General features: G+C 51.0%; 1 protein-coding gene and 1 long non-coding RNA gene across 11 annotated transcripts; one reads left to right on the forward strand and one right to left on the reverse strand.

Moving 5' to 3' along the window:
- Nucleotides 1–12,843: 12,843 nt before the first annotated feature.
- COL6A3 (collagen type VI alpha 3 chain) lies at nucleotides 12,844–94,999 on the reverse strand. Of its 9 annotated transcripts, none has more exons than XM_032480570.1 (44): nucleotides 94,776–94,999; nucleotides 77,531–77,650; nucleotides 75,405–76,025; nucleotides 69,057–69,659; nucleotides 65,190–65,774; nucleotides 62,955–63,554; nucleotides 61,046–61,618; nucleotides 59,003–59,611; nucleotides 56,348–56,953; nucleotides 54,394–55,008; nucleotides 52,470–53,069; nucleotides 51,496–51,833; nucleotides 50,248–50,326; nucleotides 49,096–49,241; nucleotides 47,764–47,856; nucleotides 46,975–47,028; nucleotides 45,922–45,993; nucleotides 45,248–45,274; nucleotides 45,096–45,140; nucleotides 44,923–44,976; nucleotides 44,402–44,464; nucleotides 43,770–43,835; nucleotides 43,272–43,325; nucleotides 40,916–40,951; nucleotides 40,282–40,344; nucleotides 39,719–39,781; nucleotides 38,388–38,450; nucleotides 37,992–38,054; nucleotides 36,488–36,538; nucleotides 36,257–36,292; nucleotides 35,742–35,804; nucleotides 34,677–34,739; nucleotides 33,405–33,437; nucleotides 33,283–33,319; nucleotides 33,172–33,183; nucleotides 32,584–33,077; nucleotides 30,881–30,977; nucleotides 29,525–30,223; nucleotides 28,193–28,295; nucleotides 25,443–25,993; nucleotides 23,882–24,145; nucleotides 22,712–22,810; nucleotides 14,413–14,577; nucleotides 12,844–13,652 (listed from the first exon to the last, which is right to left on the reverse strand). In XM_032480570.1, exons 2-44 carry the CDS (start codon nucleotides 77,619–77,621, stop codon nucleotides 13,612–13,614), a joined length of 9,690 nt encoding a protein of 3,229 aa, XP_032336461.1. In that variant the 5' UTR covers nucleotides 77,622–77,650; nucleotides 94,776–94,999; the 3' UTR covers nucleotides 12,844–13,611. The 9 variants fall into 9 exon arrangements, with proteins under 9 accessions (XP_032336461.1, XP_032336460.1, XP_032336459.1 ...); XM_032480569.1 differs by lacking the exon at nucleotides 94,776–94,999 and adding an exon at nucleotides 93,578–93,810 and having other exon boundaries at nucleotides 25,443–25,990; XM_032480568.1 differs by lacking the exon at nucleotides 94,776–94,999 and adding an exon at nucleotides 93,578–93,808.
- A 25,384-nt stretch (nucleotides 95,000–120,383) lies between these two features.
- Nucleotides 120,384–122,642, forward strand: LOC116663823. Of its 2 annotated transcripts, none has more exons than XR_004320186.1 (3): nucleotides 120,384–121,052; nucleotides 121,922–122,291; nucleotides 122,485–122,640. It is a non-coding gene; the product is annotated as an uncharacterized LOC116663823 (long non-coding RNA). The 2 variants fall into 2 exon arrangements; XR_004320187.1 differs by having other exon boundaries at nucleotides 120,392–121,052; nucleotides 121,922–122,196; nucleotides 122,501–122,642.
- The last annotated feature ends 19,740 nt before the right edge of the window (nucleotides 122,643–142,382 follow it).

Consider the following 142,382-nt stretch of genomic DNA (forward strand, 5'->3'; position numbering starts at 1 on the left):
AGAGAGGAGACTGTGGGCGGTGACCAAAGATAAAGCCTCTCGCGGAGCCAGCGACCAGACAGCTGGCACTGGCCGGGCCGGAGCCTCTGCAGAGTGGCCTCTGGGCGGCTGGTGGAACTTACAGGCAGCCTAACTCGTTACTGCTACCCCTGCAAGTTTCAGCCAAATAAGGCTGTCTTCCAGACCCTACCAAAAGGAGAAGAGACCTAAACGCTGGGGTGTCAGAATCAAGAAACAGAAGACAGAGGGGCACCAATGACCCCTTCTCCCATGACCTGCATCAAGAAACGAGGAGGACGTGCCCTGGTCTGGGCATCCTGCCAGCAGAAGGGTGAGGCTGGGGACCGAGGCCCCGTTGCACCACAGTGCTACCGCTGCTGGGCTCCCGCACGCCTCCCTTTCTCCACATGCGGGCCACTTAGAGCTGGGGTCGGCCGCTTGGTTCTTGGGCCCAAGGACGACCTGGGATGCTGAGATACGTGAAGCCTCTGCTCACAGCCCCTGGGGTTTCCCTGGCTACAGAACCTCGGTGAGCTGCCTCTCAGCTTCAGACCGCAGTACCCAGGATGTCTACACTGCAGCCTGGCATCTCTGAGCCAGACACTCTGAAACCCCTGCCTGCCTAATGTGACCCTCAAAACTCACTTTGTTTCTAGTAACTGACAGCTGACCCGGGGATCTTGCCCTCAAGTAAGACATGGCTTCTGACACTGGGGGGTCAGGTCACGGGGCAGTTGTCACAGAAGGAACCCAGAGCCCGGGCAGATCCCCAAACAGTATCTGTCACACGGTTGTTTACCCTGGAAACAGAGACTGCACTTGTAAGTATGGTAACAGAGATGAAGCTGATGGGGGAAAAACCACAATAGATACACGTCCTGAAAAATATAAAACCACGTAAACAAAAGGAAAGTGGTACATACTTTAAAAATGTGCAATATTTGTGAAATTCATTTAGTAAATAAGAAAATCTTTAAAACAGAACAATAAACAGGCTGAGAGAAAAACAGACAAAGGACAAACAGGCAAGACAGACACTCAGACCGTGTTGAATGTTGAATTCAAAAGCCAGTGTGCCCGCTAGCAGCTTCGTGGCTCAGGACAACGTCAGAACCTCTCTGAGCCCCCACTGGCCATTCTACAAAATGAAGAGCTGTTAATAGGCTCCCTTCCTACCTCCCTGCTTCCCTTGACATAAACCTAACAGCTCACAACAACACAAGGTGGGAGGGGACTGTCCTGCCATATGAAACACAACTGTGTCATTTGCCTGCTTGTGTTTTGAGGCAGTGTCCCTCTGCCTTTACTGTGTTAAATACACACTCTTTTGCGTGACATGCAGGGCCCCCCTCTTTGGCTCTCAGCCCAGCCTCATCTCTACCGTAGGGAGGTCCAGCAATGACAAAGGCAAGGGCCCTGAACACCTGCTCTCTCCAAAGCCATTAAGTGTCTGCACGTGCTCAAGCACGTACGTCACTGTCACCGCCATTGGAACAAATATCATCTTGTATTTTACCTTGTCTGTACATCAGCCTCTAAATGCTATTTAAGAGCCAGGACCAAGAGTGTTCATTTTCTCATCCCTACTGCCCTTCCCAGGGCCCGCCTGGCAGCCGCCTCTCCAGCCTGTGCGTGCCTTTATCCGAGCTCTGGGTGTATTGCAGTGCGATCGTGGTGCGCGTGTCTGTCTCGCCTACTGGACCAGGCAGAGAAAGACTCCACCGTCCCCATCGCTGTCATCACAGTCCACTGAGTGATGCACACACAGCCTCCAGTACCGAGTACCTGGAACCACACACACCAAGACCATCATTAGACATTAAAGCTCACACGTACTCCCACCCACGCCAGCACGACGGTTCTCAGAGCTGCTTGGGTTTTGTAATTACCAGGTATGACGGTGACCAGAAGAGTCCAGGTCCCCAAGGCCAGCGTGAAAAGGAGAATCTGCTCTGAGCATCCCTTCTAGAAGCTTCTTCCTCTGGGCACTTCATTTTCCTTGTGACCCTAAATGCCCAGCAGACCCAGTGCACCCACTGCAATGTATCTTGCACTCTGTTTATTCCTTATGAAAACAGTCTTGCTGAACAGAAAGAATCTTCAAACTCCGGCAACCCTGAGTCAGGCACGTGTTTACAATAAGCCCCGCAGACCTTGTCATCTGTTCCGTCCCTCTGATAGGATCACGTCCAATGATTCAGAGGTCAAGTTGGGATTTACTTCCAGGCCACAGCTCAAAACTTTGCATAGCCATATACAGCAGGCCAGACATGGTAATGATGAATTTTACTTAACTCAGTGCATCTAAACCAGAGATTGCCAACTGGTGGCCCAAGGGCCAGGTTTGCCTGGAGGACATTGATTTGGCAGCCATGTATTTTTTTTTATTGACATGTAGTCGGTTTATAATGTTGCGTTAGTTTCTGGTGAACAGCATAGTGATTCAGTTCTATATATATATATATATATTCCTTTTCATATTCTTTTTCATTATAGGTTATTACATGGTATTGAATATAGTTCCCTGTGCTGTTCAGTAGAATCTTGCTGTTTATCTGTTTTATATATAGTAGTTTGTATCTGCATATCCTGAATTCCCACTTTATCCCTGCACCCGCTCCCGTCCCCTCTGGTAACTACAAGCTTGTTTTCTTATCTGTGAGTCTGTTTCCATATTGTAAGTAAGTTTATTTGTCCCATTTTTTAAGATTCCATATATAAGTGATATCATACAATGTTTGCCTTTTTCTGGCTGGCTTACTTCGCTTAGTATGACAATCTCCAGGTCCATCCATGTTACTGCAAATGGCATTATTTTATTATTTTTTATGGATGAGTAGTATTCCATTTTGTGTGTGTGTGTGTGTGTGTGTGTGTGTGCACGCACGCACCACATCTTCTTTATCCACTCATCTGCTGATGGACATTTAGGTTGCTTCCACCTCCTTGCTGTTGTGAACAGCGCTGGCAGCGGTGTATTAACCCTTTAAACCTGAATGCCCATCAGATGGACACTTCCCTGTACTCCTCAAGCCCTAGCAGACCCCCCACCACAGCCTTGCTCATCTATGAAACCTGCCAGGCTCTTGAAGGGATTTGTATCCGTGAGGCCACCCACCCCTGCACGCTAAGCGAGCTGCAGCCACACCGGGGGGCTGAGACTGGGGGTAGTCTCTGATGCAGTCACAATGGCTGCTCTGGCTGCTTGCACACGTCCTCCTGGGGACTGTCCCATTGTGCCCACTCTGAAAGCCCGTAGGGAGAGGGGAGGGGGCCCCCAGAGCCCAGATGCCTGGAAAGGCGCGCGCCCGCTGTCAGCGCGAGGGCAGGAGGGCGTGGCCTCAGGAGCCCCAGGCTGGCGGGGCTCTGTTCCAAAAACCCAGAATTAATTGAGAGAGGGGTCTGAGTGACAGCTTCTGCCAAACAAGGGAATCAGAGTCCCCGTGAGACCCAGCAGCCAGCTCCCCTCTGCTCCGGGCGGAGGAGATCTCCCCGGGGGCCGAGCCGCGCGCGCCCGCGCGCTATTTTCAGCCCCGGCTGCGCCCCGCGGCGGGCGCCCGGGTGGGGTCCGGGTGCGGGCGGGAGCCGGCGGCCGCGCGTGTCCTTAAAAGGAGCGAGGATGTCGGACCTGCCGGCTGCGGGGACAGGCGCGCGGACCCCGGAGCACGGCGAGTTTCCATCCTGGGGCGCTCTCTGGGACCAGTGACCCGACGAGGACCCCCGGGCAGCATCCTTGATGTGGCAGCGGGCTTTTATTTTGAAACCCCCGTCAGGACAGGACTCAAGCCCCTGTGCACGCTTTCGCTTTCGGGTGGGTCCTTGGAGGAGGGACCAGCCCTGGGGGATTCGTTTGTGGGGGGACTTGAGCGCCGCCCGTATAAATTCCCCTCAGACATTTACTTTACAAATCAAAGCTGTTTGGCCTGTTGGCTGGAGCTGGATGCTAAACAGACCCCGTCCTCGGCGCGGACATTCCCCAGGGCGATCCCCCAGAAACAGGTTCCTGAATGTATTCCAGGACGGCACACAATGAGTAGGGTAAAACAGAACAGAATTAGAAGCTATCCTAATTTGGGACCTTTATTCCAAATAGTATAAAACATGCTTGAGGTTTTGTTTCTGGAAATGGTTAATGTTTGTGTTTGTTGTTCTAAACTTGTGTTTAATCGGGAGCAGCGTAAGTCCACTTGATGAAGTGGGAAATTCAACAAACCATTTATCGTGTGTGAATAAGGGCCAAGTACGCTACCATCAAAGCCCTCTTGTGCCCCTAAAGTACAAGAAAACAGAGATGGAGACGTTTCTGACGTCATTCTGCACAGCCCTGAATGCATGCGCCCCCATTATACTGTTCCCCAAGCATCACCATGGGTCCCAAGCACTAGCTCTGGCCCCGGGGTGAGTGAAGACCACCAGAAAATCAAGAAGGTGGGGATTAGGTGTTACCTGGAGGGTCGGGCGCTCCACCAGGGTCCACGTCGAGAGACGCAGCAAAGCAGGTATCCCACTGAGGCAGCTGACAGTCATGGCTTGTCCTGGGCCACGGTGAGGGAACCACAACAGGCAGGAAATACAAGTCCTATTAGTTCAGCTGCTCTCTTTAACCTGAACTGTATAGCTTTGTTTCTGCTGTTCTGGTTTTTCTTTGGAAAATATCTAGTTAATTTAGAAGAGTAAAGCGTGTTCTGTTGGGCAAACTGCACACGGTTTGTGGAATAGCACAGCTCCCTGCGTCCTGGATGTGCACACAAACCTGTGCGCACACAGCCATGGATACGGTCAGCCCATGTCCCCCGACTAGGCCCAGCTGACCTTCACGCCCTGGGTCCAAACGGAGATGGGCTGGTTTGTCTAAGTGGTGTCCGTCACCTTGCCAATGACTGGCTTAGGAAAGGCCCCCTGAGCCAGTTCTGAGCACTGGAATTCCGAGGAAGGGGGCACGCTCTCTCACTCCCCAGAGCCACCAACAGAGATGGTCTTCATTTTCCTTTAAATATTGCCATATCCAAATGAGACCATCTCCTTACCAGCCTGAGGGAGGAGCCCACACTGCAAATAGCACAGAAAGATGAGGAGAACCTGGGTCCTTGGTGGCGTCATTCAACCATCTGACTGACCAGCCCCGCAGCCCACACTCTGGCTTTCCTGTGAGGTGGGAATGAAAAACAATCTTCACAGGCAAAGCCAGTTCAAGATGGGGTTTCAATTCCTGGCTGCCGAGGGCATCTGATACACAGGTCCGTATCCGCACTGATCTTCTCGGGTCTTCCTGCCCGCCTCTCAGCCGCGCTCAGCACAGCTGCGCATGCTGTTTTCTTGAAACACTTCTTTTTCATGCTTTCCAAGATCCCATTCTCTCCTGGTTCTCTTCTTTTTTTTTTTTTTTTAACATCTAACATTTATTTATTCTAGGCCTTTTTTCTCAGTATTTTGTATGCATTCTCCTCCCCTAGGAGGTAAAGACTATTGTCTTAATATTGCGTTCTTGGAAACTGAGGCCCAGAGAAGTTAAATAACCTGCCTGAGGGCACAGCTTGTAAGTGGTGGAGGTGGGTTCTGAACCCAGACGGTGTGACTCCAGACCACACCTGTCCTGGTTCTCTGCTAACTGCCCCCGATGCTCCGTCTCAGACTCCTCGGCTGGGCCTGTCTCCTCGGCTCAACCTCTAACCATTGGTGTGCTGAGGGGCCCATTCTGACCTCCTTTCCCTTCTTTACCTACGTTCGCAAACTGGGTTATCTCATTTGGACTCACGGCTTAAAATATCATATTGTCCCCAGACTGCCAAATCCGGTCCCAGACACTGCCTGGAGCTTTAGCTGCCTTCCTGACATTGCCACTTGGAAGCTGAATAGTCATCCCAAATTAAATGCACACCGGAGAACTCTTGATCTTACCACCCAGTTCTAAAAAGAGGCGAATGGCACACCCAATCACCAGTTCTCCCTCACTTTTCTTCATTTCAGTAAAAGGCATCTCATCAACCATGTAAGTCCTTTTCCTTACCCATGGGCCTAAGTCATCAGCATCTTACTGACTCTGCTCCCAAAATAGGTGCAAACCCATCCTCTCTCCTCCATCTCCTCCGCCTTCTCCATCCAGGGCTGCAATTCCTGAAACTCCCCGCCGCGTGTTGGCTCCAGCCCCACTGGCCAGCTTGCGATTTCTGCAACGGGCCAGACTCAACCTGTCAGACTCAGAAGAACCTCTGGCCCAGCCCTGCTCCCGGCCTGGGATCCTCTTCCCTCAGGTCTCCCCATGGCTGGCTCTCTCTTGCCTTTGGGGTTTTAACTCATAAATCAATTCCTCAAAAGGCTTGCCTTAACCCCACCGGTAGGTCCTCTCCCCTCGCTGACTCTCCCTCGCTCATTGAGAGACCTGCCCACGCGGGCAGGGCACGTGTATGGTTCACCCCTGTGTCCCGATGCCTTGTGCGGTACCTGGCACACCGGGGCCCAACGAGCATTTGCTGAGTGAGTGGTTGAATGATTTAACGTGCACCAGCCAGGCTCTAGGTTGCAAGCGCAGAAACTTAATCAGGTTAACATACCCCGAAAACCATGTTGCAGGGAGCGTGCTGAGGAGCTCTAGCAGCAATAGGAAGACTGCAAAACCAGGTTCAGTTCCAAAACCGGGCAGGAGCCGGGGAACCGAGCAGCCAGAGCTGCAGCCAGAATTCACACCAGAGACAGGTCACAGGCCTGTGCCTCTCTCTGGAGCCCCGGACCGCTGGACACCAAGTGGTCCTTTACCAAAGCAGTTTGCCGGCCTCCACCTGGTGAGCACACCGCGGGCTTAAGGGAAGAGCTCAGAATGTATGCTCCACCACTGAATCTCCTCGTTTCTCCTGTTACAAGAATGAGGACTGCAGTGTCTGCTGGAGCCTTCTCTCGACGACTGTCTCTAGTCCACGGAGTTTTATGTCCTCAGCTCGGTTTCTATGGGTTCCTGTCTAAACGAGCAGGCAGGCAGCGCTGTGTGTGCTGTGCTCCCCGGCCGCTCCTGCGTTCACCTGCGGCCACATGGTCCCTTGCAGGTGTGCTGACAGCTCTCCTGCCTCCGGGGCCCACGTCTCCCAGCTTCTTAGATTGAGAGATTTCTCTAGCAACCCTGTGGGCAGGCAGCCTGGAACTGCTGACACTGAACACCCCCAAGGTAACCCCAAGTAAAGGGGATAAGAGTCGAGAAATAAGCAAGAAATACCAGATGATCTCACTTATAGGTGGATCCTTAAAAATGACACAAATGAACTTATTTACAAAACAGAAACAGATGCACAGATGTAGAAAATAAACTTATGGTTACCAGGGGGAAAGGGGGAGGGGGGATAAATTGGGAGTTCAAGATCTGAAGATACTAACTACTGAATACAAAATAGGCAAACAACAAGTTGCTTCTGTAGAGCACAGGGAACTGTGTTCAATATCCTGTAGTAACCTATAATAAGAAAGAATCTGTACACGCATACATGTGTGAGCATGGATGACTGGAGCATTGTGCTGCACACCAGGAACTGACACAACATTGTGAACTGACTATACTTCAGTAAAAAGGAAAAGAGAAGAAATAAAAGAAAAAAGAAAAAATAAGAGGAAAAAACCCCAAAGATCATGAGTTGAAAAAAAATAGCAAGAAAAAGCCAGAAAAAAAAGAGAGAAGCGTCCAGCCTCCCTTTCTTCATCACATTCCCCCCCAGTTCTGGCCGGGGCCCCAGCGGGACGCAGCCCCGTCGTTCGCTGCCACCGCAACACCTTAGAATTAACGCCTCTCTCATTGACTTTTCTCTGTCTTGCTTCTCAAGTCCCTCATCTGTGTTTCCCACATACCTTCCCAAACAAACTACTGGTCACCAAAACCTTGTCAGGGTCCACTTTTAGAGGAACACAAGCCAGGACTGGCTCACACGTGACCCGGCCAGTCCATGAACCAGGACGCCCATCAAACACAACACCCCTGATTTGAGTCTTGAAAAACAGAAATGTTCTTTCTGAAATAGAGACTCCACCTGTTTTTTGGTGTTGTCTAACTATTTCTGTTTCTAACATCTCCTGGAAAATTCGTGTGAGTACTGGTACTTCAGCATTCCTCCTGAATTCAAACATGCTTGTCTGGTCCCCTCTGCAGGTGCCCAGAGCCCTTCTGTGGGATGGCTTTTTGCAAGCCTGGCCTGAAGGCTTTCCCAGACACCTCTGACTTAAGGCAGGAAAATCTTATCTATCTGCCAGGTTGAGTATTGCTTGGAAGGTGTCCCCTTCTGCACAGAGGTCCTTTCTCTTTGTTTCCCATTACCCACCACCAAGTGTCTTTGGGCTGTAATGACTGGGTTTTAAAATATCCTTCAGTATTTCACTCTTCGGCTCTTCTATGCCCACCCTGTGGGTCACAGAATCAGGAATAATGAGGAAAGGGATCTTCGAACTGGTTCTACTGAACACTAGGACCTCCGAAGGATTGTCCGGCTCTGAAGTCCAAACAAACAGGAAGACCCTTGGGAATCCGACGGCACTGAGAACAGCCGACCCAGCACTTCAGCGGGGGTGGGGGGTGCGGGAGGCACGCGCAGCATCAAGCTTAGACCCACGAACTAAAATCGGAGAAGGAGCGGAACACTGGGCAGCCCCCGACCGTGGCCCAGGGGCTCAGCGGCCCCCCCGCTTCTCCAGAAGCCACGCCCCGACGGGTGGACTCAGAGGACAGCCAGGTCCAGCTGGAGATCGGACAATGAGGGAAATCTGGCAGCAAAGTCTGCACCATTCCCTGAAAGTGAATCACCGTGGGGGAGAAATTCAAAACTGATCTTGAAGGTTCATGGCAATGGCTTCCTCCAGAAAGACTGGCACCCATTCATACTCTTGATTCTTTTTAACTCATGTAGAAAGTTGTATAGGGGGTAGGACCGGGTGGGGGCAGGGGCAGGCGGGGGTAGAAGACACTTACAGCCGCAAATCCAGCAAAGTTGATGAGAGGACTGAGATGTGCAAACAGTAGGGTCCAAACAGATGTTCCAGTGCCCTGGCCTCGAGCTCTGGGTCACCATGACTTTCTCAGATTCAGCCTCCGTTAGATTGCGGCTGGGTGAACTGGACCACTCTGACCCTCTGTTTCATCATCTAGAAAACTAGTGTGACTGCTACCAGGTGGCACTGGGTGTGAAGCACCCAGTACAGAGCCTGACACACAACCCCTACTGGATAGAGGTAAATGGTGTTAATTAAGCTCACACTACCTTCTAAAACAGCCCCAGACCTCAGTGCATTACCCCAGTGGAAGTTTGGTTCTTGTCACAAAATTCAAAACAGGTGTTCTTCACTGGCAAGCCACTTCCATCCACACAGCCAGGCTGGAAGTTCTCCAAGACCACCCTAGAAAGAGCTGGGTGGACCCCCGACCAGGGGCACACCACCATTCGGGAGAGGATGTGGAGCTCGTGTGTGGATTGGCAAAGAACAGGTCTTTGGAAAGAAGTCCACGGCTGTCAGAGGTCGGGAGTCCTGCAGCTCAGGCCAAACTTCTGCTGAAGGCAAAGTCAGGACAGACGATCCAGCAGGGTTTTGTTTCAGTGCTGGTGTGGAAATAAATGTGTGAAAAACTGAACACAGAAATTACATCCTTTCTTGCATATTTTAGATCAAATATACCTGGAGCCCCTCTTCATTTCCTCTGCTGTTGCTCTGGTCTCGATCCCCATTGCTTCCCACCTGAATTTCTGCCACAGCCGGCACGGGCGTCACCACCCATCCCGGGCTGCAGCTGGGGGATGGACGGGGAGGGTTTGAGGTCGCTGCTGGGGGAAGAGGAACTCTGGGGCTTGTTAAGGGGCACGTGATGAACTCAGACCGTGGAAGTGTGAGGAAGCTTCTCTCTGGCCTCCTCAAGGAGACTTTGGTCTCTAACGGGTGACGAGGCAGCCTCACCCACACCACTGGGGCGCCTTGGGGTGCTGAGGCTTACTTCCAGGAAAGTGAGGGGCAGGCGGGAAAGCAGTGTTCAGCCGTCGCTGAGGGGGCTGGGACCTGGAGCTCGCTGCCCAGCAAGTTCCTGCAAGAGGCCGGTCTTGGGTGCCTGGTGGGTCCTGTTCTCCCAGAGCTGATGGCCGAGGGCCCCCGCTCAGAGCGCACAGCAGAGTGCACCACGGTCACTGCCGGGGAGGCGGCACGGGGGCCTTTGGAGGACAGCAGAGCACTTGGAAGGAGACCACGCTCTTGTCTCGCTTCCTGGGAGGAAAAGGAAGGAAGTCACTTCCTAGGGCGGCTGCCACCTGCCCCCTCGCCTGAAGACAAAGCCCCAGAGAAACATTCAGTGTTGGGGGGATGGTCTGAATCTTTCCCTCCCGCCACCACGGAGTCAGGGGCTGCAGGCCAGCTCTCAACTGACCCCATGCCTGGCCCCTGGACCAGCAGGCCCCCTGACCCCTAGTTGAGTGGAAAGAGGGGTGTGGCGAGGTCGTGTGTGCTTTCTGTGGATTAAGTGGCCCAGGAAGGTAGCTGGGCTTGAGGGTGCTCTCCAGGAGAGAGTGCTCTCCCGGGAGGCTGGGAGGAGGCCCCAACAGGGGCTGTGAGAGGAGAGGAAAGGGCCCACAGAAGCCAGACTGCCTGGGCTAGACCCCTAGATTCCAGAGAACCGACACAAGCCCGAGCGTCAGCCTGGGACCCTGCGGCAGAAGGGAGCCGGTGGGGGGGCGCAGGGGGAGAGCATCGGCCAGCAGTCACCCCAACCCCGCCTCCAAGGTCCAGGAGGCGGCCTCAGCAGAGGACTCCCCAGGCCTGGGGAACCCCGCCAGCACCTGAGCCCAGCCTGCCCCGGGATCACAGGGAAGAGGCTCTGAATTGTATCCGGGATTTAAGTTCTTAAAGGGACAGGACCCAGCCCGAACAGCAGTGACAGTTTCCATAACCAAAGTGACAAGGAAGTGACAGGTTTCGGCTGACATCTCTTCCCTGCAGCGGCTACCTGGGTGTTAGCGGTGGATCGACGTGGCAGAGCCGGGAGCAGGTACTGGAACTGAAACTGTGTTGAATTGTGTCTCTCGTCTCCAAAAAAAAGCTACCCTGAAGTCCTAACCCCCAGTGCCTCCGGATGTGGCCTTACTTGGAAATAGGGTCATTGCAGGTGTCGTTAGTTAAGATGAGGTCACACTTGGGTGGGGTGGTTCTCATCCGATGTGACTGGTGTCCTTGCCAGAAGATGGACATGTGAAGGCAGGGACAGAGATTGGCATCAGATGGCTACACGCCGAGGGACCTCCAGGAAGTGGGAAGGAGCAAGGGAGGATTCCACCCCCCACCACCGGCCCGGCCTTCAGAGACAGCGCAGCCTGGCCAGCACTTTGACTTTGCACTTCCAGCCTGGAAGAGAATACGTTTGTGTTAAGTCACCCGGTTTGTGGTGCTCGGTTATGGCAGGAAATGTTCACCGGCTGTTCCATGGGTTTTGTCCCACCCCCTTCACCAGCGAGGCCCCCTTTCCTAGCCCGGCTACAAACGTTTCTTTGTGCCAATGGGATGAACTTGGCTTGGCTGCACTCAGCCTGCAAGGACGGAGGCAGGCCTGTTTAAGCAGAGGGCTCTTCCTGTGGGGCTGGAGAGCTTTGGGGTGGATGGCTATCACTGAGAAAGTCACAGAATGCACATTTCCCTCCCAGGTGGATTATCCATTGCAAAGGAATTCATATCCATCACGGGGCTCTCTGTAGATCCACTGGGTTAGCCTCGTCCAGAAAAGGGGGCCCTTGAAAGATGGGGAGAGGGTCAGCATGACCTACAGAGCAGAGGGGTCCAGGAGCCCCATGACTATGAGAACATGTAGGAGTCCTCAAAGCTCTGCAGTCCCCCGGAAGCCGCCCAGATGTTCAGCCAGGCTCTCTCCATTCCAGCAAGGTGCGGGGAAACTCAGATCCCCGACACCATGGATTGTGAAGTCCCGAGCCCTCCCCAAGATCTCTGCAGATTCCAGCAGCGGCCTCCTCTGCCCACAGCCCCCTTCCATCTCTGCCCTTTGTCTACAACTCTGTCGCACTGATTCTGACACAAAGCTCAGTTCTTCCTCCAGTTTCTGTTCAAATGCACAGGCTTTGAGTGCCTCTCTGAATTTAGAAGTTGCACCCAAAGGTCTGGGTGGAAATCCCAGGGAGTGCTCTTTGTGACCACCCAGTCTCCCCTCATCTCCCTGGCTCCACCCATTCTCCCACCTCCTCTCTCCCCATCGTTAGAGTAACTGTCAGATTCATCCCCCATCCTCCGTACAACAGTCCTGCCCACGCCCAAGATCCCTGTAGCTTTCCCAGCAAGAAGCGCTTGACAGAAGAGATGTGTTTTGTCAAACAAACCCAGTTTCCTTTTTAAGTGGAATTCAGGTCCCACCTAAATATTTATGTATGTGTTTCTTGTGTTATTTCTGAAGACCAGAAGGAAAGGGTCTTTCAAGAAAAAAAGAACTTGATGCTCCGTCTTTGAGACTCCAGAAAAGGGAACGGGAGTCCTGGGCCAACTATACGTCCTCTCTCGGCCAGCGTGAGTGGGAGCAAACGCAGCGCCCGGGGAACAATCATTTTAAAGAGGCTGAGAAGGGGGCCAGGTCTCTGGGACACAACCAGAAGTTAGAAAGGAGGAAAGCCAGCCTGGCTCCTAAGACCAGGAAGACTCTGGGGACCCTCAGTAAGGAACTCAACCCACCCAGGCTGGGTCCACCTGGCCTCGCGCACGCTGTCTGATGGGGCTCTCTTGCCCCTTCCCTGGAAATCAAAGCGTGGTGCCCAGGGTCCTGGACCCGGGCGGGGCCCTGCCTCCCTGGCCCAGGGGCGATGCTGACACAGAAACAGCACGGCCAAGAACACCAAACGCACAACACTTTCCATAAACTTTATTAAAAAGTTTCTTTGTATAAATTTCCTAAAATTTTTAAAATTAAAATTAAACCCCCCTGCACAAAAAAAAAAAAAATTAAAACACACACACAACATTAGAGGAATGCCAGAAATGTTCTCTGTGATGATTTTCTTTTCATTCTTTAATTGAGGCATGGTCCCACGACAGTGCACAAAGATTAAGGGATTTTGCTTCCTTCTAACTTCTAGATCGTCTGTTAGAAGCTTTAGAAAAAGAAAACCAGCTCGAAATCTAATCCAGGAAATCAGGGGACGAGGGAGTGAAAAAGCTGGACTCTGGTTTATCCTCCATACACAGGCTTTCCATCTAAAGTCATGCTTAATTAAGAGGGAAAAAGATGAACCAAGCAGAAGCATACAGAGTAACTGTGAAATCTGGGGCTATTTTCTAGACCTTACACTTGCCTGAAGCAGGCATCAGGTGAAACTCCAGAAGGAACTTGAGTTTATAGGACTGTTCACATAAACACCAGCAGTGGATAACTGTTACACAACGTTCAAAGTATACGATATAACTGCCTGGAGACAGAGAGCGTTGGGTCCACAGACACATTTAGCACCATGTTGATAGGTCATGCGGCAGACGGGTCCTCCCAAGTCCGAGTGTAAATCAAAGCATGAAAGGGTACAAAGCGTGCGGGAATCTACACCCAGAGCTTCTACAGAGACGCCTTGCCATGGCTGCCTCCTTCTGCTTCAAGAGGTATGTGTCATCGGTGGGCCACGCTTAGGTCTCCATCGCAGCGATGACTCCGGGGTTGACAGGCACTGGGCGTGGATGGAGGGGCGGCGGGTGAGGGCGGGAGGGAAGAGGAGGGGAGAAGCCACATTACGGACCCAAAAGGACACTGTGTTTCACATGAAAATGATCCCATGGCCTCCGGCTTTCATCACCAATCTCACCTTTCAGCTCAGCTCCTGCAATGGTTCTCCCAGAGCTTCCTGGCCTGGGGCTTGGGGATCTCTGTACCATTTGAGCCCACTCTCTCGGCTGGCATCACCTGCCTGGCCTTAAGCAAACCCAACTCTCCCATCTGGCACTGGCCTCGGGCTCTCTGTGAAGCTGTTCTGATTTTATTACCAATCACGCTGGCCGGTGTGATGGATGGCCCCGGGGTCAACGTTGTTAGAGGAAGCAAAATTATTTCAAGATGAATAGACCATATAGGGGCTCTTTATCTGTGGTGGTGTCTATAATTGCTCATTATATTATTTTCCCAATCATCATGTTTGTTGCAATATTTTATGAATAACAGAAACTTAGTAACATTTCTGAAGAGTGAGGAGTGGTCGACCACACGTTTCCTCACCAGCAAAAATACAAGGATGTTTTTAGGAAATTCTAAAACTCAGAAAGCAACTGTCATGTGTTTTACCTGAATACCTGCCTCATCTGAAGACACAGTGTGTCTCCTTTTTCAAACCTGTCACAGTTACTGTGATTCAAATGTCTTTGGGAGGTGAATTGTTGGCCTGGAGCTCTCATCTTATTTGGGAAAACCACCAACACAAAAGCAGAATCACTTACCAGGAGCGCAAACCTTTTCACATTCTTTCTGTGAATTAAATCTGTTTTCGTTTCCACCGCAACCTCCATACCAGAACCTCGCACAGCTTTTAGTCTTCGAATCATAGTACCACTTTAAAATAAATTTCCTGCAAGTTCCTTCTTCTTTTTGTAACTGACATATATCTTGAATAACAAGATGAGAAAAAAGCGTCAATTAGAACATGCACGTTACCGGGCTCCCAGCTCCAGGGTCTGAAGGTCTAGTCACCGTGCTGTCAGAGGGGAACTTTGTGACCTCCTCACGCCTGTGTCCTTACTGTCACGTGGACATGAGGCTCTCAGCTTTGACAGCACTAAACACAGTCATATCAATGAAAGGACTTCATAAACTGCACTCAGAGCCCCACGTGGTAGCAATTATTCCTCGGTAATTTGAGATGAACTGTGTTTTCCGCTTTCCAATCACTGGGTCAGTTACTCTCCAAATCCCTCAACGCTAAATCCGTAAAAAAGTAAACAAATTTTAACACATTGGAGTTTTCTACTCGTTGGCAAAATAGTAATTAAGTTTTGTCACAATGTAGTTCAAAAATAAGGCTACCCATTTCCCAACAAGCCAAGAAGATTAAAAATAAAAGTCAAAGTGGACCGAGGGAGGGTAGAGTTCAATGGTAGAGTGTGTGCCTAGCATGCGTCAAGGTCCTGGGTTCGATCCCCAGTACCTCCACTAGAGATAAATCAATAAATTTTGTAAAGACCCAATTACCTCCCCTCCTAAAAAATTTTAAAAATTAAAAAAAATTAAAAGTCAAAGTGGAAAAAGGAGACCCTTTATGAGTGGGCGCGTGCAGACGCGTGTGTCTGTGCTGGGTGTACCGCCTGCTGCCTTGCTGACTGGCCAGACTTGACAAGTAAAAGGAAGTGCTAACTCTGATGTAAAATTCATGGCAGCGAAAATCTCACACAGCAGAGCTATTCTGAAGACAGAGAAGCATTCTTTGTCCAGTTAAGGAAGTTTATGTTTTAAATCATACTTCTGATGCAGCCCAGCTGCAGAGTAAAAGCTACATTCTCCACAATGCCTGGAAAGAACAGCTTACAGCTCTCACACAGTGAAACTGCTGTTTACAGAGCTCTCTGGCAAACTCCAGATTGTGCTGGGAAAGAGAAGCGTTCACGGCGACTGCTATCTGAAAGTCTGAAATGGTAGAACGAAACCCCCAGAGCGGGCAACGCTCCGTGTTTACGAGTAACTCCCGTGCATGGCTCACCAGCCCTCCCCACACGGGGCTGGCGCCTCCGGGCGCCTTTGGGCCAGCTGCGTGGGTGGCAGGGGTGCTTAGCGTCTGCAGTGCTGGTTGGCACTGGGAAATAAAAGGAGAATCTGGCTCTTGGGGTAGAAAACCCAAGCTCAGTCACAGGCACAGGACTGAGGCTCAGAATTGGTCTAAAACGCTGGCTTTGGAGAGGCTGTCACCCACACACGAGGAAGGTGGCCACACAACTACAACACCTCCTAGTTGCAGACCCTCTCTGAGGCCCAGGAAGCCAGCAGTGCTACCAAGAGCCTTTGAAGACCCAATAAAGCCAGGATAAAATGATGGCAATTTACAAAAACAACTTTCTTCCTCCCTCCCAAATAGGCCGACAACGGAAGGAGATGCCGGGCTTTGACGTCACCATGGAGGTGCTGAGCAAGGCAAGCTCACTCAACCACCAAAGCAGACCCCTTGTGTACCAGTGGGTCCCCCGTTAGCATGAGACCCAGACCAAGGGGTTGCCGCCACCTGTCCCCTTTCTTCCCCAGAGCATCCCCCAGTGGCCTGTGTTTGTTCCAGGTGCACTCTGTCCTGGCCATCTATGTTGAGCTCTTTGCTCCCTTCTCCCCTGTGCTCTTCTGAAGAGACAGGAGAAGTCTCCCCAGACCCAGGACACCCAGCCTGGAGGCAGCCCTACAGCGGAGCACAGCTCCCTGACTGGCTTTTCCAATTGCCTGTAATCTTCAGCATAACTCTCCAGGACCCAACTAGTGCTCTCGCATTTTATCTCCTTTATCCCAGGGGGAGTCACTGCCAAGACCTGTAAGGTCTGCTCATGGAATATAAGGGTGCCATTACGTGGGGAACCAAGAGGAATACACTAAGCAGGGCCTCACGCTATTCAAAGACAAAAACCTGGATTCTCCGCTTTCAAAGTATCACAGTGGGAGGTTTTCTGTTCTTAAGAAGACTTACAGTTTTAAACGCCCATCATTTTGATTCCTGAGACACATGCAGGCTGGACTCGCCTGAGCTATGTCCACAGATGCTAAAACGACTGTTTCAAGGTCCAAGAAATTAAAATGTCCTGTAGCCCAAAGAGGGATGGTTGGACCTCGGTGAGTTTTCCCCAGAACAAGTCTTTGGACTTGACAGTTGTTCACGTTTCCCTCCAGGAGGAGTTTGCCCTTTGGGTCCGGCCTGGGGGAGCCTGGAGGCCTTGACCCAAGGGGAGTGTCTGGCTGCGGATTCGTTGCTTTTCTCTTCCTTATGCTGGGGACCCAACGGGAGCCTAAGAGACCATGGGGAGTGGACATCATCAAGAACCTTTCCTGGTCCATTTTTGCCTAGAATTATAATGTAAGTAAGCTTCATTTTAAAAGAAAGGCTTGAGAGGTTGCCTTATTCGGATCTCCACCTGTGAGACTTCCTGGTGGAACAGTGACTGGTCCCTGTGAGCGTCCAAACACCAGAGGAAACTGATGTAGGCGTGATGTCTGGAAAACCCTGTCTGGGGAATCCCGTGTCCAGAAGCCGCAGGAGCCAACGTAGGACGTCCTAGAATAACAGCCACGCGGTGGAAGACACCCAAAGAAACAAGGCCTGTGCTGTGTGTGTGTGTGTCCACATGTCACGTTCATGGAAAAAACCAGGCAGGACACACCCCGGGTCCTTGACGGTGGTCGTCAGGGGCTGTCAGTGCTGTGACTGTAAGAGCCACACTCTTCGCACACTTTTCTGTTTGTGCTGAATTCCTCACAAATGAATATCTATTATTTTATTACTAGGAAAGACAATTACTATTTGAAAGTGAAAGCACGTTGAATTGGAAACGCTTGCTTTTGTTACAGTTGGAGATTCTCTGGTGTCTTAAAGCAGCATTTCAAAGGCGTCGGCTCTGACACTTCCCGGACCAGCGAGCTATCAGCGCGTAAGCGCTTTCCTAAGCGGAGCCGTGGGGGCCGAGCGGCAAGCGTTTACGCCGCAGTGTAGGTGCGTGCAACTATGTTCCTCGTCAGTTTAACGATTTCAAAACAAGAAGGTCTCACTGCCTTGGGACCAGACATGGGTGACAGGGTTTAAGTGCTTCCAAACCTCAGAAGCAGGTACAATTGGCCTGAATGAGAATACCTTTCCTGTGTCCACAGTTTTAAGTATGTATGGGCTCCAAACATGCCAAGGAAATTTATTTGTATTTTTAACATTATTTTAAATGTAATTGTGGCTCTTTTGGATCTTGACCAATAGATTTTATTTCATAAAACTTTAATAGTTTAATAAAAAAAAAAAAAAGCCAAATGCCCTTGGAGACGCAGCATGACCCACGCACGGCTGCTGGCTGAGCTGCGTCCTCACGCAGCGATAAACACACAGCCCTGAAGGTGGCTGTGTCTTTTCAGCCAAGTCGAGAAAATATTTGTGGCTATTTAATTTACCTCAACTGGTGGGGTTAAGTTAGTTCTTTAAATTATTATTAACATAAAGTCATATATTTTCCCCATCACATTATTTTATGCCACCCGACGTGAACTGTTCATGGGAGAACGCAGCCAAACAAATAGTGTGTTCCATCACATCTAAGATATCTTAACTGTACCATGCACTGCTGTCGTCTGTTCCATCAAATAAGAAAAAATGCTGCCAATAAGCCATGACATGGCATCAACTTCAAGTTAACATTTCAGTTCCCGAAGGACTGCGCTGGGGACACTGTATATCTCAGGATCAACAAAGTAAGCAAAACACTGGAGGACGCACTTCCGTTAGAGCTGAGCTGAGTGACGGACCCAGTGATGCCCGCTCAGACAAAACGTCATTTCTACAGATTGCTAATTTCTAGAAAAAGTTGGAAAAAACAAAAAAGAATGGCACACACTTTGTTATTTCAGCTGTCTTCTGCATTGAAACATTTCTTCACCCACAGGTAGGCCAATAATTTAAAATTCGTTTTGTAATATTGTAAAAAAGCATATTTGCTGAGTTAATTTTTTTTTTTTTTTGGCTGTTTAAAAACTTCAGAAAGTCTTAGCTTTAGTAATCACATGCAAAGAAAATATCTACCCAAGGCTTCTTTAGCCAAAAATGAGAAGGAGGAGGAGAGAGGTGATGATAAAAACCTAAAAGCAACATTAGCAACTTCGCAGCACCCTCAGGACCGGCGGTAACAGAGCACACTGCGGGCCCGCCTGGCACGGTGATGCTTTTCCAAAACTGTGGTGATAATCACAGAAAGATTCACTCAGCTGCTGCTAACTGCCATTCACAGGCAGCAGACACATCCCAGAAACATGGGCGGGACTCCTGCAGATGCTGAGGAGAGCAAAAAGTAGGGGGTGAGGGGTTTCCCCACAGAGTTTCTTTTGTTTTGTGGAGGAAAATACAAGTATTAACCATTTAAAATGGAATCGCGTAGAACTGCAAAGTCTGGAAACTTGAATGGTGAGTAATGATGCCAGGGTCTGCTCACCAGCCTCCACCTCTAGTTGAGCTCTTACTGCCACACCTCACACTCCACGCCCAGCAAGGCCATCCTCATGTGGGGGACAGAGACTCCCCTCGCTAGACTGTCCTCTCATTACGTGCCTCTGTCCAATTTCTGTTCAAGAAGTATCTACTAAATGTGAGTTGCAAAACAAGCAAATGTTAACATACGCCAGTGAAAACCCAGGGATTCGAACTGCTCAGTCTTCTCCCCCCTCACTGGATGCCATGGACCTAGAGACCTTTTCATTTCACAGGGCTTTTGCCCACAAATTCTTGCATAAATTCAGACACTGGTTACCATAGTTCCTAAATCCAAAGTGGTAAACAAAATTTGACAAATGACAAAACTTGGTTCTTTGAGATGGACTCAAAACCCCCAGTACATCTTTTATTCGTGGAGGTAAAAAAGCAAGGACAAGTATCTCTCATTGAACACTGAGAAAGGAACACATCTCTGCAAGCCCAAACCGTGCTTCTAACGAATTGGTGCCGCATTAAAATAAAATGAGAAATTAAACTGCATTCACGTCCACATATAAAAGCTACTTTTAAATTTTATTTTACCTGAATTTTCTAGAAAATACCTCTTTGGAGAAACAATGCACATTGTGGCAGCTGATATTTGGATGCTAAATATATATGCACCTACTGAGTAAGAATAGTTACTATATTTTTTAAAGTTATTTAATAAACAACGTTTGGTAGTCACGCCTCCTGTTTCTGTCTGCAGAAACACGAATATCATTAAAATGCTTTACCCCCAGGGAAAATTCCTAAGGTGCTTTAATTATGGGGGGAGGGGAGGGGGGAGGCGGGGACGGAGGGGGAACCGAGTTTCCTCTCCTGATTCTGTTCACCCATTTTGAATTTACACATTTTAAAGTAAACATCCAATGAATTTAATTCAAGAAGAGCTTTCAAAATGGGGTGTGTGTTTGTGTGCGCACCCCATATGTTCTCTGAGCAAATATTTGGCAAGCGACTTCTTCAAGCAAAGCACTGTTTTGTTACTTGCAGGCTAGAGATCAATTATGCAGAACGTTGCTCTTAAGAGAAACAAGTCGTTTATATCTTCATGCTGACTTGAATCACCAGGTGGGAAGCACGCGCGTGCGTGCACACACACACGTGTGAGAGTGTGAAAGGACATCAAGTCCTGGGTTTGAGAGTTCTCTACTGATCAAAATAAAGCAGGAGGGTTTTTGATCTTCTGTATCTCACTCTTCCTTGTCGCCCTGAAAAACACTCAAGCCCCAGTTTCAAAACCTCTTTTCTCTCTGTCACATGAAGAGAAGAGACAGAAGGGCCGAAGGGCCGATTGAAAACACCTTCCTACTTCCGAGCCTGTGACTCAGTCTGAAAAAACAGCCCAGTCAGATTCTTATTTAAAGATCATGTTGTTTATGTTGACTGAACACTGCTTATATATTCGTATCCCTTCTGGACCACACGTGAGAGAACCGGAGACGCCCCCCGAACCTCACCAGGTCATTTTACTCCTAGTCATTTTCTGTCAGTGAAGCACCGAATTTGCTAGAAACTTTACCTTTCCCACACTCTGTGAGGGGCGGAGTTACTGATGAGCGGGAAACAGTATGCACTGATTCCAGGGACCCTGAAGTCAGAGTGCCGTTGGTCCTGACCCAGGTCTTTGGTGAAATCCATGTGGTTTCTCTGAGCCCAAGCCCCGCGCTGGGCGGCCTCAGGGCAGGGGACAGAGGCTCAGCCATGGCCCTTTAATTATGAGCAGAAATCAACGGGGTTGAGACCGAAGTTTTCGTCTCCATCCCAAACCATCACACCACATCCTTCCTTCCTTTTTGTGAAGTTTGAGTTGAAAATCATAGCATTAAAAGTCTTTATAAAAATATTTTTACACAATCCCTAAGAAGTTAAAACCTCACTACCCAGCCTACCATGAACTCCTGAATCATTCCCATGAATTTGCATCAAAAGGCGGGGATTCCTTTTTTCTCTGTCAATTCTTCCCCTGGAAAGGCCACAGGAGTTTGAAAAAGGCACACGGCTGTCTCTAACATAGACGCTTCCTGACGCGGTTTCCAAAAGCAAGCTGTTTTAAACCATTCTGCAGCTCTGTAAGCGGTTGGTTTATGGATGTTATTACACATTTGTGTGTGAAACAGTTTCACAACTCCTGCCTCAACTTCACTACCTTCTTTCCAGTAACTTCTGGTGCCACAGGTCAGTCTGGGTTGTGGCTGAATTAAGGGAAGACAGATAGACAGACAGACAGATGCAGATGCGCAGATGTAGATGTTCATACAAACACACGCACATGGATGTAGGGAAAGTCCACTGACGGAATAAAGCGCTGTGCTAGCCATGGAGACGGTTCCCTTCAGAAGCAACTCAAAGAACCAGGAGCCCTCTGTGCCCAAGTGGCTCCAGAGAGATGGGCTGTAGAGGCAGAAACCACCCCCCCTTCCACTTTAAGGCAGCTGAGCCAGGTGCGGACTCCAGAAAGGGGGAGATGGAGAAACAAGTATTATCCTAAAACTTACGATGGCAAGAGTAAGATGGGGCCCCTTCACCAGCAGCTCAAAAACTGATGTGCTGGTGCTTCTGACAGTGCAGTGCGTATGAAGAAAACACAGCTGCTTTCCAACCTGCGGGAAGCAGCGTGGCGCTCAGCCCATGTCCCTTATCACACCCCTTTATGGAAATAAACGTTGTAAAGAGATCTGCCTTCCTCCTCCCCGCTGTGGCCAATATCTCACAGAGTAGTCAGTCATCTCCATTAGGGGAAACCTTTTGCTCTGAGGTCTATAAAACAATAACGTATCTAAATAACCACGGGGCTTCTGACTTTGGATATTGGTACCAGTGTCTTTGGCAGGAAACTCTTAAGCAACGCACACCGACTATTTCATCAACCGGTTTCTCACGGATCAATAATCGTAGCTCATGTTCTGCTGACTGAGAGATTACAGATCTCCCAGAGCTCCGCCGCCCGGGCACAAAAGCAGCTGCCAGTTCCAGCAACACGTCTAACCTGCCACTGATTTAACAAAAAATGTGCACACACTGGGGCTCAGGCACGGGGAGAAGGGTAGGACAGACTGAGCCAGGGTGTGTGCTTAGGAAATTGGGACCGGGACATCGATCCCATGGGTCCCTTCCAAACCCACGTATTTCATGGAGTCCAGTCTGAGTTGTCTTGTGTTCCTCTAAACAATTTTTTATTAGATTAAATCACTGGGTGGATGAAACCCTACTCTTTGCTGCATCACAGACCACAAATCAACTCTAATCCTAAAACAAGGCACAGGGGAAATGACTAAGGGACACGAGAACTCCTGGCCACAGCCGCTCTCGTCCAACTGCTTCTGCGCACCTGGTGACAGGCCAGGTGAGTCCCACCTGGAACCTGGACTGCGCAGAGTAAGACCGCGCTGGGCCGCGCAGAGCCAGCCGGGGGCCTTCTCCGCCGAGCCCGGCTGGTCTGAGGATCAGAGCCCCAGCAGACGACTGAGCACAAGACTGCCAGGGCTCCCAGCCCCCTGGGAGGATGCTCTCCTAGTGCTGCCGGTGCGCCCGGCGTCTCCACAACTCACCTGTTTCACCCGCAGCCAACGGGTCTCTGCTCACCATGAGGTTGATGGTGGAACTGGACGCCAGCTTCACTGTCTGCGGAGGTGATGGCTGAGTTTTCTCTAGAGAAGAAAGAGACATGCAACTAGCAGGCAGCCCCGGAAGGGAAGGGCTTGGGAACCCGGGGCTGGGGGCCTGCCTGGGTCACGCTGCACACAAGGGAGGACCACCGGAACCCGGAGAGCCAGGAGGTGTCTCTCACCCCACGCGCCTGTGGCCTGCACCGCCAAGTCCTCTCAGCAAGGAAACGGAGGAATCTCAACTTGAACAAATCCACTCATTTCCTGCAAAACCTTTCTGCTTCCATCCAAGAAAACAGCGCCCTGGGATCGCAGGGTCTTTGGACTCCTGACCTCAGAGATTGTTTGGTGACTGACGGGAACCCCCTTTCCTCAGCCACAGCTCCTCGGTCTGAAGAATGCTGGCCTGGCCCATCGATGAGACCGCCCCCAGCCCCGCCCGCGCCCCTGGGGGCAGCAGGGGTCAAGGTGAACTGGGGCGGGAGGGGGAGTGGAGGGGGTGGGGAGGGGGCATGTCAAGGACTTAGAAGAGGCGGGATGAGTGACTAAGGGAGACCTGGAAGCAGGCCTCAGGGCAGCGGAGGAGCCCAGAGCCAGCACAGCTGAGGGCAGAGCCCGAGCCGGTGGACCAGGGTGGGGGAAGCGCTGATGGCCTTTCTACAGTGGCTGTGGACGTCCCGCGGCCCCTGGGACACTGAGACTTAATGGACTCCTCAGTTACTCCTAAAGCAGCCAGTGACTCCGCAGTGTTTTCTGTTCACTGAACACGGAACACGCTTCTGACACAGGGACGCGGTGAGCAGCTGAGACCCACTGGTTGCGTGGGTATATTTCTTCCTCCCAGCATAGGGGCTGCGCTCAGGCCAGATGGCTCTGGTGTTTCCTCCGTAAAGAAGCCAGGACCCCAAAGGCAGGGCAACAGTTCACTAGGAACCCTACTTTCCATTTTGCTAATTTATAAAGTCAGGTGCAACCAACACACCCAGGACTTCGACTTAACCTTGTTGCTGACTCAGAACAAGGTCAGTGACTAAGAATCATCCGCTTTCTGCCCCCGTTTATATCCCACGCAGAGACAGGTGCCCGCTTTCCTTAAACTGACCGCACACTTACTTGTGCTGAAGCTGCCTTGGTAGGTGGCTCTGACCTGAGACCTCAGGTAGCAGACGACCGTCACGTGGTATGTCTGCCCGGCGAGAAGACCCCCGATGGCGCGGTCCGTGGCCGTGAGGTTCTGCCTCAGAACCAGGGACTGGTCGTGGGCCGAGGTGACGATGAGGTCATAAAAATAAGCACTGGGGGGCTCGGGCCTCTCCCAGCGGAGTCTGGCGCTGTTCTCTGTGACCTCGGACACCTGGACCTCTCGGGGTGCCTTAACTGGAAGAACAGAATGAGAAAAAAAACCAAAACCCTCAGTGACTGCAACATACAGGTCAGAGATGAAATCTCACAGCGACGTGTCAGCAGACAGCTGATCTGAAATTCAGGTAAGGCGGGGAACTCATTTCTCATTCAAGGTCCTAAGAAATGCCGAGGTGGTGCCTACCGGCCGGCATGAAACATGAAACTCACAGTGATCGAAACTCTGCTTACTCATCAGCAAGGTATCTACCTACCTTTTTTTTCTATTGAAAATATCTCTTATTAAGGAGATATTTTAAAAACACATGGTCCAGGGTGCTAATCTGAAGTGTTCGAATAACAGAATGAGCCCCGTAACATAAAACCTGTTGAATATATATCATGAAACTTCAGGGTATGACGTAAGGTTTTTTTTAAAGGAATCTCTGCTTTCTCTGTGTTCATAAAATGAAGACAATTGCCTCTTTTTCATGAGCACATACCTCCTGCCTTCGCTCTTCTGTATGGTTTGTGGCTCTACAGAATCTTCTAGGGTCTTGAGATAAAGATAAAAATAGCACACTGCCCTGAAGCCCGCATCCCCCCAGGCCCTGCCCAGAATCTAACTCGGCCTGGAACATGTCCTCCCCAGCGGCTCATGGTTCAGTTTGTTTAGTGTTAAATTACCCCCCACCCCAATATTGCCACAGCACGAGGCTCAGGACCCTCATCCTGGGGCCTGTGCTCCCAGCAGGGGTGAAGTTTGCAATTACAAAGCTCCACCCAGACCTTCTGGGATCATCCTTAGGGAGGTGGGTCTGGCCCCAGACCCCAAGCAAAGAAACATCTGCTTCTGCCTGAGAGCCTAACAACAGGCTTTTTCTTTCTCTCTCACTCCCTCGATAGGGTCTAAAACCCTCGTCCACTTAAAACTCATCCTTTTAGCTTAAGACAGTGGCATTTCCAGGAGAGATGGCTGGTGGTGGCTGTCTGCTGCCATCGCAGAGAGAATGAGCCGTTCTGCGCTCACCCCGACGCAGGCTGGGGTGGTCGGAGTGGGAGGGCGGAGGCAGCAGGGGCTGGGGGCTCACTTCATCTGCTCTTTGCAGGGAGCTCACCAGTCCCGCAGCGGGGAAGAGGAAGATTGCTTCCTAACATAGAAAAAGAGCAGTGGTTTGGCAATTCCATGCTCAAACCAGCACCTTCCAAAATACATCCCCTAGATGGCAAATCCCAGCTCAAGGACTTTGTTTGGACTGCTTGGTAAACAGGCTCTGAGGGACAGGCCCGGGACACAGTAAATGAGGACGTCATGAGTCAGTGGCTTTCTTACCCACGGGCTTAGCAGTGGCCGGCTTGGCAGCAGCTGATTTAGCTACCAGAGGCCTAGGGGCCTCGGGCTTGGCAAGCCCAGGTCTGGCAGCGGCAGGGGGTCTGACTGAAGCTGGCTTTCCTGCTGCGGGCTTCGCTGCCACCACTGCAGGTCTGACAGTGGCCGTCTTCGCAGCCTCGGGCTTGGCGGCCACGAGTTTAGCGGCCTCAGGCTTGGGGGCCACAGGCCTAGTGGCTTCAGGCTTGGTGGCCATGGGCTTACTGGCCTCAGGCTTGGCGGCCACGGGCTTAGTGGCCTCAGGCTTGGTGGCCACCGGCTTGGTGGCCTCGGGCTTGGTGGCCATGGGTTTGATGGCCTCCGGCTTTGCAGCCTCAGATTTCCCAGCCATGGGTCTTTCAGCCACGGGTCTCACGGAGGCTGGCTTTGAGGCCGGCAGGTTGACAACAGCTACTGGTTTGGTGGTGGTGGTCTCTGGTTCTGCAGTGGTCACTGGCTTCGTTGTGGTCATTGGTTTGGACGTAGGACTTGAGGTAACATTATTTGGAACACTTCTGTTAAAACATATTAAATATTATTTCAATTTGTACATGTTTTTGCCCCTGCCTAAAACAGACGAAGGCATAACTCCGTGCACTGTGCAAAATTTGCTGTCCCACCAAGACGCATGCAGGAGCTTTCACATAGCACATATAATATTGCACATGTTAAATTCTTTCTTTTTAAGGTCTGTGCCACAGAAAGGTATTGAACAGCATATAAAAATAAATTTATTAAAAGTGAAGCCTCTGTTGTACTATAAATATACCTGACACCTTACTTTCAGTTCATAAAATAAAAGCAAGGAGAGAGTAAAGAAACAAAAATAAATAATGTGTTAATATTTATTATTGACACTAATAAATAGTAAAAGTTAAATAATATTTGAATAATGCTCTGATTATAAAAATTGACCAACTGAAACACACACACCCAAAATGAAGTAAAATCTGTTAAGAGCTACCTTCATTATAATAAAGTATCCACTCAACAAAATTCTGTGTTGAGCTGGAAAATTATAAAGTCGACATACGCTCCCTCCCAGGGCGTACTGTGTACTTGTGTTTGTATTGTAATTGGTGTTTGTGGGGTTCTTTTTCCCACAAGCTCTTGATTTATTGCGAACCCCTGAGGAGAGCACTGGCATAACCAGCAGGCATGTGGCACAGGCCCACCTGTGTTTGCGCCTTGCCCTGAGGTGAGCATTTCAGTCATTATTGTATAGGTGTGTCAGGCTGTATACACACTGTGTGCAGTGTATTTTCAAGTTGGCATCATAAAACTTCAAATACTATACGTTGCTTGGTTCATTCTGTTTTCCCAAAGTTAAGCCAATTTTAGAGAATGTTCAAGAGAAATTATAAAGATAATAAAGGGCAAGAAAGATGGAACCAGTGGGCCTGGATCAAGCAGTCTAGCCGCACAGCAGCAGACAAGGGGCACGGCCGCCTGGAGAGGGTTTCCAGCTTGCTGGGCGGAGACGTGAAGCCTTCCCTCTGGGGACCCAAGAGGCGGGAGACAGAAGCGTGCGCGGTAGGAAGAGGCGGGCCTCCTTTCCCCACCTGGACGTCAGCCAGGAGGGAGCCAGCTCGTCACTGTTCAAGGGTCATTCAAATCGGCTTTGCATCTGGATGCAGCCGTCAGAACCCCCGCCGCCCCAAAGCGTGACACTCTATGGCTTTCACTTGAGCAGCACAAATTGCTGGCACATTGCCTGAGCTCAGTTTCTGCCGCCATGTCCCCCTTGTCCAGCCTTCTGGCACACGGCCACACTGCCCTCCTCTCTGCTCCTGGAGTAGGCATCAAAGGTGGTGCTGGACATAAGGCCACTGAGCGTGTGCCAGGCAGCCAGCATCACCGTGGGCACTGCAGCCCTTCCCCCCGTCCCCTGGTGCTCTCAGCGGTCTTCCTAGGAGAACACGCATGTTGCCTCGGCACCACCACCACCTGTGCTATCACAGCATCCATCATTTTAGGAAGATTCAGAGTCCACTTCTGCTTAGTGTGCCCGGTCCTTCTATATGAAATCATTTCACACCAGTTCAGTAGCCTGTTCAGGCATATGGCCCCAATGGCCTATCCCTCTGTGCCCACACCCTTTACAAACACGATGTGGCTGGCACTCCCCAAAAGTCCAGCTCCCTACTCTTGAATCCAGCTAGGCTGGCTTCAGACATGCTTTGGCCAATAGAACACGGCAGAAGTAAGTGTGCGCCAACTCTAGCCTAGACCTCATGAGGCCTTGCACACATCCACCTTCTCTCATGAACCCCTGCCCAGTCTCCTTGTGCACAGACCCAGGCTCGCCTCCGGAGAATGAGAGCCCACAGAGAGCAGAGATGAGCTATCCATGTAAAGCCATCCTGGACCACAGTCCACAGTTGACCAGCAGCTGACCACAAATATATCAGTGAGCTCAGCAGAGCCCACAAGAACTGCTCAGCTGAACCCAGGTAGAAACAGCTACCCCACAGAATTGCAAATTAAATTAATAGTTGTTGTGTTGATCCACTACGTTTCAGGTAGCTTGTTACACAGCAAAAGCTAACAGATACAACAGATTCTTTGAAAAGAGTGGCCCATCTGACCTTTGGGAAATCATGCTGTCTGGATTCCAACATCCTCACCCCATAACATTAGGCACTGGTTGGTTGGAGGACCCCTGCTGTCCCTCTAGCACTAGAATTTCTGAGACAATTATTATGATCACTTACACTTGTTTGTGACCAAACTTCACAAGATTCTTTGCCTGTTGGTCCCCTTGGAACCAATCACACTGTTTCCTGATATCTGGGGACAGATAAAAAGCATTTTTACCTAGAGAAAAACAGAGAGAAAAGTATTTTAAGGGCATATGAATCACATACAAATTAAAATTAATCTGCTAATGAGTTAAATGCATCATATAGCAGGGAGCCTGTAAAAATTTGTTGAATTAATTAATCCTTCCAGACAACTTAAGCCCAGTGATTTAAGACATTAAGTACAATGGTACTTGATCCATAAGACATCTTCAGCCAATAACTTCTGTTTGGCAATATTTGGGTAATTAGGTTAAACGTTAACACTTACTCAGTGTGACAGGGAGACAGGAAGAGAAGAAAAATCAAGTGTAGAGTGTAACAGGTTCCAAACTCTTGAACATCAAATTACAATCCAATTACTTTCAGCACTTTCTCAGTGCTGTTTAACAACGCTTTTGTTTTTAACCTTCTGTGGACAGTCATCGTGGCCCTGCATGAACTTGCTGGCCCACCTCTGCTTTGTATTTTTTTCCTTAAAATTTTGGAGGGAGGGGGCAGTTCATCCTTTATAAATCTCCCTCGTTTGTCCAATGCTTTCCTGCGCTGACTCTGGAGAAAGTGGTGGCAAATGATACACCTTCTCCGGGACGTGTGGTGTCCTGGGACCACAGACCCACCAAGGACTGACCAACAAGCCATGGAGCAGCTGTGGTGAGGCCAGTACCAGGTTAAAGAAGAGCAAGCCCTGGGTGTGGGGACCATCCACGGTGAACAGGGCAACTGGGGGTAATTTTTGAAGATGAAGGTGGATTTGCTGCTAAAGCAAGGGGGTGGAGAACATTTCCAGGAGGCAGAGCCATGTGGGCAAAGGTCCAGAGGTTTCAAGCCTGGGGTTGGCAGCTAAGCCCAGACCAATGGTGCCTTCTAGAAGCTTCCCTGATGCCCCGTCAGGGCACACTTCAGTATGACGCAGCAGCACGTTATGTCATGCATAATAAATGTGCACTTGACCCCTTTGCCCACCTGGACCGGAAACTCCCAGGCACACAGCATGGCTGGGAGGTCCCTGGCCAAGTTTGGTTGAATAAACGAGTGAACAAGGACAGGACTCCCATCTGTGTCTACTGCCAACCCCGGCTCCTCACAGTGTGTCTGGGACGCGGTGGGAATGAACAGGCCAAGCTCAGCACAGCAGCCGTGGCCCCCACGCCCGTGGCCCCCCAGGCCTGTGGCCCCCCCACGCCCGTGGCCCCCCCCCAGGCCCGTGGCCCTGCCCTGGGAGCCGAGTGCACCAGGACTCACTGCTGACGAAGGAGGGCAGCAGCCTCCCGAAGCGCAGCAGCGGCTCCTCGTTGAGCTCGGTCGACTTGTCCACGAGTTTGAAGAAGACGTCGTTCGGCTCGCTGGCGAAACCATACACCTCCTTGCTATTCACCTTCCTCCCGATGCCCAGGATCACGAAGAAGTACCCCTTGCACTTGGCCTGCAAGATGGCTCTCTGGGCCTCCTCCAGCTGCTGCTTCGGCACCTCGCCCGTCAGCATCAGGACCACGATCTTCAGGTCCCGTGGGTTGGGTGCACTTTCAAAGACGTTCTCGACAGTGTAGTCGATGGCGCTGCCCAGGGCCCTGGTCCCCTGCAGCTGGGTCATCCTGCTGCTGAGAAAGGCCACCAGCTTCTCCTTGGAGCTGTAGTCCGTCAGGGAGAATTCCACCTTCACGGGCGGCACGCTGGCGTTGCCCGCGGACTCGTAGGGCGCGTGCTGCACGACCGCCACCCTGGCAAAGTGCTGGGAGGCCCTGGGGTCTGGGCTCACGTCCAGCTGTCTGACCAGGTACCCTATGTACTTCTTCATCTCGTTGAACTGGAACGGCGTGGTGGACTCAGAGCTATCTAAGATGAAAGCCATGTCGATGTCCACATCGCTGCCCGCTGCTCTCCGGTCCCTGAAGGCAGGCTTCCAGCTGCCAAATCCACAGGAGGGGTCGATGTTGCAGATGTCTGGAAAGAAGCATGGTGGCCCGTTTACTCTGTGACTCCCGCAGCGAGACACTGCACATCCGTTCACAGGGGTCGGGGGCAACGAGAACGGTCACATCGTATAGAAAGTGATTTACACCTTGCTGACATCGCTGGGGCCACATCTCAGTTTTCATCACCCAGCACTTACTAGAGGAAACAGATCAGTAAGCTGAAATCCGTGTTAGTAACCTACACCATCGGCAGAGAGGGAGGGAGAAGAGAGAAGGGGAGGTGGGATGGAGGGGAGGGGAGAGGGGAGGGAGGAAGAGAAGAGGGAGAAAAGAAAAGAATTCTTTTTACTTCTTTGCCACTCCTTGAAGGAATGTGTTCCAGAAAGTCACAGTCAAATAATTAAATTCTGGGCTCCAAGGTCAAAACACAAGCAGAGCCCACTTTCTCCCTTATTACCTAGAAATCTAGTCACTCCTCTATCAAAGAGAAGCTGTTCTGGGGAGTCCACTTGAAGTGTGGAAACTGCTTATGCAGTATTTACAGGGGTAAATACAAGGCTCTGTGAATCCTCATTTAACTCAGGCTCTTCGTACACATGACGCTTATCCCCTCAAACGTCTCTCTGTGGACGGTATGCTGCACAGTCGCAGCTGGACAGATCTGCCTCCTGGAGAAGCGCCTCACCCAAGCAGACGTGACAAGTCAGGACGTTCTTCAAGAAGTCCGTGAGGTCTCCCGTCGCGGGCAGGACAAGCGCGTGCCCCACTGCCGTGTTGTTGATCTGGTTTAAACAAGAGGAAATGCTCAGCGGGAGTACACGTGGTAAGTAACCATGTTCAAGTACAGCTAGAGAATGCATTAGAGTGGCATCAATGAAATAAATCCCCCCAAAAGATCCATATCTTCTCATTTTCTTAGAAGAGGCATTAGGAGGGAAGGCACTGATTATAATAGGAAGACGTATGCCTTCTTCCAATGAGTGAGCTGGAGTTGAAACCCCACTCCTGCGCCTTCTGCTGGACCTGAAGCAAAACTATTTAACTTCTCTGGGGTTCAGTTTCCTCAGCCGCAAAATGGAGATAACAGTAAATTCCCCATGAAGTTACTCGGAGGATTAAATCAGATAACATAGGTAACGCGCGCGGTATGGCCTCTAGCAAACAGCGGAGACCTAAATGTTGTCGTTATTTATAGCAACAATAATAGCAACTAGCAAATGTTGGCCCCATCCCTCTCCCACCTTCCCAGGTCTACAAAGGGGTGTAACCACCGAGCAAGTCAGGAAATCACTTCCAGAAGATTCAAAAGGTCCTGCCCACCACAGAGCCCGGGACACCATCACTGATTATTCCTTCAGTGAATGATTAAATCGCATGAATGAATGAATGATTAACTTTTTGAACTTGCTGTAACTATTCTGTCAAGAAAGACGCATGCCCCCGGGTCACTGAGCGCTCACAAGGGGAGGCGTACATCCGTGAGCTCCTTACAGGAGCATTCGGCTGGTAGCCCAAGCCGGAGTCCCAAGCCCAGCGCTCAAACTGGCCTGCAGTTGGCAGAATAAACCCTGAGAGACGGTGGCAGTGATCCGACTGTCTCTTGCTGCCAGGGCAGCGGTAAAGCCGTAGAAGATCCAGTTTGGGAGGCAGGACGTTAGGCACCATCTCGCCCCCCCACCCAGCCTCCTCCGTCTGCAACAGGGGAGAAGTCTGGGGCACAGAAGGGGAAGTGACGTGGCCACGTTAATTTCAGCAGCTTAACGCTAGAAGGCGGCTGGACTGGGACTGGAGCCCAGACCCCCTCACGGCTGGTCCTCAGCCTGCTGCTCTCCCTCCTGCCCAGCATCCACCCGTGTGGGCAGCTCGAGTAAACATTAATAGATTCATTAACCAATTATTACACATATTACCGTGACCATTAAATAAGTCATTGAAGCAAATGACAAAAAAGCACTTCGCTGCTTCACCCGCTGAAGCTAAGCACTTCCTTGCCACTTGCTTCAAAGTCCTGTCTAATTGTTGGATTTCTCAGCCTGGCTGAGAAATGCTTGACAGGGCCGCAGTTCGGGTGCTGGGCTCGCTGATGTTGGGAGGACCTCCCTAGGAGACGGTGGGTCTCCAGGGTCAACCTGGGAGAGTCTCCACCAAGATGCGAGGAGGGACCTGGTGGGGATGAGTCATGGGCATCTGGATGCCCATCCAGGGCCGGAGCCATCAGGCTGCTCTGGAAATCTCACAAGTGAGATTCTCAGTCAGTTCAGAGCCACGTAGAAGCTTCAAGAAGCTCCTTGGGTGGGGTGGGGGGTGGAAGTGGGACACAGGTGTGTCTGAACATCCTCTCAGAGCCCAAGATGCAGCGAGAGTGGTGCGGACGCCCAAAACACAGACCTGCAGGGCGTTCAGCAGCGGGCGGTCCTCCTGGTTCGTGAGGAACAGGGGTGTGATCCCAGCATCCGAGAGCTTGAGCACAGCCTCCCGGAGCTGCGGGGACGCCCTCGTGGGTTTGTTGCTGAAGAAAACGGCCACCTTCCTCATAAGGAATCCATTCCGCACTCGCTTAAACGTGTTTCTGGCCACGAAGGACATGGCGGTTTCCAGGCTCTGCTGCTTGGACGTCAGGGCCACCTGCAGGTTCTTAATCTTGTCCAGGAGGACGGACTTCTTCTTGGAGTCGGCAAAGCGGATCTCCGTGGTCACCTCATTGTTGTAGGTGACCACGGCCACGCGGGCCCCCCGTGGGCAGTTGCTCTCGGCGATGGTCAGGTCGCCCACGATCTTTAAGACCACATCCCTCATCCGGCTGAACGTGTCCTGAGTGACCCCCTCCGACGTGTCCAAGGCAAAGGCCAGCTCGGTCGGGAAGACAGGGCACTCCAGGGGCCCTGTGGGAAGCGGGGAGTTTCACAGACAAACTACTTACTGGAAAAGGATCTCGTTCCTTCCACAGGAGAAAGCCGAACGACTGAACCGACTTACCGTAGCAGCAAGCTAGAAGACAAACAAAGAGGAGCGTGAAAGCCGGGTCTACCCAGAGGGAATTCCAGGTGTGAGAACAAAGGTGTCGCAGACAGGAAATCGTGTACTTACGGCATTTATCCTTGATGCTCTGGACCAGGGCACATTGCTTAGAAAGGAAAGGAAAGAAGATGTGAGGAGAGTGGGCAGACGGCTCCCAGGGCAAGGGCTCATGCAGCACACATGCAACTTACGTCCATCGAGTCGCCTCTGGGGCCTTTGTATCCCTGCAAAACAGGAACGGGAGGCTGAGAGCCCGCAGACGCACAGGGCGCGGGGCTCCCCACAGAGGAGCAGCCTGAACCCCACGGACACACGACAGAGGAACAAGACGGGCCCCCGGCCTTGCTGGTTCACAGGCTCTCCCTGTACGTCTGACTTCGCTGCTCAAAGAGCAAGAGAGACAGCAGTGTTTCCCCCATAAGGTGAGTAGCCCCACGCCCTGGAAACCGGGAAGCTCATCACTGATCAACATAAATCACGCATTTGAGCTTGAGTCTAAACGCTGCTTCTCCTGTGAGAAGAGCTTCCTTTCGCCTGCTGGCCTCCCGCCTCCTGTGGCAGGAGGGACACCCAGGAGCTACCCTGTGGGCTCCAGGTCTAAAGCATCCTGGCTGATTCCCACTCCGTGGATACGCCCGTGGCTGCCCTCGGCATCTCATCCCAGTGTGTGGCGCCTGAGGGTCACGCAGACACCTCCTGGGCAGGCGAGCATCTTTCCATCGGGCTGCCCTGCCCGGCTCCCGCTGCAGCCGACTAACCATCTCCACTAAAGCCTTGCCTCGCTTAAACACCTGGCTCTGCCTCCTCCCCCGGGCCTGACAGTCGAACCCTTTGACCGCTCCTCCTCAGGGTGATTCTCCATTTCCTGGGTTAGCTTTTCCATTCTTCCCTGAACCTCATCAACTTCAGCGTGAGGAGACAATACAGGGAAAAAATCCAAGCCAGGAAGCAAAGACCTTCGTAATGAAGAGGTGTGGAAGGACTGCAGAAGGACCCAGGCGGCAGGGGCAGCATGAGGTTTCAACCATGAATCGGCAGCTCCCTTGGGGGTTTTGTAGACCAAAGAGAGCAACCCCCAAACCGCCGTCTGCCGCACTGTACCCCTTCCACAAGATGCAATTGGGAGGTATTAAAATTTGTTCTCTGTCATTCGTCCTCTACACAAACCTCAAACAAACCTACACCAGGAATTTGTAAAGGCAAATTTCAATACACCCTAGGTGACACATAGTTCCACGTGAAACCTGCTTTAAAAGTTTCTCGTTACTCTAAATCTCCAAAGCTCTTTTCTCTACTGTGGTATCAGAAAGGGAAGCGTTTTTTAAAAATACGAAAACAAAACAAACAACAATGATGACAAATGCAGACACCTCCTCTGTGAAGGAAGGAGGTGGAAGTTTTCAGGGACCACGTGAAAGGCTCCAGCCCTCGGGCAGCTTGACAGGAAGCAGGTAGGTACTTACAGCTGGTCCTGGGTACCCAGGGTCTCCCTTCTGTCCGGCGATGCCTGGAGGTCCTGAGTTTCCCTAGAAGGCACAGCAAATACAGCTGAGCTGTGAGAAGACGGAAACTTCTCAGCTCCTGCAGGAGGAAGTGTGGCGAAGGCGGCCTCCTCCCCCGTCTCCGGGAGAAGTCTCGTACTTTGAGCTTAAGCATCTCTGAAATTCAGGAATACGGACAAGTGGCCCCAACAAAACGGACATGTGCCTCCCACACCTATGTTCAAGGTAAGATGCTCCCCTGAGAACCTTTAATCAGTCTCCTCTGGATGCATAAGAATCAGTAACTGACAATTAACTAGCTCACCCTGGGATGTGGACGGCCAAGCCAGTGTTTTAAAGCTCTACCTTCAGTAGTAGAGGGTCAAGTGTGAATGTCCTCACTGAACAAACTAACAGGATAACTACGATGATCTTAACTATATCTTAAGCTGAAAATGACTGTTAGAAGCCTTTACTTGTTTCTAGGCCACAAGCTGCTGATTCAAGACTCCGTGCGATCTCAAGAGGATGAGCAAACATCCACTAAGGGGAATAATCCAAAACCAAGAGCAGCTTAGGAGGGGGTCTGTTCCTGCTGGGGGGCGAGGGCCACCCTGCGTCAGCCCAGCACGCCTCCGAGCCGGAACCCTGCTGAGCACCTTGCACACTTCACCAAATCCCGTCTCCTCACCGTCTGGTGGGCGTGACCGAACGCGTCTGCGCAGACCTCCGATATCACTCATTCTGAGACCTGAGTCCCCCTGGCGCCGAGCTGGGAGGGGGCTGGAGGCTGGGACCCTCGGGACGGGTTAGAGGACGGGGCCCTCCAGGCCTCGCTGTAGGAGGAACATGCCCAAAGGAGGCCAGCACAGACAGCCCTGCAGGGGTCCTGAGGACACCCGTCTAGGGCCTAGGCTCTCTCTGCTCCCACCCCATTCAGCCTGCAGCCAGGCTGCGAGCCGAGAAGGGATGGAGTTTTCAGTGCTCAGCCCCGCGGCCACAGAGGTTCTGGTTCTCCACCTGCAGCCAAGCTGTGGGGAAACTTACCCTTCGGCCTCTGATGCCTTTGGGTCCTGTGGGGCCGTCTGTCCCTGGCTCACCGGGGTTACCCTGGGAAGAGAGCCAGGAAGCAGCGCATTAAGCTCTGGAGTGGCGGGTCCAGCTGAGGGTCCCCGGGGCCTGTGGACCACCCTTCCTGGGTGGCCAAATGGCTGCCTTCGATGTCCCTTCCCTCTGAGTCACAAGTGGCACCGTGCACTTGCAGAGTCAGTCTCAGCTTCCGGAGTCAGAATGACGGCATCGTGGAGCATGTTAAGGTTTACAAAGTATTCTCCTGCAGTGTCATTTCAGTTCATCCGCACAAGCTCGTGACAAGTGCATATTGTCATCGCCATCTGACAGACGAAGGAGTGTCTGGGAGACGGTGGGCCTTTCCCAGAGTGTCTCAATTCGTAAGCGTCTGACCCAAGACTAGAGCCAAGATCCTGTGACTTTCCAGTCCATGGTCACGTCAGACTCGTCCTAAAACAACGATGATGTTTTACCAACAGGGGAGTATTTACCTTTGGACCTGGGTATCCAGGGAATCCCCTTTCTCCCTACAAAAGATAAATAAGTGAGTCAATAGTTGGTTCCAACTTAAATCCATCTAAACATAAATTATTCTTGAGCAGAAAAAAGCACATCCGTAGAGACACCAAGAGAAAAACCTCACTACTCTACAATTAAATTTTGAGAGAATTCCTTAAAAATACAACACGTCAGAAGTTCAGGAATCCTCAGCAGACACATACCTTTTTGCCTCTGCGTCCTTCACTGCCAACTCCGTCTTGCCCATCGTCTCCCTAAGAGCGGAAAGACAGCGTTACTGCACGTCCCGTGTCTGGCAGCCACGGCCTCCTTTGTCTCAAGGCCTGAGCAGTGGGTCTCCGAGTCCCTGAAGTGTTCCCAGACCGATGTACAGACCAAGGGAGGGCTCCTACTCCTATCCGTCCTCCAGGGCAAACAAGACCCTGTCTGCGGGGGCTGAGACCGGCGGACTGCAAGGTAAGGAACCGCTAACAGCGACTGGAAAAGATGCTGTTTGGATACAGACCCAAAGACTCATCAAGCCAGGACTCGCGAAGCCCACCTGGACCTGCGCATCTACGGGTCTGACTGTACTTCAAAGCAAGAGCACGGGGCTCAGCCTCGCAACCCCCCGAGTCTTCTGCGCGCAGCCCTTCCTCCCCTCCGCCGCCCCCTCTCCCTCCCCCACCGGGCCTCCTCCCTTCCTTCCCAAAACCAGCTCCCCTGCGCTCTCAGACCTGCCCCTCATCGCTCTCTCCTGGGGGCTTCCAGAACCGGGCACTGTTCACTATTTCAAAAGACTCAGAAGACCTTCTATGTGATATACGTTAATCTATCTAATAAAACATGCTCCGTAGTTAATTTACACTTTTAAACAGCTGAACAGCCGTTGCCCTAATTTATGGAAATGGAGTCAGGAAGCGATCTCATTCAATGATTTGAGTAGATTTTAAAGTCTAATTTTTCCCCTTCTGCTTCTGAGACTTAGAGGAATAGCAGTTGGGTTTTTAAACTTCAGTTAGCAGTAGAGAAATTATAAACACAAGAAAAGTGTTTTCAAGCTTTGATGCTACAACGGTCAGACAAACCTGGTCCATTTATACAGGTTTTAGGTGTAATAATTCGTTTTAGAGAACTTCTCAATGTGCTGTAGATTTCTTTTTCCTGGACAGAACGTGTGTGACAGCAGTGCTGTTAGGGAGCAGTTAGAGTGCTTTTAAGTAACTTTTTAACATGAATTCTCAAAGTAAGAATTTCTGTTGCTGGGATGTCTCATTCAAAAGTGTTTCAGTTTGAATTCAGGTCTTATCAGAGCCAATTACGTTTTCAACCAAGGACATTTATTTCTTTACAGAAAAGATCCCCCTCCTCGTGCTTGCAAAGAATTTGCAAGACCTGAGATGAAGGTGGTTCCAGAGTCAGTAAACCACCTCAATCACTCAATCACTTAGCAGAAAAAAATACAAAAAAAAAAAAAAAATCGTTACTCACACCCCCTCCAATGAAATAAAACTTATTTTGAAACTCATTCGCTGATTATAAGCAGCAGGATTCACTATTGTCAATCATACCCCCAGTCACATAAGAAGCAGCCGTCGAGCTATCACTAGTGGAACCAACCCAGGTTGCAATGGCAAAGGCCAGCACCGCCCAAGACCCCACCTCCCGCCTCCTGAGCAGCTCAGCAAAGTCGGGGCAGCCTGGGCCCCGTGCACCCGGTCATCTTACCGTCTCCCCACGAGGGCCCCGGTTCCCGAGTCCTCCCTTAGGTCCTGGCTCTCCGGGCTCACCCTAGACATGAGAAACAGGGTGGAGACACCTGTGGGCCTGGGGCGATTTAAAATGAGATTCTATCCTTTGTAATTTCCCTAAGCACTAACGGTACTAGGAGCATCTTTGTTCTAAAAGTAAAATAAAATTAAATTAAATTAAATAGTGATTCCAGGCACTTGGGTGACCTGCCCACCCGGCCGTCAGCAGGGGAGGCTGGGTGGGAAAGACCAAAGGTGGGGGGAGGGGTGCGCAAACTGAGCAGCTGGACAGACCGACAAAGGAGGGAGTGGTGACACGGGGTCTGGCCGGGCCTGGCATCAAGAAACAAGTGCTACTTTTGTCCAGACAAACCTTTCTTCCCAGGGGCCCGGTCCTGCCGCGTTCTCCAGGAGCACCTGCCGTTCCCCCGCTTCCCTGGAGCACGAGGCGAGGAGAGAGTCAGCGAAACACTCACCCTCCAGGCCGAAGTGTCCGCATCCCGCCCGCCCCGCCCCTCGTGGAGGTCGGAGCCGCAGACGCTGGGTGCTGGAGATCCCGGTGCAAACGTGCCCGGAGACGGCTTGTGCAAACCTCAGCTACTGATTGTAGTTAACGTCCATCTCCTAAGTTACCCATTACGGGGACAAGTACCCGGATTATGTGGCTTTACCTCCTCTCCCTTCCACACCTCCACACCCAGCACCTGCTTTCACAGGTGTGGAAACCACGCACACTCACTGAGGGAGTGAACAAACCAACAAAGGAACCGACTCTAAACACGCGGTTCAGCCCACGGGGCCCAGAGCCAACTGGAAGGGACGGGGCCAAAGCAGGCGGTGAGAGCTATGTTCATGGTTAACTGTTTGCAGAGCTTCACCCCGCCCCCTGCACCACCAAAATTTCTTGACGAAACAGAGGGTAAATAAATGGTAGGGGTAAAAACCACAAAAGATGTAAAAATAGGTATCTATCAAATTTTGAACTAGGCAGGGACTTTCTCAGCAAAGAGGGGCCCTCACAAAGTCCCTGCTTCCACTGTAAAACATTTCTGTGCATGTATGTAGCCTCGGGCTAGTTCACTGCCAGTTAATTAGTCACCACAGTTTTCCAGAGCAGACGACAGGACGGCTCCCCAGTATGGCATCAGACAACCGAGCATGGAGTGAGTGCCGGTGCCCGGTGCCAGCTCAGCCACAACACATCTTCACTAATATCCAGGACCCGTGGATGTTTGCAGTGACCACAAATTTAAGGAACCTCTTCCCTGTCGAACTTGAGGACAGGGAACGCCTTACACAGAATATCAAACCCCAGGGGCAATTTCCAGGAGCCAAATATGAAACAATGCAGCATAACCTGATCACTCGGGCAGACTGATCTGACTTCACGCAGACCCACCCGAAGGCGTCTCAGATAAGGCATGTCCTTTCTTTGCTGACCACCCAGCTGGCATGTATTTGGAAGCAGCAGCCTTGGGACTCATGAGTCCCTGAAGCACCAAGAAAAAAAGGTCTCTTACTTCCTTGAGGGAACCAGCCAGTCGCTGGGAGGACTGAGTGGGACCAGGTCTGTGTTGCCAGAGTCGGGCGGAGGGGACAGTCTGGCTCCTGCCCCACCATCCACGAAACAGGAAACCCCCAGCCCACTGGGGCAACGTGCTACCCACTTAGCTAAAGAGAAGAGTGGTACCCAGACGGACTTACCCGGGGTCCAGGGATGCCTTGTTCTCCGCTCAGGCCGGGAGGGCCAGTGGGACCCGCTGGTCCCTGGAGAAGTAAAACGCCCACGTGAGTGCGGTGTTGACGTGACGCACCACGGACACCATGAGATCCACCCAGGGGAATGCTGTTCCACCACGCGAAGGAACGAAACACTGACACGGGCCACAGCGTGGAGACACCTCCAAAACACGGTGCTCAGTGCAAGAAGCCAGACACAAAAGGCCACCTATTCCATTATTCCATTTACACGAAAGGCCCAGAACATGCAAATCCGTCAAGACAGAAAGGAAATTAGTGGTTGCCAGCAGCTGGGGGGAGGGGGCACGGCAGCTTAGTGGGTCCAGGGTCTCCTCTGGGGATGATGAAAACGTTTTGAAACTAGACAGACAGGATGGTGGTGCAATGTTGAGAGAGCACTAAATGCCACTTTAAAAGATTGATTTTGTGTTCAATTTTATAAAATTGTTGGCCACTTCAATTTAAAAAACTGCCAGGACATGTGGGAAAATGTAAGCAGGCGTGCTGCCGCGGCAGGGGGAACTGACCTGTGCTCCTCTGGTCCCCTGCTCTCCCGCAAAGCCCTGCTGGCCAGGACCGCCCTTGTTGCCCTTTGAAACAAGAAAAGGTGCAGGGAGGGGTCAGCCATCTGTTCCACAACCACAGCTGTGCCAGGGCTCAGAAGTGATGACAGGACAACCCCAGAGCGAGACATCAGGGCAGTGGTCACTTTGCACGGCCATTGATTCTCCAACCTTATCTTTGATTCTCACTCTGGCCTTGCCTTGTCCTCAAGACAACTTCATGAAATGAAGCTATCTTGGACCCAAACGTGTCCTGCACGGGTGAGGAGACGGAGCCACCAAGACATGTGACTTGCTGATGACGGAGAAGTGGACATGTCATGGGCAAGAGGTGCCCAGGACGCTGCCTCCGCCATCTTTCCCTTCATTTCCCCCCATCCCCACTGTCACTTTCATAATCATTTGATAATCATTTTCACTGCCATCATCATTTTCACAAGTCTCTGTAGAAGAGCTAAATTTAAGGGGATGGTAGCTGCTGTTTGAGCTGCACCCCCGATGGTAAAGGAGAAAGTAATTTTCACTTTGTGGGCAGGAGGGAGGCCCATCTCCTGAGAGCACGTGGTGATGGAAAAGGGGTGGCAGTTTAGCGGCTTACCTTAGCTCCTGCGGGTCCCCTTCGGCCAAAGCCACCCTGAGGAAGAAGTCACACAAGCTGTGAGGGGGAGGCAAGGAGGCTGGGGGAGGCTGGCCTCTGCCATTAACCCTCCGCTTCACGGCACCCACCGGGCACCAGATGCTGTGCCCTCTCCGCCTTGAGGAAGTGCTCATGAAATAACCCCTTCGCTCCTGCCCTCACCTCGGAAAAGTGTTGCTTCCAGGCTGTCCTCATTAACCATCCAAAGGGAAGGTCTGAGAATGACTCTAGTCCCACCGACCAAAATGGGGGCCCCTCGGGCTGCACGCTCCCAGCCACGTGAGGGCTGTGAAGCAGGCGTGCCGACCTGTCTAGTTTTGTTCCGTTTTCTTAACTGGAGGGAGGAGGGATGAAATGCGCTCACTCTAGTAGAAGGGAGTCCCAGACTCTCCACGCTCTCCTGGCCAAATATAACACACTCCTGGTTGAGTCAAGGATCCAAAGTGCACACATGTGCACCTAAGAGCCCGGCTGCCCTTGGTCTGGGCTCCTGACTTGGCAGCATCTTCCTCGACGCTCCGGCAGTGACCCTTAGTTCAAATAACTGTGGGCTCCCTGCATGAGTAATCCATGAATTCCCACCTCGGGATTGCTGCTGCTTCGCTGGGAGGGCTCGGGGGCAGCATTTGAACATTCCGGATGGATCTTTGCAAGGTTAGGGTCGGTGTTCTGAAGCCTGTGACACACCAGCCTATTACAGGCTTGGACCATCTGTTGCAACAACCCCAGAACCACATTCTCTGCTCCCAACAGACCCACCCAGTAACCTTCTAGGGTGACCGTCCTGCCGTGATTCACTGTAGTGGCAGCTTCTTTAATGGAAGACCTTCCTCCTTCCAGGGACAACACGTGGACAGGAGGGAGATAGGCGCCACCAGCCCACTCCTCCAGAGTAACCATCTGGCTGGCCACTCACCAAGGGGCATCCCAGAGTGTGACCAGAGGCCCCCTGTGCTCGGGCCACAGGCAGCCGCAGAGACCCTGAGGGTGACGTGAGGCGCAAGGTAGCCCGTGGGAGGGACGCCTTTCATCTTGGCCTGAGCGAGGTCATGAGCGAAGACAGCCCAAATCTGTACTAAGTGCAAACCCAAGTTTCTACCCTGTGAACAGAATTCAAGCGAATTCTATGCACGGCTGTATTTTAAGTCTTATCATGGAAACAAAGTTTTGGCTCTGCACACAAACTGAGTCGTACAGCACATTGTAACAATTATTTCTTACTTTCTTTTCATTAGATAGCCCAACAGCATTATTCAAAAATAACACTCAAATCTTTCAAGATAGCAGTTTCAAATTCAAAGTTTTCTTCTGAATTTTAAAAGCAAAGTTATGCTCTGCAGTGTATCATCTGCTTATGGGTGAGAGTCACTTCCTTTAAAAGCCCCCGTCTGCACACGCCCTCTGATCGTCCAGCCGCTGACCCCTAACCACGTGGCTGTAGTGGGGGGAATGGCTTGGGGGCCCCGTTCTGGCCCCGTCCGTGCCCCGTTCCTAGCCAGATGCTCAGCAGAGATGGGTCTCAGGCGCCCAGCAGTGCCCTGACCTGGCCCTAAGGATTTACAAACTTCCAGGTCATCCCCCAGCTAGGAGCTCCGAGCTCCCTATACACCAGAGCCTGGAAGCATTCAGACGGCTCCCCAAAGATCACGCATTTCCCTTTGGCTTCAGCGATCCTACAACAAGACTCAAAGATGGGGCACGCAGTGAGCGGCCTGCAACAGGCATTTCCGAAATGTCTTGAAAAAGCAATCGCGAGGTGCAATTCACTAGAAAACTGTTTTCGGTTGTTTGAGTTACAGCAGCCCCAGGAAAACAAACACTTAGAAAACAAAACAAACATGCACCTGCACCTTCTTCCCCCACTGCCCTGTATCTGTGTTTCTGTTCGGATTCTTTAAATATTCAGGGGGATCAAATCTGGCCAAATATTCAAAAGTGGCAACAATATTACTTTTAAAATGTCTGTTCAGGACACCAGAAACTAACACAACATTATAAATCAACTATTCTTTTCAATTAAAGAAAAGATATTTGGTTTAAAAAAAAAGTGTTCAATTGAAAAAAAAAAGATTTGGTTAAAAAAAAAAGTGTCTGTTCAGTATGCTTTTGGGAGGGGAGAGAAGCAGGGCTGGGGCGAGCCCAGAGTAAATGATTAAATCAAAGATTCTATAAGCGGTAACAAGTGGGTGACGCTGGTTTCCAAAACCCCCTTAAATTCCCTAAATAAACAGTTCCCAGTAACTCTGCCCCAGGGAGTGTCCAGCAGATTTAGGTAAATATGACCCAGGGCCCCCCCCAAACCACAAGAGGCACTCACGCTTTTCCCGGGCTCTCCAGGACTTCCAGACACCCCATCTCTCCCAGGGAGACCCTGGCGTGGGAAAGAGAACTGACATAAGAGTCTCGTCTGCAGAGAAGAACGTGTGACTCAAATACTGCACAAGACGCCGCGGGAAAGGAACGGATCCACTGCGGGAGGGTCACACGTTCCGCGGGTGCCTCAGACACAGGTGCTCCTGCCCCCACAAGCCTTTGGCCTGCCAAGCACTTTCTGAAAATATCTAAGGGGCGCAAACTCTGCTGAGAGGAAGTCCCTCTTGGAGGGGCTGTTTCTGTCCCCGTTGGAGACCCCGTCACGGGCATACCCATGCTCCCAGGACTCTCTGGCCCTGACCCTGACCTTGTACATGCACAGCCTTAAAGGCCATGTCCACTGCCTCCGCAGATGGCCAAGAACCATTTGTTCATCTTTGAACGTGAGCTTTGTTTCTCAGACCCTCCGCCCAGGGGTTGTCTAGGAACACGAGCACTGTACCATGGGGCCGATATCTCCGGTTTCTCCTTTGGGTCCTCTCTGCTGGCTGTCCTGTCCTGAGTCACCCTGAAAACATCACAGGTCAGGGAATAAACCACGTGTGCACAGGAGGCCACTGCTGCTGGGGCAGTGGCCAGAAAATTATTAGTGATGGTCTGAATGCCAGTCCCTTCAGCCACGTCCCACCCAGACAATGCCCACCCCCTGACTGAGCGCACGTGGGGTCAGCGATCCCTGGGAGCCCCAAACTGGGGGGCGAGGGTTCTTCCTCAGTTCACTCCTGCCTCGGCCTGGCCTGGACAGGAAGAGGCTGGCCCAGTGACGGTCACCTGCTGACAGGCTTTACAGAGCCACAAAACCAGAAAAGCACTTCTCTTCTCCTAAAGCAAACCTGAAAGTGTCCCGAGATCACATGTCAGGGACAAGTCTTGGGTCTTCGTATGGTAGAACTTGCAAACACTTATCTTTGCAGCTAGAGAGCAAAGACGTTTCCAGCCACCCCAAAATTCTAAGAAAAGGACAAACCCCATATTTTGCCAACACGTTTTGAAATCATTTCCAAAGTAAAATCCTTTCTTTCAACCCCTTCCCCAGCCCCAGTTCTCAAATCAGCAACATTCAGTCCCCCTTACCGGGTCACCTCTGATCCCCATGTCCCCTCTCTCTCCTTTGTCCCCTTTAGGTCCTTTGTCACCCTAAATAAAAAACACAGGCAGAGACAGAGAATTAGATAGGGTTTCAAATTTTTAGCTCACCCTTAAAATCGCATTCTTCAATTCACAAATCTGAAATAGAACCAGGTTTCAGCGTTTATCATGTGCCCAGTTGCCATGAAGATAAAATTATCTCCAAACATTTCAGGTCACCCACAAGTATGAATTGGGGACCCACTCTGTGCCAGGCACTGGGGATTTATTTCAACAGAACACACTCAGTCTTTGCTCAATTGGACACACTCTCCAAACAAGAAAATATAATGTAAATACGTCACAGCCAACAGGGGACATAGGAGACACCAAGGTTGCATTTCCAGAGGGAAGTCAGGGAAGACTGCCTGGAGGAAGCAGTCTTAACATACAAAATAAAAGAAATAATCCCTAAATGCAATGTTCATAGTTTTCGTATAACAGTAACACTATAGAAACATGCTTACCCTTCTTCCCAGATTCCCTTTCTCTCCAGAAGAACCGGGCAATCCCTTGTCTCCCTGCCAAAGACAACAATAAAATGTCATTCCTGGCACAATTTCTCCCACAGACTGAGGCATTAGTCACTGGAATCTTCAGGACCAAAAGCAGTTTGGACTCAGAGTGTAAAATCACTTACATCTTCACCATCAAGACCATCCAATCCGATTTCTCCTAATTCACCCTGTGAGGGAACAAGACACATGGTGAGTGTAGAAAGCCCTCTGGAGAAAGAAAAATGAGAACTACTGAGAAAGTTTTATATATAAAAAGGAAAGCAAGCTTAAGTACCTTCTCTCCTGGGAATCCACGGGAGCCCTAGGAAGTAAGGAAAGGGGAAACGTTAGCTCCTGAACAGAACAGGCTAGAATAGGCTCAGGGCTGCCCTTTCCCCGTCCCCGGCTTGAAAGCCAGTGTCTGAAAATTCAGTGTTAGAGATTCATCTTTTTGGATAGCTCTCTCTCTCCATCACAAGGGGACCGTAAAGCTAATGTGTCTGGATCTGAGCACCTGGGTGGTCTTGGCTCTCTGGGCAGGAAGGTGGGCCCTGAAGGCCCTTTTCTAACATTGCAGAGAGGTGGCCCCGCCTTCAGCACCTACTCACAAACTTCAGTAAACGGAGAAGGTCGTCAGCCCTTGACTCCAAGCCTCTCTCCCTCTCCCCACCTACCTCGCTCCTCCCAGGGTCCGGGGGCTGAAGTGGCCCGCTGGGCTCTGGCCTTCTCCACCCGGCCCCCCGCCACCCGTGTTCTGCCGTCTGTCCTTGTGGGCGTGTCCTGGGCTGCTTCCCGTTTCCCTGGGACACTACCTCTCCAGCCCCGGGCTCCCTCCCCGGCAAAGCCGAGAAGCCCTGGCGGCTGGAAAGGCTGCCTCACTCCGGCACGTGCTGCTGACCCCCATCTCCCCATGGCGAGCGGCCAGGGGCTGCAGTCCCCTCCCCACACCTGGGCGCCACCCCACTCTACCTTGACTCCTCTCTGCCCCGGGCAACCCTGGAAGCCTTGGGTGCCGTTCACGCCAGGGGGGCCGCGCTCACCCTGTGGGGAGAAACAAAGGCAGTTGGTGAGTTGGAGTTTCTTGTCGTGTGTCCCCACCCAGGAGGCATCCCTGTGGAAGGCGGGCACTGGAAAGCAGTCCACCGGCGGGCAGATGGATGTGCCCGGAGGGGCCTCCAGCATCCCTGCCCTGCCCCTCCGGCCGACCTCTGCCCTGAGCCTTCAACCTGCAGGTCCCTCCCCTGTGGGAGTGGGGTCTGGGAGGGTCTGCAGCCCAGAGGGCACCTCCTGGTGGGCTGCGGATGAGCGGGTCTCAGGGGACGGGGTCTGGGTGGGTGCCAGGCCCCACGGAGAACCTTCAGGCTGGCTGCTCCTCTCCATGGTCCCTGGTCCCCAACTCTCCACTGGGGTCCGGGCCGGGCGCTAACCCCTAGCATGGCTACATGGGACCCTGGTGACTTCAGCTACTCCCATGGGCCCTTCATTCCCATCCCAGGGTGGGGTCTTGTTCCAGCATCTCAAGACACTTCTGTGCCAGGTTCTACTTCCCAAAGCCCAGCTGCAGGCTCTGCCCACCCCCGACTGCACCCCTGAGCTACAGATAACCTAAATCAGCAGCCCTTCTCCGGGAGGCTCCCCTCAAAGGGCGTCCCCCCGCGCCCCTGACTAGGCGTCCCCCGCACCCCTGCTCCAGCTCACGCTCGCCTCTGCCTGGGTACGTGAATCCGGCAGGCACTGGGTTTGCTGTATTCGGTGGCCCTCTGTCTCAGAGGCCATTTAGCCTCTCCCTCTGGGATGCAATAAGTCAAAACCTGTACTGTGTTTCCATATTTGTCATGCTGGGACCATCATACCAGTTTCCAGAGTATAGGCATCTGAGTTGTTAAGAAAATTAGAAATTAATTTTTTCCCAGTGGAAAAGTCACTGGAATCTGAACAGATCAGGAACCCCACAATTCAGCTCCAACACGTGACGGGTAAGGAGGGAATCAAGATTTAAGGAATGAAGCAACTTTTACTTACAGGTCCCCCCTCATCACCAGGATAACCTCGGTAGCCGTCTTCTCCAGGAATCCCCTGAAACAAAGCGAGCAAAGGTCCTCGGTTAACTTGTCGGGTTTCCTCTGTGCTGCACTTAAGCCTCTCCCTGGCCCCCCTCCATCTGGAGGGGCGGTCCTGCAGGGGCGCCTTGGAGTAACTGTTTCCCACTCATTGTTTCTATCAGGATCTTTAAGACTCTTGATCTTACAAGAAATCCTGTACGCTTCCTAGGACTTGGAGGCAAACATGAAGATCCCTGCTGACCATCGTAGGGAGGCTGCCAGTCAACAGTGCCCCCTGGTCTTAACATTATTTTAGAAAATGAAGAACCAATGCAATAAAGGAAAAAGGGGTGGGAAGGGATACATCGGGAACTCAAGATTTGCAGGTGCAAACTACCGTACATAAAATAGATAAACAACACACCCCCAGCACAGAGAACTCTATTCAGCATCCTGTAGTAGCCTATAATGAAGAAGAGTATGAAAAGGAATACACGTATGTACACGTGTGACTGAGCCGTCATGCTGGGCACCGGAAACTGACACAACACTGTAAACTGACTGTACTTCAATTGAAAAGAAAAAGAACAGACCCTCCCCAACCCTGCAGAAAGGCAGTTTGTGGCAGACACCCGGGCGCGGTCTGCACCTCAGGTCGCCTGTCGTGCAGCCTGGGCTGGTCCTCTGACAGCAGGGAAAGCACCCAGCCAGAGCCCCAGCGGCCCTGAAACCTGGTCTCCGGCAGAAATAGTGAGTCAGACCACCATACCTTCGGCCCGATGCTGCCAAGGGGCCCTCGGTCTCCCCTCTGTCCAGAGCACTTGCAGGGGACTCCACAGCAAGCTTTCTCAGCAATGTTGTCCTACCGAAACAAACAAACGAAAAAGTTCAAATCTCCATAAATGACGATGGAAAAAAGCAGCATCAGTGTACCAAAATGCCCGGACCCGAGGGGTGTGGACCTCACAGCGGGAGGGGAAGCCCCCCGCCACGCACGGCCTTCCCCGGAAGGGTTATCAGGCAGGGCCGGGGTCGGGGGGGTGGTCACCAGTGGAGACTACAGAGCCACCCAAGTCAGTAAATCTCGTTCACAGTGTCACCCCAGGCTGGGCCTTACCTCTAGAAGCTCCCACCAAACATACCCAAGCACCAAATGTTAAGCAGAACTGAACGTATTTTGAATCTCTAAAAAGCAAAACCTAACAAACCAACTGCAGACAGGCAGGATGGAAGCTGGTTGCAGGGTGGAGACCGTACGCCCTTCCTCAGAACCCCAGTCAGAGCCACGGAACGTGGCGCCAGCCTGGAGGAGCCCTGGGAGCAGCCGTGGTGCGGGGTCCCTGCCTCTTCGCCACAAGCGCCACCCCTCCAGGCATCAGCGCCTCTGACGCCCGTCTGACACCCCGGATGCTGCCTTCCCGCCCTGACCCCGTGCAGGAAAGCGCACACCCGAAAGACACTTCCACTGGCTGAAGTCATGGTGCTCAATGCATTTTCTTGCAGTGAATTTCCTAGAGTTTTCATTTTCTCCCATGTCCCAGGTTTGTCAATTCTCAACCTGCTTCCACTCAATTAAAAAAAAAAAACCCAATTCCAGCCCGAGCCCCAAGCCTTGGAGTTAACCCCACCCACTGAGAGGCTGAACTCATGAGGATTTGCAAGCCTCCCGGGGCGCCTTCATGGGCTCCAAGAGGACTAGAACAGAAGGCCACAGAAGCACATTTCCACCCAGAAATGGTCTCTCCTTCCCTGCATATTCTTGTTTTCACTGTTTCCCGTTTGGGGAGGGGAGAGGGTCAATCTCAACGTTATGCCTTCTCTGCATCTTACAGATGAAAAGAAACCTCATGAAAGGGAGCAGAGGAACTCTCCGCCGCAGCGTCGGCCGCCTGGAGACCCGTTTCCCAGCCCCCCAAACCCCCGGTTCTCTGAGATCTCCGTTTGCAGGATCCATCCATGTTATGGCAGCAAAGCAGCTCCCAAGTCAATTAAATGAGCTAAATGGCCGCCCAGAGGTCCCTGATGACTGGCGTCGTCATCTTGAGATGCCAAGAACGGAGGTACCTCAACCCGTCAGTGTGCAGACACGTAACACACTCACAAGCTGCTCCGCCAGTTCGTAATCCAAGTCCAGCAAGTTCAGCCTCAGGGGCCGGTTGTATGTGAATCCCCGCCCGAACTCCAGCTGCATCAGCTGCTCCAAGTTGGCCACGCGCTCCAGGCCCACCAAGATCAGAGCTCGGACGCCTGTGGGGACAGGCACACTTACAAGGCTCGCCTAGGCATTCAAGGGCCCCAGCATTCTTTCCTCCTGACTCTTTATTTTCAAAGAAAGCATCAGTATAAAATTTCGCCATGAAACGAAACACGTTTAATCATACTGGTTAACTTTCAACTCTTTCAAGAGTTGGAACACAGGAACTTTGGACTCCTCGGAGCAATAGTTTCGGATACATCTGTAAGTAAGCTGATCAATGTAACCACAGGAAATGACACCGTGAAGTCTATTCATGCATAAGTCCTCAAACTCTGGTTCTGCATAACCCGGGTAGGCTGCGGGAAGAACCGAAATCCCGCATCTCCAAAACCAGGCACTAGCAGTCTCAGCTCCTCTGCTCCGGAAAAGCAAGGTAATAATCAGAACGTTCCTGTGATAAGTTACACTTCCGTAAATTCTTCTTAAACCTCTGGTGTTGGCGCTCACTTTTTGACAGTCAGTGCTACCGAATTCCAAAGCAAACGAACAGTCAACTAGCACATCTGGTAACGGGCTTCCTCGCTTATCCAGTCACCCTGCATTTGGACAGCATGCCTTCATCATTCCGTATTAAAGTGTATCTTAACAGTGTAGTATTTTTGAGCTGTGATAGCTGCTAACTGAAAATGCAGCAATAGTTTTTGCTAGAAAGTTAATTCCTAGTTTATATGGCGCAACCAAATGAATCAAAACTTCATGTTCTTTTGCAAAAGCACCAAGCCTTCTAGATGCTCTACCGTGTCGTGAATGAGCCTGAGGCCCCAGGGGGCCCGGGCCGGGACCAGGTGATAGAGCTGTCTCGTAAGTAAGGGGTCCTTGTTGGCTCTATCCCGTCGCCCCAGGCAGGCGACAGAGGGTCAGGGTGCTGGGAGGACCTGTCCTCCAAGAGAAGCCACTCCCCCAGACGGTCCATCAGTGGAGTTGCTCCTCTCCAGCCCAGCAGTGCGCCTGCCTCACCCAGGTCTACCTCTCCCTCTTAGAAAGCCCAGAACATACCTTCCTGTCGGAGTTCCTCAGATGCTTTTTGTAAATCAGCCATGTCTCCATCCACCCCATCGGTAAAATGAATGATCACCTGAAGATAAAAGAAGAGTCAGAGGAAAATGACTCAGTTCTTCTTCTTACAACTGCAGAAACTGAGGACCGAGGTTGAGAAACAGTCACCCTCGGTTCAGAGTTCCTTGATACCGTGCAATAAATGAGGTATGAAATAAATGGGTTTATCGCAGCGCTCGGCTTATTAAAGAGCACAAACAACAATGGAAATGAAAAGTCGCCCTCATTCTCTCATCCGGGGGTGTAGCTCCTAGAACTCGTCTGTGTGTGTGTGTGTGTGTGTGTGTGTGACGGGCTGAGCTGTGTCCCTCCGCAATTCCTGTGTTGGAGGAATTTTGTGTTTGGCAATAGGGCTTTTAAAGAGGGAATTAAGTTAAATGAGGCCATTAGAGTGGGCCTCATCCAACGTGACTGACATCCTTCTCAGAAAAGGTGATTAGTTCAATAAAAAAAATAGCAAAAAAAAAAGAGGTTATTAGGACACAGACACACACAGAGGGAAAACCATGTGGAGACAGAGGGAGGAGACACCGTCTACAAGCTGCGTAGAGACAAAGGGAAAAACAACCCTGGGGGGGGCGTCAGGACGGTGGGACAGGAGGTGGTGGAGCGCACGCGCCCCCACAGATCCGTCAGAACTGCGTCTGCCTGGGGCTCGGTTCTCCCAGAAAACGCTAGAAGGAAAAACCAACCCTGCCGATTCTCTGATCCCGGACTTCCAGCCTCCAGGACCGTGAGGGAATACATTTCCGCTTTTAAGCCACCCAGCCTGTGCCGTGGTACATTGTCATGGCAGCCCCAGTGAACCGACTGTGTGTGTGTGTGTGTGTGTACACAAATACAGAGGAAGAGAGAGACAAATATGTAAAAGTAGAGAACATAACGTATTTAACGGGCAAGACTAGGATTAAACATGGATTAATCACAAATGCAACTCATCCAAGCTTAAGTACTGATTTCCAAGATTTCTGTTCAGGGCTTTAGTAAAACGAGGAAGGCATCACGTTCCAGGACAGGATGATCAGCTGCCGTAAAGGACTTTTACATCCAGGCACTCCCACCCCCATCAAATGAGAAGAACATCTAGACAAGACGGGTTGGGGGAGGGGCTCCCGGACTTGAAGGCGGTCCCGCGGGCGGGAAGCCCCTGGCGGCCCAGGCAGCGGGAACAGGCGCCGCCCAGCTCACCTTCACGCCGTCGGGCGACGCCTGCCGGAACTTGTTCTGGTAGAGCCTCAGCGTGTCGGCAGTGAGGACGTAGGGGTGCTGGTTGCGCATGTTCCGGAACTTCTCAAACAGCTCCGGCTGGTACTCAGCGAAGTCAAAGGCCTCCACGGGGCCCGAGGGCGAGTTGGCCACCACCGACACCCGCACCGTGGGCATCTGGTTGCCGCTGCAGCTGATCCTCTGCATCTGGCTGATTCTATTCAAGACGGTGTCCACCTTGGACTCAAGGCCCTTCTGAGCCACGAATACATTCTGATCGCTTGAACCATCAAAGCCCAGGATCACATCCAGATTACAGACTGTCAAGGGAAAAGCAGGCGGTGAGCCCTCAGTCCAGCTGCCGAGACTCATTCAACGTACAGGCACAGCCCCGGACGCGGACCAGGACACCACGCTCAAGGGCAACACGAGATCTTCTGCGTATGAGCTCCGAGAAGCGACTAGATCTGCCTCTCTTTCCCCCTGGAGCACTGGTGCTGACCCTTAGGAGCCAAAATTATTGGCCATTTTAGCGTGATTGCTTTGGTGACGTTAACCAGCTTTGGCATGGTGCATAGTCAGTGTTTAAATGCATCCCAAGTTTGTGCTTTAATTAAACACACTTGAGAACTCAAACACTCTGATCTAAAATAATCGATCTAATGAACCTATAAAGAGAAACAGGGATGAGTGAGTCTGAATAATTCTGGGGATTAAAGAATAAGGGGGGAATGTAAATCTGGTGAGAACAAGGAAAGACACATGTCCACTCTCATCCCGGAAGCACAGCCCCTAACAATGGTAGGTGACAACCAGGACCCAACCCACGTGGACGTAAGTAAATGCCTGAAGCATTGGGTGCTAAGGAGCCCTGAGGCCAGCGCTGGGGGTCTAGGAACCAGACAACGCCAACATGGACAGGACAGGGGTGAAAATACACGCCTCGAGGGGCTTACCTTTGGACACATCAGTGACACCTGGACACAGGGTCTCATGCATGGCGTCATGCAGAGTTTCCAAAACTTGCTCGCTCAGCTCCGACAGCTCCTGGACGTTCCCCACGCGGAATGCCGTCGCGCTGTTGGAGGCTATCTTCCCCACCTCCTCTGAGTCGATGTTCCTCACGCCCACTGCAAACACCTTGACGCCTCTCTGGGTGAGGGCCAGGCTGGCCTCCTGCGCATCCTCCACCGACTTGCCTCCCGTGATCACAAAGGCAATCTGCGGGACCCTCTGGTCCACGCGGCTGCCCGCCTCCGGCACAAAGTGATTCACCCGCAGGTGCTCCAGGCCCACCTTGGTGTTTGCATGCCTCCCCCCTTTGTAGACCACTTTGTTGATGGCGTCGATAATCTGCTGCTTGGTGGAAAAGTCTTTCAGGAAGAACTCGTCGGTGGGGTCAGAGTTGTACTGGACCAGCCCCACTTGGATGGAGTCACCCCCTTCATAAACTGTGTCCACAATTTCAGACACAAAACGGAGCACTTCCTGGAAACTGTCCCTCCGGAAATTGATGGAACCATCCAACAGGAACACGATGTCTGCTTTCTTTTTCTCTGAAAATGAGAGCAATGGAAAAGAGAGAAATTTGGTTCCCACATTCAGGAAAAAAATGGGAAATGTAAAATGAGTGGAATGAGGCAGCCCTGTAGCTTGTTCACAGAGAGCACTTCTGCTGTATTCCCTGCCTCTATAGCTCCCAAAATCACAGGCCTCAAAACATCACGCCAAAAACAGGAAGATAAATGGCAAGTCATCTAAGCCAAAAGGAGAATCAGTGGAACTGTGCAGATGGTGTTATGTCCAGATTGCGTCATCCATGATGTTTTAGAAAATGCCGCTAAAGCTTTCCCCCTGGTCAAAAAGAAATGATGGAGGGCTGGGGGTACAGCTCAGTGGTATTAGCATGTGCGAGGTCCTGGGTTCAATTCCCAGGACCTCCAAATAAAAAAAAAAAAATTTAATAAAAGAAATAAATGGTAGCATCTCACGGGAATCAGGGGAGGAGTGCTAGAGGCAGGGCAAGGAAGGGCCGGGAGAAACAGACTGGAGAGTGGGAAGCAGGCGCATTGCACCTGTGGAGAACTGCTGACCAGCATGGCGAGAGGTCGGCTGGAGTCAGCTGAAAATCTACGGCCCTTGGAGATCAGGTACTAATCCTAACCAAAGGATCAAGACTGCGGTAGAGAGAAAGGGAATCCGGAGAAATGAGACGTTCCTCACCCAGCAGGGAAGGAGGACGTGAAGGAGCGAAGCGGAATACAGCTGCCCCAGGGAAGACCAGCCTCATCATTAACTCCAGGTGTCTGCATGGCCTTCGCCTGGAGGAGGCGCTAAGGAAGACGTGGGTTGGTGGAGGGGCTCCATCTGCTTTTGGCAGCCCCGGCGGTCAGACCCAGGAGCATGAGGCACACGCTACAGGGGAACAGCTCTTGCTTCCCCCAGGGAGGTGCTTCCTGACCACACCAATCCCAGGGAGGAGGCTTGCCTGGACCGTGGGAGGCACCCCACCCCCGGACAGAGGCTGATTTCCCAGTCATGTTTGGAGGGGCATGGACTGAACAGCTTCACAGATGCCATTTTATTCTGAGAGCCAATGAGTCTGTGATTTGACCCTCAATGCATTTTTATGGAACCTTTCAATGGGGCTACAATTAGCTTCATGGAAACTCATGGAAGCCTCATGGAAGGATCCATGACCGTATGCCTCTGAGCTGTGTTTCCTTCTGTTCATTCTACAATCTCAACTAAATTATTTTTCCAGTGTTTAATGTCTACTATTATCTGCAGTGACACCCCGAGAGAAGAAGATTAAAGGAATGCTAATTGCTTTTTTCAATTTAAAAAGTTGGTGTCACACCCTGTAGTCACAGGTCATACCTGGCCGTGAGGGAGGGAACGTGTCCACTCCCGGAGGTGCAGGAGTGACCCCAGAGGGTCCAAAGGAGTTCAAGACCCTTTCTTCAATGTTGGGGAGCTCTCTGAACTCCCTCACGGTGAAGACCAGCCTGGGGTCGTTGGTGATGGCCTGCAGCTCCGCTCTGTCGATGTTCCGGTCTCCAACTCCTAAGCTCACAATCCCTGAGGATCTCATCACCTGGGAGAATCTGGAAATGTCATCCTGGGACTTTCCACCCAGAAACAGAACCAGGTGTTGGGGCACCCCATCTTCTATCCGGCTCCCAGCAGACTTGACAAAGAAATTCCTTGCCACGAATTCCAGAGCTTTGCCGGTGTTCAGCGGGGACCCCCCTTTGAACCTCAGGCGACGTATGGCGTCGAGCACACTGGCCTGGGACTTATAGGTCTTCAGGTAGAACTCCGGGAAGACGTCATTGCTGAACTGCACCACCCCAATCCTCACTTTATTGGGGCCAATGTTGAGTCTTCGCACGATCCTGCTAACAAAGTCTCGGATGTGTGCAATGCCATCTGGCCTGACGCTATCAGAGCTATCGATGAGGAAGATGATGTCTGAAGCATCGTTCTCCACCGCTGCGGATGAAGGAAAGAGACAAACTCAGTACCAGACCAGCGCGCAACCAGCTGCATTTCCTAACTTTGCGTTATACTCCATCACAGCATTAATTCACATTAAAATTATAAGCCAATGTGCGTGTGTTTATCTCTTGGGGTTTTTTTTGAATCAATCATAACCAATTGGGCCTTTTGTACCAAAACAATTTCTGCTTCTTGAAATATCTGAAGTTTCCCAAAACTTTCTCTTTCTGAGTTTATTTCAGTTTCGGCTTTGTGGTCTGGGTTACAACTAATTTCAAAAAAGTAAGCAGCGTGTAGACATGAATCTTGGATGACCATCATCTTTGAATCATGAGCTGTTACCACCAGAAGGGACTGAGATCACCCGGACCAACATCTTCGTTGTGCAAGAAGAGAAAGGTGGCTGAGGACAAAGGCTGTCTCTTTGTCCAAGGCCACCGCTTAGCCAGTGACAGCCCAGAGCATCCCAGCTGTCGCCCATGTGCCACGCCGCCCCGCTGTCTGGCTCACAGTGTTCCTTTTTCTTCATGTATCTCTAGCGTTTACACAGATTTCATTTTCACTATTATTTCCCCTGTTCTCTCCACACGAGTCCATTTTAAATTATAAAATTAATCAAAAGTCCTGGGAAAGATGAACCCATTGATTTGAATTCTAGGTACATCTTGGATTGCCATTTATTCAACTCATATGTTGCCTCTCGACAAATTCAACCCATCTTTTGCCTCAGAAATCACTGGCTGCTTATAGTGGAAACACAGCACAGTAAAAGCTAAGCAAATGGAGTTGAACCATTTATGCTGAGAAGGAGAAAAGCTGGCCCGGCACCTCATGTCCAGGCCATGGGCTCCCTCGTGGAGCACCACAGACTTCACAGAACACTGACATCAGAGAAAGTCACACTGTAATCGTATCTGAACACTGACCAAAAGAAGACAAAAATAACAGAACACCTCCGCCCTGGGTCATCAGTGGCCACCGCTCCTTTACCCATTACGGCTTTAGCCGTGAGATGCGGTAAGATCTCACTCACAGGATGACTCGCCCTTCTTAATGGCACGCACTCAGGGCAAAGTCCCGTTTCCTCAAGCCTTCCGCAAAATCACCTATGATGAGTCCAAATCCTGTGCTGAGCCTTTTCTAACAACCTCTGGCTGAGATGCCCGTGGCTGCCCACCGTGTGCATCCTCCTCCCTGCGTCCAGCTGTAGACCCACAGGTTCAATCACAGGTGGCCATTTACTTCGACTGTACTTTTGAGTAGCATGGACTTTGAACCCGTGATTTTTTATGTTCAGGAAAGACAACGAAGAAGAACAAACGCCTGGTCTTACCTGGAGGAGGGAAGCGGGTGGTGGCCAGGATCTGCTGAATCTGCTCCGAGGTTAGGGTGGTGATGGGGGTCAGCAGTTTCTGCTCCAGGCTGGGCAGCTCCCGGAAGGTGCTCACTGAGAACACGTACTCGGGGCTCAGGGAGATCTTCACCAGCTCCTCCGGGTCTGCGTTCCTTCCGATCGTAACTGGTGCCACGCCAAACTGCTTGAGTTCTACTGCCGAGTCGTCGACTTCGTCGTCAGACTTCCCAGAGGAAATGAGGACCAGGAACTGAGGGACGCCCTCTTCAATCCGACTCCCCAGCGGCCTCTTGAAGATATTCCTTGACACGTACTCCAAGGCACCCCCAACGTTGATCTGCCGCCCGCCTTTGGGCCGCAGCCGCCTCACCGCGTTCTGCACCTCGTCCTTGCTGGAGTGGGCGTTCAGCAGGAACTCCACCCTGGGGTCCTCGCTGAACTGGATGACCGCCACCCGGGTCGTGTCGAAGCCCACATCCAGATAGTCAACCAGCCTCTCGATGAGGGTACGGATGTACTGGAACTCAGGGCCAGCGCTCTGGGATCCGTCGATGAGAAAGACCACATCCCTCTTGCCACCGACACCTGTGAACCCACCGTGATCATAAGCGCCACCTTCACTGGCACCCAATTCTTAGTCACAGAATCACAGTTAGTCACAGACTCACAACCTGATGGGTACGGCTTCCTGATTCAGACTGTGGTGTTCAGTTAAAACACCAGTCCCAGGAGAGGCCCGGGAATTTCAGTGATTACAGATCAGAGAGAAGAGGAGGAACCAGCAGAGGGTAAGGAAGGGTAACTCCACAGGCGGAAGAAACTAGAGCCACGTTGAGACCAAGCGGGGCTGGTGTTTTGGGAAGGAGGGACTCTCAGCTGTGACAGACGACACTCAGATCAAGCGAGACAGGGCCTGAAAACTGACCGCTAGGGTGTGCCAGATGGACCTTGACCGGAGTGCTTTCTGGGAAGCAGGGAGAGTGAGCAGGCTAGGGCGGGTCCAGAGGGAGTTGCAGGCAGTAAAGACAGCGCCTTAAAGAGGAGACTGGGGGGCGCCTGGGGGTGAGCAGGGCATCGAGGGAGTTTTTAAAAGAGGAGAAAAGGCACTGTGCTTGTATCACGGAGAGTCATCCAGCCCATCAGAGAACTGAGGATGCGGGAGAGAGGAGAGCTGCAGAGGGGAAAGGAGAGGCTGCCGGGGAAGGAGACGGTTCACCCCAGGAACAGGAGGGAAGCTGAGACGGGGACACCGATGCCAGGAGGGACCGAGTGGCGCTTCTGGAAGTTATCTTCCAGTTGCCTTTTATTTTCTCAGTGAAATGAGAATCAAGATTACCGGCTCAGAGTCAGCAGAGGGAGAGAGGCATCAAGCAGGAGGAGAAGGAGGAAAATAGTCATTTTGAAGAGCAGGAGAGCAGACGGACCAGGGGAAACATGTGCTCGTGCCTAAAGTAAAGGAACTGCACACACACAGCACTTCCGAAGGCCCACGGCGTCTCCCGGGAACACCGGGGCCTCCACGTGCACCCTGAGCAAGGACTCCTGCAGCCAGACAGGTTTTGGAGATGCTGTGTTCGCTCACGGTATCAGAGATACACAAAACACATCAGTCTGAGCAAAACCAACCCCCCACCAAGAAAAAACCCTCACTTTATTTATCCCGTTGTTTTCCCAAATGTATTTGATCACGAGCTCTTTAGGACACTCCATGGGAGTCTGGTGGGGCGTGGGCACCCTGCCTGGACACCAGCGAGGAGCAGCCGACCCCTCCCTCACTCACCCAAAGGGCACCAGGTCCTGCTTCTGACTTTTCTCTCACTTGCTCTTCCCCACCCTCCCCCAGCAGCATTTCCCCCTCCCCTCCCCGTGTCCTGGTGCTCGATGCGGATGGGGTTCTATAGAAGGTGAACCACACAGGAGCCCTGCCCAACCGCGTGCCCTGGGAGGGCAAGCTCTCGGTGGGTGTTTTTGGACGGATGGATAGATCTGAGCCCCCTTCCCTCTCAGCAGCCAGGGGCCCAGCATTTCCTCGCTCATTGCATCAGGCCTAGGAAAGGATCACTGGAAGGAGGAGACAGAACCAGCCACGGTCAAGGGAGCCGGGTGGGCTCCCTGCCTGCTGCGACACTGAATTCTTCACATCAAGCAAATTCGACAGCCATCTTTGCCCTCGGGCCCTGGAAATGCCAATATTCCAGAGACTGTGCCCCGGCTCGACAGTTGGTGCGCCTGTGGTCCAGCTCCGCCCCCCCCCCCCCCCCGATCACAGGACACTGCCGGCTGGACCGACCAGGGCAGCCTGGGGCCCACACTGAACTGGAGGCATCAGTCAGACGGCCCCTCCCTTCTGTACCTCAGCAGAAGCCTTTCTGCCAAGTTAGAGGTCTGAACTGTAAGCCAAGCATAGGCCCCTCCTTGAGACTTTAATTTGGCCCAAAACATAAACCTTAGCATCTCCCCAAGCCTCTGCCCCTTCTGGCCACCAAGGCCACGTGGTTCCTAACTCATCACATGACTCTAGTTCTCACGCCACATGGTTACGGAAACAGAACTGAGAATGCTTTGTAACCCATGGTCCAAACAAGGAGCCCCAGGGATTTCAAGGAACAGAGAGGTCAGGAACCCACTCCTCACCTGGGCTCAGTGTGGACAGCAAAGATGCCTGCAGCCTGCTCAGCTCTTCACGGCTGAGCTGGGTCACTCTGTCCGAGATGACCTGCTGCACGGTCCCCAGCTGCCGGAAGGTGGGAATAGCCACGGCAAAGTCCGGGATGAAGGAGATGGTCTGCATCTCGGTGATGTCGGCGTTCCCAATGCCGATGCCGATGGGCACCGCCCCTCCCCTCTTTGCCATCACCGAGGGGCCCCGCACGTCATCGCCCGACCTGTCGGCCGTGAGGACGATCAGGAGCTGCGGCACGCCTTCTGCGATCCTGCTTCCCGCAGAGCCAATCAGGATGTTCCTCAGCACGAAGGCCAGGGAGGCCCCGGTGTTGGGGGTGGGCCCTCCCAGGAGGGTCAGCCTGCGGATGGCGCTGACCACGCTCTGCTTGTCCATGTACGAGTTCAGGTAGAACTCGGGCCTGGTCCGGTCACTGTACTGCACCACAGCCACGCGCACCCGGTCCGGACCCACGTCCAGGCTCTCCACAACTCTCTGGACAAAGTCTTTCAGCAGAGGGAAGCCACTCTGGACACCGTCAGAGCCGTCAATCAGAAACACCACATCCTTTTCACCTGAAACTAGAAGGAAGGCGGCCTCCGTGACTCGCACAGAACAGAGGAGGGACAACTTCATACCAGTGGTGGTGGGTGGGATAGTGGCCCCCGATATCAAGTTCCTAATTCCTGGGAGGGAATCTGCAGGAGTGATTAAATTAAGGATTAAGGGGATGATGATCCTGGAGCATCCCGGTGGATCCAGGAGACTCAGTCATGTGTCCTTAGAAAAGGGAGATCAGAGGATTCCAGCCGGAGGGAGAAGATATAAGGATGGATATGGAGGTCAGAGAAGAAAGAAGACACTGTGTTGCTGGCTTAGAAGACGGAGGAAGGGGCTGAGGACCAAGGGATGCGGGTGGCGCCTAGAAACTGGAAGGGGCAAGGAAATCGAGAATCTGCGAGGAACTCCGGAAGGAAGGCAAGCCTGCAGACACCCTGATTTTAAGCCCAGTAAAACTGGTTGGGATTTCTGACCTCTAAAACAAGGTAGTTAATTCATTTTGTTTTAAACCACTAAATGAATTCCAAGTTGTTAACACAGCCATGGGGAACTAAGGCATCTATACATGGAGATCGCCCTTTTATTTTAGCACTTTTCAGAGTTTGAGCAGTATTGTTGACTTTCAAAGCTGTACTCAAGAAGAAACATTGGGGTGGGGGCTGGAGAGACACAGGCTGAGTCCACATAACCGTTCGCTTTTTACAGCTGGGAGGTCTCAAATGATTTGCTGCAAGTCACAGTGGGTCACCGGGTGAAAATGTAACCCAGATGTCCAGTTTACAACCCAAAGCCAACAGTGAACGTACCCAATAGTCAACGCAGAAGCTCTAGTTTCTCTGGGTTTTAATCAAAGGGATTATATGCGAAATTACTCTTTTTACTGCATTTTTGTCACCACGGGGAAAGCGGTTGAACACGAACTCATGGCCGCGAAGATGACTGATTGAAAATTTTAATGCAGTGTTTGTAATGGGGACGGGCCTGCCTCCCTTCACACTTTATGTTTTTAATGAAGGTAGAGAATGAATTATAGCACAGTGATACCCACTTAAAATCAGATACTGGGGGATATGAAGATAAATACAGCTTTAGCGCTAATGTAACCAGGTTGTAAGACTTTTATCGCGCATATTGTAAAAATAGAGCTTTTTTTTTTTCAAAAAAAAGGGATTTTTAACCACTGATCTATCTAAACGTTTATAATGTTATTTTATGGTGAAATACTCTAATGTCTTTAAAAATATTCACGCTGATTCTCCTGCTTTGCCCCAAAGAGCAGTTAGAGGGTCAACTTGGGGAAAGACAAGTCATATTCCATTGTTTCTACAGAAATCCCCTATCTTTCTTGGAAATCCGAGGAGGGCTTCTCCCTGAGGACCTGAAGCCAGCACCCTACAGTTGACTCCGCACAAGAGAACAGGGCTGCAGAAGCAACCAGAAGTTCTCTGCCTTACCTGGTGTTGGCGCCCCAGTTTGCACCGATTTCAAGAGGTTCACGATCTGTGGTTGGAGGTCTCCAACCTTGGGAAGCGACTCGGCAACCAGGATGAAGGCGGGGGAAGGCACGATGAGCTCCAGCTCGGCCGGGTCTGCGTTCTTGGCCTGGAGGATGAAAGGCACCACCCCGCTCTGTTTCAGGTTGAGTGCCGGCCCGTCCACGCGGTCCGACGACCTTCCCGCCACCAGCAGCACCAGGAACTGCAGCACTCCGTCCTCGATCCGGCTTCCGGCGGACTTCACAAAGATGTACCTCTGCGCGTAGTCCAGGGCATAGCCCAGGTTGAGGGCTTTGCCCGTCTTGATCTTCATCCTCTTCACGAGATTCAGGATTTCGGGCTTATTCTGGTGCTCATCAAAACGGGACTCCACCCGGACGTCATCGCTGTACTGAGCCACCGCGATCCGAGTCCCCTCTGGTTTCACATTCAGCTCGTCGATGATCTTGTAGAGGAAGTCGCGGACGGCGGGGAACTGGCCCACGAGGTTGGCCGAGCCGTCAAAGAGGAACAGAATGTCCCGCTTGCTCTCTGCAATGAAAGTGGGTGAGGACAGAGTGAGGGACGAGATCACAGCAGGTGCTCAGCCCAGCACCGCCAGCCGTGGGTAATGGGGTTCAGGAAGTGCATCTGGCGATCACTGCACCGGCAAGGGAAGAGAAAACCCACACCAGCTGCCGCTCCAGCGCCCCCTCCAGAGTGCTGCATCTTTGCACAGGACTACAGCTCCTAGCCTGGTCTGCTCAGCCCAGCATCACACTTCTTTCACAGAGCAACCCAAAGAAAAGCCCAGAGGGTTCTGCTCTCGCATCAGGTGGCACTCACTCCAGGAGAACAGCATTTTCGAATGGTTATAAACAAAACTATTGAAAATATGATCCTTAGTGTCCTTTTGCTTAAAGAACTGATCTGTCTCTAGTGACAAAGGCTGAAATGGGTTAACCACCCAAGTATAATTGAGTCGACACATAAGCGTGTGACAGACGCTCTAACTGGATTTCCTTTTCATTAAATTTGACATTATGGGTTAGAACCCAAAATAGTGTCCATTATCAATCTGTGGGTCCGGCTCTATGTCAGTGACTTTCAATCTGCCATGATTGGACAACAGGAAACACAGATGAGCCCATGGGGGGCTACAACACATCATGTGAACATTACTTTCGGCTCAAAGGGTTCTTGGAACTATTCCGATTAGGATTCAGTTGGCTCAGCCTGGCTACCCATCAGTAGGGCGTCAGCAAGCCGGTGGCTCCTGTGTGTCCGCATCTTGCCACCACATTCATGTGCAATCATCAGCACCCAGGTTTCCTCTGGAAACCATTTCACCATCATGTGATGACACAGCCTTTGCTGGGTTTATGACAAGTAATTTTTTAGAGACAGCAGATTTGGAACATTAAAAAAAAAATCATCTCAAGAAACTAATTTCAATTTTGGAAATGCTCCCAACACATACTCAGGCACGAAAGGGAGTCTCTCCCTCTCTCTCTCTCTCTCTCTCACTGTCTCTCTCTCTCTCTTTCTCCCATTACCATTGGGATTTGCACTCCAGACTCTTCACAGGCATCAGGGCCAGAAAAGAAGTCAGCCCAGCTTCTGAACGAAGGGTGAGGCAACACGGGCAGAGCGTAAGCTGGGCTTCCTAAACTTGCATGAACAGACGCCCTGGAGACAGAGGACCTACGCTTGCCGGTACAGGGTCTCAAGCCCCCATTCAAACTCCTTCCACCGCAGGGAGCCCACTCTATTCCTATGGCTCGTTACCACACTCTTGAGTTCAGACGGGACCACCTGCTCGGCAAAGAGGTGTCAGTTTGCAGGAGGGCTGTGGGAGAGGGCGCCCCGAGCCGCCGGAGAGCGTTACCTGGCTGGCCGAGCGGAACTTCCTCCACACCTCCGCTAACATACGTGGTTAGGGGCTGAATCAGCTGCTGGGGCAAAGCTGGCAGGGAGCTGAAATCATCCATGAGGTACACCAGGCTCGGGTTAAAAGCGATCTGCTCGAGCTCGGCCTTGTCGGCCCGGCCGGCGCCCACGCAAAAGGTCAGGACGCCGGCGCGCGCCAGGGCGTTGGCCGCCTGCAGGTACGCGTCGTCGGCCGGGCCGGCCGTGAGCAGGAGCAGCAGCTGCGGCACGTGTTCGCGGATCCTGCTGCCGCCGGCCTCGGTGAAGTGGGTCGCGTGGACATAGCCTAGGGCGGCGCCGGTGTTCAGGCCCGAGCCCCCCTGGAGCTGCAGCTGCCTCACGTGAGCGAGCAGCTCTGGCTTGGTCTGGTATGTGTCTAGGGAGAACTCCGTGACCGGAGTGTCACTAAATTGCACTAAACCGACTCGGACGCTGTCGCTTCCGACATCGAGGCTGTTCACTACGTTCATGACAAAGTCCCGCACGTACGGGAAGTTGGTCTTTCCAACGTTGAGCGATCCATCCAAAAGAAAGATGATATCCCTTTTGTTTGCATGAACTGCAGTGGGAGCACAGAGAACAAGGTGAGACAAACAGCACCGCGGACGGGGTCACCATGTGTGCCCGCGGGCCGGACACACATGCCCACGTGTGGAACACAGAGAAATCCGGTGAGGCCAAGCACATCCACCTCACAAAATATGGCAGGAGGCTGCATATTTTCCTCCGGTGGGGGCTGGTGGTTGTCAGGCACGTTGACAGTCAAGTTTACAAAACCAAGTTGGCTCAACACAGATACAGGGCCAAAGCGAGAATGTTTGCAACCAACAAAAGACGATCAGACTCCTTGAAATGGAACATGCCCCCCCACCCCAGAAATGAATTCTGCAAGGGTGCTGTGTCTTTCTGCATCCTCGGTTAGTGACCATGGTCTCAGCCAGGATTACATGGGCGAGGCTGGGTCCCCCGGGGCCCCCACTACATCTTTACAGAGAGATTTACACTAATGTTAGCCCAAGTTAACCAGAGAACATGAGGTCCTGAAGCCTAAAAACACCCAAAAAATGCTCTGCTCTCATCTTGAAACATCGCTCGGACAGCCTATTTGTCATGTGAGACTCTTCTCGTGGGGAGTCACGGCACTGCCAGGCAGTAATCCAGCCAGTGCCCTCGGGGATTCCTCGTGAGCCAGATCACAGGACCATGGAAACACAACACATTAAAATCCAAAGAGACTCTTGGCAAGGCCTGGTCGAGGTTCACAGAGCATCAAAAATATAATCTTCCAATCAGAGTGCTTTCCCCAACACGTGCCTCTAAAATAAAAACAGATCCTTCCCCACGTCTCCCCTGATGTTTAACCTAACAAGGAATCGTACCCTATGTTCTATCAGCTTGAACTTTGGCTGTGAAAGTGTGGATTAGAAGTTTTAAGGAAATGAGAGACAGAGACAGAGAGAGAGGGAGAGAGGCTTTCAGGAGAGCAGAAAGCCTGAGCAGAGAGCATGCCTCCATGCACGTGGCTCATGCATCGAACATTCAGTGGTAAAGTTTGTGAGGCAGAGAAGCTCGTTTCCGTGATATTCATCTTCGTTAAGGACGGCAAACTGCAAGCTCACAGACCATCATGGCAGCTTCAAAAGTAGCTGGTCACTGATAACCACATCAAAGGAAGGATCTGAAGAACCCCTGGGCTTTTATCTGCATACCCATCCCTTCACTGCGCTGCCCCGTTGGAGGAAATTCCTTAAAGAGAGGGGAGAGAGGGTTCACGGTCTATGCTGGTCAGGTTTGGGCCGTTTGGAAGTGGGCCGTCTGCTCAGGGGAGGAAGGGCCAGGCTACATCTTGGTGGTGGGAGGAGGAGGCTGGACAGGAGCCACCAGGAAAAGCAGAACACTGGGACCTCCTGGGGGTTCCGAACCAAGACGTGATCTCCTTGGCTGGAAGCTTCAAAGGCAGGTGGCCCCTGGTCTTACAGTTTAAGTCACACAACTCTTATTTTATGGCATTTTAAGTCGTATAATTCCCAACTCAGGGTAAAAGGAAACCTGAAATAAATCTTGTCTGTTGTATCCTTCACGTAAGAGGTGTCTCTTAGCTGAACATGAATAAAACTTGGGTTTGTTTTTCCCTCAAAGGCTCTGCCTGAAGACCACCCCATTATGTGTCTGACCCCCACCCCCCACATCATACCTTCGGTGGTTCCAGAGAGCGTCCGGAGAGGCGCCAGCACGCTGGGCAGCAGGCCCTGCAGAGGGGCGGTCCGGAACTCATCCGGAACGAACACCAGGGTGGAGTCGAACGCGATCTCTTCCAGCTCAGCCCGGTTGGCCACCTTGTTCCCGATGGCAAAGGCCATGATGTTGCTTCTCTTCAGCTCCTGGGCTGGCTGGCTGACTTCATCTAAGGACTTACCGCCTGTAATCAGCACCAACAGCTTGGGGACCCCCTCGGCAGCCCGGTAGCCGGTCCCGCCGGTGAACAGGCTGTTCCGGACGAAGTCCAGAGCCGAGCCCGTGTACAGGGCCGAGCCCTCCAAGGGCTTCATCCTCCGCACAGCGGTCATGACTTCCCTCTTGCTGGGGTAGGTATTGAAATAGAACTCTGGCCGCACTGTGTCTGCGTACTGAGCCACAGCCACCTGGATAAGGTCCTGTCCGATTTCCAGCCTCTGGATGACCTTGGCAATGAAGTCGCGGATCGCATTGAAGTTGGCCAGTCCCAGTGCAGATGAGCCATCCACCAGGAAAACTATGTCCCTCTTGTTGACTTCGATGACTGTAGGTAGCAACGTCACAAGGTGAGTAGAAGGGCCTGAACCAGCACGTTCAGTATGACTGTCTACACTGCAAACTGCCCCCCACAGATGCTCGCACTTGCCCTGGCCACAGTGAAGTCAGTGAGAGCCCCTGAGGAATTTGTCACAATACACATTAGTTACAACTGTGTCCTTCCCTGCAGAGGGCAGACTGGGCTCCCCAACCCCCACCCATAGTACCTTTTACAAAACAGTTGTGAAAAAATTAACACAGTTTTATCAACCACCTATTTAGTATATCGTCACTAAAAAAGCCAGAAAGCTCTTTTCTGCCATAAAATCTATAGCTCGCACTTTAGAGGGGAGAATGAAGTCAAAGCACAGATAATTAAAGCTCAGGTAACTAAAGTCACCATCAGCATCTGCTCGGAGGGCCCTGGGTCAGACAACCTTGCTTTCATAACCACCGATCGCCACATGCAGACCTTGAACTTTGACTCTATTCCCTTCGGTTCTACTGTCTGTGTGTTGATTTTTCAGGAAAGGGGGAGAAAAACACCGATTATTTAACTTCATAAAACTTACGAAAAGGCAATTGATGTCAAAGCCAGCAAGCGGCACAGAGGTACTTCCATTTAAGAGACCTGTGCTGTGAAGGTCCCAAGTTACATGCTAAGGCCGTGGCAACTCAAAGACAGATCACAACCCGGACAAGATTACTGCCTCCGAGAGCCACCGACCTTCTGCCCCCTGCTGTATCCACGCAGGCAGCCCACCTGAGTCTCGGGGACCAAGCCCCCAGTCCAGAAACCTGACAAGGCTTCCAAGACTCGTAAGCTCATCAAAGTTAAAACTGAGGCAGGAGGGTTTGTAATTTATTAAAGGATTATCTGGACTGGGGAGGCCTCCATTACTGCGTGCAGAGAGCAGGATGGTATGTAAGACTTGACTTTTGACTACACTGACATGATGGGTGCAAGCTCTCCTCTTTAAGAGGAAATGTTAATGCACCAGCGAGACAGAGCATCCAGGAACAGGCACGTGGGAACCACTGCTTTGGCCTCAAGTTGCAGGGTAAACAATCAATTCCAAGTCCTCAAATTCTCCATAGACGCCTGCAGACCTGTGGGTTCTCCCTACATGTGGGGGCTGAGGGACACTGGGTGCCACGCACCCTGCCGTCCCCTCCCCCTCTCTCCATATATGCACACTTATGTACAGCTACACAGGTAGCCACACGTGTGCTTTTTAGACACACACAGGACAGCAAGCACGCCTGGACACACACTCACACACACACACACAGCCCGTCTACACTGAGGATGGAGACTTTACACCATCAATGCAGAGGCTCCTGCATCCACTGAGATGGACACAACGGAGGGACAGACGAAGAGAGAGCAGGTCCCCTCTCACCCCGCACTCATCAGGCTGACTCACCCATCAGGCTGAGGGGCGTCCCCTCCTCTCCTCTCCAGGAAGAGACTTCCTTCTCCTGCCCTGAGACGCCAGCCCAGTCAGAGCCGTGCTCTCCGTCTCGTGGCTCTGCTGGGGGCCTGCTGTGAACGCCCGTACTGAGAGGGGCCTGAAGGTCCTGCTAACTAGTGGACTTAGCCCTCAGCTCCCTGCCGACTGGCTTCCCCTGGGACGCTGGGTTCCCTGCAGCCCTTGCCAGCCCAGGACCGGATGACTGTCCTCACCTTCCCATCTACTGTTCCCAAGCAAATCCTCCTCAAACACCCAGCCCCCATCACCCTTCCCTGGAGCTGTCTTCCTCTGTACCCACGTCCCCCTGATCCCCCAGCACCCGCTTCCAGGCCCACACCCGGGCTCCCTGTATCCAGAGCGTCCCCACCTCTGAGCTCGCCCTCACCCCCCCTCTGCCCAGCCTCTTCCCTCCAGCCCATTCCCACCCCATCCTCCCCCACCAAGGCCCAAATCTGTTTCTCCTCGCTCTCAACACGCCCCTTCCCAACCTCACCTCCCTGGAGCCCAGAGAGGCTGTGTGGCCTGCCCAGGATCACACAGCAGATTAACATGAGACCAGAGACCAGAGACCCACTCTCCCTACTGCAGCCGTAACACTTCCTCAGTGTTTACAAAACCCATGGAAGTTGTTCGTTTGTTTCCAAAAGCAGGCAAGCTGGGAGAAACTGTGAGAGACTGTATTCCAATCAGAGGGATGTCTGGAAATATCCAGAGAATTTTCAGGATGTAATTTTGCATCCATTCTACTTTACCCCACCCAGCAATATGCCTAATACTGTTGGCAGTAAAATCTCTGACAGGCAGAGATCACGGGCCAGCGTAACTCGGCTCACCTGCACCTGCTGGGTTTTACCTGCTAGAGCATCGAGCGCCACTCTAGTCTCACTTCCATTTTGAAATGCACCCCCATCTCCCACATTTGACCTGTTAAATGCATTTTGTTATGTGACTTGATTCGTTTTATGGGTTTTTTTAAAATGACGTCAATGGGGTTCTTTTGCCAAAGGCCCTCCAACTGTGTGTGTAATCTCTCCACTCCACTTGATAGAGCTCCCCTCAACTTGATAAGCAGGGGAGAAAAGGCTTTCTTAAATGTTCCACCGAGTGAGTGCTCCGTTATTTCTTACCTCCAGAAGCGCCACTTCCGCTACCCAGTGTAAAGATGAGTCAGGGGAGACAGCTGCCACGCACCTGTGAGCAAGGCTAGCACGCTGACTCAGAGCTCAGGGCCATTGCCCTGCAGTACTTTCCTCAGACTTGTAATGAGCCCCCGAGACCCATTTTTAGGACGACTGTGACATAAGTAGATGACACGATAGTGTTTCATAAACTCAAAGTCACGGGTTTGTTGAATTAGCCTTAAATGCACACTTCCTTCACCAACTGTTACTAATGGGGAAGAGGGGGGAGGGATAGATGAGGAGTTTGGGATTAACAGATACACATTATATATGTAAAACAGACAGGCAACAGGGACCCACTGCATAGCACAGGGAACTATATGCAGTTTCTTGCAATGAGCTGTAATGGAAAAGAATCCGAACACATACATACACCTTTTTCCTTAAAGCACCCTCTCCTGACGGCTCAGGCTCTAACAAGAGCTTTCCACGCGCTCACAGCTCTCCGGGTGTTTGGAGCACTGCAGCCGTCACAGACCACGTCCAAGAGCTCGCTCCTCTGGGGAGGACTTGACTGTGGGTACTTACAGGTTCTCCCGAGGTGAATCATTCTGCAAGGTGCCCTCCTGACCTCTACAAAACCACACCCAGAACAGCCCACCACCACACAGATGCTGAGGAAAGCATACGTACCTTGTGTGACAATGGTTGGCGGTTGCAAGACAATGTGCCTTTGGGCCACGCCCACAATGTACGGCAGTAATTGCTCCTGGAGGTCCCCAAAGCTACGGAATTCCGGGACAGTAAACACCAGGTTGTCATTGGTAGCTATGTGCTGAAGCTCTGCCTTGGAGGCGGCCTGGGCTCCGAGGCCAAATGAGAAAACGCTAGCCTGCTTCAGTGCCACCACCCCGTCGCGGACCTCGTCACTAGACGGCCCGGCACTTATGAGGACCAGCACCTGGGGAACCCCTTCCTCCGCGCGGCTGCCCCCAGCCTGGGTGAAGTGGTTCTCCACCAGGAATTCAAGGGCGAGCCCGACATTGGCCAACTCCCCACCAAGGAACCCAAGGGCTTTCACTGCATCCAGAACCTGAGCCTTGGTGGAGTAGGTGTTCAAGGAGAACATGGTTCTGGGCTCATCGCTATACTGGACCACCCCCACTCGGATCTGCTGAGTTCCAACTGAGAGTCTCTCAAGGAGATTTACAAGGAAGTCGCGAATGACTGCGAAATTGACACTTCCGGTGTTGTTTGATCCATCAATAAGGAAAATAATGTCAGCAGAGTCTTGTGCTTTAAAAGAGAGAAATGCAAAAAATGTGAAGTGTTAGAACAAGTGACCACATGCATCATTCAGTGTTCTGACATGTTTCTTTGGAAACCAATAAGAAACACGAAATACTGACAACCAAAACACATGTTGATTAAGGAACGTGAAATTCTCTTTCGGTTCTGCATTCTGAATGGATAAGAGGCAACTTCTTAACAGAAATGAATGGTGTTGAATAGAGGCATTTAATACCAAATCCTCATCTGCACCATCTTTGTCATTAAATTCCAAGACATTCTATTCACTCTTCTGGGAGAAATCTTGAGTGTGTTCTGGAAATTTCTACTAAATTTGGAGGGAACTATAGTTGCATGGAACTGTGCATTACCATACACACAGGAGAAAATAAAGCAGGGCAGTAAAAAGGTCCAAAGATGATTTCTAATTTGGGGACATGTCTCATAATTCTCAAGTGATTATAAGAACTTTCTTCTTCAAATCCACCGCACAAAACAGAATCTCAGATTTAAGGTTTGATGACTCATCATCCCAGTACGTTAAACACTTGATTCCTTGAACAACTGTTGTTCCTTCTTTTTTTTTTTCTTTAAGAACCAAAATGTCTGTGTATCCACAATTTTGGGAAAATGAAAAGAACTCAAACAACATCTACAGTTTTGATCTAAAAATGCTCACACATTTTGGTTTGGTTTTTTTTTCTTCTCAAATGATATTTAGTTCCTGCAACTCAGACGCAGGTAGGAGATTAGGCTCATTCATTCGTTTATTTTTGCCGTTGCCTCTGTATTCAGTCACATAATGCAGAACGATGTTAAGCAGAGTGATATGAAACCAGTCATGACATAATTATCCAACCTTATTTTTATGACACCCTAGACCCAGTGCCTGGCGGGACCTTGAGTATCCAGTAAACTCTTCATCAGAATTAGCTCTGGGGTTATACACATGGACATCAAAACAGCTGACCAAGACCCCTTTTCTCCCCTTGACCTTGGCAAACATGAAACTTGCATTCTGTTACTGAGAATGGAGGTTTCATAGAAGCACTGACATGAGGAATAGCAGTCAATCAACTCCAAACCTGGGTGGAATATTTCAAAGGCTCAGCGAGAACATTTACATCAGATTGACTGATACTATAGAAAAGGAAAAACTATTCTAGTAAACATTTTTTAATAACTTAAGTGTGTGTTAGGAACAGGAAGAGACTTAATGTGAACATACATGGTATTTACAAAAATGATTTTTCCCTTTGGTTTTAGGAAGCTATATTTGGAGTGTAATTGTAACACCGTATCCCTCATTCTGGTATTTTTAGTGACAGTGAACATTTTATATTTCAAATTAATTTTTTCTTGTGCCAATAAAGCTGCTTTTATTTCCACTGTGGAAACAGGATGCAAATCTTGTCTGATAAAATTGGGGGATTTTGCGCTAGTGAAATTATGTTCTTACCCCAGTACTTTCTTGGGTAAACTGAGCCAGGGATGGCTTGAATCCCGGCTGCTTTCTCCCCCTACATACACGAAATCCCTCAAAATTTTGCAGAGGAATTCCCTGAAGAGGGAGATACTGATGTGGAAATATCTTGTAACCTCTTACAAGATACTAATTTAACTTTTGTTAAGAATTCCAAAGCATTTGCTACTCTTCAGCCAAAACAGGAGATTCCTGAAGGATCTTTGGGAGGGTGTAGTGCCGGCAGTGTGAATTACACAGCGGGCCGATAGAAATGGCTCACGTTCTAGGAGCTGGAGGCTCCACAGATCACCCCACGAGATCCCTCAACATTTCCCAGGCCTAAAACAATGACCCTGGGGTACAAAAGACTGGCCACTGACTCAGCAAACCAAGACACTTAAAAGAAGGACTCACCATGAGCCTAGGGGCCCTGAAAGGAAACTGATACCTGAATCACAGGGTGACCTGTTCCTTATTAATTTATTACTTCCCTGTTGATTGCAATTCACAACAGAATAGATCCGATAAACGAACACTGAGGGGAAAGCCTTGATAATGTCTCTTCTAAAACGCTGAACCACAGCAGGTCATAGAAAAATGTTGGATAATTTGTCATCACTGAAAAAAACAACATTGTCCTCTTATGCAGATGATCATGGGACACACAAGGGCATGCTGTGTTATCCGGGAGCACCGAAGCCTCAGACAGACACAAGAGCCGTGGGTTCCTGTGCGCAGCAAGGCACGCAGCCACCAGTACTGGCTCTGAGAGGAATCGGATCTAGCTCAAATTTAAATTGTGAGGTTGTCTGGTTTTCTGCTTTCATGGCTCACGGATCGCACCCTCTGTGGCATTTTCCATGGAAAAGCCTCTCAACGTCCAGGGTAAAAATCAGAGGCTCCTTCAACCCCGGTGGAAACACTGTTTTCCTGAGCACGTGGGTGTGGACACCAGGGCTGCCTTAGCTCATGGGGTGCTTCCTTTCTTCAGGAAAAATCTAAGAGATCGTGTTTGCATTTCCTATGCAAACACAAACCTGCAGACCAGTTTCACAAGGTTTTGAAATCTTCATATTTTACAAAGAAAAGAAAGCTTATCCTCACTGAATACAGATCACCTTTAGCTTTTGCTTTAGTACAAGGCTTTTGTATTTGATATCCATTCATAAAAAGGATTTTTAAATATACAGCTTTCTGAGATTACTTGAGCAGAGTTCATTTAAAACAGGGGCAATCATTAACTTTTTCTACATATATATTTATGGGGGAAAGTCGCCTACCTAGTGGACAGGACATGAGAAGAAACAGCCCTGACTTGCTGGCAACCTCTATGATGCCTTCCTGACTACCTTTCCCAAACACTATAAACAGAGTTATTACTATATTATTTTTTTGCTGTGGAACATGCAGTGGGACATGATACTGAAGGAAATGCAGAGTGAAGTTAATTAGAAAAGACAACATAAATGCATTAATAGTCCGCCCTGGCGCTGCTAGTGGCTTGAACACTAGAAGACAGAGATGTTTTCTTGGCATAAAAACAAAGGTTTTATCATCACGGAAACATACTATGTGGCTTGGCTCGTTTAGCATTCATATGGTAATCGAACTGTGTATCCACTTATATAATGGTTAAACTTGAAGGCAAACTCGTCCACTCTTTCCCTGAATTGGCCAAAACATCAATAGAGATGCTCCACTTCTCCCCTGAGCCCCTTCGCTGTTTCTGACATGGATGAGTTACGATCGCTATATTCAGAAATGCAATGGTTAGTGAATTATTGACACGGAGAATGTTGTAGCGAATGGAGAAGGTCGTTAGTTGCCGTCTTGCAATCTCCTTGCAACCAGCAAGTCTCCTTGTGAACTTGATTTGGGGTGCTCTCAGGGGTCCCACCTTCTTCTCCTGTACTCTAGCAGGATCGACACACGTTATAATGCAGAGGTGAGGCATGTCATTGGAAGGAGGGAATGAATGCTTTTCAGGCTGAATACAAATATTCCAGACCTACCCGCATTCCTCTCTATTAGAAGCAGACCCACTGATAGGGGCATTAGCACTCCTGCCCCATCAAAGCTGAAATCACGGGTAAGCAGTGGGAAACCATTATGAACAACCTTCTGAAACACCTTAGGGCTGGTTAGTTCCGAAACCCTTCTCCTCACCAGGCTCTGCCTGCCCAGGACGACTGGCTCCTTTCTCCTGACATCCGCACATCCTGCTCCCTATCGCTTGTTCTCTGAATTTCTGTGATGAAGAACTGCTGTCAGATACAGCTTACCTCCAACTCCCCCCGTTACTCTGATCACAATCCAGAAAGCTCTCCCATTCCCTGGACTCCCCCTGCCCCTCTGTCCTTCCATCAGTCCCTTGCATCTGGCTTTTTTGATGGGTTGATTTACGGCTCAAAATCCACTTTCTTCTTCCTGCTCCTCCCACCACCTTGAATTCGCAGGAGACCAACTTTCCGCCTGTCACGTCACCCCCCACCTCCTATCTCTGAAACCCTCTAGGCGGTAGCCACTTTCAAACGCTTCAGAGAAACCTGGGCCAGAAATCTCACCCTCTGCGATCACTCCCTCTGTGTGCACCTGCTTAGTCACTCAAAGAATTCTCCACCTCCGTGCCGCAGCTAAGTACACTGAAGGGCTCTCCAGCTTCACTAAATGATTTCACATACTTCATGCTCAGCCTGCGCCCACACCACACACCGTGGGGTCATCTCCAGAGACTTCTACGTCTGTGGGGATAACCACGCTCAGCTCCGGCCTCTGGTGCTCCCAGCTTCCTCGTGCACCCTGAGCACGTGGCGGCCACACCGAGAGCATCACTTAAAACTCCTCCACCCCCACGACCTGCCCTCCAAAGCCTTCCTCCACCCACACTGCCAGCATCCCCTGGTTCCACACTCAGTTGCCTCCAGGTGTCTTCCCTCTCGTCCTGGCCTCGCCTCCTCTGGCTCTCCAGAAGTCTCCCGTCCCCTTCCAGCTCTGACCCGCTTTCCTGCCCAGCCCGGACCCCAGGGCGCTCGCTTTCAGGAATTTACTAGCTACCATTGTGGATTTCCTCCCCAGGAAGACCTCTTGTCTCTGTCATCCTCCCTCTGCAGCTCCAACCCTATTAACTCTTTTTTCTTCCAAGAGTGCCTGAGACACCCGCAGAACGTCCGGGTGCCATGCCAGCCGAGAAGGCCACGGGCTCGTGGTCTCGGCCAACAACTGAACGCCACCGCAAGCCTGTAGCTCCTTCCTGAACGTTCTGTGGCTCCTTCAGCGCAGCTGCAAGGCGGCTGTTCAAAACCAGCCCCGATCCCTCCGCGCCCCGCGCCCCCTCGGCCCCGCCCCGCCCCGCCCCGCCGGCCCGCTTACGGGCGCCACCCGCGCTCTCTCAGCTGCCCGCCCCCCCCCCCCCCCAGCGCAGCCCCCTCCCCTCCTTTCCCTCCGTCTCTCCTTCGGGGGCTCTTCTCTCCCTTGAAGCCCTTGGTTCCGCCCTCACTTCCTGCCCGCTCGCTGGGCAACGGCCACCCGCACTTCCAGAGTGACGTCCATCATGCGAGCCAGGAGCATCTCTTCGGGCACAGCCTGCGGACAGCACGGAGGACGAGGAAGGAAACCAGACCCAGAGCCAGCACGTCAGGCCCTCTGGCTCTTTTTCCTTCACCAACGGCGTTATCACTACCGTCTAGGACTGGTTCTCCAAAGTCGATCTGGGCTGGGTCACATCTAAGGGTCCCTACCACTCTAATCCTGTCAAGTCTCTGAAAGAAATTCCATTGCGTAAAAGAGAGGACCTCTGTCTGTTGTTCCACTGAACACAAAAGTGGACGCCCTCCTTCCCCCTCCACTCTTGCTTTTCCAGACATGGAACCTTCTTCTTTCAAAAAAAAAAAAAACAAAAACAAAAACAAAGCTTTCTATTCCAGCAGCGAATGGGAGGCTTTGTGTTAGGTAGCTGCCCAGCCACGCTGAGGCTTTCCTGTCCAAGGAAGGTGGGAGCACCTCTTGGGGGAATCATAATTTCAGAATGTGTTTTTTAAAGAGAGTATTCATTGTTTCACAAACAAAGAAGTCCTCTGGGACATAGGTGAATGTTCTGTTTTGGAAGGAGACTACAGAGAACCTTCAAACCTTTGTTTTTAAACCCGTGAAGAACCATCTCTCCCCTAACCACCCCCCCCCCCCCCGCCATGCCATCTTTGAGCCGTCATGTTGCTTCATTGCCAGCGGGGCCAAGCTCATCTCCGAGAACAGCAAGGCAGGCGGCAGCCCGGCGATGTTGCCGTTACCTGTGATGTCTTTCAGGGTCTCTGTGCCTCCAGCCCTCCCTGGAGTCATGGAGGATGAACGCACACAGGACACTAAGGTTCCTACTATGTCATGAAGTGAGGTAAAATTCTCTAGGTTGAAAACATGCATATCGAGTGGTTCACTTGCTATTTCTTTTAACGCTCCTTCATCTGCATCCTCAACTCCAACTGCAAACACGTTAACGTCAGCAGACTTAAGCTCCGCTGAGGGCAGAGCAAGGCCGTCCTCCGAGTGTCCACTGGTTAGCACTACGACCACCTGGGGGACTCCAGCACTGGCCCGGCTCCCAGCAGCCTTAGAGAGGTGGTTCTGCATCACACGCTTTAATCCTTGTCCAGTCTGATTGCTTCCCCCAGTGTAAGACATGTTGGAAACATGAGAGAGGACTTCTTGTTTAGTACGGTACGTGTTTAACAGGAACTCGGTATGTGGGTTGCCGTTGAACTGGACCAGAGCAAAACGGAAATCGTTTTCTCCCACAGCTAAAGATTTTATAACATCATACAGAAACTCGCGAACAAGTTGGAAATGCTCCTTTCCAATGCTCCAAGAGGAATCCACTAGAAATATTATATCGGCAGCGGCACCGTTTTTGACATCTTTAAAAAAAGACATTGGTTTAGATGTTTCTCCTATTCAAGAAATGACTTCCTATCAGTGCAAAGCCTTCCTCAACTAATTCAGTTTACACCACGCTGTTACTAAATAATTTACACCTCACGTGTGAAACAGGCAGGGAGGACGACTTACCTGAGATGCAGGGACCTGGACACCATGGACCCAGCGGCTGCTGGTGCCCAGTCATTGGCCCAAGTTCCATATGCAGTGACCACCATACATGAACAGTAGCAGGCTCCAGAATGGGGGAAAAACTTCCCTGGGGTGTCCTTTAACTCAAGATGATTCTCTGACAGCTTGAACCCCAGGACCCACCTGATCAGACGGGAAGGATATCCTAGCACAGGTAACCAAGCATCATCTTACAAACTCATTCTTCAGCTTGGGGTCTGAAGCGGAGCCTTGACAAGAAGGAGCTAGGAAACTGCTCCTTGTTGCCTTAACTAATCTGCAGTGCTGCGGGTAATTTGCAAGAAAGTTAAAGGCCGTGAATCTGTCTGCTTTAAGTGAAGAAGGCTTGTACAAGTTTGGAGAGGGGCGAAGTCTCGTTTCTTTCCAACTTTTCAGTGTGAAGAAAGGCACCCCAACTAGTCACCACATATCTTTCAGAGCCAGAAAAGCCTTCTTAGGTGTTGAACACTATTCATCTCTTTCAAAGACGAATCCAGTTCTCCCTCAAAAGCAGGAGAAGGAAGCTTAAGGGCGTGAGGCTGGGTGGCTGGGGTGTGCCCTTCTGCAGGGGGCCAGGCTGGCCGTGCCCCGCAGGCTCCTGGATCCTACTTACCTGGGGGTGACCCGAGGCCCAGGCAACGCTGCCCTTGCGTTGAGGGGGCACTCGCCTCCCGCCATCTGAGAACTACCAGGTCTGGGGGAGAAGCCCAGCTCTCCAAGCAGAGGAGAGGGGCCCAAGCCAGCCCTGTCAAGCTCATAATACAGGGAGCATGTCTCATTTGTCTAAAACTCTGCAAGCAAGTTCTTAATAGGGTCAATTAAGACCTATTTGTTAAGTGGTTTTGGGATTTGATGACGCTGGATCAAACATGTCTTTCTGTGTCCAGAGTTAGAGAGAAAGGGTGATATTTGTCTTTGTTTCTGTTTTTGTTTTTTCAGGGGAAATAATTTTTACTCTCAGTCGTTGTCTTCTGGTTTTATGCGCTCAGACACCAACCAGAGCCAGACATGTGGAAAAGCTCTTCGGTTGGTAAAATATTTTTGATACAAACTTTCGGCTCACACCCAACGTGAAAACAAACCACTTGCAAACCAACACCAAGATATCAAGCCCAAGTTTTAGCAAAAGGAAGCTTCTCTTGCTGGACAAAGAACACGTGAAAAGGTCTGAAAATGAACGCACGCCCTGTAACAAATGGCTTGCCTACCTCTTCACAGCCTCTCCAAGCTCTCTACCAAGCTCGTGATGTCTAAGATCTAAACTCAGAGAGCACTGTGCCTTTTAGCAAAATTGAGAGATGCTTCTGGATCTTACCTGCTTGCTGTTGGGCACGAGTGAAAGAAAAGCCTGAGAAAAAGAGGCAAAAGATGGCCACTTTCATGGGCAAATGCCGGTGTTTCCTCATTGTGAATCTGTCTAAGCACCAGCAGGCACCTACGAGAGAACACAGGGCAGACGAGAATGGTCAGGTTTTGGCTCTCAGATTACTAACGAGTGAATCCAGGATTTGTCCCTTTTATGGGAAACACTTTTGCCTAAATATATAAATGTGAATGTTTGAACCTAGTGATTGTCTGACTTTGGCCATAGCTGAAAATTGTGCAGTTCGACCTCTTCTCCTCCCGGATGGAAGCAGGCAACAAGAGCTTATCAATAAACACGTGGCAGAATATACAAGGGTCAGGAGGAAAGGTGCAGAGGGCAAAGCGGCAGGGTGGTGATGCTCAGCTTGACTCTGCCAATCATATTTCAAGGAATCCCAGGGGGAAGCTTCAGTTCATGGAGAGACAGTGGACTTTGTTCAAATGACAGCACGTGCACACACAACCACAGCCACTGGGGCCACGGTGAGTCCTGCCCTGATTCTCTCAATATTTAGCACTTGTCCTCCAACAAAAACCTGCTGTGTGCCCAGCTCCAATCTCAGAATGGAACACGCCCAGGGATACTGAATTAGCAAGACTGAAGCCAGACCTGAGGGCTGACTGCCTTGGAGCACGGTCTCCGCACACAACCGGTGATGCAAGCAGGACGTCCAGCCAGCCCGGCTCACATCCGGATGGGCTCGGTAGCCTGGGTCACCAGATCTTTTCCCTGCTAGCAAACGATACCTTCTCCCCACCCCAACCCTGAAAGCATCCAACCTTCATGTCAGCACCGAAACCTTCATGTCAGCCTCTTCACCCCCCAGTCCCCAATCCAGTGAGATTAGCTCGAGGGCTTGGGCTCGTCCTTATGACCCTATGTCTGCTCTGTCTGGGCTTAGGTCCTCTTGCAGGACAGCATCTCTTTTCTCTTACCCTTGCTCCAAGGCTCTGGTCTCCCCCAACTCTTTCTTAGGTCTTGTGTCTATGACCTGGGCAGTCCCACAGGCTCCGACGCTTGGTTTAATGACTTATTGTGGCTATTCTGAAATTCTTACTAACTTTTGAACAAGGACTGTCATTTTCATTTTGCACTGAGCCTGGGAATTATGGTGCTGGTCCTGGCTGGGGCTGTCCATGTATATCAGCAACCCTTCTAACCTTTACCCAGACTTGTCAGGGGTTCCCTGGTCAGAGGCTTGGGTAACAGAATGAGAGAGGAGGGGCGGTGGCCGCACCAGCAGGCTCGAATGTTATCACAGCACTATTTTTGATGTCGTGTTATCAGGAGTTACTCAGCACCTACTGTGTTGGAAGCACCACTTTTTGTAACGTGTCTCATTGACCTTCACATTGTCCTTCTAGGTGGATGCTAATCCCCATGCTTACAAAGAAGAAATTGGGGCTCACAGAGTAATTGGCCCACATCAGACACCTGTCAAGGGACGTCTTGATACTAAAATAACACCCACCACTATGAAGGTTTATAAGAGGGAGGATAAGAAGAAAAACATTTTTTGAAAACATTTCCATCACAACTTGTCATTCAAGTTCAATAGCCTAAATTCGGAGCCTTCTTGGAACCAAATAAGGAGCCAGTGATATTGGATAAAGATAAGGTGTTTGGAGTCACATAAACCTGAATCTACCACACCCTACCTTGGGCAGGTCATATCATTGCCCTAAGCCCCAGTTTCCTCATCTATAACATGGGAACAGTAATAGTATCCCCCTTGCCAGCTCCCTGTGAGAACTGAATAGCAGGTAATTGTGAAGTCCCTGACACAGAATGGACAGTAAGTGAATTCTTTTCCATGGTTGGATTTGCCAGCATTTCCCAAAGTGTCTTCCATGGAAGACTCATTCCATGAAATGTTCTAGGGGAAAAAGGAGGGTTTCCTCAAAGAACAGTTTGGGAAACACTGAATAGCAAGCCCCCTTCTGGAACAGTTACGATATACCTTAACATAACAGCTCTGTGAAGTTAAGAAACCTGAGGCACTTTATTTAACCCAGAATTTCCCAAACACGTTCCAGAAAATCTTTCTTCCATTGTTGATATTCACTACCCATAAAGCGAGCTGCACCCTTTAGGAGCGGTGCCTGCGCATTGCTATGCCTGATTTTGCTATGTCCTTGCTGCTCTAAAGTACTCACCAAAGGCATCTCCGCCTGCCCAAGTCTCCCTCCGACCCAGTTCAGAGGGCTGTGGATATCTGTCCCCTTCGACTCCATTTACTGCAAGTAGGGATCCATTTCCCTTGATGGAGGAGGTCCCTACCCCCCAGTGACCAGTGAGAGGGGTGGAATGTGTAAACAACCAAAGTTTTCTCCAGAGGGGCTCTGGGGAGAGCCCAGAGTCAATCCCATCAGTTCCATGAACTTTCAGAGCACTGGTCAAAATTATCAGTTATTTTTTCTTGTACTTAGTTTCAAGATATGCTATTTGATATTTTTAATTATGTAGTGTAGAGTACAGTCAAGTGGCAAATCCCACATGGTGACTGAAACCTAAATATGGTTAATCTGGAGAGATTGGGTTGCCGTCGTAATTTATATTTCATTGCGGTTTGAAAATTCAGAAGGCCTTGTGAATTACAACATGAAAAGGTAATCATCAACAGTATGAATAAAAATCAAAACCCTTTCTGATTTTCAAGTGGATGTCAGATTTTCCAATGTGATTTTTTTTTTTTTCATTTTATAATCTTGAAAGTCCAAATGCTTCTAAACTGGTTTCATACACCCTGCCTCAGGAGGGGTTTGACCCTCCCCTGAGAGAGTAAAGAGCAAATCAGGTGTGAAATGGCTTGTAACATACCATTACTGTTGTGAAGTTGGGAAACCTGACAAAACTCTGTGTAATCTGGAGGAAGGGAGGACCAGAATACACCAACAAATTGGATAACCTACAAGAAATGGTTAAATGTTTAGAAACATATGACCTACCAAGACTGAATCATGAAAAAATTAAAAATCTGAATAGGTCTGTAACTAGTTAGGAGATCATTTCAAAAACCTCCCAACAAAGGAAAATCCAGGATCAGATGCCTTCACCAGAGAATTTTACAGAACATTTAAAGAAGAATTAACACCAATTTTTTCAAACACTTCCAAAAATGAAGAGGCTGGAACACTTCCAAATTCATTTTACAGTGTCAACATTACCCCAATACCAAAATCCAACAAAGATACTGCAAGAAAGCTACAGATCAACATCCCTAATGAATTTTGACACAAAAATTCCCAACAAAATACTAGCAAACTGAATTCATTACATATTAAAAGGATTACACATGACTGAGTGGGATTCATTCCTAGAATGCAAGGATGGTTCAATACACAATGTAATACACCACACTAACAGAATGAAGTTCAAAAACATATAGTCACTCAATTGGTGCAGAAAAATCATTTTATCGAATTCAACACCCTTTCATAATTTAAAACAACAATACTTAACAAACTAGGAATAGAAGGAAATTACCTTAATATAATAAAGACCACATACGAAAAGCCCACAACCAGCACAATACTGAATGGTGAAAACATGAAAGCTTTCCTTCCAAGATCAGGAACAAGGCAAGGATGACCTCTCTCACCATGTCTGTTTAACATAGTACTGGAATTCCTAACCTAAGCAAGTAGGCAAGAAAAATAAATGGCATCCAAATTAGAAAGGAAAAAGTTAAATTATCTCTATTTGGAGATGACATGATCATATATGTAGAAAACACTGAAGATTCCACACCCAAAAAAACTCTTAGAACTAATAAGCAAATTCAGTAAAGTTGCAGAATAGAGAATCAACACATTTCTATACATCAACAGTGAACAATCTAAAAAGGAAACTAAGAAGACAATCTCATTTACCATAGCATCAAAAATAACAAAATGCTTAGGAATAAACTTAACTAAGGAAATGAAAGGCTTGTGCACTGAAAACTACAAAACACTACTGAAAGAAATTAAAGAAGACACAAATAAATGGGAATGTGTGCATGGATTAAAAGGCCTAATATTGGTTAAATGACCGCACTACTGTGAATGAAAAATGTTGCCTGACATATCAGTAAACAAAGGATGTTGCAGCCATCAAGCCACAGCAGTCGCCCCAATGGTGAGCCTGAGGGAACTCAGGATGGAGACAAACAGGCTGCCTGCTACCAAACCCTCAGCCACTGCAGCCACTCCCAACAGTGCAGCCCGAGGGGACCCTGAGGGGACTCAGGGTGGGAAAGAACAAGATACTGGCCCTAGAGAGCTAAAGTGCACATCACAGGAATGATTTCAACGAGCCCAGACTCTTGCATCTTCTCCAACTTAGAACTTTCTTTAACTTGAGATACCTGGTTTTCTTTCATTAATGGTAATCTTTTCATGTTTCAGCTACCTGGTCTTTGTGGCAAAAACCCTTATATGTCCTGGCTTCTCCCTTGCCTCTTTAGAGCAGTCCTTCAGAGACATCTGAGAGGCTGTTTCCCAGGCGTAAAGTCCTTAGAAAGTCTGCCGAATAAAACATAGTTCTCAACTTTTACGTTGTGCATTTTTTATTGTTGGTTGACATTATCTGAAGTAATCTACAGATTCAATGCAATCCCTATCAAAATTCCAATGACATTTTTTGTAGAAATAGAAAAAAAATCCTAAAACTCATATGGAACTTCAAAGGACCCAGAGACAGAAAAATAAAGCTGGAGGCCTCGCATTTCCTGATTTCAAATCATATTACAAAGTTACAGTAACCAAAACAGTGTGGGCCTGGAATAAAGACAGACATACCAACCAATGGAATAAAACGGAGATTCTAGAAATAAACCTTTAGTTACATGGTCAAGTAATCTTCTGTAAGGGTTCCAAGGCTACAGAGTGAGGACAGGATAGTCTCTTTAACAAACAGTGCTTGAAAAACTGTATGACCACATGCAAAAGAATAAAGTTAGACCCTTACCTTACACCACTTACAAAACAGATTAAACTCAAAATGGATTAAAGATCTAAATATAAGACTTGAAATTATAGAACTTTTAGAAGAAAATATAGGAGAAAATCTTCATAACATTGAATTTGGTAATGATTTATTCAATATGACATCAAAAGCACACACAGCAAAAGAAAGAACAGACAAACGGGACCATATCAAACTTAAAAACTTTTATGCAGCAAAGGAAACAACCAACAGAGTGAAGAGGCAGCCTACAGCACGGGAGGAAATATTTGCAAACTATATATCTGATAATGGGTTCATATCCGAATACATAAAGAACTCCCACAATTTCATAGCAACAATAAAATCTGATTTAAAAGTAGGTAAAGGACTTGAATAGACATTTCTCCAAAGAAGACATACAAATGGCCAATAAGCTTATGAAAAAATACTCAACATCAACAGCTCAATACTCAACATAACCAGAGAAACGTAAATCAAAACCACAATGAGACATTACCTCACATCCATTAAGATGGTCACTGTCAAGAAAAAGTAAGTGTTGATGAGGAATTGGAATATTGGAACCCCTATGCACTGTTGGTGTGAATGTAAAATGCTGCAGTCACTATACAAAATCATGTGGGGGTTCCTCAAAAATTTAAAAATAGAATTACCATATAACCCAGCAGTCACACTTCTGGGTATGTATCCATTATAATTGAAAACAAAATTTCAAAGAGATATATGCACACCCAAGTTTAATGCAACATTACTTGCAATAGCCTGGAGGTGGAAACAACATAAGTGCCCATCAATGGATGAACGGATAAAGAAAATGAAGTGTACATACAATGAATATTATTCAGCCTTAAATAAAAGATGGGAATCATGCCATATGCTCTGACATGGATGAACCTTGAGGACGTTATGATAAGTCACAAATAGATACATACTGCAAGATTTGATGTCTCTGAAGTAGCCAAACCATTAGGAACAGAGAATAGAATGGTGGCTGCTGGAGGGTGGGGTGGGCAGAAATGGAGATGTTTAATGGGTACAGGGTTTCAGTTTTGCAAGATGGAAAGTTTCTAGAGATCTCTTGCCCAGCAAGATGACACAGTCAACACTACTATATTGCTCACTTGAAAATGATTAAGACGGTAAATTTTATGTCATGTGTGTTTTACTACAATTGAAAAAAAAAAAAAGACAAGAAAAGTCACCTGCAGTTTTTAAATGTATGGCTAACTCTGTCCACCTAAACTGTAGTCAGAGATTTAACAGGAATGGTATAAATGTGGTATCTCTTTTTGGAGAGGTGTTAACATTTAAGAGCTAAACCAGGAAAACAAGACAACTAAACATCTTAAAGCACACATATGCGCCCCATGATTAAACGGCACATCTGTCCTTGCCCCTAAATAACATTTGGAAAGGGAGAAGACAAGAAGGTATTTGGCAGCAGAGTGTTCAGGTCTGGGGAAGAAGACCTAAGCTTCACAAAAGTGAGAAAGGATCTGATACCAACGTTGAGAGCTGTTGTGAAAGTTACCTGCACCCTGACTGGAGCGTCGGAGCCGTGAAACCAGCTCCACCTGCGGACGAGGCTTCTCAACCTGCTTGCCTTTCTCACCACAGGTGCTCTGCGGGCCCAGTGATGCCATTCACGGTGTTCACTGTCCAATGCATGAGTTCCTTTTTCCCCATGCTGCTAATGAGGCCAACAGTAAGGATGGTCTCAGGCTCTCAACCTTAGCATCTAGAGCAACACATTAACGACAGCAGTGGAAAGTCTGGCTAATTAGCAACACGGCCTTGACTGGGGACTAGGGTCTAGATGGACTACTTAGCAAGATGGCGCAGAGGGCCAAGGAGAGCCAAGAGGCTGCCTGTTGCTGAGGCTGTCACCCACGGACATGGGTGACGTGGGACAAAGCAGCCCTGAAGCTCTGTCTCACGGTTTTTCCTGCCTGAGGTCAAGCCCAGAGGGAGGAGCTGGGGTCCAGATCTTGTGGTCCAGCTGCGAGGAACATGGAGACATGAAGTGCGGGCCCCAGGCCGGCCTGCCAAAAGTTGATAGGATAGAAAAAGATAAAATCATAAACAGGAGAAATGAATTCCAAGACCCACTATTGCTTTGGATCTCGCAGAAAAGTCAACCAAAAATATCACCTGTGATGAAACAAATTTACCCTGTGATTCAAATTCTGAGAGCCTGAGGACACGGTCCAGCAGCCGAAACAGAGCCAGCTGTCAGCACAGCCTTCTCCTGGAAATGCACCCACAGTGAGAAGGAAATGTCCTAATGGTGATCAGAAGGCCACTTATCAAGAGAACGTATTTCTTCTGACAATGAAGTGACAACGAGCGGTGATAATGGCGACATTCCAAAAGCACGGCACAATCTTGGCTTGAAATCGTCAACATACGTTAGACATGGATTTGCACAATGTGGAAAAGCGGTCCCCAGCACTCAGCGCTTTGGTTCCACAGGGTCCGCAAGTCCTAGTCGAGTCCTGGCTGGTGCTCAGGGCGGTCCCCACAGGCAGTGCAACTGCTTGGCTGGTTGGCCTGTCTTCTTCACTGAGGATGACCTCCCAGGCCGTCGCCCCAGCACTGCCCCGTTCGCTCTCTAGAAATCCCTCAAGCCCACCAGCCACCCTGGGGAGCCTTCAGACTTTTCCACCATTCAGACCTTTCTTCCCCACACGCTGCTGGACCTAGTCCTGAGCTTGTCTTTTGGAAAAAAGAAGCAAAGGCAATGTCAGTGACGTGTGTGTGTGCTCTCAGTTAATTAAGGATAGACACTTTTTTAAATAAAGTAGAGTTGATTTACAATGTGTGTGAGCTTCTGCTGTACAGCATAGTGATTCAGTTATACATATATATACATTATTTTTCATATTCTTTTTCATTGTAGATTATTACAAGATGTTGACTAGCGTTCCCTGTGCTCTACAGAATTTTATATGTAGTGGTGTGTATCTGCTAATCCCAAGCTCCTAATCTATCCCTTCCCCGCTACCCTTTTGGTAACCATGTTTGTTTTCTTTGTCTGTCAGTCTGTTTCTGCTTTATAAATAAGCTCATTTGTATCATTTTTTAGATTCCACATATAAGTGATATCATATGATATTTGTCTTTCTCTGTCTGACTTACTTCACTTAGTGTGATCATCTCTAGATCCATCCATGTTGCTGCAAATGGCATGATTTCATTCTTGTCCACGGCTGAGCAGAAGAATACACACTTGAGAACAAGGTAAAAAGTACATGATACGTGTGCTATTCTTGATTCTTTCCATTAAGATGGAACATTGGGTTTTTAACCAGCAATAAGCACCCCACAAGAAAGCTGTTTTATGGGAAAGTTGTCTGTCCACATCATATAAATTTTACTGGATTCTTTCCAGAAAAATGGCCTGTCCTTTCCAAGATGACCTGCAACATTTTAATTGGTGGGAATTTTTTTCAGTATGGAATCCACAGGTTTCAAAGCATCTGTCCACCTCCCACTGACATATCTGTGTCTGTGGGCGTCTCTGGGGCTGGAATCCATGTTCACGTGTGAGTCTAACCCCGACTGTTTTAACTCCCCTCTACAAGGTAGGCACCATGCTTCAAGGAAAGATTTGATGCAGCTCCTCCAGGAGGTCCAGTTCAGTTATTTTAAGTATTTGATCCATGCACAAGATGCAGGATTTTAAATAGTATTTTTGTTTAAGAATGAAGGCAAACGAATAGTATGTGCAAAGCACCGGACCTCAGACTCCATGTGGGAAAAAAATAGCACAAGAGATGAGAGCGGTTCACCCACTGATGAGCTCAGGCATCTCTGCCGGCAGCCGGACAGAGAGCTCGGGGGACCGTGCGCTGAGCAGCTTTTGCTGGTGGTGTTGGTGGTGGTGTTTTTTTATACCATCACCATCTCTCACACAGCACCAGATCCGACTTCCTGGAATCCACGAATTCTGTCATATCTTAAACATTGGGTGGGGTCTCTATTGACAAATTCCAAAATAACTGGCCAGTCTTTGTCAGAGTTCCATAAAATCTAAACCACGATGGAATGAAATCTGTCACGTCTCTCTGGGGCATTACTGACTTACTCCAACTATTCTCTAAGGAAAGTGAACTTTGATTTATTGTAATTTAATTGGCTGAAAATTACAGGTAATGATTTTTATATCCAAGATGTTGATCTTTAAAAAGAGTAGACCCCTAAATGAAGCGCTTCCCACTGGGACACAAAGTAATGAAAAATACGTACACAGTGCAGTGGAATTGTCTTTTCTAAAATCTATCCAGATGCTGAAGAAAGGGAAAGAGGAGGAAGGAGAGGGGAGGGGAGGGTAGCAGATCTCCCAACCCGAAAAGGGATGGACTGAGGGTGATGTTTGTGGGATAACGAGTTATCCAGGCTCCGCGATGACTAATGAACTCATGTTTGGTTGCTCTGAATTCCCAGATGAGAAAAACGCCTCCAGCTCCACCCACTTCTCCGCCATCCTGCTTAGGAGCCAGTCATGTGGCTCAAGCATTCCCAGCACAGCTGTTGAATATTTGTTAATGTTTTTGTTTGCAATTAAATCTCTTCTATTGTTTATCATGTCACGGCATCCCGATTTTTAAAACTCAAGTTCCTGGCAACAAATCTGGGAGAACTTTTTTCATTCAGATTATTGAAAGACGTCAAAAATCATCTCCCCAAATCACCCCCCAGCTTGTCCATTTTAATAAAAGGAACAAGACAGCCACCCCCTCGTTACCCTCCGCTACCACCCCTCCCACCCCAGGGAAATAGACAAGTCACATTTGCCGGGTCCCTATCTCGTAGGTGGGATTTCGTGCCCTCCTCCCAGCAACCCGATGGCTGCCTTTCCCCCATTTTAAAGCTGGGAAGTTGAAACCAGGTGTTTTGCCTGCTGCCACCTAAATAAGACAAAGTAGGACCAGAATCCTAACGGAATTCTGTGTTTCCAAAGCCCCAGGGAAGAACCCCAGGAAACCCTAGGCAGCGGTGCCAGATTTGGCCCCGATCCCAGGGACACTCCCCTCGTCTTTGGGGGTAAAGCAGACTTCTTTGGTGGTGGCAAACCACAGATTCCGTATCAATAGATTATTTGTCTTCTGCTGCTCTTTCAAATATGAAAAAAAAGTCAGAACTGGCTGCTTGAGACCCTTGGGTTGGGCGGGGTGCTGGGTGGCTTGTGTCCTCGCATCTATGCCCGCAGGGCAATAGACTCAATCACAGGGCTTCATGAAATTCTTAGCTTCCTGTTTAGCATTAGTAACCCCTTTCTTCGCTCGGCCTCATTCTAAAGAGGATTTGAGGTGTCTGTTTCCTTTTTGTAGCTGTCCACCTGAAACTTGAAAAGACGCCTCTTACAAAGAAGATTGCTCTACATAACCCTTCAACTTGAAACTGTTCAGTCAAAGTTCAAAGACTTTCCCAAGCTATTTTGCAACTCCGTGAAATTAGTTCTCATTGTCTACTCAAATGCTTTTCCATTTTCCATGTCTGGGTATCTTTTTTTAAAAAGAGGTGCACACTTATGCACATAAGGAAATCATTTTAAAACAAAGGCTTAAATACACCCAGAGCTCCCACTTTGAAGCCATTTATCTGGTCTTCTCCAAGCACTGCCTCCTAGGGTGAGGCTGGTCCTCCTATCTAAGCTCTACAACTCCTGTTAACTCCCAACCGCCCTGTGTCAGACGGGAGCTGCAGACCTGGCGGAAGACCGCAGCGGGAGCCACGCCCACCCGCCGCAGCGGGAGCCACGCCCACCCGCAGCGACACCGGGCGTCACGGGTGAGTAAGCCCCAGGGCTCTCCAGCTTGCAGCCGTCCTATGTTCCCTCTTTTCTTACCCTTCTTCCCTTTCTTGCCTGAATCCTGGGGAAGGCGTCCCCATTCTTGTCCCCAGAGAGCATTTATTAGGTCCTCCTGAGAAGGAGAACTTTTACATGTTACTGCCATTTGAAAGTATTTTGGAGGAAATCTTCAAAACCAAAGGACTTCGAGCAACTCTAAGAAAACCCCTCTGAAGAAACGCATCGGAAGCCGGTTCTTTACTGTTTATTTTACAGCTTGAATCTCACATTGCCGTTCTGAGAAACTGTACGAGAGGGAGAGGGAGCAGCCACGCACGCACATCTGCAAACAATCATCCGTCTGACCCAGGCTCCGAACGTGCGTCCTGCGATAGCAAAGCTTTAGCTCTGCTGATCCTGCGTGTTGACTTGGCCTCACTGCCACCTGCTGGTGTCCTTGTTAGACCCGGAGCAGCAGACCCAGGATCTTTGGCTCTTTAACGTTGAGTAAAACAACGTCCAGCAGATCACGTATGAGAAGAGAGCTATGCAGGAAGGCAAGGTTAGGACGGCCCCTCGCGAGGAGCCCCCTCCCGGAACGAGGTCCCGAGAGGAAGAACTGAACGCTGCCTGGGGTTAGCCTCCTTCTCCCCAGAAAAGCCACTTGAAGAGCCGCCAGAAGAACTGCTCAGAAACTTGGAAATTTATTTAAAGACATATTCCTAGGGTCCAAGATAATAAACATGAAGCAGAAAGTCTGATATCTGCTGTAGTTCAAAAAGCCAGACACCACCGTGCAAATGTAAAAACCATGTTCCCCTCTTAAATATACAACAGCCAGACACAGCGTTTCCTCCATTTTTACTGCTAATTAGAAACATCAGGCAGAGATTAGTTCAGATTTAACCTTAAGGAAGAGAGTGCCTCAGAAAATGTTTCAAAAGAAATTGCACAAATGCCTGTTCCATTCCTGCCCCGTGACCCCCAGTGCTGTTGGCCCCAGCTTACAGCCCAGCGTTAACCTCCCTGCCTTCCTTGGCCATGGACTGCAGGGGCTACTGGCTTCTCCAAACCTCTGGCATTCCATTGTACAATTATTTGAACCAAGCAGCTAAAATAGCCTCACACTGTAAGAACAAATTAAACATTTTTGTTTGTTTTTCTAGTCTAAGTCCTGATCAAGTCCAGTAGAGAAAATTATTTAAAATAGATACTTTAAAAAAATGAAGTTGAAGCATCTGATAAAATATCACCAGCTTTGGAGTTAGCGTCATAGCCTGGAAAAGCTCAGCGTCGTCCTGTCTCTCGCAGTAACGGCTGGCTCATCTCTGCCAGCCTCGCTCAGCTCACGTGTAGACTGGGGCCCACTGCCTGGTGCCCTAACTGGCAGTGGTTCCGGGACCGCGTCCGTCCACCCGTGACCTAGGCTCTGACCACTGATGGGGCAGGGAGCTGCCCCCGCGAGGAGCAGAGAGCCCCCAGTGCACACTGGGGCAGCCTGTGGGCTCAGCTGAGCTGGCCCTAGCTCTGGGTGCTGGCACCCGGCTGCTAATTCGACTGATGAGGATTCCAGAGGAGAAAAGCCAGTTTCCTGGAACGGCTTCTCTAGAGACCTGAGTCATCCCCAGCTGCTGTTCAGTTTTTAATTTTGAAACAAAACGGACTCATGAGCTCCTCTTCCAGTGGCCAATTCTTGATGCCCTGGGTCCACGAAAACCAAAGGTCGGGGACAAACCAGGGGTATCTGATAGAAATACTTCCCACCGTACCTTTCCCTGGCCACACCTACCAGGCAGATGTTTCTCCGCACCTCGTGAGTGTTAAAATTCAGAAGAGCGGGACTGCGCTAGGTGAAATGCAGCCAGACCCCTACGAGAGACTAACAATTTGCCTTTGGGAGAAGGTTTGGCAGAACTTTTTCATATTTGTCCTATTTTTCTGCTTTCCTTTCTCTTTTCCAGGGTTTTTTTTTTTTTAAATAACAGTTACCTCTCTGCTAAATAAACTTAAAATATGCTACTCTATAAAAGACTGGTCGGTGGCAAGCAGCACCTGTCTTCACATGAAAATCCAAATCATACTCTTACAGACTTGCGCTCTCCTGATACGCCTGGTCCCGGACCTCTGCCGATGGGAGCACGTTAACAGGTGCGGGAGCACCCAGGAAACGCCGGCCCTGCTTTACTTCTAGCCCTGGGACCTCAGACCAGCAATTCACCTCCCTGTGCTCCTTTTCTTCATCTGAGATGTCAAGGGTGTGGGGAGAGCGTCCAAGGTAGCAAGTTGGGGATATTTCAAGGAGCCAAACGGAACTCATCTATTTCCAACCAGAGGGCAGAGCCTAAGTCTCAGTCATTTTTGTCCCCTCCCAGGACCTCAAAGCTCCATGCCCCGGTGCACAATGGGGTTTATTAAGCTTAAAGGAGAATGAGGCCCGGAAGCCAAGTAGAGGGCTGGCTTCTTCACTCTGAGTGGGAATTCTGTAACTTGGGACCCTAGCAGGGGATATCTCGGGCCAATAATCATAATTTTGAGTCAGAAATATATTTTTCATTTACAAATATTTTAAATGAGACATTCATAATTATACTTGGCGTGAATTTTGTTTTAATATGTTCAAGCAAGTTGCCTATCAGGAGGAAGTAACAAAGGGCAGGCAATGAAAAGTTTGGGAGTTACTGAATCGCTTCATCTTAACATCCCTTCCAGTTCTGAAATTCAGGAATCCTCCGCGGACCCAGCGTGGCACAGATGTGCAGACGTGCTCAGGTTCCGAAACACCTTCCTGTTAATTTAAACTCTTTCCTCAGTGGATATTGGTAACACGTTCCCTTTGAAAGTTCTTATGCGGTTAGTGCCCTTGTAAGGAAGGCATTTGAGAGGGCAGAATGCTTCCTTCCAAGTGTAAGTTCACCTCAGTGCACCTAAGCACAGGGGAAAAACTAAAATTCTGAATTTACATCTACTTCAGATGTTACTGTCCCATTTTTTTAAATTATGTATTGAAACAGCCTCTAGGTGGGTCCCAAAGCGACCCATGACGTGATCTCTGTTGAGATGTCTATCAACAGACGCCTGCGACCCCCGGAGCCCCTTCCCTGGTACTCCTTGCATCACGCAGAGGTTTTTCTGGGGCTCAGAGGGGTGTATCGCCCTCTAGAGGAGGCAAAGCCACACTGCACCCCCAGGAAAGGCTACATGGGGCTGGAGGTACGAAGTCACAATTTCATCTCCCCAGAATAGATCGATGAGACCAGAAAGTACTAAAAACTATGTTTTCAAAAATTATCATAATGAATTTCTGGGAAAAAACTCCTCTTTGTAAGTCAGGTTTACGGCAAGCCATGTGTTTTCTCTTAAGGGCAGGATGACCCGGCAGATTTTTACCTTGGAAGGAGAGAATCTGGATCTAGACATGTGGATGGGAGAGCCTTTCCTTGTCTGGCTCAAGGCTGTCTGAAGAAGCAGGAACTTTTTAAAGCTTCCTTACTTTACAACCTGAATCATCCTGAGCTTTTTATTTCCTTAGCGAGAGCTACTAATAGGATTTTTTTTAATGTCAGGTCACTCCTCAAATCATCAACTATTTACGTAGCAGTGGTGTGGCTTTTACAGCCTGCTTTCCACAGCTAAGACATCATGAAACGCTTCTCCCGTCAGCCTCGGTGGAAAGGCTGCCCAGGACACAGCGCCCTGTTCAGACGGAACCCGCCCACGGTTCCCCTCCGGGAGATAACAGATCCTCAAGTTCTTCCAAAAAAAAGGAGTGACAAGAAACAAATTTTCAAATAAAACTTTTGGCTAACGTTCTTAACCTGCCTGCAAGGCAGTCTCATGCAACAGAATTCGTGACCTGCCCCTGGATTTTAAATCCTAAATGTGGAATTTCACGTAAATGTGGGTGATGACACAGGCTGCTGGTAAAGAGCAGGCTTTAGCCGGTTCTCTAAACGCTCTGAGCAAGGTCGCAGAGGAACCCTGGAGGGCAAAACCTCTACCAGCTTTCAAGAGGGAAGGAGGTCTTCTCAAATGCTGGTATCAGCAGCCTCCTAACTCAAACCTAAGGTCAGACGCGGAGACTTGCTTGAGCCGTGAATCAACATCAATCAGCTGAATAGAGGGGCTTCCTCCTCCTTGTCATCAGTGATGTATTAGATTCTAAGCTACGGAATCACAAAAGGCACTTGCAATGAGAGAGGTAGTGAATCCTGAACACTGAAAATGAAGCATGGTGCAGAAATAAAAATAATCCTTATTCAGAAAGATGCTAATCTTACATCAAAAATATCCGGAAGACCCCAAGTTTGGACATCCACCATATATCCCATCACCTAAGGACCACAAGTATGGCGGGTGGGGCACACACCCTCCCAAGTGTTGGAAGAGCTGCCAGTGCTAACATTTTTGGAGGTTTCCCCGGCCGCCTCCCAGGAAGGTGGGGCGGCCACACCCTCCAATCCCCCACTGGAAAAAGGCAGGACAGACTCGCTCGCCGCCTTTCCCTGCTGTGGGAATCCTTCCCACTTCCTCCCCTCCACCCAGCATCTTCTGAATGATCTTCTCACTGCCATGAGTGGGGAAAGAGTGAAATAAACCTCGTGGCAGCGAGAAACCCTTGCCTCTGCAAAGAAGACATCAATACCACGTGACCATTCCTGTGTCCTGAATTCCTACAAAGACCCCCGACCTCCCCAGCCCTCTGTCTTCACCCTCAGCAGGAAGCCCACACAAGAGAGAAGCAAAATGCAGGTCCCATCCCTCCGAGTGCTCATCCCCAGAGGTGGCCTGAAAGAGGGCCACGGAGCCGGTGCCCATCCCTGGGGGCCAGCTCTCCTGTCTCGTACTTCTGAGTCGGTGAGTTGGTAGAGCCGCAGAGAGCATAAACCAACTTCCCCATTACTTTTAACAGAGTATGACAAGCGGGCATTCTCTCCTGGGGAAACAGATCAAACAGCATGTTCCAAATCCAGATGTAAATCAGTTCGGCATCTGCCTTTGCTGAGCCATGTGTTTTCCTGAAAAGGTAATGATTTTACTGCCTTCTCAGCCACCTACTGGTTCTGTGGCCTCACAAGTAATTAAGTGTCTCCAAGCTCCTGAGCCTTCATCTTTAAAACCAGGGACCACACCTCAGTGGCTTCCAACCTAGAATCTCTTCCTTCATCTTTAGCCCAGCCAAGAACTCAGAAGTTCCGATAATGTCCAACAGCCAACTGGTTATCGATATAGTTTGAATTGAGAGCAAAACATACCTGATTGTAAAGCCATTTCTCTTGTTTTTGGAGTATTGAGCCCCTGGGGAGTTGGGGGATCCCAGTTTGAGAAGACTCTATCTGCAAGAACTCTGAGCCCCCTTGCAGCTCTAAGACCCTAGGATTCTCAGGGGAGCTGGCTGGGCGCAGGGCACGAAGCTGGCTGGCATCGGCGACGCTGTGCTCCCACTGGGTGGAGGACACTCCCCTCCGCCGGGAGCATTTTGTCCTCGGGGTTCAGACCAGCCTTTCAGTTTGCTCCTTGGGGTGGCAGTGAAATGCTGGTGTCTGTTTACACTCCCAGCGCTCCTCCAGGCCCTCCCAGGGACCCCACCCCTGCTTCAGTCCCAGTCAACTTTCTTCCACTTGTTTCAATCCCTGAAACAAGTTCCCAGAGCAGACTGGCAGCTGTCAGGGAAGACTTTCCATGCTGGGCGAGAGGACCAGAGCCCCACCCTCCACCCTCCAGGCCAGGGAACAGACCTGGGGCCTCTGGGCTTGGCACCCGAACCCCCTCTGGGCAACGCAGGCCGCCTCGTGGCCCCAGGGACCCTGCCTTATCTCCAGGCATGCTGCCCAAACACAATTCTTTCTCCTTCTCTGACCCTGCAGCTCCTCTAAGCACCCGCAGAGGACAAAGACTCCAGCAGCAACTTCAGATTCCTGAAAAGATGGAGCCCCGATGGTAGTGACTGAGTAACTCTCGGCTGGGCCCTGTGCCTGGACACCAGGGTCACCCCGAGCCCCCAGGGATGTGCTCCACCAGCCCCTGACCATGCAGGGCACCCCCGCCTGACACCCCGATCTGGGAGAACTCAGAGTCTCCCCACGGCAGCTCTGGAATCCTCGCAAAGACACTTCTGCAGACAAAGCAGATTCCAGCTGCGCTTCAGGAGGAGGAGGCAGCACCAAGTAAACCGGGAGCCGTAAGCCCCGCAGCCAGGGCAGCGCAGGATGCGGGCTGCCGCGCCTTCCCGCTCGAGGGCCACCCACTGCCTCAACCCAGCCAAGGACACCCAGCTGCCACCGCGGGAGAAGGGAAAATCAGCTGCACTTCCAGACACCAGGAGCCTGTACAGAAAACGGCCCGCAAGGGAGGGAACACGAGAGCCACCAAGACATGGTCAGCAGGATGGAGGGCGGTCCCCTCTGGCCCCGCAGACCTTCAGCAGGGAGACGGAGGGGAAGTGGCACTTACCCTGAGCAAACCTGGAGAAGCGCGCGTCCCTGGGCTTCGACAGCCAATTATGTGCGAATCATAATCACCGGCTGCGTCTCCTTTTCCTTCTGCAGGAGAGGGGACCCCAAGCGGAGGTGGAAAACTCGCCCTGTGGTCCTTGCCCAAGGCTGGCGCGGGAGAACTGAGTGGCCTTCGGGGGAAGACTGCGCTCCACACTGGCCCGGGTCCAGGGTACAGTCAGGGCGTCCTCCAGCTCCTCCTCCTCCTCCGTCCTCCCTCCTCCGACCCCTCCTCTCCCCTCCCCACGGCGGGCCTGGCCCACACTGTAAATGAAAACCAGACTCTGGTTCTGTTGCTCCTGGCCCCCGCCGCAGGCTGATGTCACCTCGGAAGGCTGTCTTCACCCTACGCGCCTGGAGCTGGACGCCTGCAAACCCCAACTCTCGAAAAAAACCCACCCCTCCCACTCATCACCTTTTGGGCTGGGTTCCCCCAGCCGCACAGAGAACGGATTTTGGAATTTTTTTGTGGGTCTCCATGGTTTTCCCGCAGTGTTTTCCAGCACCATCTGAAAAGCAAACAGGAAATGCAGCCTCCCCTCCACCCTCACCACACCCTCGCATTTCTTCTTGAAGTTTCTGAATTGGGACTTCTCCTAATAGCGTCCCCTTTCAAATATAAAAGCCAGCTATTAAAAGTCACCCTGGCTCTCTGCTAACCGAAGCTCCATTTGCCAGTGAAAAGGCAAGAAAAAGAAAGACTACTTTTTTTTCTTTAATTCTCTATATAATAATTCTGATTGTGAGGTTGATGGTCCCATTCTAGGGCACACACAGGGGAACAAGATGATTATCGCACTCAGGTTTGCAGGAGAATTCTTGAGAAAGAACCTGTGTTTCTACAAGGCTTTGCACATTTCACAGCACTTTGATATATTATCTCTTTCATCAAAATAGATATACAGCATTTTTAAATATATAATATGTCAGGGTTTTTTGTTTTGCTTTTGGTTAGGTGAGATTATGGTCCCATTTTACAGATGAGAAGAACTTGGGTTTGGAGCAGAGCTCAGATCAGAAACCTGGCTTGGACACCCCACATTGCTCACTGCTCTCCCACCTCGTGGCTCCTCTGAAAAGTCAGTTACTATGAAATACCGAGACGTCCAAAGGACACTTTTGACTTGGCGATCCTTCCAGTGCCAAGTTTGGAGAGTCACGATATGGTTAACTCCTTTCCACGTATGACTTCCTTCAGGTTCAGGGAGGAAGGCATAAGAGACACTGACTGCTCCCCTCCGGCAGACCCAGGCCCCCTTATTCACCCACCCGAGGCCCTGCCCCTTCTCTGCACCCTGGGGGTTCAGCCAACAGAACGGCAGGACAGGATGGAGACCTGGATTTCGGCATCTCCCCGCCCATTGCCTGCAGAGGAAGAAGAAATGAGCAGCAGCCCTGAGTAGGAACCACACTGCCGGCTGCACATGGTGTGACATGCGGGAAGACGGCACTCCCACGCAGGGGAGACCCTCTCCCACCAGAGTCCTGGCTCCACGGGGCGGGCGTGGACTCAGGCTTGTGGAGCTGGGGTGCGCTGCCACCTCACTGGACAGCAGCATCTACAAGTTCAGCCCCGGGTACCAGCTTCCCTGGGCACGTCACCCACTGCAAGGAAGGCGACGTTTGGAGACGACTTTCTGTCCCAAGCAGCTCCGCTTACAGAGGCCGGGGGAGCGAGCGTGGCCTGTGTGTTTCCGTTCAGCGGTTCCTTCCTTCAGATGCAAACGCAACTATCTCCTTTGCAAACAGCTAAGGATACACAGTCCTTGGTGTTAAGAATTTACTACTGTTTAAACAGTAAGAGCGATGCATCATTTAGAGCAAGACTTAAAGAAACAAAACACTCTGCTCAACCAGGAACAGCGCTCTGGGACTGATCATTGATGATCTAAACCCTCGCCAACACTGCCCGTGGCCTCAGAAACTTCTGGAAGCTGGCAGCAGCGGTGGAAAACTTCCCACATCCCCCCTTGTGCTCCCAGAGAGCACACTGTGGCTGCTACGGATTTCTCACTTAATCCCTGGGGGCTGGGATTCTCAGCGAAATGACCAGCTCCTCCTGCCACCTGGTCCCAGGAGGAAACCATCTCACAGGTCAGCCCTGCCCTCAACGTCGAGGGCCCTGGGTCTGGCTGTGGCCCCGAGGGACCGCATAAGTCACAGGCTCTCTCGGCCCGGCCCCCCTCGAACCAGCCCAGGCACCTCGTCCCACTCCCTTCTGCACAAGTGAGAAACTTACCAGCCCTGTTTCCCAGGCTTCGCTGCAGTTCGGGCTCCGGCTGAGGATGCACTGATGTGGCACAGGGAACGGGAGGGAGGCACTGACGGTTTTCCTGCTCCTCTGCCTGGCCTTCTCCCCGCTGGCCAGCCCAGTGTGGAGGTGCTGGGGAGCCCTCGCAGATCCCCTCACAGGCTGGGACACCCACCACGGCCTTGGCACCCTCTTTGGGGGATGACCCTTGCCTGCTGGAAGCTGCCTCTTCTGGAGACACTGGGATAGGCTGTGGGGTTGGCTGAGTTCTGAGGGAGACCCCAGCTCCCTGGGTGCCAGGGGAGGCTTAAATGGAAGCCGTGAGGCAGTCGGGCAGCCAGACCCCACAGCCCAGCATCCAGGCAGTTGCTGAGGAGACCCCTCCCCCATCTTCGTTCCCCTCCCCCTGGATGGCGGCTGGGATCCTAAACTCAGCCTCTGCAGTGCGGCCGCCTGCATCTCCACCTGCCAGGATGGGCCAGGGGATCATGCCAGGGGCCCTGGGAATTACTCCTGGAAGCCAGCCTCTCGCTCACTCCTCTGGCCCTCCCTGGCAATGCCCGGAGAGGAAGCCCACCCCTGCTCACAACAGCTGGGGCGGTTTCTGTTTCTTGCCTGGAACCCCGACGGGTACAGACGTACGACCTCAGCTCTGAGGTTTCAGCTCTAACAGTCTGAGCTTCTAGAGTTCACGCGACAGAAAGACCCAGAGGCCACTGAGCCCGGTGGGCCTGCGGGTGGGCTCGTGCCGAGCTAGTCCCGGGCTCAGTCACACGCGGACTTCTCCGCTCCTCTCTGCCTCTGAAAGCCGTCTTCTCCCCTCTGCTGTCCCCCTTGTACCTCTCTTGATGCTGCTTCTGCTGGATCCTGTCTGCCATCTGCATCTTCATCAAACCAGCCGACACAAAGTCAGCCCACGCAGACACGGACCGTTACGGTGAACTGCGGGTCGCAGCTATGCCGGGAGACCCCATAGAGATATACACGTACGTGGACTTTGAGTTCCTTTTTAAAAGAAATGAGAAATAATTTCTCCTCGAATGCCATGTCTTCATTTTAATCCGACATGGTAAGTCCACGCTGATGGAAAAGAGAATGCACGTAACACAACACACACAGCCCTGAGGTTGTAACTGGCGTCTCTGTCACGACGGGGCCCCAGGGAGCCCACAAAAATCTTAAGAAATGTCCCTGGCAGATGTCTTGGGAGCAGGACATCGAAAGATTCACAACCAGCTCACAGGAGTGAGCTTCCAGACATTCACCCAAGCTAAGCCTTTGCCGTGTGACATCCTTAATAATCTGCTCCCAGACCAGTTCCCCACAACCACCCCACCCCGCACCGCCTCAACCGCCAGCATCCCATCATAAGCACTGGTAGCGCTAACAGAGCTGACGGGAGCCCGGAGCCCACCATGGTGACCTTCGTCTTCAGTTCAGAGATGGGTGATCCGGGGGCCTGGCCCTCTGAGCTCACCATCCCTTGACGAGTCAGGAGGTGCCTTGCTGTCGTCCACACTCAAAAGGCCCGCTCTGGGGTCACAGGGTCACAGCCGGCACCTCCAGCTCCTCAGCCCCGAGGCCACTGCTGGAGACCAAAGGCTCTTCCCAGCAGCAATCAGCAGATTCGGCAAACAACAAGCAGACGTGGGACTACAGCACTGGGGGGAAGAGAGAACCCCAGCTCTCCATAATCACACCCCAATCTTAAAAGGTCATAATCATCCTAAAACAAAAGGGAACGAGTGCATTATCACCAACTGCTCATTCATTTCCACAGAGGCAAACTGTCACACGCTCCTCCGGGGGGGCGCGGGGAGGGGCGGGCGCTTAGGTCAGGGCGGGCAGAGAGCACGGCCCCTCAGCTCGGCCAGGGGCGTCCCTTCACTTGCCAGGGGGGCGCCGTGTTCCGGAGTCCGCGCAGACAATCCTGTGCATCAGATCCGGCCCTTGCTGGTGCTCAGGAAACGCTGAGCGGGGAGGAAAGGGAGAGTCAGTGGACATTTCTGCCTTTAAGGTAAAACTCAAATTCCTAGAAGAGCCCGAGCCGGGGAGTGGACGGCAGAGTCTCCAGGGCTCTCCGCTTGCCCGCAGGGCTCCCGCCTTCAGAGCCCACAGCAGACACTGCGTCTACAATTACGTTCATACGTCTGCTCGCCGTGTGGCTGGAGTTTCATCCCATTGGAGAGGGGGGATGTGAGATGCCAAAGTCAGCTTGAAGTCAGCGCTCCAAAGAGGCAACTCCAGTATTTCAAGAGAAGAAGGGTTGTGAGCCCAACCAACCGGAGGAGGTGAGGTTCCCACCCGCCCCGCAGCAGGAGGGCAGCTGGCATTTCTCGTCCCATCCCTGCGCTGGTTTTAAGCCTCTGTAAGCGGTAGAGTGGAGAGTGGGCCACCGTCTAGGAACGCGGCCCTAGGACTTCCCCACCACTAAGGAGCCGCAGGCCTCGGCAGGGAGGTTCCGCTCCCTCATTAGGGGAACGAGCGTATCCTGTTCCGGGGGATCCGGGACCATCCAGCACGCGCCCCCCGGAGCTGGGGTTGCAGCGACCACATCTGCCTCTTCCTGGTTCCCAGCCTCTACTTCTGCCCCAGGCTGCAAACTGTGACTCTCCACCTCCAGGCTTAGCCCCACCCAGCCCCAGTCTTGGGGCCAAGGAGAGAACACACGCGGTGGGCCAGCTGCCCCTTCGCCCAGCTCCCCGCGTGTGTGTGGATGCGGTCCTTCCGCCGCCCTTGTCTGTGGTCCAAACAGTGCTGTAGTGTCCATTCTCGAGAGACTCAAGCTGAATGACGTCTCCCCTCCAGTCACTAGCGCATAGCAGGCTAGGAAGGAAATTATATGCGGTAGTGCACGGACATCGAAGTCGTCCGTCTAGACCGGCACGTCCCTTGTCTGGGGAAGTGCCCTTCCCCTGCCTTCATCATGCGCGTCAGCAGGGGGCTGCCGTCCTCCTGCAGAACCTGCCGGCACCACCTCCACCGGATGATCCAGGGATGGGCACCCAACACGAGCGATCCACCCTTTCCCGGGGTTTCTAGCTTCTGCCTGGAACTGGCCTATCTCTGGATCCAGAAGTGGTCGTATTTGCCGCCATGGGGAGGAAGCCAGCCAGGGAGCAGGAGGCAGAGAGGAGAGACAGTTCCTGGTTCCAGGCGTCCCAAGGCCGAGCCTGCCCCATAGTTAGGTCTTACCCTGCTCATCCCAACCCTCCCTTTGACGATGTGAGCCAAAACTGCTTCATTTTCTTACACTAATTCGGGTTAGGATCTCAACACTTGCAACCACAGGCCTCCTGCCTGGTGCACTAATAAAACCAGTTTACAGGACAACTTTCTCAGTCACGTCCTAGGCTGGCAGACCGGTCAGGCTGCCGCAGTAATCACTGCGGCAGTGCTGTGAGGACTGCGGCCGCAGTAAGAACGTACCCCATCCTGATTTTCTTTGCCTTTTCTTAAAGCCATTTTTCTAGTCAAATAGACAGGAAGCCGTTGTCACTGAGTGCCACATGGACGCAAAAGCGTGCAATGGAACTGGACTGTCACTAGATTCAGTGAAGCATCCACCCACCCAGACGCGGGGGAGGGCTTCGCACCCTGAAGTGCGTCTTCAACTCTAAGAGCCCGGGAGGCACCGCCTAACAATACACATTCTTGCAAAAGAAATGCCTACCAAAAAGGAGTTTTACATTTATCTTGCATAAGTAACTGTGGGGCAGCATGTTAGCGCCCTCCGTTTGGGGGAATAAGAAGATGGCATTGAGCAGAAGTAACTTGCCAGCGTTGACCTGGCTCTAGGAAAATCTGCGTAAGATCGCCCAGTTAAAATTATAGCATTCTTCCTAGAACTTTGTGAGCTATAAACCAGGCTCAGCCGATTAATTTTAAGGACGGCAAATCCAACTGTCCGAGTGGCCAAGAAACTTTTCGCAGTTGATTGGAACTCAAAAATTTTAGCAGGGAGATGTTTGGTTTTATAATTATCAGACTCCTCCAAAGTTCTAGTTTGGGCTCATATTTTTTTTAAACTTTGAAATATAAATTTCCATTCGTAAAGAACGGATGGGTCGGTTCTTTCTTTAACCATCTATCTTAGCCTGAGGCAGAAATTCCAATGTCTCCTCGTTTTCGCTTCAGTGTCATCTCAGTTCCTTCCTTTATTGAGCCAACATGTACTGAGGGGCCATTGTGTGGAGAGCGCTGTGCGGGGAAGGGCGGTGAGCCGGGAGCGGGGGAGACGGGGAGGCTGCCCTCCAAGACCCTGGATTCCAGGCGAGACCCCAGCCAAGGGGAGCCGCCCTGGGGCCGCACAGGGTAAGTGCTCAGGGAGGCCAGGAGAGGGCGCCCTCGCGTCTGTCTGAGCGGGTTCGGGGATTCCTGGAAGCTGCGACCTCGGCTGCGGCGGGACCTGAGAAGCAGACGTTCGGGCCGCGGAGGAGCTCTTTCAGGAACAGGAGGCTCCACTCCTCGAAGAGTGAGCCGAGGCTGACGGCACGCGGGCGCGCTGGGAGTCTGAGCGCGGCGGACACAGGCTCCTGGGCGCCCCCCTTCCTCACCCCGGGAGGAGCCCGGAGGTTAATTGCAGGCGCAATGAGGCTCCAGGCGCAGGGACGCCCGGCCCGAACAGGGCAAGGGCGAGGCCCTCAGCTAACAATAGAAGTTGGGGGGTGCGGGGGCGAAGTAGAGTCTCCCCACGGAAAGGGCGCATCCGCTCCGGACTCCTTGCCTCCGCGCCGCCGCAGCAAGCAGCAGCTGGCACCCGCTGCCTGCGATGTTTTCCTCGAACTGCTGCAGCAAAGCGCCGCAAACAGAAGGCTCAACACGACAGAGGTTCTTCCTCTCTCCGGTCTAGGCTGGACGTCCCAAATCCACGTGCCAGCAGGGCCACACTCCCTCCAGAGCGCCTTGGAGGCGGGCTCCTGTTTCTTCTCCCAGATGACGGTGCCGGCCTTGCCTGGTCCAGCCTCTGTCTCTGGTGTCACGCGGCGTCCTCCCTGTGCGCCTCTGTCTTCTTACAAGGGCACCAGTCATATTGGATGTGTCCCCCCACTCCTGGGTGACCGCATCTTAACTAATTACATCCACAAAACCCTGTTTTCGGGCAAGGTCACATCCTGAGGTTGTGCAGGTTAGGACTTGGACATACCTTTTTGGGGAGACCCAGTTCCACTCGCAACACTCTCCCAACAGAAAACCGGAAAGTTCCTCCGTAAAGAAACTCTTTGGACCAAGATAAAAAACAGAAAATGCAGATATCTGGGGGAGGGGGGCCCCACAGAAAAGTAGGCAGGTCTTCATCCTATTAAGAAACCCATTATTCAACATGCCTCACCCATGAGTTCAGAACTTCCGAGTAGATTTTCATGTTCCAGTCTTAAATACGAACAACCGGTCAAGTTCTCCAGAAGAACCCCTAAATAAGAAAGAGAAACTTAAACAACAAACAGAAATGCATTAAGAAACTTACAGGAAACAGAGAAAACTTTTCTGGAGACTAATGATTGTTATTCATAAAGAATCCCAGGAAATGTACCGACCTATGGGACAGGAAAGGGTGCCACTTTTTAAACAAGAATATTTACTGGGCAGAAAGCTTTAGAAGTTAAAAATACCATAGTGAATTCCACTTCTATGTGGATTCTAAAAAATGTGTGCTCACAGGAGCAGAGTGTGGAACGGTAGTTTCCAGAGACTGTGGGTTGGGAGAAATGGGGAAATGTTGGTCAAAGATGTTGCAGAGACGTTGGTACAAATTTAGTCATAAGTAGGATAAGATCTGGGATCTAACGTACAGCACGGCGGTGATGATCGTTAGTAAAACTGCACTGGACGCTTGCAATTTGCTAAGAGAATGTATCTTAAGTGCTCTCCCCACACGCGCACACATAAGTGGTAACTGTGTGCAGTGATGGTGTGTTAATCAGCTTGATTGTGGTATTAGAGATAAAACACCATAGCAAAACTGAAAAATTCAATTAAAGACTTTGGACAATTAACTAGAGGAAATCCTTCAGACAGCATGATAAAAAGTCAGAGAGAAAATAAAACAGGAAAGGCAAGAAAATTAAAGGCCCATCAAAGAAATCTAATATCTGAGAAATAAAAGTACAGAAGAAAAGAAGCGAAAGCAATAGGGAGGAAGTTATCAGATAAATAATACGGAAAAAGCCCTGGAGTTGGAGGGTCTGGGTTTCCAGACAACGAATGACACAGTGAATGAAGACGTGTTCTTGCCGAAGCATGTCTCTGCACCATCTCACAAACTACTGGCAGTGAAGAGAAGATCCTAAAAACTTGCGGAAAATCAGAAAGAAAAGGAAAGAAAAAAGATTGGGGGTTTATGCAAAGGAATGGGGATCAGAAGGCCTATCACACATTCTCAAAAGGAACACCAGAAACAAGGAGACCACAGAGGAATGCCTTCAGAAGTCTGGGAAAAAATAAATATTTCCTTCCTAAAGTGCCACACCCACCCAACTATCAGTCAAAGGTAAGGGTAGAGTAAAGGCCCCATTAGGCAAGATTTCAGAAAACTATGTCCCAGTACCTTTTCTCAAGAGTCTGCTAAAGGATGTGCACCATCAAAATGAGAAAGAAAACCAGGGAGAGGAGAACAGGGCTCTTGGTGACAGGGACGTAACAGAAGAGACAAGAAATGGGCATTTCCGGGTACATGATGTGAAACAGCAGCTTGTGTAGTCAGGACGAGAACAAGAGGAGGCTTCCCAAAGGGAGGCTCCAGGAACTTAGAAAACTGATAGATTCTTGTTGTGTTTGATGATTATCGAAAGGACTGTGGGGGAGAAATATGAATAGGTACAGAGACTAGCACGGAAAAGAAGAGGTCACTCGTGACTCCTAAAAATGTATACATGGAAGAACTCTTAAACCAAAATTCGGGACACAGTTACCAGTGGGGGGAAGGGAATGGTGGATGTAAGAAAGCTACACCCATTTCCAGGGAAGGACGTCAGAAGATAAGTGTGACTGAAAAAGCTGAGAACGGTGCAAGTATTTCACACAGATGGGGGTAAATATCAAAAGAAAGAACAAAAAGAGTTAAAATGGTTTTGGGAAGGGTTACTGAGTTTTCGTTTACTGGAAAAAAAATACATCTCTTTAAAAAAAAAAAAAAGAAAAAGAAAAGAAAAACAAAATCAGGAAGGAAATCAAATAACTTAGCTCTGGGTTTAGTACTTGGTTTCCAAAATTTCTGAAGATGATTAAAGGGTGGAACTTGGGAGAGGGGTTCCTCACAGCAGCACCAAGTTTCTACGTCCCAGAGTATGACTTCTCGATTTGAAGAAATGGATTTGGGGGCTTTAAATTGAAAACTTCCAGGCATTAAAAAACAAAATGGAACAAAAACCTATTGACACACTTGCTAAAACCCGAATCTCAAAACCCTTCAAAACGGCCTTAGCAGGTAATTATGAATTATTATAATCTGAACATAACCAAAGGATGTTTTACTGTGTCTTGATATGTCAGCTCCAAGGGTTTGCCCTCTGGGACGCTGACAAGGAGAACCTTCGCTGGAGATCCTTTTCTCTCATCTACTCTTCTACAGCTGAGTCTCTGTCATGATTAAAGCAGATTATGTTCTGCGGAAACAAGAGTCCAACCTCATCGCAAACCCACAGTGAACTTCATCCTTGGTGATCTGAAGCGAATGTTTGTGGCGTGGCGTGGGCCGTGGCACATGGAGCCCGGCAGTGCGCCAGAGAGGGATGCTGTTTACAAGTCACGTCTGATGCTATTTACACGGACTGAGAAGCTGTAGCTGTGCCGTGCCTTCAAAAGGTGTTTTTAATCATTCGTCGAAGACAAAGGGCTTATTTAGGGAAGGGCTCCAAACACTTCTAAACATTGCCATAAATATCTGGTTTTCATTATGAACTGCCATTTCTGTGTTCTGAAGGATTTTTCCTGCTTAGACAAGAAGATCAAAAGATAATTTCGAGAGCTGCTCCCCAAATGTTCTTTGTTTTGTCAATGAAATTCACTGCAGCTCTTGTGTTTCAAAATATTTGAGTCAACACTCATAAAACAGTTACTGAAGAGCATGGCACACGAGAATCTTAGCTCTGTCTGCAGTGTGTCATTCTTTAACTCTCCCAACAAACACTTGCAAGCAGTAGGCACTGCATTAGACTTAGGGGTTCCGTCTAATGGCCAGCCCAGTGCACGATGCAAAGTCGATCTGAAATTCCCAGTGTTCTCTGCTTCTCCCTTGTTTACAAGAAAGAGAGGGAGACGTGCTGGGTGTAGTAGAGTGCATTGTTGTCCCCCTAATATTCATTCTCTTCTCCAAATAGAAGAGTGTACACTCCCCCCCACCGTTTCCTTTAACCTCCACCATCTACCTTCATACAGATTAGAATCCCCATCACACTGTCAAGCTAGACCACGTGACTAGCTCAGGCCAACAGAATGTGTGAAGACATGATAGAGAAGAAATGCCTCACGGACTTCTGTAGCTCTCAAACTCTCTCTCCACCTGCTACAAAGCCAGCGTGTCCAAAATAAGAGCTAATTCTCCAGCCTAGAGGACACATGGGACAGAGCTGCTACAGCCAACCCATCGCCACATGTATGTCACGTGAAGAAAAGATAAACATTCAATGTCGAAAGCCCTGAGATGTAGGGATTGTTTGTTACCCCAGCAGAGCTGACTGACAGACCAGGTGGGCAGTATGACTGCAGCAGTTACGCACTGCACGTACGGCGGAAGAGAGTCTGTGCCTTCTCTTCCCCTTAACTGTGCCATCTTGTGTCCCAGAGTTACCATCGTACACCTACCTTTGTGAGGCGCTGTGGGAGGCCCAGTCTCTGAACGGTGGGGCCCAAGGCCAGGAAGCCCCATCTGCCTTAGGATCTGAGCACTCGGTGGGGACGTCTGCCACCCTCAAGTGATAATGGCCGTCATCAAGCAGACCCAGTGCTAATGTCATCACTCGGTTTGCCTTGTCTAACTTCACCACAACCCTACAAGATACCGTTGTCATAATTGGCATCTACAGATGAGGAAACTGAGGCTTGGAGCAGGTAAGACATTTGCCCAAGTTCACCTTTCTAATAAGAGCAGCAATTTGAACCCAAACTGTTGAACCCTGCACATCCTTCCAAGGGGAAGGGATGAAGAAAGACATCAGTGTTCAATCCTAGAGGTGCCTGGGGGAGCTGGACAGGCTCAGACAGAGAGTCCCATGACCCCAGCCCCTCATTTTGTTTTCTTCTTCCATTCATAACTTTTTCTCAAGACTCCTTACTTCTCCCTCCTCTTAAAACGTCCTGACATCCACCAAGATTCATTCCATAGTGGAGCTGGAAGGAAATCAAGTTTCTCAATTCCTGGCATGCAAACAAAGTCCTTGCCAACCAAAACCACTTCTCCTCGCGATTTAATTGGATGTTGTCAGGCAGCAAAGGAGACAAATGCTAGCTCTCAGCTTGCTCTTCAGTGCAGTCCTGTGAGTCTGTTCAAACCACTGGTGTGACAGGAAAAGGAAACCTTCACATCATGTCAGAACATGTCAGGCCACAGAATCAGGGGATTTGAGAAGTGAAGGCCTCCTGAGAGAGCAGCCAGTACAAATTCTTCTTTTGACAGGTGAGGAAACTGAGGCAGGGAAAGACCATGGCTCATCAGGCCACAGGAAGATCTGCGTGCAGAGCCAGCCCCGGAGCTCTGCCTCCCAGCTCCCCAGCCCTGCGGGTCACGTGGCCCATCTTGACGACCTCATTTTTCTGCAGTTCTCCCTGTGGGCTGCTACATTCTCTCACCCTTAACCACAAACTTCCTGAAAAGAGCATTGAGTTTTCCTCTGTTCTGCCTATTTTCAGCCTCAAAGCATAGAGAGCTTTTCACTATTTAAATCTTTGTTGGAAGATACATGTAATGAGATTTTTCTTTCACAGAATAACTCAGCCCTGGTTTTGTCCCTCATGTCATCCACAGCACCTAAGTGGCTCTGAGTCACATCCCTGCAACCCACAGGGAAAGAAATTAGTTTTCTTTGCTCTTCTTTGCCAGCTCTCTAGCCTTGGGTCCACATCCAAGATTAAGACATTTGAAGCTTTGATAGCTTTTAAAGAAATTGTTTCAGATCACAAGTCTCCAAGATAATGAACATGTGGATAACACCAAGCTTGATGCACAAAAATTAAAGGCAGACTAAGCACAAGGCTGGGGGCAAAATTCTTCTCTCCCATTAGTCCCAAATAAGCCTGCGTTTGTCCCAGACGCGGTGAGAGCTTGCGGCAAAGGCTGCTGCATGGTGCCATTGGACTCGGAGGCTGTCAGTATAGTTCTTCACCCACATCCCGGGAGGGAAGCACCCAGTCAAAGCAAGCTTGGCCCCACGGCCCCGCTGGGGTCCATAACCTCCGACAGCTCTGCTCCATCACCTCTAGCCCTTGCTCCCCATTCCTCTGTCCCCACAGGACCTGGCTTTCTTAACACTATTCCAGTACCAGTCTGAGCTCATCCCGTGGGCTAAAGAAGGCCAGGAAACTTGTATATTCATTAAGAAAGGAAGAGCATCAGAGAAGGAATAAATAAAAGTAAAACAAAATATTTTATTTTTCTTCTTCTTAATAGACATAATAGACAACTGCTCAAAGTAATAGTAGAAACAGTGTATTTAGGTGGTTATAGCATATGGATGTGAAAATAAACAACAATGTTGTAAGGGACAGCTGGGAGGAACTGGAAACACTCTGTTATAAGATGTCTGCACTGTGTGTAAAATATTTTAAACTAAACTAAAATAAAAATATAATTTACAAGAGAGTTGTGCAATTCAATGAAAAACAGTGCTTAGAGGAAAATCTGTAGCATTAAATGCATACATTGGAAAGAAAAAAGATCTAAAATCAATCATCTAATTTCCACCTTGAAGAACTAGGGAAAGAAAAGCAAGTTAATTTTCTTCTTAAGTATAGAAGAAAAGAAATAATAAAAACTAGAACAGAAATAAAGTTGAAAATAGGAAAACAATAAAGAAAAGCAAAACAAAAGCTGATTCTTTGAAAAGATCAATAAAATTAACAAGCTTCTAGCCACCTGGAAGCTGGAAACAGGGAAAAAAGGGGGGAAACACAAATCACCACTGTCAAAAATGAAAGAGGGGTCATCAGTATTGATCTCAAGGACATTAAAGGAACCACAAAAGACTACTTTGAACAACTTCATGCCCACAAAATTGATAATGTAGATGAAATGGAGCAGTTCCTTGAAAAACACAAACTACAAAAACAAGGAGAAACAGATCATCTGAATATATCCATGTCTATTGTGGAAATGAAATCAATAGCTAATAGCTTCCCAAAAGGGGGGGGGGGGGGGGGAGAAGGCACCAGTCTCCGACGGTTTTACTGGTTAACTCTGCCCAACATTTAAGGAGAAATGATACCAGTATTCCACAGTCTCTTCCAGAAAATAGAAGCAGAGAGAACGCTTCAGAAGTAATTCTATTAAGTCAGCTTGACCCTCTTACCAAAACTAGATAAAGACATTACAAGAAAGGAAAACCAGGGCTCAATGTCTCTCATGAACATACATGCAAAAGTCCCCAACAAAATATTACGAAATTGAATCCAACAATATATAAAAAGAATTATACACCACAACCAGGGGCTATTTATTTCAGGAATGCAAGTCTGTTCAGCATCTGAAAATCAATAAGCTAAAGAAGGAAAATCATATGATCATATCAATTGATGCAGAAAAAGTATTCGATAAAATCTCACACCCATTCATGAAAAAATAAAACTCTAAGAAAATTTGGATTAGAGGAAAACTACAGAAAATCTACTGTTCCCATAATTAGAGATGAAAAACTGGGCACTTTGCCCCTAAGATCAGGAACAATACAAGGATGGCTTCTCTCCCCATTCCTCACAACATCGCACTGGAAGTAATAGTCTTAAAAAAAAAAAAAAAAAAAAAAAAGGAAATAAAAGAGACACAGATTGAGATGGAAGAAATAAAACTGTCTTTGTTCACAGGTGACATGATCATCTAAGTTGAAAATTCCAATCAATAAAATCATTGAAAAGAATAAAATACTTAGAACTATATTTAACAAAGGGAATATAAAATTTATACCTGAAAACTATGAAACATTACTGAAAGGAATTAAAGGACAACTAAATAAATGGAAAGACATCCCATGTTCTTAGGTTGAAAACTCAATGCTGTTGAGGTGGTACTGCCCTCCAGACCAGTCTCATGCAAGCCCTGTTAGAGTCTCGGCTGCCTTCTTGGTAGAAATTAGCAATCTGATTCTCAAATCCATAGAAATTTTCAAGGGACCCAGAAGAGCCAAAAAATCTTGAAAAGGTAGTGCAGAGCTGGAGGACTCACTCTTCTAGATTTTACTGCAAAGCCACAGTAATCAGGATGGAATGAGACTTCCTAAGGATAGACATACAGACAAATGGAATAGAATGGGGTCCGGAGATAAACCCTTACATTTATGATCAACTGATTTTCAACAAAGGCGCCAAAACAAAGAAAAGAATAGTCTTTTCAATTACTGGTGTCAGGACAACTGGATCCCCACATCCAGAAGAAGTACATTTGACCCCTATCTTACGTTATATACATCATATACAAAAATTGACTCAAAATGAATCCAAGAACTAAAACTGTAAAACTCTTCAAAAAAAAAAAAAAAAAAAAAACTAGGGGTAAATCTTCTTGACCTTGGAGTAGATACTGGTTCCTTAGATATGACACCAAAAGAACAAGCAACAAAAGAAAAAACAGATAAATTGGACTTCATCAAATTTTTAAATTATTGTGCCTCAAAGGGCATCTTCAAGAAAATGAAAAGATGTCCCACAAAATAGAAGGAAATATTTGCAAATTATGTAGCTGATAAGGAATTTGTATCTTGAACATATAAAATGAACTCTTAGAATTCATAATAAAAAGACAATCTAATATTTTTAAATGGGCAAAATATCTCAACAGGCATTTCTCCAAAGATGATATGCAAATGACCAATAAGGGTGTAAAAGATATGCAACATCACAGCCCTCCGGGAAATGCAAATCAAAACCACAAAGAGATACCATTTCACACCTTCCAGGATAGCTTGGATGCTAAGTGCTGGTCACCGATTTGGTGAACACTTGGGAAAACAGCCTGCAGTCCCTCAAACGCTTAAGCCAAGAGTTAACCATCTGAGCCAGCAATTCTATTCCTAGGAATATAGCAGAGAAGTAAAAACATACATCCACACAAAAACTTGCACAAAATGTTCATAGTCACATTATTTGTAACATCCCAAAAGTGGAAACAACCCAATTGTCCACCAATGATGAATGGATAAAGAAAACGTGGCATATGGATACAATGGGACACCAGTCAGTGTTTAAAAGGAACGAAGTGCTGAGATGCGTGTGTATGATCCTTGGAAACACGCTGAGTGGAAGAAGCCAGTCACAAAAGACCACATGTTGTGTGAGTCCACTTGCATGTGACATCCAAATAGGCAAACCTGTGAAAACAAAAATATTAGTGGTTGCTTAGAGCTGGGGGAGGTGGGGGAGGGGAATAGAGCAGAATAGACGAGAACAGAACAGAATAGACATGAATAGAACAGAAAAGAAAAGGAAAAGAAAAGAAAAGGCAAGGCAAGGCAGGACAGGACAGATCCTGTGTACCCACCAAGCCACCAGTAAGTGAAGGGCAGAGTGAAGGGCAGAGCGCAGGGCGGCGACACCACCTCCGGCTCGAACGAGAGGGCTTGGACTGTGGACACAGCTCTTCCCTGACCGGCTGCAGGGCTTTGAGCTGGTTGCTCCGTCTGAGCTCCAGTTTCCTCCCCGGTGAAATGAGAATAGCTCCCCATCTCTCTGGCCTCACAGGGTTGTTGTGGAGGTTGGTTGAGAGGAGCATGTGGAAGAGCTTCCAAGGACACAGGACGCTCTAGCAGGCGCGACAGGTACAGAGCCTTCCTGGCCATTTCACAGCCCCTCACGCTGCTGTCTGTGCCTTTGACATTCACATCCTCTGTCCAGCCATCCCGCACTGGACAGTGTCCCCATCCTGCCCCGGGGCTGCCAGTGTGTCTGTGCTCAACTCCCTGTGTTGTCACTTCAGTGTCTGGGTGCAGGTTCCCTCCTCTGCACCCAGCACCCTGCTGACAGCACTGGGAGGGGGGGAGCACCTTGGGGAAGCTCCAGGCATCCTTTGGGGGAAAGTGGATAGAGAGGGGAGACCACAGCAGGGAAGGTGGTCTCCCTGCCCCTGCAGAGGCGGTCGCAGGACCAGGGGACACTCAGCAGGTGGGTGGGGACTCCCGGAAGATGACGGGGCAGTGAGTAAAGGTGGAAGCGAGCAGAGCAGAGCCAGCTCACCTCCTGCCCGCCCACCGCAGCCGCAGAGCGGGAGGGGCCGCATGCTGGGCCGGGGTCGATGAGGCATCCAGAGCCGAGCAGACAGGCTGCCAGGCAGCCACTCACAGGAACTGGCACAGGCACACCCGTCTCAGCTGCCACCTCAGCCCTCCGTCCACGGGCAGAATGAATGGGATACTCACTGAGGAAGCCGTCAGCAAGGGCGGCCCCTGATTCATGGTTTATAGGCAGCGGTGAAGTCCTTTTTCCACTGGCTGCTACTGCCTGGATGCTGTAAACAGTAACTGTGACCATGCCCGTGGGCCCCCACCCGCCCTTTCCTCATCTCACCCCTCCGGTCCTGAGGGGCGACTGGGGCCACAAAAGCTGCCCACCGCTCCCCCCACCACCCAGCCACTGTGCGTCCTGAGGAGAGCACCGCGGACACTTGGAAAGAGACCCAGGACAGATGTGACGTCTGCCAGCCCGGTTCTGAGAGAGGGGTGGGTGGGCTGCAGCCCCGCCTGGGGAGACTGAGAAGGGTCTTGGCCAGGCCTTGGTCCCCCAGCAGCCGCATGGCCAGGAACCTGGCGGCAACAAGGCTGGGGGCCTCACTGCTTCATTCATTCACTCATTCATTCACTCCTACAAGCAGGTCGTCCTTGTGGGTTTGCACGTGCCGGGGCTGGAGACACAAAACACAGACAAGGCGGTTCTCAGCACAGAGGAAGGGCCGCACAGCCTCAGGACATCCTCTTGTCACCATCTAACTCCTTCGGGGAAGTTCCCTCCAGGTAGCAGTGGAGAGCTGGACGCCTGGTGATGACACCCAGTGACGAGGCCACAGTCGCGGTGCTGGAGCCCATAAAAACCCAGAAGCGCTCCCCTCCCAAGAGCTGCGCCGGCCAGGCTCGGGGCGGGTCACACTTCTGTGCAGTGCTTAGGGGTGAGAGCTCCTACGGTCCCATGGTGGTCGCCCTGCCCGGCCCCTGGGATCTCTCCTTCAGGTCAGAGGAGCCTGTCACCCTGCGGCCACAGGCACGCAGCTGAGAAAGCCTCTCTCCCTGGCAGCTCTCTCTGCAGCATGGCCCATGATTCACGGGAGCCACCACCCCCGAAGTGCCAGGAAGTTGTGCCCCCGGCTCCGCTCCTGAGGGGAGGCCCAAAGCCAAAGACTGACCCAGGCAGGGGCGCAAAGTGGTACAGGACAGGTTCCACCCAGAGCTACGGTGAGAGCTGGTGTGGCTGCAGGTGGCTGGACGCACGGAGCTCCCCGCCCTCCCTGCATCCCACCAGCCCTCCCACCCTCCCCGGGCGCCCCTTCCTCGGTCATCCGCTTCCAGGGAGCCAGGCCTAAACTAGGTGTGAGCCAGACTGTGTGCATCAAATCCCACTGCGCTCGGTCTCCCGGAGCCAGGTCCTTGCCCTCTCCAACCTCACATTCCTCCTCCGTAAGGTAGGCACAGGGGATTGTGCGCCCACACGGGTGTCGTGCAGACCGTGTGTGCGTTACCACACGTGAGGGCTGGGACACTCCCTGGCCTGCACGAAGCCCTGGAGATGTCAGCTTTGCTCACTCTGCGTCACGTGGGCCAAGCACCAGACACCCGATGCCCACCCACTCCTCCCCCTGTAGACGTTCACAGCCAGACCAGCCAAGCACCAATTCTCCGTGTCAGGCCTGTTCATGTGGGTGTGTCTTATCCAGCATTTGAGGCTGGAAGTTCATTTCTAGGAGAAAGCCTGATGAACCGATGAATCTTACCCAAAAAAATAGGTCTATAAAGAACCACGGCCTTTGCAGGCAGCTTTGAGCTGAGCAGTGGTTATAAACCCAGCTACTGGTTAGAATTTCCTAGGAACTTCTTTAAAAGGCTAGCTTATCTCGTTAGGACCCTCGGGGCTGTCTCTGCTGGGTGAGAAGGAGCTGGACGAAGGTGGGCACTGCTTCCCTCCCAGGCCCACAGGACTCACAGCCCAAGGCGGGCGTGTCCACTGGCCCCCTGCATGGAGGGACACTGTCCTGCCCTCCCCAGGCCCTCGGAAGGAGTGAGAGCTGGCCCTTCCCCAGGCACCGCAGCTGCCCAGGTCACTCATAAAAGGGAGCCCTGAGAGGAGGGGCTCCTACAGGTGCTTCAGAACGAAGCATCATGAACCCTTAAGTACCTACTGGGCTTTTGCTGTCGGCCAGCAGAGGCTAGTTACAAAGATGCAACAGAGCGAACAGACAGTCCCAGCCCTGGCAGAACTTAAACTATAATAAAACACAGGAAAGACCCCCCCCCCACCAAAAAAAAAGCCAGTCTGTAATTTGATTACTTTTGTCTCACATCTTCATTTTAAATTAGCAATGTCTAAAAGATCAGAACTGACCTGTGTAACAGAATGCTGTGGGATGTGATGGTGCCTTAGGGGAGGGAGGGAGGAGGGGAGAGAGCCGTCCTGACTCGGGGAGAGCCCTTCTGCACCCTCAGACCAGGGCTGCCCCCTGCCCTTGGTCTGGGAGGAGCCAGATGTGCCGGCAGAAGGAAGAATTGCCAAACTTCACGGGTTGCTTTCAGCATTAGCCGTCCTGCTGATGGAAGGTTTCTTCCTAATCACAGTCTCCGTCTCTGTGCTACAGAGTGCTGTCCTGCTGACAAGCCCACAGCTCTTCCTTTATGGAATGATGCATCCTCCTGACAATCTCATTAGGAAGAGAAAAGAATTTTTATAAGTCATTTTGCCAAAAATGTATCAGGAAGAGGTATGGAACCAAAATTGACTGAACAAGGTTGACGGGAATTCCACAACATATGTTACTCCATTAATGCTGCCGTGAGTTACGGCAAAATGCGACGAACCGTACAGAAAATCACTCTCACTAACCCGACCTGACGAAGGGGACGCGCGCTGTCATGGTAAGCTACACGCCCTCCCGATTCTTCCCGCCTTCTGAGCTCCGACGCTCTCAGAGGCGCCCTGTAAGGGAGCTGTAGTTCCCCAGTCTGAAAGCCCGCCTTCCCCTCCAGCCCAAGGGGCAGAAAGCCGCCTTCCTGGACCCCAACCGCCTGGCCCCAGGAACAGCCTCCTTCACCATGTTCTCAGCATCTTCAGGACCAAGCTACAGAAAGACATCCCTAAGACCATTTGCTACAAATTGACACTTCAAGAACTATCTCTGAAACCATGCGATTAGTTCCTTCTATAACTAATTTTTGAAAAAAAATTTCTCTCTCTCATTCTTTTTCTTGTAACCCTTTTTCCAACTTATCTCTACCTTTCTTTTATTTTGAATACCTTCTATAAAAGGGCGCGTAGGGGGAGGGTACAGCTCAGGGGTAGAGTGTGTGCTTAGCGTGCTTAGTCCTGGGTTCGACCCCCAGCACCGCCATGGAAAAGCAAATAAATAAATACAAATGTATCTAATTATCTCCCTCCAAAAATAAGAGATTAAAAATAATTTTTTTAATTTTTTAATTTTTTAATTAAAAAAATACCTTTCTAAAGAAAAAGGTATGTATGTGCACAGTAAGGAATCTCAGCTGCTTTAGGAAAGAAGTCAGAGTATAAATGACCAATGATTATACGATTATATTCTGATATGTTGTTATATAATGATATACAATACATAATATATCAAATACAAATATATAATAGGACTTATATTTAAATATAATATTTAAATAAATTATGTTAACTGATTTATCATTTAATAAAATATTGTATATAGTTTCACAGAAACCAGTTCTACACAATCCTTTTTTTAATATTACATTGATTGATTTTTTAAACTCTCTTTTTAATTTTTTTGGGGGGGGTAATTAGCTTTTTTTATTTATTTATTTTTAGTGGAGGTGCTGGGGATTGAACCCAAGACCGCGTGCACGCGCTCTACCACTGAGCTACACCCTCCCCTATGCAATCTTCACTAGGATGTTTCCTCTCTGGAGGCTCTGGTTGGGGTATCCATGGCTTTGTGGAACCCTGAAGGATTTCAGGCCGAGACCCAGCTGCTGGGGACTGCCTGTGTCCTTCCTTCCACATGGGCTCCAGTCTGGCACGCTGGAGGTATAAGGTGCTCCTCTCACCCCTAAGGTGTGCGCATCTGGGCCCAGGCTCCCAGGCCAGCTCCAGGTATACCAGTAATACCTGCTGGATAGACAGACAGACAGAGACACACATACACAAACATGAACATACACATGGGTACATGCTTGTTTGTGTGCATGTGTGCATGGATGTTTGTGTGTCTATCTGTGTGTATAAACCTCCCAGAGACAAGTTTGGGGTTCCTACAAGCTGGCCTCCCTCTCTCTGGCCCCACCGCTCTCCCGCACCCGGTTGCTACAGCTCCACATGGTTCAGGCGAGGTGGGAACCAAGGGACCGAAGGGGACCATCCCACTGCCTCACAGGAGTGCCAGCCCCCAGCAGCCAGAACTTCCAGGGCATCAAGAGAAGCTGGAGATCTCACTCTCTGTGTGACATCTGCATTTTTAAATGCCGGAACAAATTTTCTTTGAAACAAGACACATGCTACAGGCCTCTGGTCACGATGTCTGTCTCAGAAGGGGGACAGCTGGGGTCAGAGACCTGAGGACGGGTCTCAGTTCAGCCAGCAGCCCTCAGCGAGGAGACCCCACCTCCACTCCTCACCAGCCAGGGGAGGGAGGTGGCCTGATGCTCTTCCAGGACCCCCCAACCCAGCTCCACATCTCTGAGTCCTCGGCTCCTCCTACGCCCCCAAAAAATTCTGATGAATTTTCTGACCACCTCTCGGGGTAATTTATTTGAGCATCAAGGAAAGTATAAATGGGTCTATTCAAACAGGGCCTGGCTGGTGAAGTTTTAACCAACTACCAGATTTCCAACTGTTTTCCACTGACCCATATATGAAAATAGTAGAAGCCGCTGGTCTCCTGAGGTTTCTGGACAAGCCTGAATCCAGCAGGAATGACACCCCAGTTGTGGAATTTCACTAGGCAACAGCCCCAAACAGAAAATGCCAGCACTTCGGAGGAATCACGCGCTGTTCCTGGTCCACTCTCCCCTGGCCTAGTCTTTATCCTGTTTCTGCTCTTTTATTTCTGCCATTCCTTTTCATTGTCCAAGTGTGTTTTTAGTACTATAATTTAAGGAGTGCTTACTTCCCTAAAATGACCCCTTCTGACTCACTGCATTGCTTAGCATGGTCGTGCCGGCCCCTTCTCTGCAGGAAGGCTCTGCTCTGTTGAAACATTCACCTTGGAAGGACAATAAATCTGTTTCATCACTGGGGTCTGAGAGTTCAAGGAGTCACCCATGTGGGTATCAAGGCATGGCTCGATGACCAGACAACCCCAGAGGAAGGCCAGCCCAGGAGGGAGCAAGGTCAATGTCAAGGTCCAGCCGAGGGTGTGCAAGCCTGGAGAAGGATTCAGGCACCAGCATCACCCGAAGGGAGCTGTAGACATACATCCAAGAGAATCTGGTCGCCACTGTACCCGCTCTGTGCCACACAGAATGTAACCATCTGCTAAACAAACAGAAATTGAAAGATGCCCCTCCTTCACACAGTGAACTGTCCCTCCTTTTAGTGTCACAGGAGCAGAGCCACCCCTGGAGATCCAACAAGGTGGCTGTGTCCCTCATCTTCCTCTGTAAGACCTGGCAGAGAACTCAGTCTACAGGGACTGAGGCCGGAAAGGAGGATGTGTCAGGAGTTTAGGGAGGGTACTGGCTCGAATGGTGGCCCCCAGAGGTTGTGTCCAGGTCTCAACCCCCAGAACCTCAGAACAGGACCTTACTTGGGAAAAGGGCTTTGGAGATGTAATTAAGGATTTTGAGATGAGAGGATCCTGGATTCCCTGGGTGGGCCCTGAATGCATGGGGCAATGTTTTTATAAGAGGCTGGAGAGAAAGACACAGGGAGAAGGGGGGAGGAAAAGGAGGCAGAGACCAGGTGATGTGGCCACAAACAAAGGGACACCTGGAGCCCCCAGAAGCTGTAAGCAGTGGCCTCTGGTCTCGCTCAGGCTCCATCCCAGCTGTACCATCTCCATGTTAAGATGGACCGCCCTGGGTACTCCCGGCTCCATGACCTAGGGGGTTATAAACAGAGATATGAGTGGGACCACCAACCCTGCAGTCTTAAATCCTCAAGGGCTGCACTGCCGGGCCAGCCCGCACGCCTTCCGCAACGTGACACCTCTTGATTCACCCTTTTGGCCGAAGCGGGGGAAGGGGTGTTTCCTAGTTCTCCGCTTGGTCTTCCGTTACAATGGCTCTTTGTCCACACCCCAAGGGTCCAGCGTGCTGGCCACACCACTGCCAGTGGTTGAGTCCCACTGACACGCTGGTGGACAAATGCAGTGATTACCAGCCTTTCCTATGTCTTCATTTGCATGCTTGCCTCCCTGTTTCCAACAGACTGATCATCACACTAGTCAGGGCATCCCTTCGCTGGGACGTTCTCCAAAGTCACCACCATTAAACTGTTGGCATCTGGAACACCTCCTTGTGCCAGGCACTGTCCACAGCTCATACACCACTTGGGATGGGGTCCCCCTTGCCAGCCGGGTTGTGAGCAGTCTAGTCCCAATTCTTGGGTCCTCTGCAAAGCAGAAGCAAAGGCAGACATGCAGGAGATTTATTGGACATCACATCTGTGAAAAAAAGTGGGAGGAGGGACAGGAGGAGGCAAGACAGCCATCAGATGGTGATGCAGGCCTGGCTCCTGCGAAAGGAGAGGAGGGAGGAGGGCGGGTTAGGAGAAGCCCGAGATGGCCACGCAGCCCTGAGGACGCCCCAGCCAGCCATCAGGGGGCACTGGTGCAGCCACCATCCTTAGAGGTGTCCCACCCAGGCCAGAAATGGTGAGCTCCGAACCACCACTGCACAGCACTGGCTGGGGATGCTGGTGAAACACAGAGCTCAGCCTGAAGGTGGGGCAGGGCCTGAAGGCTCCACAGCCAGAGCTGTCCCCAGGACGCAGGCTGTCTGGGAGTGGGGCAGAGGGCCACGCCTCCATGGCTGCCACCTCCATCTCCGAGCGCCCTTTCCTTCTGCATTTTTTCCGAGTGTTTTTCTTTGCTCTTCTCCTTCACACTGCCAGCTTTCCTTAAATTCCTGGCTGTGGGTTCGTTCATTGGAGCAGGGCAACCGACACTACATGGGGAAGGGGCTGGCAGACGTCACACTGGGTGATCACACTGGGGCAAACAGTCCCTCAGGACCTCAGGAACAGGGTCCTGGGGAGGGGGCAGTAAATGTCACCTGGTGAGGACTTGGCTCCGGGGTACCCAGCAGAGGCCCTGCCAACTTCAGGCCTCCCAAAATAACTCATTCCGTCTCTTCAGAGCAGGACCCTTGGTTGGTGGGTCGGTTGGTTGAATTTGCATCTGGAGGCAGAGCAGTGTTAATGCCAGGAATTCCAAGGAGGGGGAATCAGGGGTGCACTTCCACTTGGCCCCCCTGTTTCAGGGCCACAGATTTCTCCACCTGGAAACCCTGAGTCCTGGGCATCCCCCGGGGCTGACAGCCCCTCCTCGGCTCTGGACCTCTGCAGTGTCCACGTGAGCTCCCTCCACCTGAGACCACCCTCTGCTCCCTCCTTCCCGTGTGTGTTGAAATCTCCCATCCTCTGAAGGACCCCCTTCCATTCACTTTATCTCTGTGAGTCTGACATTTAGTCATCCCCTCACTATCATTCACTGGGGCTGCAGGCGGGAGACGTGACAAGGCGTGCTGTCCTCCACCACCTCGGCCTGGAAGCTTTGGACTAGCCTGGTTATCATGGGACATCTCACACCTTGCCCTGGAAATAGACAAGTCACACTACTTATACCTGGAAACCTGCAGTGGTGAAGCTTACAAATCTCTCTCTCTCTCCTCGCTGCTTCCTACCCTCTCCCCCTCGACCCTGAGCTCCCATCCTCAGAACCGGCTGTCCTCCTTCTGCTTCTAAAAGGAGACACAGAGCCTCACGCAGCCTGTTCCACACACGGTCCCATCCAAAGAAACCCTCCAGCAGCCACGACTTTCCCGGAAGCAGCAGCAGTGATTGCCACCACGTCTCTCAGAACTGCCCAGGAGAGGAGTCACAACTCCCACGAAGCTTCCTGCAGCAGTGGCTCAGGCTGGCCCCTTGGCAGCTCCACCCTGGGGTCTCCTGACCCCCTGGCAGGCTTCCCCTGCACCAGCCCCACCTGCGGGCTTGCCTCCCTTCTGGCTGGGTCACCACACCCCACAGCTCCATCCACTACAAAGCACAGACACTGAAGCCAGCATCATCCCACTTGTCCCCGAAGGGCAGCTTGGCTGGGGTACCTCGGGGACACCAGACATGGCAGAACCATTCTGACCCCTATGGGTCTCCAGTCAGAGACGCCCAGTGAGGTCAAAAATGACCAGTGTCCAGAGGAGAAGGCTGTGCCAGTGAGGGGGGCACAGTGTCCAATACCCACTGAGAGGCAGAGCCGGGGAAAACAAGCCAAAGGGCCAGGACGCCCACACTCGGCGCCGGCTCCTCCCACATGTCCCTCCCCGCATGGGGCCCATGGTCAGTCCAGGCAAAGATAAGATTCACGTACCTAAAAAGTTCAATGCATTAGGTTTCTATGCCCGTGTTGAAGGGGGGTCATCCTGACACTGTTCTACATTCCAGAATTTGCATTTAATTATAGGCATAATTGTACAGCGTACGATTCCTTCCATCGCAGGAAATGAGACTTAAGTGAACACTCGAGCAGCACCATCAGATCCATAAAGAATGTGCTCAAGATGGAAGTGATTCCTAAAGCCACGCCCGGCTTGCTTCTGGGCCGTCGGGTTCTCCACTCTCCCTCTGTCCCTTCAGCTCACACGCCAGCCCCTGCTGCCAGGGCTTGCCTTCTTTCTCAGAAAAGTCGGTGCTGTTCTGGGGGAGGGGCTGTGGGCCCCGAGCGGGAGAGGACGTCTGAGCCCCCTGCCCTGGGCACAACGGCCCCCAGGACAAGGCGCTTCAGCTTGGGGCCTTGGTGTAACCGGGAGTGGCTACAACGTGCAGACCCTCAGAGTCAAGTCGCTCGGCGGCAGGCAGGAGGGCAACTCCATCAGGGTCCCCTCCCAGGACTTGCCACCGCAGCCGGAGGGAAAGAGTAGTGATGGGTCAGGAGCAAAGAGCCCGTGAGCGGGTGGGCCCCAGATGCCCCACGTGTGGCTCTGTGGGGAGTGGGTGGGGCTTGCCCTGGGTGCCCCCAGACTGCTGGCAGCTCCCTGCCTGGCCCTTCCCATGTGGCCCTGGACCATCTCCACCCCAACCCTGCCTGGCACGGCAAAAGACGGGGCAGGGGGCCCACACAGCTGAAGGCTCAGAAGCAGGGCGAGTGTGATGTCTGTGTGAGGTGGCCCCCACAGCTGGAAATGGGTCGGGGGCGGGGTGGGCAGATCCCGGCCGGGCCCTCCAGCACCTGCCCTCTCCAGGGCCTCAGTGCTGCTGACAGACTGACTGCCATGTGGATTGAGTTCCTTGGAGCGGAAACACACCACATTTTTTCCACATATTGAGCAACACCCAGTTCTGATTCTCCAGCTAAGATTTCCACGTGTTCCTCTGGGCTTGGTTGTTACAATGCTGCATGTCCTTTGGGCTTGGCTGTTACAACGTTGCAAAGGCGGCTGAAATGGAACAAAGGTATTGGAGGGTGCGGGGGTGGGGGGACGGGCAGCGAGCCTGGTGATCCTACAGAGAGAGCAAATGAATCACAGGGAGGCTGAGGGGAGCTTAGTCAGGACCCCGTTCTCCTCTGGGACAGAGAGAGAGGGAGGGAGAGAGAGAAAGAGAGAGGGAGGAAGGATAAGAGGGAGGGAGGGAAAGAACTTACTTCCGTTAGGATGTCAGTTTGACAGTAAGAGCGAGCAGCACTGAACCGCCTCACTCCCTCCTCTTCACCACACACCACCAAGCCCTCTGAATTCCATCTTCTAACACCCCTCGAATCTGTCCACTTTTTCCAGCTCATGTCTCATTATCCTAGCCCAAGATGCACCCATCTCATTTGGATTCCTGTGTAGTATTATAAACGTTTTCCCTCTTGCTCCCTTGAAGTACATTTTTAACACTATAGCCAACTTAACCTTTTAAAAATAGAAAACTATATTCATGTCTTTTAAAAAGACTTTTTTTCCTAGTTAAACAATGATTTTATTGCTTGAGTGTTCAGACAAATACATGCAACCAGGGCAGAGGCTACAGAGGACGTCTGTTTCCAATTGAGGGGAGGGCTTGTTTGGTCTTACATCGAGCCAACCCGTGACTCTGGCTCCCAGTCACAATCAGATGGGATTTAGTCTCTTTATCCTTTCTGTTCCTCTCAAGATGCTTTTGAACAGCAACTGCTTTCTTAATTAAATGATAGGAATCCTCAGGAAGGTGAGGAGAAAGCCCTCGGGGCTCACTGCCTGTCAGTAAAGTCAGACACGGCTCAGATGCTTCCCGACCCAGTGTTGTTCTTATGTTTCTGCCACAACATACTTTTTAAATACTCATCTTTGTTCTCACAGGATCATTGGTTCAGTCTTTTCAAGAAGCCGAGGCCAAGAAGAGATCAGATGCGCAGGAGTCACAGGGGCCGCCACGGGAGGACAAAGGGAGAGGCAGCAGGAGGCGAGGCCAGCCCACAGGCTGGGATGCTGGTCTGGCACCTGTGACAGGAGAGGAAGACCAGGCAGGCAGGAGGTTTAAGGGCCAATGGCTCTGTTGGAGAGGGTCCCACAGCCTCAGGACCTGGCCTCGGTCAGACCCCAGGTGCTCAGTCACTGGCTGGGAGCTGCCCACAGTGAGTGCGACCTGAGCGAGTGAGAATCCCCCACAGGAGGACGCTCCTATCCCAACTACCAGCACGGCCCCTCAGAGCACTTACCACTTTCAGAAGTATCTTTTTTGTTTGTTCGGCAGGGCGGGGGGGATCGATATATTCATTTAATTTATTTTTACTCTTTTTTTTTTTTAATGGAGGTACTGAGGATTGGACTCAGGACCTCGTGCATGCTAAGCACACGCTCTACCACTGAGCTATATCCTCCCTGAGAAGTATCTTCTTGCAATTTGCTTTTTTGTTCATCAGCTTTCTCCTCCACCAGAATATCAGCTCCCCAGGGCAAGGACTTCCTCTGTGGTACCACCTCCGGCCCCAGACACAGCCAGACACCCAGCAAGTGCCAAGGTAGCTGTGGAAGAAAATGATGTTGGTGGGCAGATCTCGGCTTGACAACATACTGCATTGAAACAGGGATTCTGAAACCACAGAAGATTAACTCATCCAATTAGAATAATAAATACTCAGATTTTTTCTTGATTGATAGCCCCCAAAAATTATTTGTTTGCTTAAAAACGTCACATCGCCATCTGCGCTCCTGATGCCTGTAGCCTTCAAACCCACAGCGCCAGGGGTGCTCTCGGTTTTGTTCCTTTCAGCAGAGGGTTTGTGATGCACAAAACTGCATGTGGTTTTGTTTTTGTGTCTCTGTTAGGCTTTCCAAATAAAAACATGCCTTCATCAGGGAGGTGGAAAAGAGATTTTATATCAAGCCGTGCAGGCTAATTTTTGGCTAATGATATAGAATTCATATAGATGAAAGCTTAATATCACTGTGTGATAACTGCCTCAGTTATCAAGGAGAGCTCAGTCTAAACGTAAAACCGTTTCACCGTGCAATGCTTTATAAACAGAATCTCTTCACACCAGGGAAAAATATAAAGATAAAAGTTAGCAGCAGAATAATTAGAAAAGCTTGAAATCATTGTAATCAGAAACAGCCTCTGGGAGTGCTTCGTCTTCAGACAGTGCCAGATTACAGGTTTGCCAATAGGCTTTATTTTTTTAACTAAGAAAAAAAAATCCAAATGAGTGTGTTCCTAACTCTATCAAAGTTCACAGACTTTTTCATGATGCTTCAGTATATTAATTATTCCAGAGGGACATAGAGTCCTTGAAATGCATATGACATTTCGCAGGAGGGAGGGTCCCCAGCTGCACCTGGCCAGGCACTCATCCCAGTACCTCAGGGGGCAGGGACCACATGGCTGTGACCTTCTGGCGCCCCCTCCTCAAGGAGGGGCTGGACAAGGGACTCAGGACCCTCACCACCCTCCCAAGACAGGGTGTGGGCAGGAGACCATTTCATTACAGTATTTTATTTTGGGCCTTGGGAGGCACTGCTTCTGAAGATGGTGTGTGGGGGCAGGTGCACAGTGCTCAGGGCCCAGATTGTCAGCGACACCTGGTTTCCCCACGACATTAGATTTACAAGTGGAGACCCAGACGTGGGGTTATATTGGTTACACCCCATTGTAAGCCTAAGGGCCGCACAGCGAGCTGTGGCTCAGACCGAGGTGGGGTGTGCAGCAGCATTCCTGGGGCCCACCCAGGCCCTGGCCTGGACATGGACGGGGACTGGGCCAGGCCCAGGGCCCAGATAGGGCAGGAGGAGGAAGAGGCAGTCGGGCCCCCCCCCCAAGTCTGGAAGTTTCCACTCTCTTGAGTCCTTTTTCCTTTTCTGTAATCTGAGCAGACGTTTACCAGGCTGGAAAAAGATCACCCAGAAAAGAAGGAAGACAAAACCTCCCTTCAGTACACCACGGCGGGGAGATCTATTTTGTACTTAAAAGGAAAAAAAGGAGTAACACGGCATGTCTGAAGGGCATTCTTGAGTAGGAAGTTGTATTTATCCAAGTGCTCCTCGTTGTCTCCCTCAGGGTGACAGGCTGAGACCCCCGGAGCTCTGGGCTTCTGGGCGGAGAGAAGGGCGGAGTGGAGGCTTTGACCAGCCTGGGCCGCGCCCCTCAAAGCCTCCGTCTCTCTGCCTTCCTGCGCCCCCTCCCTCCGCTTCCCTCGCCCCCAGGAGAGACTTTGCACGTGGGTTCCATCCGCAGCCCCATCCCCACCCCCATCCCGGGCCAGATCCCCGCTGAGGCACCGGCAGGCCCCGAGGTGCACGATCCAGGTTCAGACCGTGTGGGCGGGCGGCCTCCGCGGAAACCTGGACGTCTCACCCCGGCTTCTCAACAGCCCTGTGAGGGGCCTCTCGATCAGCACTTTGTCAACAGTTTTAGAAAGCTATTTCAGGAAACCCGAGTGTTTCCTGCCTGGCACGGGCGGGCCGCGCTGAAACCTCGCCGGGGAGCAGGGACGCACGTGTTCCCAGTTGATCCACCAGGCCACGCCCACCGTCTCCATCCGTCCTCTGCCGCCGCTGCTGCTTCCAGAAACCCCGCCAAACACGCCGGCCTGGAGTCACTGAACACCACTCGTCAGAGCACCGACTCTGCTCCGAACTCCGGCCGGGGGCGCACAGCGCCCACCCCCTTTCTGAAGCCCTCGAGTTGATTCCGCTTGTGACACAACCGGGCGTGGTGTCATGTGCTCACTCTGATCCCCTGGTCCTTTGTCAGGTCGGACCTTCTCAGGTGTGTCTCCTTCTCTGCAGTTGTCTCTTTTCATCAGCACAGGGGCTTGCACAGAGCAGAAGTGTTTAATCTTGATCAGGTCCAGTTTATCTTTTTTTTAATGGATCGTGCTTTCTGATGCCAAATCTAAAAACTCTTCACCTAGTCTTAGCTCCCAAAGATTCTTCTCCTCTGTTTTTTCTAAGAGTGGCATGGTTTTATGTTTTACATGTCAGTACCCCATTCTGAGCTGCATTTTGTATAAGCTGTGAGGATGGGTCCCAGTTCATTTCCTGTCTATGATACCCAGTTGCTCCAAGTGCCACTGGTTGGAAAGACAGCGCTTCTTCCACTGGATTGCTTTTGCTCCTTCGTGTCATGTTTGCAGTTAGCTCAGGGGGCTGCTGAGAGGAGGACCCGTGTGACACGGAGGTTCAGCTCCATGTGGGTGAACGGGCTGGATATGCCTTGGTCAGCACGACTAGAGAAGGAAAGGCCAGGTCCCCGTAGGCCCAGGGTCAGCCCTTAGCATCCCGAAAAGCCATGTCTTCTCCCCTCATCCAGCCTTGTGGCTGCTGCAGTGACACACACAGGCCCTCAATGATCCCAGAGGGGCTCGGCCAATACTCTGCCCAGACTAGCACATCCTGCCCTCAACACCCCCTTAGCATGTGTCTGGTGGCAAGGCACATGGGGAGGCATGAAGGGGGCATCTTTGACCTCCTCGTACTGGGGGATCAGGCATGGGCTCCCCCTGCGAGCTCTGCAGTCAACCAGCCCACACCATTAGGTCTCCGAAGAGCCCCTCCCAGCATCTGTCCCTGGAGCGGCAGCCCCTCCCGCGCTGTTAACACAGGACTCACCCCCCCCCCCCCCGCCGCCCCTCGCTGCCCGCCAGCTGCAGCTGAGCCCATTTCCTCTTCATCCCTTCCTGGCAAATGAGCAACAGCCGGGGAACATCTCTGCACGCGCTTCATGCACTGCACCACCCCCAGCCCTTCCCCGGTCATCCTCGTGCCGGGTGGGGGCAGGTTCCTTCTTCCCCTGAGCAGCCCCGGGGTCCCGCTGCTGTCACCTGGGAAGATCCACGCCTCTCCAGCCCCCTTGCTGCACTACAGAGACTTTGCAAACCGTCTCACCTGTGGTCACCAAAGAAAACCAGCCCGACACCGAGATAGGGAGGTGGCCCTGCAGGGGCTCGGCTCAGCCCCTCCTCAGTGAGCATCCATGCGTGCCAGGCAGGCTGCTCTGTGCTGCAGGGACAGAGGTGACGGCTACTTTGTGCATCCTTCCTTCCCCGCAAGGAACCTTCACCCCAAAGATGGCCAGGCGTCTGCAGTGGGCAGGGAGGTGGGGAATTGGGTAAGAGTTTGGGAAGAGGAAGGCAATCACATTGGCTGGAAAACCATGCAGGCCCTGGAGAGGGACTGGGCCTGAGATTGCCCCGGGGGGAGTGCAGTCTCTGAGAGAAGGAAGCAGGCACATCAGACTGCAGGAGAAAGGAAAGGCGTGGGAGCGGGGGAGGCCAGGAGGGAGACTCACCTGAGGGGTTCAGGGAGTCCAGCCTCACCCCACTTGCCCCTTTGACATGGGCCCTGCTCATGGCACTAGGGTCCTGGTCCCCCAGCGGGACAAGATGAGGTGAGACACCACGGGCTAAACCTCCACCACCACCCTGGAGTGCTACTGAGCTCAGAAATGGGGGGGCAGCAGGAGGGGCAGACTAAAGTCACTGAAAACACTAGCTATGGTGAAAGATCATGCAATAGACAGCCAGTGTTACACGCACCCCAAGGACGAGTGATGGGAAGGCATCAGAAGCTTCGCCCAGCCCACCAAGCCCAGAGCCCTGACATCTGGGCTGCTCATCCCCCTCCTCCGCAACCAGCTACTTGGGGAAAAGTGTGAGATTTCCAGACTTTACCAAGAAGCTGTGAACGTGCCCCCTGGGAGAGGCTGCCTATGACGTCACCAGCAGGAACTAGTTCCTCGATGGCTGAGAATGAATCACCGAGACCAGCAGCCCTGAGACTAGATGGTGGGCAGGAGCCGTGGGGGGTGGGGGCGGGGGGGCTCGAAGGAGTCCCAGGGCAGGGCAGAGTTTGCAGACACTGGCCCTACAGGGCACCGAGGTTGGGAGGGAGGAGCCTACAGACAGCTGCAGACACTCCCCCAACGGTACCTGGTGAATCCGAATCGTGGGATCCGCCCCACCCTGACGCCCGACGAGGGTTGGGCATTGGCTGCTTTGAGGTCCTCCGGTGGCAACAACTGCAACCTAGCCCCGGCTAGCCAGTTCTCTGTCACCCCCAAATATCTCTCTCCTGAGTTAGAGGAGGCCCTGCTGCAAACCACAGAAGCCCCTGTCCCAGTGAACAAAAGCAGAGACTCGTCTAACAGAAAGGTTCAAGACAGGCATGAGTTTTGGTGACAGCTAGGCCAGGACTCAAAGAAGGTCACCAGGGCTCTCTCCCTAGCTCTCTGTCTGTCTGCCTGTCTGTCTGTCTCTCGCTCTGCCGGTCAGCTCTGCTTGGCACGGCGATCCAGGCTACAGCATCCCACGGTGGGGAGCAGAGGTCTCCTGGCTCCCAGGGCCCACAGGCCAACCCCAGGGATGACTCGAATTGGTTCCTCTTGGGTCGTGCATCGTGGCCAAGGGGAGGGGACCCTCCACTGGTGCAGCTTGTCTGGGTGGGAAGAGAGAGATTGTAATTAGACGTTCCCCAGAGTTACACGGAGAATAGGACTGCAAGGAAGGGAGGCAGGCAGCCAAAAATGATCTTCACACAGGCTTTTAACAAAGCACTTCCACAGACATTACCTCATTTGATTCTCATAGCAACCCCTCGAGGAAACAGGGCAGGGATGCTTCCTGCCAGAGAGCTGGATGCCACCCAGTGAGGCAGGGGCCCAACCGCAGACCAATCGGGTCCAGATCCAGCGCTCTCTCCGGTCCTAGTATTGTCAGACTGCTCGCCTGGAGCAGCGACTGCGCCCCCCACCCCGGGCGCTGCCCCCGTTCTTCCCACCACAGCCCCGAGGCTCCCAGCCTGAGAGTTCTCTCTGGATGCGAGAACGAGCCCCACCTGAGGGCAGGAGAGGCGCGCTGAGGCGCCGATGACCATCAGTGACCGGCGGGAGGCAGAAGAAATACCCCACTTCCTCGCGCCCTGAGAGCAGCTCCGGACCCAGGCCGCGCAGTTCCCAGGCCCCAGGGTGCTACCCTGCGCTCAGCGCGCGGTCTCCCTGTCCCCCTGCCCTCCGGTCATCCGGACCGCCTCCCACAGAAACAACCTGCCCTCAGACTCTGGTCTTGGGGCCCACTGCTGCGGAACCCCAGGCGAAGGCGCGCTGGTCGACAGAACAGACGCAGGTAATTCTCTACAGGAGCTGAACCGTGGCCCAGCGCCCTCCACCCGAAGGCAAAGAGCCGGCCCTTCCGCGCCCGCTGCCACAGACATTGCTAGTCGATCACAGCGCCTTTCTGCCGGGTCCAGCACCGGGGCGGAGCGTCCTGATCGCTGAGTCACGTCTGCCGCTGGTAGACAGAGAGGGAGACCGCACGTGCCCGCCGCCCGCCAGCCCTGCGCCAGCCCTCGGCTTGCAGAGCCGGAGAGCCTCAGCAAGTGTCACTGTCCTCAGGTCACCAGTTCCTGAAATGGCTCATTTTCCTGCCCTCCATCACCAGCCTTGCTAAGAGTCACGTGTGAGAAACACCAGCTGGAAAATGCGGAGTCCCCAGCCCGCCATCCGACAAAGGAGACAGAGATGCCAGAGGCAGAACGCTCTGCGCGTGACACCTGGCCCGCCTGGGCGGGCGGCGCAGCTGCAAACCGGCGTGTCTCCCACCTGGCCCGGGAGGCCAACCCGCAGCCCCAGCAAGCCCCGCCCCGCCCCCAGCGCCTCCGGGGGTGTCCGGGGGGCCGAGCCGCGTGTCCCGCCGGCACAGCTCCGTGTAGGAAGGTCGCGGCCGCACGTCCCCCAGACCCGGCTCCGCCAGGCGTCACGTGACCCAGGAGGGCCCGAGGGCTCGGCTGCTGCTGCACGAGCACGGCCCGAACCATCCGGCCTCCGCCCACGCGGAGTCCCAGCGTCAGCACGGCCGTCACTCGGGAGAACAGAATTCACATTTTCCAAAGCCATGCAGTAACCCTCCGGGGGGTATTTACAGAAAGGTATGCTCTGCTGAGGGGCAGCGTGGTTCTTGCCAACAGGCCGGGACACGAAGCCCACGGTCTCTGCACAGCACAAGGAAACGGAAAACGGAAGAGGAGGAACGTGAGTGAGGAGAGGCAAGTCCAGCCAGGTCCGCGTTCAGATAAACCAGTTTTCACAGTGACGGACAGTCCCGGACCCAGTCGCAGGCTAAGTTTCAGGGTTGTGTTTCCAAGTTGGCCCTTTGGGGCTTAAGATGCATTTTCCCATAGAAACTATGTGCATAAGGTTAATCCACAGCTGTCTCTTCCTTCAATACTGTATGAAAGGTCATTACCATTTTCACTTTTGCAGCCCAGTTCCCCCCCCCCCAGCATCGACTCCAGCGTTGCTTCTGTGAGAAAATGACTTCTGATGAGCAGGGCGAGCAAGGTCCCCCTCCTGGCAGGAGTGGAGGTGGGGAGGGCTGGTGGTGGGTGACAGTGCCCTCAGGCACGCGGGCGGGGGCAGCAAGATGCGGTGGGCGGCAGTCAGCTTTGGGTGTGAATTCCAGCACCCCCTTCAAGCTCTGGCAAGATCTGTAACCCTGTGTAGCCTTGGCAGACTCGTTTCTGAACAATTCCCACCTTGTGGTGGTGTTGCTAGGATTGAGTGGCAGAAAGCTTATGGAGCACAAGTTACTGGGCTTGGCCCCGAACAAGAGCTTGACAAACAGTGGCTGTTATCTTTACTGTTGCTTCTTGTGTGCAAGAGAGAGCTTGATCATCAAATCTGAGCATCTCAGGGTTTAAGGGGGTTCACCAAGTGTTTCCAACAAAGGGCAGGACCACACGTTTTATCCTAGTATCATCCCCCTGCATGGTCCGTGGTTAAGCTCTAACAAGGATTGGATGGATGGATGGGTGGATGAATATGCATGGATGAGTGGATGAATGAATGATGAATGGGTGGGTGGACAGAGGGATGAACAGAGGGACGAACGACTGTGTGAAGATCAAATACATTCTGCCTTCTTTTCATTCACATTGCCTCTGGCTTGAATCTGGGGTCCTCCTCTCTGGACTCCCACCCCTTGGCACTGCCACAGGCCTGGGTGCCATTGGCTCCACCCAGTAATCAGCAGTCTCCTACCCCGGCTCTGAGGAGTCATCTCTCTGCACCAGCTCTTCCTTGGTCTTTCCCCCAGACTGCTGGCCCCTTGGGTGCCATTTCCATGGAGGTATTTTCCACAGCTACCCCTCAGTCCCATCCTCCCTTTCTCTCTGCCCTCTCCCTGGGTGCCTTTCTCCCGCGGAGTCAACCCTCACTTCCCCACTCATTTCCAGCCTGAGTCTCTTATCTGAGCAGCAAATCCAGTTCACTCTGCCGGATGGTTATTTTCCTACTGAGATCCCATCAGCACCTTAAATCCAAAACCAGAATGCCTTCTTTGTCTTGCTGCCTTCCGCAAGCTGGTCTGCTCCTCCTCCAGGGTCTCCAGCCCGCTCTGAGAACCATCCCCACCCTCGCAGTCACGGGCTTGACCCCCCAGGGCCACCGCCATGTCTCTTGCTCCCCTCATCTCCTCATCGCTGTTTCTGCACAGCCTCCTGGTCTTCGTGCTTCTCAGAGTCCAGGCTCTGCTACCTCCTGGCTGGTCTGCTGTGCTGCCATCTGTCACAGCAAGGAAATGAACACCAGCTGCTGCAACAGACAACCCCCCCCCCCGCCAAGTGTCAGCGCCATCGTGCCCACCGCCAAGTGTCAGCGCCATCGTCCCCCCCGCCAAGTGTCAGCGCCATCGTGCCGTCCCCCCCGCCAAGTGTCAGTGCCATTGTGTCTCCTCTCTCACTGTGCTGGGTATCTACTGCTGTGTGTGGACCACCTCGAGATTCAGGAGCTCAAAACAACCACTCTCTGACCTAAACAGACATCTCTCCAGTGAAGACAGACAGATGGCCAACAGGTACCTGAAAAGATGCTCAATATCACTAATTATCAGAGAAATGTAAATCAAAACTGCAATGAGGTATCACCTCACACTGGTCAGAATGGCCATCATCAAAAACTCTACAAATGATAAATGTTGGAGAGGGTGTGGAGAGAAGGGAGCCCTCCTCCACTGTGAGTGGGAATGTCATTTGGTGCAGCCACTATGGAGAACAGTATGGAGGTTCCTTAAAAAACTAAAAATAGAGTTACCCTATGATCCAGCAATCCCACTCCTGGGCATATATCCTGAGAAAACTCCAATTCAAAAAGATACATGCACCCCAGTGTTCATAGCAGCACTATTTACAATAGCCAAGACATGGAAACAACCTAAGAGTCCATTGACAGATGACTGGATGAAGAAGTTGTGGTGTTTTTATACAATGGAATACTACTCAGCTATAAAAAAGAATGAAGTAATACCATTTGCAGCAACATGGATGGACCTGGATATTATCATACTAAGTGAAGTAAGTCAGAGAAAGACAAATATCATGCGATATCACTTATATGTGGACCCTTAATAGAAGAGACAAATGAACTTGTTTACAAAACAGAAACAGACACACATAGAAAATAAACTTATAGTTATCAAAGGGGAAAGAAGGGAAGGATACGTTGGGAGTCTGAGAATAGATAATAGAATAGATAAACAACAAGGTCCTACTGTACAGCACAGGGAATTATATTCAGTAGCTTATAATAGTCTATAATGAAAAAGAATATATAGAAATATGAAATTGAATCACTATGCTGTGCACGAGAAACTAACACAACATTGTAAATCAACTATACTTCAATAAAAAAATTTAAAAATTAAAAACCAGCCACTCTCTTATGACTCACGATTTTAGGGGCTGACAGTTCTGGCTGGGCAGCTCGTCTGCTCCACGTGATGTTGGCTGGGGATGCAGGCATCTCAGGTGCCGACTGGGCAGGAACGTACAGCATGGCGCTCTCAGAGGTTTGGCCCCTCAGGACGGATGGCCAGAACACTGGGCTCAGCTGGGACACTGAGAGACAGCTGAGCACTTTTCTTCCCCTGCACATCGTCCCGGGGCATCTCCCTCTGTACTTGGTAAGTTCAGCAGGGTAACTGGACTTCTCGTGTGGCATCTCAGGGCTCCCCAAGTGGGAAGGCATCTCAGGGCTCCCCAAGTGGGAAAGCATCTTAGGGCTTGGACCCGTAACTGGCACAGTACCTCTTATGCACGTCATGCTGGCCCAAGGGAGTCAGGGAGCCAACCCACACTCAGCATGGGAAGGCGTTACACAAGGATGCTGCTGTGGACTGTCCAATGCCCAGTGTGATGGTATTTAGCAGTGGGAAAGGGGCCCCAGAAAGCTCCCTTGCCCCTTGCACAGGTGGGGACACAGTAAGAAGGCAGCCATCTATGAGCCAGGGAGCACTCACCAAATACCAAATCCACCAGTGCCTCGATCTTGGATGGGAAATAAATGCCTGTGGTTTGTAAGCCATCCAACCTATGGTATTTTTAAAATTTTATTTATTTACTTTTTAAATTTGTTTTTTGTTACATTTTCTAGGTGACATTTATTTACTTATTTTCTTAGCTTTTCTGGGAGGGGAGGTAAATAGGTTTGTTTGGTTGGTTTTGGAGGCGACACCGAGGATTGAACCCAGCACCTCGTGCGCGCTAAGCATGCGCTCTCCCACTAGAGCTATGCCCTGCCCCCCCCAGTCCACGGCATTTTGTTATAACAGCCCAAAAAGACTAACCCAGGTGTGAACACTGGGAAGTGTGGCTCGTCGGAGCTGCCCTTAAAGACTGCCAACCACATTCATTCGAGCCACAGTCTTCAGCAGGTGGTGGCTCGTCCTGTCCTGTCCCTAACATCATCCACGGTGTGTGGTCCGCAAAGGCATCCTGGCAGCGGGGAAGACGGAGAGCTGGAGGAAGCACAGAGACTCGTAAACACTTCTGCTTGGAAGGGACACAGCACTTCCATCCCATTTCATTGGCCAGAACTCACCTCGGACCCCCAACCTGACTACAAGGGAGGCATAGAAATGTGCAGAAGTGAATGACTGCTCAGTTAGCCTTAACCGTCCCTGCCCCGTCGTCTGTCTCCTTTAAAGGATGGGATCCCGCGTCAGTGGGCGCAAGCAGAGATGCCCGTTCACCACCACGGGGACCGCTTCTGCTGGAGGACAACGCTGGGGCCCTCCCGGCTTCTCACTTGCTCCTGGCCGGATGTGGAAGCCACACCGTGTACCGGCCCTCCCGGCTCTAAGACTCTGTGGGTATTACTCAGCCCCAGATGACAAGGGCTGAGCAACACCAGAACACCAACCTCTGGTCTTCCTTCCAGAGCATTTCGTGGTGTTGGCTGGAATAGAGAGGAATTCATTCCTCTCGAGGGTGGCGGCTGGCTGGATGACCCTGCTGGTCCCCACCTAGTTAAGGAGGAGAACACACCGCATCATTGTGGGAGAAAAATTGACCACATTGGGCAGGTTGATTTGTGTAGCCTTTTCACAACACTGTGCCCAATTCAGGGTGCCGTACGAGCGCCAAGGTGGAGAAGCCAGAGGGGAATCCAAGAACAACACAAGCACTTGACCTATAAAGTGAAGGTGGAAGGGGCTGGGTTAACTCACCAAAGGGACAGGAGGTGAGTCAGCACCCAAACGCCTGCAAACTGCAAGTCATCCAGAGTGCGGAGCAAGTGGGCGGAGGTGGACTCCGGCTGACTCCGGCGCTTGTCGGCGGTGGCGCGTTGGTCATGTCCTTAACCTCTCTGAATGTCGCCTTCCTCATCTGTGAAGTGGCCAGAGTCAGGGTGGCTCCCTCCCAGCGCCCGAGTGACCAGTGAATTAGACGGTGTGTGTGCCGGACTCACGGTAAGAACTCAGCGAAAGGGGGTGGTGTTTTTGCTGTTGATGCTTTGGACAAAAAATGCACCTGCCGTATCAGTAAACAAAGGATGTTGCGGCCATCAAGCCATCGGCCACTGCGGCCGCCCTCATCTGTGCCCCCTGAGGGGACTCAGGATGGGAAAGCACAGGACACTGGCTCTGGGCAGCTAAGGTGCAGATCAAAGGAATGATTTCAGTGAGCCCAGACTCTTGCATCTTCCCATAGAAAAGTGCTAAATTCATTACCTTGAGATGTTTGGCTTTTCTTCAATTAACAGTAATCTTTTGATGGTCTGACTACCAGGTTTTTGTTGCAAAAACTCCTGTATGTCCCGGCTTCTCCCCTGCCTGTTCAGAGCGGCCCCTCAGCGCCATCCTGTCTCCCGGGCATACGTCCTCAGCAAGTCTGCCGAGTAAAACGTAATTCTCAACTTTCAGGTTGTGCATTTTGTTCAGTCGACAACGTTGTTACCCTATGTCCAACTCTGTTGGGATAACATGATGGTTTCTACAGTGATCAGGTTAACTGAGAGGGGAAGTCATCCGCAGCCAGTGACACCCACAGAGCCGTGGCGCGGCGGAGCCAACCCATCTGTCTCCCCAGCTGGTCCTACCTCACACCACACCCCCATCCCTGATGAAGACCTTGCAGTTTGAAATGGTTAAGGATCTTCTGAGTGAACCTGAGTGAACTTAAGCAAACAGGGGGTGCACTGAGCTCCAAGGAGGCACCGAAGAAGCAGGACTCGGGAAGGGCAAGGCCCAGGCAGCTCTTGAAGAGGGAGGACTTCCTCCGAGGCCATTCTGTGTATTCAGGTTTCAGATTCATGGAAAAGGCAGCCTGGGCTCACGGGAAAACAAATGGCCTGGGACGGTTACTGCGGGACTCAGGAAAGGCACTGCCGGGGAGAGGGAGGACCACGTTAATGAGGTGGGGTGGGTCCTTCCAGCAGTCTGCCTTAGCATAACCAAGTCAGCGTGCCTGGAGTGAGATCATGGGCCACTGGAGTGGGAGATGATGCCTGAGGTTTCAGGCATGTCTTATTTTGTGTTAGAAAAAAACCTGTTGAATGCACCAAACTTGGTTTTAAGGGGATTACTACTTAGGAAATGTTAAAAAAAAAAAAATAGGACTTGACTTTAAAAGAATCCATTTCAAAGTTTTCAGCAAATAGAGGTGGCACATGGATATAGCAAGTCACAAAGGGACTTCGTGGATTCATGCAGCTTAAGGAATGTGGCCTTAAAGGGATAGTGGCAGAGTGCCCAGTATAAACAGAGGGGTTCTAGTGAACCTGGGGTCCCAAATGCAAATGTGTTAGGGACATGACAGGAAATCTAAGTGAGTAGAGTGGGCCAGGTGTGAGGCAACAGGGAGCAGTGGAGACTGGGGCAAACTGGAGAGGGCACCATCCAGCTGGTTCAACTCCATTTAACTGTTGTATGGAGGAATGCAGACCCAGTGCCACTACATTGTTTGTTGCAAAGAAAAGTTGGACATTTTAGATTTTATGGGAATTTTTCAAATTTTCAAATGTGAATAACTAACTCAAAAGTTATAAAACAAGCAACACTATTTACAGTAGCCAAGACACGGAAGCAACCTAGAAGTCCATTGAAAGATGACTGGATAAAGAGGTAGGGGTGTGTTTATACAATGGGATACTACTCAGCCATAAAGAAGAATGAAATAATGCCATTTGCAGCAACATGGATGGACCTGGAGAGTGTCATTCCAAGTGAAGTAAGCCTGAAAGAGAGATGGTTATGCCAGAAATGTACCTGCCTCTCCCCACTGAGAGATGAAAGTTATACTTTATAACAGTTTATTATGAAAATGTTTAAACCTACAACAAAGTTGGAAGACCCTTATGGTTAATATCCGTGTCTCCTCCGCTTAGACTCTGCCCTCAGGGCTTCACTTTCTCCTGCACCAGAGTTTCTCGCATGTCAGTGTTTCAGTGTTTGCTGTATCAGCTTTATCACACAGCAGTCCACGCAGCCATCCCTGCACCCACCCAGCTGCGTAAACTCTTATCTTAACGAGGTTTCCAGGGCATCAGCACGGAGGAGGTTTTGAAAGGTGTCCTGGTCACTTGCCTGTTTTCTTTCTGGTTTGTATCCTGACTCTTCCCTCCTCCGCTCGGAGGTGAAAGGAAGCACAGCTCCCAGGCCCTGTTGTCTTGTCACTTCTGGGTGGGTTTAGACAGGACGGACGCTGCAGGAGGGGGACAGGCAGAGGAGAGTCAGGTATTTCTACCTCTCCCCACCCCCCTCTCTTTCCCTCTCTGTTTTAGGTGACTCCCAACTTGATTGCAAGGGACCAGCCAGTCCATTCCTCCGGGATCCCACCTGCCATGCCAGAAGTGACTCCAGTGTCCACCAGATGGCCCCAGATCCCAGGCTCCAGCAACATCTCCTCCTCCTCCCTTTGTCCCTCTGGTTCTAGAGAGTGACTTCCTGCTCTTGCTAAACCCTTGATTGCCTTCTTACTCTGTATTCTGCTTCTTATCTCTTTCCACCATTTGTGGGACCACTGCCCTGCACTGTGTCCTCTACCTGAAATAACCAGCGTGGATTCTGTTGTCTTGGTTGGACCCTGGCTGAAACAAGAGGTTAGCAGTGAGTATGTGACTTCCAGTCCTCTGGGAGGCACTGGCTGGGACAGAGGTAGATGTGCAAGGCACGTGTTCTGGATGATGCCTGGGACAGAAGCAGGAGAGGGAGCAGAAGTCTCCCTGGGAGGCAGGTGGTCGGACACCAGCAGGGAGGGAGACGAGGACAGCACGGGGAGCGCCCGGCCCCGGCACCCAGCTGGACTGCACGGGCCAGCCCCCGAGGGACCTGCGCTGGTAGAAACGGCCAGGCTCTGACCCCTTACTGTGCCCAGAGCTTGTTCAGAGCTGCTCACAAAGACCAGCCTCCGCTCACGCACCAGAATGGATCTTAAAGCCGCTGAAGCCAGGCCACCAGCAAACTCTGTCTCCAGCTTTCTGGCAAGTTCCTTCTGGAGGTGGGATCCCAGTGCTCACCTCCATGTTGGCAATGACAGGCTACTCTTCTGTAAAAATTGTCTCAGTTACATCTTTTTCTTAATTGAAGTACAGCCAGTTACAATGTGTCAGTCTCTGGTGCACAGCGCCGTGTCCCTGTCTTGTATAGACATACATATATTTGTTTTCATGTTTTTTTCCATTAAAGGTTATTACAAGATACTGAACATAGCTCCCTGTGCTACACAAAGGAAACTTTTCTAAATCTATTTTTATATGTAGCGGCTAACGTTTGTAAGTCTCAAACTCCCAAGTTTATCCACTCCCACCCCCTTTCCCCGGTAACCATAAGGGAGTCTGTTCTGTTTTGTAGATGAGTTCATGGTATCCCTTTTTCTTCTTTTTCTTTTTTTTTTTTTAAATTCCACATCTGAGTGATATCATATGGCATTTTTCTTTGATTTCATCTTGATTTCACCCCGAGGCAGCTTCGCTTGTGGGGAGAAGTGAACAGGAGTGGGGGCCCGACCCAAGGAATGGATGTGTGTCGTCCCGGTGCCAAAGCCGCTTCTCCACAGACGCGTCTGAATAGATGATGGACCACATGGTTAGGGCCCAGCTGCAATGAGTTAGATTATCTCCAGGATGCAGAGGAATATTTTAAAAGAGAAATCTCATCTAGTTGTCAGCTGGAATATAGGAAACTATGCTCTAAAACTGACATCTGTAAACACCAGTTCTCTGACTGGGCCAAAAATCTGATCAGATTTAGGAAAGCCTGTTCTTTTTGATCAGATGTAATTTCCATGCAACAAAATGTACTCATTCTAAATGTATGTTTCAGTGATCTTTGATGAACGGGTCCGCCTTTGGATGTTAAGCACACATTTTGATGAGTTTCCACAAATTCATGCAACCCTGTAGCCAAAACCTCCGTGAAGATACAGAACGTCTCCATCACCACAAAAAGACCCCTGTGCCCCTTTGTAGTTCCAGGCAACTTCTCACCTAAACTAATCAGATCTGTCTACTCCAGAGTTTCACAGAAATGGAAACACGTTCCGTGTATTCTTGCGTCTGGCTTCCTTCACTCGGCGTGACGACTGTGACGTTCGCTCAGGCTGCTCTGCTGGCATCTGCGTCACTTCCAACTGAGGAGCAGTTGGTGTTTCACAAATGAATGTACGAGTGACCACGTCTGGCTACCCATTCATCTGCTGACAGATATGTGCATTATTTCCCGTTGTGGCAATTATTCTATGAACATCGTTTACAAGCTTTCATATCTCTTTTACCTCCTTCACTTTTTTTTAACTTTTTAAGGTGAGATTATTGTAGAGTCACACAGAGTTGTACAAAGCAGTGCAGAAACACCCTAAGTGCCCTTTGCACAGCTTCCGGCAATGGCAACATGTTGTGTGATGACAGCATCATGACCGAAGGATTGACCTTGGTACCATCCATCCACCTTATTTAGATTTTGCCAGTTATACATGAACTTTTCACATGTTTGTGTGTGTGTTTAGTTCTATGCAATCTTATCGCATGTGTGGATCCTTGTGGCCAGCTCAGTGAAGAGACAGACCAGCTCCACCACGCAGGCTCCTTTTACACCCACAACACCTCCCTCTCTCCCCGCTCCCTAACCCCTGGCAACCACAAATCTGTTCCCACCTCTATAAGTCTGTCATGTCTAGAAGGCTCTGTAAGTGTTATTATGCAATTTGTGATCTTTGGAGACTGATTTTTTTTCAGGCAGCGTAATTCCCTTGAGATCAGTCCAACTTGCTGCAAGTACCAATAGTCTGTTCCTTTTAGTGCTGATAATTATTTCAAGATTTATATGCATCACAGTTTAAAGCCATTCAACCTTTCACCCTAACTAAAGGACACTGAGTTGTTCCCAATTTAGGGATCATACAGAGAAAAATTCTATGAACATTTGTATACAGGTTTTTGGGTGAGCGTGAATTTTCAAATTTCTGGAATCAATGCCCAGTCATGCAACTGCAGAGTCGTGTGGCGAGCACATGTTTGGTTTTATAGGAAACTGCCACACTTCTCTCCAGAGGGGCTGGACTCAGCTGTGCCCAGGGACACAAGGACGTCCTTGGCGGGCTCTTGCCCCAGACTTGGGGAGCTCAGCAAGAGTGCTGCCGGCCAGCAGACATCCATTCTGGATTTTACACCACGGATGTCTTGGCAGGACCGCGGCTGACTCTAGCATTGAGACGTCTGACATCCCTCTGCCTGTGAAATCAAGCATAGACGTTATGAGGTTCCAAAGACCATCAGGTTGAAACCAGACACGCAAAGACGTGGCAGGCCTCTTAGCGAAAGAGTACAAGCCTTCACCAAACCACAGCGTGTTGCTGGGCCAGCTCAGGAGAAACCTGTGCTTACAGGGGCCCCGACACTAGGTCAGACGGGGCAGCCCTACAGTCACAGTGGGGGTGGGGAGCGCTGTGTGGACGCACTGTGGGCTCCAGGTCCGGGCAGATGGACATACTAAGCAGACAGAGGTCAGCTGTGAGGCTGGGATTAAGGCCTGGGACGTGGGTCCCCTGGGCCGGCAGGGTCAGCCGTAGTAACGCACTCTGGCCAGTAGAGGGCATCAGAGGGCAGCAGGAAACAGCCGGTGGACCAGGGAGTTCTGCCCCTGCTGGCCTGAGGGGTTCTTTCCTCGCTTCCAGGATGAGCCACCAGAAGGTATAGACCTCTGGGTCAGGCCTGTGGCCGCTGCACTCGGTTCTGAGCTCCTGGAGGCCAGGCAGTCTGTTACACTCCAAGGTCAAAGAAGCCAGGGAAGAGGCCGAAGGGAGATGTGCTGAGGGCTCACCTCCCAGGGCCAGAGTCTGAGCACATGGAGGGGAGGGGGCAGGCGGGGAGCAGGCTCAGATCCTGGAAACCTGGAGTGCCAGGCAGTGCAGCTGGGCACACAGGGACCAAGGGGACCACGGAAGCCACGGGGGGCAGAGAGAGATGTGCGTGCTGGAAGTTCGCACTGCAGAGAGGTGAGTGAGTCACCTGGCTGGAGAGGTGAAAAGCGCAGCACTGCCGGCTCTAGGGGGTACGTCCCAGGCTGGGGTGCGGGGACCTGGGCCAGCTCTGTAGGGAAGGTTCAGAGGAGGGTCTGGAAGGGAAGCGTAACAGAGAAAGGAGGGACACGTGCTGGTGCCTGGCCCCCACTCAAGGGCCTGGCCAACAGCCACCAGACTGGGGGTCAGCGGAGTTTGGCCTCAGCTGTCAGTTTCCGCAGGACCAGCGCGGGGGTGCCTGTCGTCCAGATGTCCTTCCAGGAAAAGCCTCACGGCAGAGAGGAACGGACCTGACCTAAGAGGGAACCCCAGCTCCACCCACACCGTCCAGGATCTTTGGAAAGTCACATAACTGACATTCAACCTCCCTGAGACTCAGTCTCCTGATCTGTAAAGTGGGGCTGCTTAGAACAGAGAGTGTTTACCTCACAGGAGTGCCGTGGGACTGGGCAACGTCGTATGTGACCCTTAGCACAGGGCCACGTGTGCTGCAGGGGCTTCAGCCACTATTAGCATCATGCAGTTGTCACTGGACATGCGGTGCGAGCAGCTGACTGTCAGCCGGGCCCTGGGCACAGAGGCTGGGCTTCACCCACTCACAGGGCCCTGGGGTCCATCCTTGGTGCTGCAACCTGGCCCCCGAGGAGCCCAAGGTGACCCTCCCCCAATCCTGAAAGGGTGGCCTTTTTTTAGAATTAGCAGCCGGGACCAGGACACCACTTCATTCACTCCCCTCGCTGATTGCCAGCGCGCTGTAGACACAATTCTGGGTGCCAGGTGTACAGCAGGGATGAAATAGGGCCTGGGTGTGAGAGGCAGAGGGACGGGCAGGCTCTGTCCTCCCTGGAGGCTCCTCCCAGACTGCCCGTCTCGGGAGCTCCGGTGGCCAGGGAGGCGGTCAGCAGCCTCCCACACCGCCAGCTTCTGCTTCCCAGGGACCTCCGGGAGCCTGGGGCAGAAAGGGCCGCTGGGAGTCAGAAGTCCATGGAAGCCCAGGGAGGTGGAGGGCCAGCCCCTGCCGACCTCTGTTTGCCCCTCAGAGGCTGTTCTGCACCCCCTGCCCTGCTCTGGGCCCCAGACACTGACCTCTGTGACCTGCCTTCTGGTTTTCAGAGGGCTCAGCCAATGAGGCCTGGAGAACAGGGATAGAGGCCACGGTCCTTGTTCCCCTGCTGCCCACAGTGGCCCTGGCTGTGCCGGACCCTGCAGCGCTGGTGGCCCAGCCTCTCACAGCTCCATGCTCCTCATTCAGGAAACCAGTCCCTCATCTGCCTTTAAGACCTGAGGTGGCAACAGCCTCCGCTGTGGCCTCTGCTCCCGGGACAAGCCAGCCTCATTTGTTTGTTCCCTGGACTCTGCCCACACCTCTGCTGGGGGTCCCGGGGCAGCAGCCCCTGGCTTGCAGGGAGAAGGCACTCGGGGGCGTCTTCTCACACTGGGGCTCAGCACACCGGGGCCTTGGGCCACCAACAATCCAGGCAGGCGCACCAGGAGAAGGGTGCGGAGCCTGGAGACCCCGTGAGGCCAGGGTAGAAGAATGCCGGGCTGGGGCGCGAGGCAGACCAGCTGGAGGAAAACCGGGGGCGGGGGGCAGGGAGCAGAAGTCCCGGAGCTGCCCAGGGCTCAGAGGACACCCCCACCCGGGAAGCCCTATGGGCAGTGGGTGCTGGGCGTGAGCGGACGACGAGATGAACGCTTCCCGGTGTCTCCGCAGAGCCCTGACTCAACCCCCTGGCGCCCAGGACACCCGTTCCCACAGCCACAGTGGCGGCCTCGCGCCAAAAACCACAGAACCCGTGACACGACTGAGCCGCCAAGAGACACAGACGGTTTCCCATTGTTTCCTGGGAAATGGTAGACACGGGTCCCACCCGTCTCCCTCCGGAGAGTTAGAATTAATTCCCGGTCCCTTCTCCCACCCAGCCCTCCCAGCCCACCCACCCGCCGCCGCCTGCCCAGCTGCTGTGGCCTGAAGTGATGCCTGCTCCAGATCTCCGGGGTGGGGGGTTCGGCCAGAAAGGGAGTTGCTGGGAGCAGCTTCCCAGCAGGAGCTGCTAGTTGGGGTTGGGGAGAGAGGGGGTAGGCCTGGCCGGAGAGCTGCAGGCGGGTGTGGGTGGGTCCCTGGAGGTCCTGGGGCTGGGACGGGGTCCAAGCCAGGGATCTTGACTCTGTGGGCAAGAATGGAGGGAAATCCCAGCGCTGGTACCGCCCCCACCCCTGAGGGCCCACGGGCTCCCTGAGCAGGACCGGGAGCAGAGGACGATGCAGCATGTGTGGGTCCTGGAGGGTCCCGAACGACCGCCTGCTGGGAGGTGGTTTCCCAGGGAGCCCAGCACACCAGGGTCTTGGGCCACCAACAGACCGTGCAGGTGCACCACAAAAATGAGATTCTTCTTAAATTTGATACTAAAAGCAAAACAACTCAAAAACAGCATTCAAGTAAGCACAGTGGGTAAAAACTCTTGGCTGGAGTTGCGGTGGGGGCCAGGGCTGGAGGGCCACCATTTCTTTGTGGCTGGGTCTGGTTTTATTTTGAATC

Source organism: Camelus ferus, chromosome 5 (genome assembly GCF_009834535.1).
Source record: "Camelus ferus isolate YT-003-E chromosome 5, BCGSAC_Cfer_1.0, whole genome shotgun sequence".
Taxonomy (NCBI): Eukaryota; Metazoa; Chordata; class Mammalia; order Artiodactyla; family Camelidae; genus Camelus; species Camelus ferus.

Coding starts and splice junctions, on each gene's coding strand:
- COL6A3 (XM_032480568.1), bottom strand. Junction 56,954..59,002: donor GCTGTCCACACTGAGCCCAG/GTGAGGAGTGGG, acceptor GTGGGTTCACAG/GTGTCGGTGGCAAGAGGGAT. Junction 45,275..45,921: donor CGGGGCAGAGAGGAGTCAAG/GTAGAGTGGGGT, acceptor CTTACTTCCTAG/GGCTCCCGTGGATTCCCAGG.